The sequence below is a fragment of the Equus caballus genome, chromosome 3 (genome assembly GCF_041296265.1).
Source record: "Equus caballus isolate H_3958 breed thoroughbred chromosome 3, TB-T2T, whole genome shotgun sequence".
Taxonomy (NCBI): Eukaryota; Metazoa; Chordata; class Mammalia; order Perissodactyla; family Equidae; genus Equus; species Equus caballus.
In genome coordinates this window covers 115330297-115474475 of record NC_091686.1, presented here as the reverse complement: position 1 = coordinate 115474475, position 144179 = coordinate 115330297, and the positions used below count along the sequence as shown (strand labels likewise).

The 144179-nt window shown below is 43.1% G+C and overlaps 2 protein-coding genes and 1 long non-coding RNA gene across 7 annotated transcripts; 1 reads left to right on the top strand and 2 right to left on the bottom strand.

Moving 5' to 3' along the window:
• Positions 1 to 25021: 25021 nt before the first annotated feature.
• On the bottom strand, positions 25022 to 29294 carry NKX3-2 (NK3 homeobox 2). The gene is made up of 2 exons (XM_001498981.7): positions 28217 to 29294; positions 25022 to 26682 (listed from the first exon to the last, which is right to left on the bottom strand). Exons 1-2 carry the CDS (start codon positions 28680 to 28682, stop codon positions 26150 to 26152), a joined length of 999 nt encoding a protein of 332 aa, XP_001499031.6. The 5' UTR covers positions 28683 to 29294; the 3' UTR covers positions 25022 to 26149.
• Positions 29295 to 49734: 20440 nt separating this feature from the next.
• Positions 49735 to 103641, bottom strand: BOD1L1 (biorientation of chromosomes in cell division 1 like 1). Of its 4 annotated transcripts, XM_023638344.2 has the most exons (27): positions 103267 to 103641; positions 96424 to 96548; positions 92249 to 92439; positions 91129 to 91743; positions 90365 to 90514; positions 88114 to 88280; positions 86891 to 87002; positions 86085 to 86223; positions 84779 to 84851; positions 76772 to 82919; positions 74530 to 74594; positions 73302 to 73386; positions 69230 to 69273; positions 67697 to 67757; positions 66040 to 66110; positions 65354 to 65426; positions 64047 to 64126; positions 62350 to 62434; positions 61925 to 61998; positions 60540 to 60615; positions 60421 to 60455; positions 59329 to 59374; positions 57397 to 57446; positions 57214 to 57298; positions 56654 to 56807; positions 53812 to 53952; positions 49735 to 51132 (listed from the first exon to the last, which is right to left on the bottom strand). In XM_023638344.2, exons 1-27 carry the CDS (start codon positions 103501 to 103503, stop codon positions 51015 to 51017), a joined length of 9300 nt encoding a protein of 3099 aa, XP_023494112.2. In that variant the 5' UTR covers positions 103504 to 103641; the 3' UTR covers positions 49735 to 51014. The 4 variants fall into 4 exon arrangements, 2 of the variants coding, with proteins under 2 accessions (XP_023494112.2, XP_023494113.2); XR_011437207.1 differs by lacking the exon at positions 64047 to 64126; XM_023638345.2 differs by lacking the exon at positions 53812 to 53952.
• A 121-nt stretch (positions 103642 to 103762) lies between these two features.
• Positions 103763 to 133870, top strand: LOC111772957 (uncharacterized). Of its 2 annotated transcripts, XR_011437208.1 has the most exons (4): positions 103839 to 104020; positions 109149 to 109185; positions 120137 to 120712; positions 130629 to 130738. It is a non-coding gene; the product is annotated as an uncharacterized lncRNA (long non-coding RNA). The 2 variants fall into 2 exon arrangements; XR_002807153.2 differs by lacking the exon at positions 109149 to 109185 and having other exon boundaries at positions 103763 to 104020; positions 130629 to 133870.
• The last annotated feature ends 10309 nt before the right edge of the window (positions 133871 to 144179 follow it).

Genomic DNA, 144179 nt, shown 5'->3' with positions numbered 1-144179 from the left:
AAGTATCCTAAAAGTAAAATCTTTTGAAGAAAGATTCTATGCATGCACCAAATAATACTTAGAATTTATAAATGCTAAAGCCCTCTAATATTTATACCTGCACAGTGTTGAAACTCACTCTTCCTACTTCGATAATGTACAGAACATTGTAATACTCTCCAGAAATTTAGCAAAAGAAGGGATGTCTGTCTCCTCTCTTTCTGCCAGAATGGGAATGTTTAGGGGGGAAGGCTCCTTAGAGTGAAGAAAAGGGTCAGACCCAATTAAAACTGCAAAGGAAACCTCGAAAGGACGAATGCCATTAGCTCAAACTGGAATGTAGCCAAAACTCGGGGTAATACTTCAACTCTTAGAAAAAGTGCCAAGGGGATATTTAACAACTGCAGGTGGCCAAATGCTTTCTCCTAAGTCTTATCAGAGAAGTCATTTATAGCAACAATATTCACCAAGGTAAAGTAATATTACTTGGCAAACTACATATTCCATTACTATGTTTAAACTCTGACATTTGTCAGGTATCAGTTGAAATTGCTTCTCTACAGGACAATAAATAGAGAAAGGAAATGCTTCTGTTATTAAGCAAGGTTAGAACCCAGAAAACAATTGTTATTTAAATCTAGCTTTGGGCTTTCCTTAAATGAAAAACCAATTATCATTTTGTCCAATAAACTGAGCCTTGATATATGCGTGTTTTAAATTTTTATTCTGTGTTTTAGTATCTTAACCAAGCTTTTATTCCCCACAATATTTTCTTGCTATATGCTTATTTTATATGACTTCAGTTGGTTTTATATTTTCTATAATCTCCATGAGAATGAGCTTAATAGTTAAAAAACGGCATTAATTCATATTGTGAAATATTATATGGTACACTTTCTTATTTCTTTCTTAATTTATTTTTATTTTTATTTCCTTATTTCCTTTTAAATCTCTCCCTCTTGCTCTCTCTACCCGTTCCCTCCCTCCCTCCTTCCTTCCCTCCCTCTCTCTCTTTCTCTCTCCTAGGGTTGTAAGAGAAACATTTTCTGAACTGTGATATAAAGGCGATGGAAAATGCAGGCCTGTTAAGTGACATAACACATCCATTCTTGAATCCTGCAAAGGATATTATGTGAGCAAATGCACAGAGCGAAACCTAAAAAAGTTTCCAGTTTTAAAATGCTGAATGCTTGAGAGCTCTGCTTTTACCTGCTGTGATTTAAAAGGCTAGAGGCCTCATTTTGAGCCACTAAAATTCAAAGTGACAGAAACCTACAAATTTTTATTGCTGTGCATTTAATAAAATTTACATTTACAAGCTGTCAGTTTGAAACATTGAATAACTGGTACTTTCGCATTCAGACGAACAGATTTGGTTGTATTGGGGTTCATTACTACCTACTTACACATTATTTAAATACTCAGAATAATCCTTCAATCTATGACTTTTGATATCTCTTAATTCAACACTGCACAAAAACACCATTGAGTTTGCAGTAAGGTCAACAAAAGGAATTTATTGTGCTCCCATAAAGCAAGGCGTAATTAAGAGCCCCCTTTCTGCTTGTTTTAATGTGCTAATACGAGAACATTAGAACCAAGGAACAGCCAATTGCTAGGTGTCTGCAGCAGCTGCCTAGGTTTTGGTAATTTACTTACTCAATTATGTCGACTCTCTTAAATCCACAACACTAGTGGGTGGTAAGGTGGAGGGATAATAAAAAAACATAGAGTAGGAAACTCCTTTAATGCATGTTTTATGTGCATCTTGGGTAACATTTTTTTGTTTGTTTGCTTTTGAGAACAAGAATTAAAGATTGTAACTTTAGGAAACTCAGCACAGGAATAAACGTGCATGGTTTTAAGACACCTCTAAAAATTATGAGATGTCTAATAATCCTATGATTATGTGGTCTGTTCTGAAAAAAAGAATATTAAACCAAATGTTTGACTCAGTATTACAAAAACAGATTATCTAATGGCTTCCAAGAGGGAAATATGAGAAAGACCATTCATAAAGTTCCTTAATAGTAATAAATTATACGCACTTCCTTATACTCCACATAAATGGAAAGACAAAGAGAAACTCTGAGAAGATGTGTTCTCACACCTTTTGAAGGACCAAACTTTAATAAAATCTCTTCAAATTGTCAGCCATCAACATGACTCTGATTTTCTTTTCAAGTGAGAACCAGAAAAATGTTCGTTACACTTGTAAAATATGCAGTTTTTCTTAATATTTAAGGAGAATCAAAGTCTTAATTTTTAGTATGCATTTGTCTGGTATCCAAGTCAAAATACAAATTGGGGGAAAAGGGCCCAAAGGTGAAAATTCATCCTGATTTATCTTGCTATTATTCAAACATGAAAAATTAAATTATTAAACAAAATGCAAATTACTGACTTAACCCTGAAAATTCAAATTACCTCATTTTAAGTCTCATTTAAATTATCTCTATAATTGTGGCATTTACATAAAAGGGCATGTTGTAACATGTTGATATAAATTGAGACTTGGAGAAGAAAGAGGTTAAGTTTCTTCAAATGTCAAAATTTATGTAGTATTCATTCATTTTCTTTTCAATTTAAGTCTCACAAAATGTCTTTGATAAATCAAATCTTTATTTTACAGCTCAAAAATTGCAAAAGAATTTACAAATATTAACCTACTAGTTTTGATGGCAAATTAGATATTCTTAAACCTTCCTCCTTGGGACTTTTTATCCTCTCTTAAACAAGGTGACATAATTAAAAAGTAGGAGAGAACACAGAATACCCTGTTTTGTGGAATTACCTTTTAGTCATCGTATTTGAAATCATTTTTATCTTTTGCTCCCAAATTTTTTCCTTTTGGTCTCAAGGGAATTAAAGGTATAAAATATTATATTATACCTAATTAAGTCCTATGCAATATTATTTTTAGTAATACAAGCACCTTTCTAAGTTTTCAAAAGCAATTTATGCCTCATTTTTCTTTTTAGGTGCCAGAAGCAAATTAAATAGTTTGGAAGGGAGCCTATGAAATTTTGTTTTTAAAATGAAAAGTGAAACCTGATAATGGGCTGAGAGGCTACAAAATGACAGAACAATGTGTAGAAGTCATCTTTTCTTCTTTTTATTTTCCTAATAATGAAGTCACCAAGCTAGAGGGACCCCACTGAATTTTCACTGTGCAAAGATCGCTCAACTAGCCTCTATCTGAATTCTGTCTGTTGGTGACATTAACTAAAGCTGCTTGATTCCGTGTTGATAAGTCCATTCTAAAAGAGTACACCCTACTCAGAAAATGTGGACAAAAATAATATCTACAACAGAGTGAAATAATTTAACCTTTCAAAAAAAACTGACCATATAATAATTTTATGGGAAACGTAGGAGTGACATATCTAAGACAACATGTGCCAATGATTCATCCACTACAGTTTAGAGTTAAAAAACAAGATCTTTTGCCCTCATTCATCAGCTCAGAGCAAGCTCAGGCTGAAAACGAATACTTTTCATGCTCATCTTTTCTCAGACACTTAGTTTCAATATCTATTTAAATGCCAGGTTTATTGGTGTACGTATGCATTAAATATATCAGATCTATATTAATTGACTGGTTGCCTTCAAGATAACTGAAGACTAAGGAACTAAAATAACATCAATATTAATGTAATTGTATTTACTAACCTCTCACTACACCCTCCTGCCTGGCATAAGTGTTGGAATTATAAGTCAGACAGGGCTGAGCAGCAATCTTCAAGAAAATTGCTTTAAATTGGCCTTCATTAGCCCTCACAGCCCTGAAAAACAACTCAAGTGCAAGCCTTCTGGCAGGTAAGCCAGCAGCAATAGCTCCCTATTGAAAAGGCAGCACGCTAACCTGCTCAACCAGCATTCACCACATTCTGCAAATACTATTAGAGAATCTTCAACCACAAAAGAATTCTGCTATTTCTAAGTACTGGGACTATTAGGACCAAATTTAAAATTCCAACCTTCAATGGTGTGTATGTTAACTCCAGTTTACTTTTTATCAATTTTAGAGAATTGGAGATTGTAATTGAACTTTTAAATTTCCTTTACATAATCTTGTTCCTGGGTTATAAAAAATCAGTACCATACAGTAAAAAAGAATAAACTAAAACTTTCCTAGGAAAACTTCAACTTACTTAGATACCAACACCAAGAAGAAAATATATTTCAAAGTGAAAAAAAAAATTCTTCTGTTTCATAGCTTTGCTTTGAAGAGCATGCACTTTCTTGACATCTGCATAGTAAAAGGGAGTTTAATTTCCTTGGTCAACTATCCTTTCTGAAAATCCTGCATTGGCAGACTTGGAAATGGAAGGAATTTTTCCCGGGGATTAATTCGGAGCTCTTCTTAACACTCAAAACGCTGAATATCTTCAGTACACAAGCCAGGGAATTTGGCCCTTGGAATTACACTTTTTAGCAAACAAATGTTAAAGAAAAATGTTTTCAACAGAAAGAGGCCACATGAAATCTATCAGACATATGAAATTGTCTGATATGAAATTGATATACCTATTAACTCCCTCTGGTTTCCAGCTTTAAAGAGTTCCAGCATTTCATCCTTTATATTGGCATTTCCACTTCTGAACCTTACCATTGGTTTTGTTCCAAAACATAACATTTCAAAACAGAACAGTAAAGTAAAACATTTTAGGCCTAGCAAATAAGACCACCTTCTTGAAAGCCAGGTGATTTTTCTCTAAGTTCATAGCCAATTCTTCCATTTCAACCTGAACCATTTAATTTAGTAAACATTTTTTTTAAATACAAGGTTTTGTGAATTCATGTTTGTTCCGTGAAAAATGGCTATTCATGTGATCGGAGGGATGCGGCTTAGAGTGGTGGCTAAAATTTGGATCTTAAAGTCAATTGATCCCAGTTCCACTATTTACTATCTACACGACTGTAAGGAAGTTACATATAGTCTCTAAGCCTGGATTTTCTCATCTGTTAAGTGGGGATAATATCAAAGGTTTTCTTAAGGAGAAAATGAGATAATGTTTGTAAGGCATCCAGCATTCTGCCCAGCACACGAGAAGTCCTCAATATTGGTAGCTGCTATCTCCATGTTTGATTTCACCATTTTTTAAAACTAAATGGAATAGTTTTAGACTAAAATAGCCAGTCACATATTTTAAATCTTTATCAATATTCAGTACAGATTTCAATTGATGGATCATAGACTGCCTACACCCACCAGATAAAATCTGAAAACCTGGATCATTCATAAAACACTTTCCCACAAAAAAAAAGTGCCAGGAATTTTTCACTCCAAAATATCTAGTTATCTGTTCCTGTAAATGGGACATAAAGTGACAAGTGGCATTTTTCACTATTCTTCAAAGCCCTTTACCATCTTCAAAACAATTGTGGTATCTTCCTTCTTATGCCATTTGCATGTAAACCAAATTATATTTTAAATATTTATTTCAAGATTTATTTTGAAGCTGACTTGAAATTTTCTTTCCATAGTCCACTGTCAAGTAAAATTCTCAAGCCTTGCTCTTTATTCTAATTCTATATTCGACAAGCTACTTTTTTTGCTAGATTCTTAATTTTAAAAAAAGAAAGAAAAACTAAGAAAATATAAATAAGGAAGGTTGGGGTAGGTACAGGGGCTTTTTTTTTTTTTTTTCCTGTTCTCTCGAATACATATGCAATCTTTTTCAGTGTGGGTAATATAAATTAATTACCTTACGTTGCAACACCCATCAGGACCCAAGACTATTTATTGCTCTGCTAATCTACCTGTTCTTTACTGAGTAAGCCATTCCTAGGGATTTAATTATCCTATTAAAATTATTTTCAATTTTATGAAAATAAAGGAGTGTAGACTCAAAGTAAAAGCCACAGATGGCTCATTGTCTGTGTGGGGAAGGGGTAAGAATTATTTCAAACTCATTTGCACTAAGGAAGAGAACTGGGTACTCTGTAAAGGGAACAGGGTAGCTTCAATTTAGGTTTCACATTTGTGAGAGAAAGTTGGGAGAACAGACAGGCAAATCAATGACAGAAAAAATACCTCCAATGTAACGATGGACTTGCCATGTGGTCTCTGAAAAGACGACTGGTTGAAAAAAGGCACCCAGGCCTGGTTTCGTGAGAAGTCAAGAGCTTCCTTCTGTCCTGGGGCCAGGGCCACTGCAGGACACGGTTAATGTTAGGCACATGCAACAACATAGATTTAGCCAGTTTACACTTAAGTGTACCATTTTCTACTTGCCTCCCTCCATCCATGGAGGTGGGAACTGTAGAAGTCAATGGGAGTTCAGGGCACGTGAGCATATATAAAGCAAGCTCATACAGCCCAACCAGGCCTGTAAAAGTCAGGAAATGAACAAGTTCAAGTTCTCATAGTGTGTTAATGTGCCTACAAATGTACCTACTTTATACATTTAACAGCTCATGTATAATGTAATGAAAAATGCCATGTAGAACATATAGCTGCATGTGCAAGGTGGAGTAATTAATATGCCTATATGCGCTCCTTAATTGTTTCATTCCCTGTATTTTTGGTTAATGTAGCACTCTGCAAACTTTTATATATATATATAGTTTATATTTCATATGAATTCCACGTGAAAGAAACCAAGGGGGAATGAGGAATAAGGAAACATTCTAATGGTATTCTTATTGAACTTCATTAGCTCGATATTTCACCTTTTTTTCCCCTGTAAACTGCCAATATAGGGGACACAAAGCTTTCAATCCTAGCATAGTCACTCAGCAAGCTGATAGGCGGCTTTGCGAAAGAAAAAAAGAGTTACAAATCTGTTGCAATTAACATTTTACATTTTCAGTCATTTTTCAGTCAAGCCATCTTTGTAAAACAGCCAGATATCAAGTTTGAAGTTTTGAAGTCCAAATATATTTGAGTTGTCAGTTTGAAAACTGGGGAAGCCTGGGATAAAGAGCTGAATTTTAAAGTTTTCATTATTACTAGTGAGGTCTGGGTTTGGGTTGTTTTTCTAGGAGAACTCAAAGGCCACTAAAAATGTTTTTCCATCAATTTTTCATAAGCATTTAAGCTAAAGGGAAAAAAAGGTGGGAAGATGGGAGGACATGGTTTTCTTTGGGGGAAGGAAATGAGAAGTCACCGCAAATAATTCACCTGGATAGGTAAGGGCGAGCAAACACTGTTTGCTTGTGAATCCCTGACAGCTTCATTACCTTCTACCCAAGGGAGCGGCAGAGCCTCTCGCTCCATTTCAGACGGGCAAGGCAAGGGCTTTGAGAAGGGAACTGGGGAGGGGCGCGTTCCAGGTGTGGGTTCAGCTCGGCACTCGCCAGCGGCCTCCGCAGGTGGCTCTCCTTGGCAGCAAGACCAGGCGCAAACCCGCCTGCTGGAGAAGCCTGACTTGACCCCCGCCGAGGCTGGCCGGAAGCGACGCCCCTGTTCTCCGAGAGGAGACCGCGACCTCCGGGAAGTCGGCTGCAGTGGGGCCCACTTTGCTCCTGTGCTCCGGGGCAAACCGCAGCGAGACCCGAGTTAGGAAACTCGACCCCCCACGCTCTTCAACTGCATGACCCCCCCCCCCCCCCGCCCCCAACCCAAGTCGGCAGATGCCTCGTCACCGGACTGCATGTCTGCAAAAGCCCTCGCCAAAGTGCTCCAAGCCCCAAGCAAAGCTGCTGCGCCTGGCCGCTCCCTCCCCTGCGGTGACATGGGGGCATCAGTGCTGCCCCCGGCCCGGCACGGCGTGCCCAGAGACACTCGACCGCGCGAAAGCTACTCCAAGGCGGAAAGGGATCCCAGGAACTGGGGAGGAGGCGGCGCGCTGACGCTGCAGCCTTCGCGGCTGGGCGGCCACGCTGGAGGAAGCGGCTTAAAGGCAGAGTCCTAGTCCCAACCCTGACTCTACTGCTAGACTGTCACCTCCCTGAGGTCAGGTCTTTTGCTGTTCCTGTGTCCCCATTGCCCCTGGTACCGTGGCTCCCAGGACCGGCTGATCCAGCTGAGGCCAGACTCCACTCCCCACGCCTACCCGCCCCGCAGTCCTCGGCGTCTCCCTGTGAGGTCCCTGAACCACAAGCACCAGGACCACCACCGAAGGGGTAAAAATGCAGATCATGGGACCCACCCTCACCTACTGAAACCAAGAACACTCGCCATTGAATTTTTATGCGTGCTGAAGTTGGCGGCTTGCTGGGCCCTGACACCAACCGCAGCTTTTACTTTTTGGAAGCACCTTCGCAGCTTCGCAAAGAGGGAGGCATCAGCCTCGGCTTACAGAAGGACCTGCAGCACAAAGAGCCGGGGAGCACCCAAAGCCCCACGCCAGAAGCGGCCCTGCGCCGCGGGGGCTCTCCCTGCACCAGTGCAGCGTCAGGCAGGGTATGGCGCTGCCAGGATTTGGGAGATTCGCGGCTCCCGCTCCCGCGTTCTGCAACCGACTCCCCCTCCACCTGCCCCCCGCCCCCACCTTAATTGCTGGCCTTCCAGCGAACACTGCGGTTGTTGCTGGGACGATGAGGGAGCGCCCAGCGTAGAGGGCAGAGACTGGTTACAGCCAGCTTCGCCTTCGGTGGCTCCTGCCAAGAGAGAAGCGGGAGGGGAAGAGCGAACACTGGCCTGGCCAGTGCCTGCGCATCTGGGCCAGGTGACCTCTGCAAGGGTCGGAGCTGTACCTCTCATCTCCATCCCACTCGAACCATGCTGCGCATGTGGCCCCTATCCATTCCACCCCACCCTCGCAGGGCCTCTGCCCAGAGCTGGGTTCCACTCCACTCATTCCCGGCCTACGCCTCTCACCCAGCCACCCTACCCGCGGCAGCTGCTCTGGCCACCATCCCGGGACCAAATTCCCGGCCTAATCCTTTCTGCCCGGGATGCTGGAGGAGCGTCCATGGGATCGCTGATGCTGCCAGGCACTCCCCACACATACACAATACCCGCTCGCAAGCCTCGGCCTCCAGCACCCTGGACGGCCCGGTATTTGAAGGGGTGGGGAGGGGACGGTGAGCCAGTGGCGAACCTGACCGGGTGGCCTTCTGATTGGAGTGCTCCAGAAACAAAATTAAATCAGCGGCTTCTGCCCGCCCAGCCAGAGCCCTAATTCACAGATCTTCGTGCTCTTCTTGGGACTGTGGGACCTAGGTATTGAGGGCAGGGTGTATCAGCCTAGCGGCCCTGTGCCACGGCAATTACTATCCCAAGTCCACCTGCAATGCAGGGGAGAAGACACACACCAACGCGGCCTCGGTCCCCTTCCCAGCAGGGTTGGCCCAGCAGTTCTGTCCGCTGGCTCATCATCAGTAACACGAGGATCACAATGCCTTCCTCTTTCCACAAATATTCAGAGAAGCCTGCCAGATGTTAGGCACCATTCCTGGGCCCCAGGGACACAACAGAAAGCAGCATAGAGAATGGTTAGGGACGGGAGCTGTCAAGATTCAAATCCAGCTTTCATGGCTTGGTTAGCTGTAATACCACAGAGAAATTCGATTCTTTGTACCTCAGTCCTCTTACCTGTAAAATAGGGGTGATAACGATACGTCCCTCATAGAACGGGTGTGACAAATTATCTGATGGGTATAGATAGTTTGTCGTGGCAGCTGGGCTCTATGGAAAGCTTAACAGATCCTGAGCTGTCACTCTCATTATTCTGCCTCAGAATGCAGTATGATGTCCACCAGTCTCGCCAACAATCTTTCCACAAGGATCAGAGAGGATGCAGACGTTAAGAACGCAAGGAGGGGCCGGCACGCTGGGCGGATGCCAACACTTGGCCCCTGCCAACAGCACCAGAAAGCTGAACGCCCAGAGATCCCGCTAGCTCTCCCAGGCCTGGGGTTCCTGGCTACCGCTGAGGCGATCCAGTAGTGCTCTGGGCACGCAGCTTGGACGAGGTGCCCCTGAACTAACCACGGGTGCAGGTGCAGAGCGGCCGAGAGAAGCTGCAGGTGCCGCCTCTGCACGGTTCTTCCCCAGCCTTCTCGAGCACTGGCGTTGGGCATGTGAAGTCCGAAAGCAAGCGCCAAGAGAACCCTTGCCGCAATTCTTCCAAACAGAACCCCTAGGATAGCCTCATGTCTGAGGGAAATTCCAGTAGAAAAGGCTTAAGGATGTCGTTCAGTGAAATGGACAGGAGTTGCACCACCGGCCTTTCAAAGGCTTTTCTGGGAAGGCATAAAAATACATCGTGAGCCTTCTCATGAATATGTCCTAGGAGGTCCTGCTTATTTCAGGTCCTTTTATTTCAGGCATTTATGATCTGACAACAATATGGGCTCCCATTTTTCAGTATTCTGTGCTAGGCACACTGCCAAGGGACTGTGGGACCTAGGTATTGAGGGCAGGGTGTATCAGCCTAGTGGCCCTGTGCCACGGCAATTACTATCCCAAGTCCACCTGCAATGCAGGGGAGAAGACACACACCAACGCGGCCTCGGTCCCCTTCCCAGCAGGGTTGGCCCAGCAGTTCTGTCCGCTGGCTCATCATCAGTAACACGAGGATCACAATGCCTTCCTCTTTCCACAAATATTCAGAGAAGCCTGCCAGATGTTAGGCACCATTCCTGGGCCCCAGGGACACAACAGAAAGCAGCATAGAGAATGGTTAGGGACGGGAGCTGTCAAGATTCAAATCCAGCTTTCATGGCTTGGTTAGCTGTAATACCACAGAGAAATTCGATTCTTTGTACCTCAGTCCTCTTACCTGTAAAATAGGGGTGATAACGATACGTCCCTCATAGAACGGGTGTGACAAATTATCTGATGGGTATAGATAGTTTGTCGTGGCAGCTGGCCTCTACGCTCTAACTCTAAATCTACAAACTAGGTGCTGAAGCATGTGGACCTTTTAGTACCTTATGGACACACCATAAGTGTTTCATAAGATCTAGTAAATAATCAGGACTTCTGATCGGGATTGTCTTCCAAAAGAAGAGTTTGAGAATCCCAGATGAATGCTGCCTTTCCGCTGGCATTTTATAGAGGACTAAGTAGCAAGTGTCCTACTTAATCAGACTTTAATCCAGCCTCTCTGCCCCACCCACAGACTTGAGGATTTACAATGGGAATATTTGCATAGCATTTTGCTCTATAAGAATGCGCTGGGCATAAAGCATCCTGGCCTGCAGTCTCCCGGTGGATCACAAAAACACATCCAATCTAAGTCAAGAGCTGGCTGGTTCTGCCAGAATAGCTGTAAGACAAACTTCCAACTGCCCCTAGGCCCCAGAGCCCTTCTTATTAGGTAATTCTGGAGTCTCTGCTAAGTGGAAATTGTTATCCTCGTTGGAGAAGTGGCATCTGGCTCAAAGATTCAAGGCCACCAGCTGTGAGCGGTCTTGTCAGTCTTGAATTCAGATCATCCCTAAAGACCTTTTCCCTGAGCAATCACACCCAGTTGCCAGAGCATTAACCAATTATGTCATCTCCCTCCATACTGGTAGTGTCTATAAGGGCAGTTTATGTATCAAGAAGGAATGAGAGCTAACAACATTGAACTCTTACTGAATGTCAGGGGGTGAGACAAACGCTTTACATCTATCTTTGTAAAATCATTTTCCACAAGAAAGAACTGAGGCACAGATTAAGTATCTATTAGTTTAAGGTAATCTGGATAGTAAGTGGCAGAGCTGAAATGGACACCGAGGCCCCCAGCTGGAGAGGCCACCCTCCAGAGTGCCATTCTAGGCAACACTTCAAGGATCTCTTTGCAGGGCTCCTCAGGCTCCGTGGGTCTATGGTAGGCTCTATATTTGTTTGTTTAAATCCAGGCAAATTCCTGAGGTTCCTTCCCACGTGAACCAGGGTGTCTTTGAAAATAGCTAACATGTATTGATTGCTAGGCACCAGTAATTGAGCACGTATTATATACCAGGCACTATTCTAAGCCATTAACAAATTTTAACTCATTTAATGCTCAGCAAAACCCTATGAGGTAGGTTCTATTGCTACCCCCAATTTACAGATGAGCAAACTGAGGCCCAATGTCACATAACCAGTAAAAGGCAGAGTTAGGTTTGACTCCCAGGTACTCTGGCTGGGATGATTCTATACTGGATGTGAAAATGGGAGAGCCCTTTGCTCAGATTCTTATGCACCAATATCTACCACCTCTTTTCTTCCCCAATTAGAGGGATGTCTTCTCTGATGGATTTTCTCTGCTAAGCTAAAGCTTCAGGCAGCGTAAAGAAAAGAGGGCCACTACCTCCAGGCTTGGCCTCGGTCTCCAAACTGGTAAAATGAGCAATAAATGCAACTCTTGTAGGCTTGAGGCTTGAGGATTGTATCTGGAGCCTGAATGACAGGAAGGCCAGAGGGGTTCTGCACAGCCTCTGGACTCGTCCCCATAGATAAGGGGGGATCAACCACATCCAAGGGGTCTCTGCTGGTTACAAAGTGCTTTCACAAATACCCTTCCATGGGGGCACTGAGAAGGGAGTCTCGCAGGTGCGGGGCGTGCAAGAGTGTGTGTGTGTGTATTCCATTATTCTTTCACTTAATAAGGAAATGAAACCCAGAGTCACAGCAGACGTGACCCACTTTGGCTTCAAGCTGGCCAAGGGCCTGAACAAACAGGCTCCTAGTTTCTCCTCATAATTGTGTACAACCTCCTTCCATGGAAGCCTCCAACTTATTTGTGTCTAAAAACTGCATTCCCAAGACATTTCTTTTTAATCAATAAAGGCCAACTTTGGGGGTAGGGTAGGGTAGATGTTACCGAGAAGCCAGCTGCTTTAGCATTTACACTAGTTGGCTCACCTCGGTCAAATCCTCTCCCCCACGCTCTCCCCTCCCCTCTTCCGCTGCATCTCCAGCAGGGACCGAGTGTGGGCTCCAGAAGATTGGGTGCGGGAAAAGTCCCCCGGCGTGGCGACAGCAGCCAGCAGGGCAGACGCCAGGCAGGACGAGCAGTGTGGAGCAGGGTGCGCCGCGGCATGGGGCTGGGATCCGACAATGACAATGTGGAGGCGGGGACCCGCGCCGCGCTTTCAGAATTTGGCTGTAATTTCTCTTCTCCCAGTTCTCCGTTTCCGGGGTGGGTGCCGGGTCTGGTTGCCGTGATGGGTCAACGCTGCTTCTGCGCAAGGAGGAGAACGCTTAGACCTGAGCAGCGTCTGCCGACTCGGGCGGTCCCTCGCAGAGCGGACTTCGCAGCGAGTGCCCGAGACTCCCTCGCGACCTCCTTTCGGTGCTCGCTCCCTCCTCGGCTCAGGGCTCGGCACAGACGACAGATAACCGCCAGGGATTCACCCGCACCCTCTAGAAAAGCTCGCAGCTGCCTTCCCCGACCGGGTTGCCTTCCACAGCACTGGCAGCTTTCCCTCGCCAACCACGCGGGAGTGGCGCGGGGCCCCTCGGGACTGCGTGAGATGGAGCCCCAGTGAAGCTCGGCGCCTTCCCAGTGCCTGGACAGGAGGCCTCTGCCAATCTCTCAACCATTTTCGGAGGTGGGCATTTTCAGTCCCGTCTTACAGAGGATAGATCTGCGGCTGTGTGACACATTCCCAAGGCAGGGTTAGTAAATTCTGAGCAGACACACCTCCCGCCCCGTGGCCCTTCGTGCTTCCCTAGAATAAAGTGCGTCGGTCAATATTAGGGCCCTCAGGCCTGTGTAATGAGCGACTGTCGCTGTGAAGCCCTGATGGAGGGCTTATGTCTCTTCACTTCTCCACCCTCAGGGCCTCCCTCAGACCTGTGCCAGAGGTGGGAGTTCTGGGAGGTGCGCAAAGAAAGTGACTCCTGAAGCACACTGAAGAGTGTTGGCCAAGAGTGGGGTTCACTGGGTCCCCCGGGACCCTCTAAAGTGAGCAAGACCACGGACACGGACATGGGAGTCTTGGTTTCAACTTTCTGCCTGTTAGCCTCAATTTCCTCACACCTACAGTGGGGATAATAATCCACACTCGCTGGGGTGAGTGCTGAATATGAGTGGTCAAGGTGAATTGCCTCACCTTAGAAAGTGGTTAAGAGCACGGGTTCTGGGCTCAACTCCATCTCTACCAGCGCTCTGATCTTGGGCAAATTACTTAACCTCTCTGTGCCTCAACTTCTTCCGCTGCACTGGTGTCGATGTTCCCTAGAAAGCTTTGCCTCGCTGATGGTTTTGAGGCTTATAAATAAAAGAATAAGCCAGGTCTCCCTTTCCGGAGCTGAGGAACACAACAGTCTCACCTCAGAATTCCAGGAATGCTTTTGAGAAAAACTTACCCTCCAAGTAACAGCCGTGAGATCCTAAACAAGCTGCACTCCCTTCTCTACCCCTCTGTGTCCCCATCTGTAAAATGGGTCCCTGAAAATGCATCAGTCTCTGAGGCCCATTCCAAGTTCCGGTTTTTGTCTTTGGTGGTTGGAGGACTTCACGTGGGAGGGAGGGACCAGAGGGCTGAGGAGCCAGCAGAGTCGGGTCCACCCCAGGGTCCTTCCCCGCTCCACCCCTTAGGGCGCGGCTGAGGGGGTGGGGTGGAAGCGCCACGCCACCAGATCGCTTGGCCGGGGCGGGGAGGGAGGATCGTGGGACCCAGAGTTCCCGCTGACACATATGGTCTGTGGATTTAGGTGTCAAAAACCGGAGAATTAGAAATGGTAATTTTCCGTCATTATGGCTGAAACGCGATCTGTCACAACAACTGGAACATGTCTCCGAGCTAGCGAAAATAATGTTCGTGATTAGGAATCATTACGCATGTCAAGCCGAGTCCATTAAGTTGTAGGGAGAAATTAGCCTTGACGGGCGGAATCGAACTACAAATATACAGGCCTCGCCTTCAGGAGGCCGAGTGGCAGCCCGGGAGGAGGCGGGCCAGCGCCAAGTGTTTTAATAGGAAACTGCCCAGAGAATTAATATCCCCTTCCTCGCCGGGGTAGTACTCCTCCTCTTCATCCCACCATCAAGACTCCACCCTAGGAGCGAGAGGGGGCCCGGAGTCGCAGGCAGTAGCTGGAAGCTTTGAAGTCCTACAGGTCCCCCGGGACGAGTTCCCTGGTCACCACTTGCAAGCTGTGTGACCCCGCCCTTGTCACTTGACCCTCCTGAACTTTGCTCCCTCATCCTAAAAGAGGGATAATCCCACCCACTTCATGGGTTCTCCTGAGGATTAAATCAGAATCAAATATGGTCAGGCAGAGCACTAGAGGCCCTTGGAACCTATGAGACCCCTTTTCCATTCCTGGAGCTCAATTTCTGCACTGAGGACCCTGGTGATGGGGGCTGCAGTCCGTGTTTGGGGGAGGGGGGAAGGTGGAGATTGGGGTTGAGAGACCAAAGCTGAGAAGCTCTTGCCAATCGGATCCTGAGATAGGAAGCCAGAATCTCTGAAAACGGGGAGGGGCGAACTCAGAGCGACCCCTGTGCCCTGGCTGTATCTTGTAACCCCCTGCCTATCACCTAAGTAGGAAAAGGGCCACTGAGTCCTTCACCCTGCCTCCCGGAGCTTCTCCCAGCCAGCAGCCCACGATGACACCTGGAACCACACTGTCACCAAGGAGAGGTCGGATTAAGAAGCCTTCCTTTATGGGCTTCTGCCCACTGAAGGTGAAAAGGCAGTTTCCTATCCCCTAATGTCTCCTCAGTAGGGAGTTTGGGGAAAATTCTGCCCCGTGTGCAGATGAGAGAGGGGGAAAGACGAGGTGAATGGGTAGGAAGGCTGGTTTCTAATCAGCCCTGTACCCTTATCACCTGAGAGCTCGCTGGGCGCCAGGCAACAACTCCACGGGGCTTTGCCTACATTATCTCCTTTAATCTCCCAGCAAATCTGTGTCTCCATTGTTCCGATGGGGAAATTGAGGGCTAGAGGTTAAGGAACTCACCCAAGGGCCACGAAGCTGGGACGACACAGCAGTAGGAGCCAAACCTGGCCGTGCCTCCATCACGCTGCCATTTCGACCTGCGCAGCCACCGCCAACGAACCCTCTCTTATCTCGTTCTCTTTCCTCCTTCGCTACTGGCCCGTGAATTCCGCCTCTTAGAGAGCTTGAGGAAAGGAAATGAGCTGAGGAACTAAAACATTTCGCTCAGTGCCTGACAGAGCTTACTCTCTCCGGGCCTCATTTTTCTCCTTTGTAAATGGGATCCTGATCGCTGCGGCTCTGCGGTGGGGAACCGAAGGGAAATGTGGCCAGCGCTGAGTAGTTTGGAGCCAGACAGTCTAGTTCGAAGCCCAGCTCGGCCAGCAATAGCCGCGGCGTAGGGTCGATCCCTAAAGTGGGGTAATAGTAATCAAGCTGCCAGGAGGAATGAATGAAATAATTCACGTGAAGCACGTAGGGAAACAGATTAGGCGCTAAATAAATTGCTGGTTACCAGGACGGTGATTGGCCCGCGCAGGCTTGGAGAGCTGCCGCCGAGGGAGAACGAGTAGCTGTCGCCAGCCCCCTCTGGAAACTTCTCGGCGTTTCCAGCAGCTCCCAGCTCTAGTGATCGGGACCTCAGACGCCGCCTCCCGACGGTGACTGGGTCCTGGGGCTGCGCTTCCTAGACCCTCTAGCGGGCCTCCCAGAGATGGGGGAGTTGTTAAAGGAGAGGATGGGCAGGAGCGGCCCGCACTCAGAGCTCTGGGTCTGGTCTTCGCCCGCATGCACACGCAGAGCAGGGAAGGCTCCGAAAGGGACTGAAACGAAGGGACACAGAGGGACAGAGACTGCGCAGAATAGAGTCCCTCTGATGGAGTCAGAGAGGTAGCGACGCGGCCCTGGGGAAAGCGCTTACAGATATTTGACAGTCCAGTGACCTTCCTTGACTAACCCCTCAAGCCATGCCCCGCGCCCCTCCGCGCTAATCTACGGCCTGCTTTATTTTCCTTTTGGCTCTTTCATCCCTGCCCCTACTAGACGGTAAACTCCGCCAGCGCCAGCGCGGGGCCTTTCTCTTCATACCCGGCAAAGAGTTGGCACCTAACAAACATTGCTGAATATTTTAACAGATAAATGAATGAACCAGGAAAGAAAGAAGGAAAGAGAAAGTCAGACAGCAGTTCTACAACAAAGATTTTTCCCTTTAAACAAAACATTTCTATGTTGACAGTCCCCCTCTGAGCTCTCTTTTGAGGTCTTCCCTTGCCAAGCGCTTGTAAAGGGTATGATCCGAGTTCTCCTGCCTGTGTATCCCGTGGCTGTCTTCCCAAGTGTGTTCTGGGGTTGCATTCTCCTCAAGAGTGAACTCCAAGGCAGGACACCAGCCGCCCACAAGCAGGAGGACCAGCCTGGTGGGGAGCACCTCACCTCAGGCAGCATTGTGTGGAGAACAGTTAATATAAATCAAACCAATAATAGACATCTTAGGAAATAATTATTTTAAAGAAATTCTTCTGCAGGTTCTCATGCACAGAAGGAATCCACTGGAAAGCGAGGTCCCCCAATTAATGCATTTCTTTTCTAAACCTCAAAAGTCTCTATTGAATTTATTTTAAAACCATGACTGCAGTTGCAAAGGATGCACAGAACCTGTTGCTGCGAAGGTTTCCAGTATGGGTTGACTATTTTCACTGTTCTGGTTGTTTTTACAATCACTCAACATGCCCTGTCCACCCCTTACCATCTCCATAGATAAATTTTTTAAAACGATAAATGTTCTTGTTCAACTTTGCAAAACTTATTGTCAGTTAGGCTATGAGCATTTTGTGGTGCCTGCTGTTGAGAAAGCACAAGCTTCTTAGACTATCCCATCTTTGCTGGGGGAATTATATTTTCAGCAGAGCAGCTCCAGCTATGTCTTCAATGGCCTGGTTCCAAATCCCTGCTCTGTTCCCCTGGGGTTTTTTGGGAGGAAGCTCTCACTGCCTGCCCTCCTAGAGAATCAAAGAAACCTCAGGCCTGAATGCCTGGGTGCAGCTTTCTCAGCTGAGCGCTCCTGAAGGAACCACCAGCTTCTCTCGCTCCTGCGGCCTCTTATGGAACCAGAACCACCTGCCCTGAGATTCAACCAAGTGGCCCAAGAAACTCATTCTTGAACCGTAAAACGCTCTTAGTAGGAATCTTTCCTCTAACAACATTTGAGTGCTTACTATGTGCCAGGCCCTGAGCTAGGAATCCAGAGAGCTAGGGCAGTTGCTGGAAAGCAGCCATCCCAACTAGCTCTGGGTTCTAACCCCTCACCCCGGCAAAAGGCCAGGCATCTAGACAGAGCTGCTCTGCCGAGGGCCACTGACACCCAGCTCCCCTTAAGTGCAGTCCCACTACCTGACCAACAGCCACTACCTCTCCAAAAGTGTCCCCACCCACCCCACCTGGGTCTCTGACGGCCAGCTGGCCCTTTATACACTACAGTGTCTGTCCAATTTTAAAACTGGACCAATTTTCCCCTACCTAAACCCAAAATGGAACGTTTATTCAAGGCCGTGATTTTTTCAGCCCTTAGCTGGTCAGGTACTACGTGCATTTTAATACGATCAAGTATGAGATGGTGAACGCTTTGTGGTGTTTGCTCGTAGCTAAGTGGGCTGCGCGGGAATCCTGAGCCTGAGGCCTGAGAACTTGACCCCAGAACACACCCGAACTAGCCCTTCCCCCCAAGACCCGGGCCCAGCCGGGAGAACAAGAACGTGGCGAGGCTCGAGAGAGCTCCGCCGGCCCTCCTGCCCTCGCCTAGCTTCGCGCCCGCCTGTGGCCACGAGCTCAGAGCCCGAGGTGGGGGAGGGTGAAGAGGGGGCAGACAAGGCCAACGCCGAAGGATCCTGGTCCTTATTCTTGAGTCCTTCCAGTACGTGTTGGATGTCAAAGAGAGACAGGCTCCGCGCAAGACGCTAGAGCCACCGCGGGGACAGGCACACTGGGCCCTGTCTTCTCAGAGCTCGCTAGGCCAGACTGCGCCAGAGCACGACACAAGCCCAGTATCACTTATCACTGCGGCAAGTGTTAAGGATCCCGACGGACTCAGGAGGGACTTTTAACTAGAGCTTGGGAGCAGGATTGACCCAGGGAAGGCCTGAGACGTGTAAGTCGAGACCCGAAGAGGACTTAGGCAAGGCGAGGTCTTCCCTTTAGCCTGCCTTTCTCTCACCTGCCCTGTGTCCTCCGGATCTCCTCTACTCTCTCTCACCACCTTGTATGTCTGTGTGTCTAGCTTCCTTTCCCACAGTCCGGGGGACTGGGGGCGGGGGGAGGGGGCCATGGTCTTGTCGCTCGACTTCCCCCTGGAAAGAGAAGGAGCAGCAGTATCCTGGGCCTCGTTAGGAAGAAAAGATTCCCGGAAGTCAATCACCCTGGTGATACTCCTACACCGGGTCCCGGATGCCCGCGGACCAAGCCCGAGTACTTGGTCCAGGTCGGCAGGAACACGCGCGACACTTGTGCAGGAGAGGAGCGTTTACAACTTGGTTTTTGAATTTTCAGGGAGGAGTGTCAATTCCATTGACTCCCGTTACAAAAACATAAGCAAAGATGTGGTAGTGTGGGACAAACCCCCAGACCTGCGGGTCCTTCGAAGCTGTGGGGACAATTCGGAGCCACATCTAGGGCCACTCGAGCTCCTCGGCCACCTCTGACCCCATGCAGCCCTGTATCCTCCGATGCCTGCAGTCTCGCAGGCGCAGGTGGTGCGCAGCAAGGCGTGGACCAGCTGGGGATGCGAGGTCCTGAGTTGGCACTGCGGGCGCTGCCTGCCCGCCCCGGCCCGCCAGCCCGTCTGTGGGGAGAGCGCAGCGCCGGCGCGCGTGTGCTTGTCGGTGCGTAAAAATCCCCACCGCACAGCTTGGCCGCGCCACCAAGGGAGGCCTTGGCGCGCACAAGGGGAGCCATTCAAAAATGTTAATAAGCTTATTAAAATAAGCGGCTTTACTGGCTCTTGTTTTACAGCGTGCTGCCCACCCTTGCTTTCTGGTGGACCACGGATGAGAAAGCACTTATAGCATTTTTTTTTCCTTAACGCGTTTTCCATCCAAGGACAGGGGAGCTCTTGGAGCTCAGCGCGGCCACAGAGGCGGAATAGCCTCGGGTCTCCTCCCTCCCGCGCTGTGGGTGGGGAGAAGTCGTAGCCGAGGAAAAGCTCAACTTTCCAAAAGAGCTGACCACCCAGGCCCAGGAAGCGGATGGAAGGGGCCCAGAGATAATGATCTTGGGGAGGCCTGAGGGGTGGCAACTTGGGGGACCCAAGCCCTTTTAAAATAAAACAACCTCTAGCCCCCCAAAAAACCTGGAGGCATGTACGAAGGCCATGACTCATTCTTTAAAGTTGAAAGGCTGTCCTTTACCTGTACTCCAAGCCAGACGTGAGTGTGGACTCTAAACATTACCTTAAGTAGCCTTAAGGAGCATCTCACAACTTTTCCCTTCCTTTCTTTCTTTACCAGAGATCGAGAAGAGAAGTTAATTACCTAAGATTCATCAAGTCAGTGGCAGAGATGCTTCCCGACAGTGACTCCAGGCCGGAGAAAGACTCACTTTAGGGATTCATGGGGCCAGTGAGCCCCATTTGACCACTTCCCACCCTTGGTTGTGCCAGGCTGGGGAGAAAAGCTCTCGTCTCACACATCCCAGATTTCTAGGGCCCGGGAATCCGCTAAGCTCTGGGGCGCAGGCCCAAGTCGAAGGGAGCGGAGGCCTGAGTGTGACGACCAGAGGGAGCCGGGCTGAGGACAGGAAGGACTCACTGAGAAGCCCCCAGGCCTGCGCAGCCCTTGCGTTGGATCTTCAAGTCGGAAGCTAAAATAGCAGTTGCAGAAACAGTAGGAGTAATGCAGGTACTCGGTGAAGACGGTGCGACCTGGGCAGAGACAACGCGCCCTTGGCTTCTCCAGCGCGCTAACCTCAGGGCTGCAGGGCCGCACCCAGGACTGCGGGCGTGGGCGCGGAGGGAGTAAACCGTAACGCTTGAGGGACTGCGAGTGGAGGAGAGCGCGGGCCTTGGGCTTCGGGAGCGTGTCGCGCACATGCCCGCAAGCGTAGAGGAAAAGTTTGAGTCCAAGAGTGAGCTTACCTCGCTGGAGGCTCTAGGAAAGGTGACTACCCCGCTCCTGCAACTACCATGTGTTCCCTTGGAATTCGAATTCGGGGTCAGCTCCGGGTCCGCCAGAAGCCACGCTCCTTGCCTCTCCCTGCCTGCCTCAAAGCAAAAAGCTGCAGCAGCAACTTTGACGTTTCCTTCAGCGGAGGCACAGCCTGGTGCACAACCAACAGGTTTGAAAAGAGTTCATCGTTCAACTTAACCTGGATCCCACACCGGACCACCCCTTCTTGCAGGGCCCTGGGAATCAACCTTCCTTTATAAATGCTTTAATGATTTGAACAACTCACTTTATGTTGAATAACTTCTATGTGTAACTACAGAAAAAAAAACACCTTAATTTATTACATGATGCCATTTACAATATAACATTTTTTCTTTGCAACCCTGATTTGGCATTTCTTCATTTTAAAAGCATTTTATCCAGACTAGAAAACAACCTAGCTAGAGGTTCAGCGTCTCAACACTTGTGAGGGACCCTTCGCTGAGCACGTCACAGGGCACTTGGAAACCTCTGAAAGATCCAGGAGTCGGAGGAAGATTGTTTCAGATCAGCGGATTCAGCATTGCCCAGAAGTTCATAATAATAACCGTGGCAACAGTAACAGTAGTCCATACCAGCTGTACAGTGCTTAATGGTTTTCAAAGCACACCCGCGCTTTTGTCACCCAACCATCCCAGAATCAAACCTGGGGAATGGCAGTTCTAAAGGATGCCTCAAATCCTAAAATATGCTTCTGAGCTTTGAAAGACCCTGAAGTGGTCTCTTAATGGCCTGTGACTTCCGGCAAGTCAAGTGTCTCTTTGTACCTCAGTTTCCCCATCTGTAAAACGGAGGTCATGTTCACACGGCTAAGGCGGCCTCAGCAAACTGTTGTGGAACAGGAAGCGGAAGCACTTTTTGACGTGTAACACCCCAGACAAACGAATGGAGTTACGGTTATTATTATTGTTTTTGTTGTTCTTATGTCTTGTTTGGATGCCCCTCGGGGCTCCCGTCGGATTAGGAGCCTCTGCTCACGCTTCCTTCGCGGCCCTAGACTCGCGGGCTTCACCGGCAGCAGGGCCACTAACGTGTGTAACTACCCTCCCATACCCACCCTGAGCGCTTTCCGACTTACAAAGCGCTTTCAAGCGTTTGCTGCGTCCTGCAGTTCCCACGCAGCTCGGTGTGGGTCTCAGTTAAGATTGTTAGCAGGGTGCGATTGGGGGTCTGCAGACTGAAGCCTTGGCGGCCCCTCAGCAGCGGCCTGGGACCCAGAGCGGGCCTGCCTGGCTCGGCTCTTCGTCATTTCGCCCCAGGAGCTCGTCCGCCCGTTTTTGGGTTTGGGGGAAAGGTCTAACTCTCCAGGCTGCTCAGCTCCGTGGGCGGTCGCTTTCCCCCCCCGAGGCGAGAGCCTTTCTGTGAAGCAAGGCGGACTCTGTGGACCCTGGGAGGCCAGATTCTACCTTTCCTGGCGAACACGTGGGTGGAGTGTCTACCTGCTGGGGACCGAGCTCCTGCGGCGGCCCACTGGGGCGTTAGAGTCGCAGGACCCCCGCCCTGCCGGACGTCTGCAGGCCTGTAAATGAGGTCCTGTCTCTGTGGGGTGCTCAGTGTGGCGCTGGCTTGCCCTGCCAATTTCTCGCTTCCCCAGACGCCACCCCTCCATGAGCCCAGCCTCTTGGGGTTCGGGACAAGGCTCCCACTAAACTGCCTCTCACAGGCGCGGGGACGTCGAGGTATGGCCATCCTCTGGCCTCCTCGGATGAAGTCAGATCCGCCGTCACCCTCTCCCGTTTGCTAGCTGAGAGGAGGGGCGAGAAGAGGCAAATTTGCTGCGGCCCGGAAGCCATTTATTTTCCGAAATAGAACCTATGCTTAAATTCCCCTGCTTGGCCAGGCTTTTCTGAGATACCCTCTGGGCTCCATGAACCCCTCAAAACTAGTTGCTTGGAGTGAGATGCAGCTTGGGATAGCCAAGACCAACAGGCTAGGGGTTTGAGTTTTTCTCTCTGTCTCTTTCACACACACACACACACAGAAACACACACACACCAGCGACATTTGGCAGCCAGTGGATCCCAAATTTGCTGCCCAGAGCAAGATCCGTGGGCTGAGCCTGAATCCTTGGGCTGGGCTCAGTGCGGGTCACCGTGTGTTCCACCCCCTTTCCCAGACATTCCTCCCACGGTAGTTTGCCCATCTAAGTGTGTGGGTCAGATCCAGCGAACCCCAAGGCCAGCTCTGAGGTTCCCTAAGCACCAAAAGGGGCTGAGAAAGAGGAAGAGGTGAAAAGTCCCCTCGGCTCGGGCGGCAGCTGTTCGGCCGACCAGACCCGGAGGCCGAGAGGGTTCAGCGCAGCCCAGAGCAGAGAGAGCGGATGGACCAAGACGCCCTCCCGCAGGAAGGAGGGCGAGCAGACAGCAGGACTGACTCTTTCTCATCTTTAAAAAAACGGGCGGGGGTGGGAATGGAGAAGGAAAAGGAAATGAAGAAAGCAACACCGCAAATTTCCAACAGGAGCCGCGTCTGCGGCCTAGAGCCGAGGTAAAGACACCCATCGTGGGTCGCGAAATGCGGTGGGAGATCCTCCAAGGCCGGGCTGGACCCGCAGGCTGCCTCCGGCTCCTAGAATCAGATCTCAAGGCGTTCGCACCAATGTCAGCCTCCGGGCAGCTCAGAGTGAAACTGCAACAATCCGGGTCAAACTGAATTCGTTTGAGTCATTTTTCCCAGGCGGCTCGAGTCAGCCCAGCAGAACTGGCCCAGGCGGGGAGCTGGAGGGGGGTGAGGAAGGGAAGGGGCGCAGCCTGGCCTACTCGGAAGAAACCCGCAAGGATGGAGAACAAACTACCCTCTTAGGAAGCAATCACAAACAACTGACATTTTCAGCAGGGGGGAAAAATCGACCCCTCCCCGCCAAAAGAACCCCTCAGTGTTGGCGATCTCTGGAGAGAGGAAGAGAAGAGATTCTCACATTATTAAAAATGTTCTAACTTTCTGCAAGAAAAAAATCATTCATGATTAATAATGAAATAAAATGGAATGTTTAAACTTGTCAAAAAGGAACAAAACGATTTCAGACACCATTTGGAGGGTAGTTGGACATGGGGGAGGCGTGCCTGTCCTGGGGGCCTCTGCCTTTCCCTTCACGTTTCGCTGTTTTAGATGCGGGAACTGTTTTGTAAAGCTTATCGGTCTGTCCCCGCGGGGCCGAGGGGCTGCTACCCCTTTGAGGCCTGGGGCTCCGGAGGCTGGTCAAGGTCGCGGGCTGGAGAGGAGGGCGAGTTGGCCTATCCGCTCCCGGTGAAATTGAAAGTAGCGGGGACCGGGGTTTCTGCGTTTCCCGGCTCGGCAGCGGCCTGGAGGCCTCAGCGCGGGCGATGTGGCATTAACTCTTCCTTGCTCGCCCTGGACCGGCATGAGGGGAGGGTAGTGGTGGGCATTTTGCTCCGATGAATCCGTCGCCTCCGGGGGAGTCTTGAAAGGCCAGCGGGGCGTGTTCGTCTGTAAAATGGGGTAATAAATAACCCTCCCCCTGCCCTCCTCTGTTCCCAGAGTGGGCTTCTGTGCGGATCAAATGACTCCATGTCATCGAGGGAGTGGAAGCGCTTTGGAACAAGGGGGTCAAAGCGCAGGTGACCCTCCCAGTGAGACACTTCATTATCGCCTCCTTCGCCCCTAATCGCTTCAGAATTTCAGGGAGAGTTTTTGCTAGCCTATTCTCAAAACGAAATAAAGACACGATCACTTAGAGAAACGCTCAGAAAATCGAAAGCAGAGAGGATTGGAGCAGGTGGAGGGGTCAGCAGGTCAGGATGGAGGACAGAAATTGGCTGCGGGTTCAGCTACGGGCGCTTCCTAGACTCTGAAACCAACGCCTGCGAGAAAAAAGGGCATCGGAGAAATTTGCTCGCGATTCAGTGGGAATCGTCTGTGACTCCTGCAAAGTCCCTGAAATCGCGATTCCCTCAGCCGCCCAGGTTTAAACTCTGCTTGCGCGGTGGGCAACAGGGCCACTTGCAGGAGGGGTGAGGCGGCCTCGGTCCAGGACTGAAATATCTGAGCCCCAGATATTTCCCACGTTAATGATTTCCCCAAAGCCAGACGGACAGAGGCTCAGAGAAAACACTGCTTCCAGCAGGGCATGTTAAACTAAGAGTTTATAAATTAAAGGAAAAAAATACAGCGAATAGAGCTTCCAAACTTCACAAATCTTTTTTTTACAGTTAATACTCTAGTTGAGTGCACAGTGCCCTTAAGGAGGCGAAAAGCGGCGAGGTTGACACACCTGTCCTAGGGGCAGGGACAGGGATGGGAGAATCCCCGGTCAGGACGCAGGAGGCGCGGAGAGCGGACGCTAGAGACAGAGGGCCCGGCAGTACTGCGGAGGACGCCACGGAAAGGCTGGACAGGGGTATTCACATTGAATACAAAAATAACCGTCATTTGTATACAAACAACTGGAAAGTGCTACAAGTTTTAACGTCCTTTAAAAAATAAAAAGAAATAAAGGAAAGTTTCTGCGAAGGGCTGCCCGGGTTTGCTCTCTCCTGGTTGGGGGCTCCCTGGCCCACCGTTGCTCCTGGCCCTGGACCTCCGAGAGGGAAGATTCCGGTCCCCTGCCCTGCCCTGTGCTCGGAGGCTCCCTTCCTTACATTCAGCACCCAGTTGGGCGCCCCTACCCGAGCTCTCAAGCCGGGGAGGGGTGGGACGGAGGGCCGAAAACCAAACCCCTCACGGTTCAAATCAACCCATGGCCTGGTTCCTTGGGGTTGCCAGGGTTCTGCACCCCTTTGTTACAAACGCAATTCCCAAAACTAGCAGATATGTAGATACACATAGATTGGTAACATGGATACCATGAACTCGTGTGGCCTAGCGCACGAAGCTCCCGGCAGGCCTGAAATTCTGGGGATTCAGGCTATGTGGTTTCCAGGAGTTCTCTCCGCTCCGGGGGAACGCCATCCCCAGGCAGACACAATCCAAATCCAACATTGTGGTAATAAATAATGTCCAAGGGCTTCCAGGCAGGTGAGCGGGGAGCAGGGCCCCTAGGCCATAAGGGTGCCTCTGTTCAAACTAGAAAAAGGCGCCCCCTCTGGGCAGACTCAGTCCCGCTGCCAGGGCGCACGTCCCGGATAACAGAGCCAGGGCTGGATTTCAGCCTCCACTTGCCCCCTCGGCGGGGCGCCCCTGCACAGAGCACAACCTGCATAGCCGTCAGCGGCCGTCTGGAGCTGGAGCGCGGGGATCATTCGCTGCCTCGCCCCAGGCCGGCTCACTGGGTGCCCGCGGCGGCTGCGCACGTGGAGAGTGCCCAGCCAGGGAGGCAGTAGTAAGGATAATAAAAGGAGGGCTGCAGTGGCAGCAGCGAGGGTGGCCGCAGCACCTCTCCAGGCAGATACTGTCTCTGGTCGTCGCGCACCAGCACTTTCACCGCCACCTTCTTGGCGGCGGGTGCGGAGGCCAGCAGGTCGGCAGCCATCTGCCGACGCTTGGTCTTGTAGCGACGGTTCTGGAACCAGATCTTCACCTGCGTCTCTGTGAGCTTCAGCGACGCGGCCAGATCTGCGCGCTCGGGCCCAGACAGGTAGCGCTGGTGGTTGAAGCGGCGCTCCAGCTCGAAGACTTGCGCGTGGGAGAAGGCGGCCCGCGAGCGCTTCTTGCGCGGCTTGGGCGCCGCGGGCTCCTCCTCCTCCTCCGCGCCGCCCGCCGGCCCGCCGCCGCCGCCGCCGGCTCCAGGGCACAGTGCGGACACGCGTGCGCTTCCGGGGCCAACACCGTCGTCCTCGGCTCTCGGGCTGCGGTCGCCTGCGGAGCCCAGTGGGAACAGAAATAAGAGACTGTCAGCGCCGCAGAGGAATGAGGTCCTGCCTCAACTGCGGGGGTGGGGGAAAGAGTGGCAGGCGGAAATACGCTTTGATCCCACAAGAGCGGTTGGGAGGGCCTAGAGGCTGCGGGTTCTGGAGACAAGTCTCAGAACCCTGTCCCACTCGCTTCCGGCATCCAGGCCTGTCCCATACAGGCAACGGACTCAGCCGCTGTATCAAATGCTGTGCGGCAGAGATCTAGCTCCCTGCCCTCTCTGGGCCCAAGGTTCGCCTCAGTAACATGGGACACTGGGACTGAGCATCCTCGAAAGCCTTCCCGGCTCTCAGAGCTGAACCCTGGGGGGGTCTAGATTGCTTTTCGTTTTCCCTCCTTGGGTTCACCCCCTCCCCGCATTCATGCTCTCTCTCTCTCACACACACACACACACTCGCACACACGCATTGTCTCAGCACACACGCATCGGCCTCACGTAAAGCGAAGGTGGGGGGACAGATCCTGAAAAAGAAGTATGCGGAGTCTTCCACCCCCAGCCATCTGGAATTGCTGCGAAGGCTGTGGCAATAGGCGGTGCCAAGGCCTTGGGTGGGCTTCTCTCTCTCTCTTCGCAAGGAAATGAGAGGAGGGCTGGGGATTGGGGGTAAAGAGGGGAGCGGTGCCCCTGCTTGAAGTCCTGGGACACTAAACTGACGCCAGCTTCGGGGGCCTCTCCCCGTTCTCCTGCAACACCCTAGCAGAGAGGTCCCGCGTTTGGCTTGTGGCAGATACTGTTTCCTTGGGACCAGCGTGAGGCCTACAGAAGCGTCCACCCCACTGGGGCAGGCACAGGCGTCTTCTGATCAAATGACGAGCTGGCCTGTGGCTGAGGACGTCCCTCTCTCGGCTGCGTCTGGGCTGACCTAAATCAAGCCCTTCTGCCTTCAGCTGGCCGCTGGGTTTGCCTCCAGTTCTTAAGTGCTCACCCCAGGGCAGCCTTCCCGGCCCTGGGATCTGGGAAAGCTGAACAAGCCCTCCTCCCAAAGCCCGGGCTGGGCAGATCCTCGGCCTCCGGCCCACTAGGAGGTATAGTTCACTCCCTATCCTTGAGCTCAGGGGCCCGACCCTGGGACCTTCAGCCGGGAGCACCTCTCCTCTCTGGGCCAGGGCCCGGGCACTGGCTACCCGAGGTCTCTTGGCTGATTTGGGGGATTTGGAGACAGACACAACCGAAGGCACTGACAAGGGACTCAAAGCCAGGCTGCAGTGGTTCTCTCCAGTCCGGTCTAGAGTACACTGCCCCAGGACGTCTCAGGCCTCGCTCCAGGACGCAGGGCGCTGAGGACTTGCTTGGTCCTCTCTCGGGCTCAGTTCCCGGAGGATTAGAGCAGCCTGCGCTGGAGCGCAGCGCTTCGCGTCTCGGCCAGCCCCCGGGCCCCAGGGCGCAGGGTGCTCACAGCAGACCTACCCCACTCGGCGAGGTTGCCCTTTTTGCCCAGCCCCTCAGCCCGGCCCCCTTCCCAGCGAAGCCTCAGCAGACCTGAGACGCTGGCCGACATCTCGCTGTCGCTTCGGCCCGCGGCTTCTTCCTCCAGTTCCTTGGCGGCGGGCAGCTCGCAGACCGGCTGGCCAAGGCCCAGGTTCCCCCCCGCACGGCCTGTCCCGCTGGCCCCCGGCGCATCCGCGCAGCGCCGCCCGCCCTCGTTCTCCTCGCTCAGCGCAGAGTCCGAGTCCCAGCCTCCAGGGCTCTCCGCGGTCCGCCCCGCAGCCGTTCTAGTCCCGGCAGGCGACGCCAGTAGAGAGTCTTCGGCGCCCCCCAGCACACCCGCCTCTGTTTCCCCAAAAAGCCGCCAGCAGCAGACAGCGGGCGGCGCAGCCACTGCCACCGCTGTGCCCCCGAGTACCGGGCGCCCCTCCGGCGCAGGTAGCCCGCCGCGCTCCTCTTTCTTGTTGAGGATCGCCTGGATGGAGAAGGGCGTCAAGGTGTTGGCGCCGCGTACAGCCATCTGAGCCGCGGGCCGAAGCGGCCGGGCGGGCGGGCGGCTGGGGCGCGGGGCAGCTCCGAGCTGGACGGAGCGCGCGAGCCGCCGCAGCGCGAGTGAGTCCCGCGCGCGAGGCCCCTGCAGCCCTCTCCTGCGCGGCCCAGCAGCCCCCGCCCCCCTCTGGCCCAGGATCAGCGCCGACCCTCACCCCCACTTCCGAGGCCCACCCCGCCCGGAGACCCCCTCCCCCCAATCCAGCGCCAGACGCTCTCCTTTCGCAGCTCAGCTGGATTATCTCATCGCCTCGCGCCCCTAGGGGCGGGCGGGGGTCTGCCCCTGGGAGGACGTGGGGGGAGGATCAGCGGCGGCCCCTCCGCGGCTGCAGTCCCCTCCTGAGTGCCTCCGGGGCGCACGGCCGTAGTCACTTTTTCTTTGCGCCTCTGTCTCTTCCTCGCCTGCAGGATTTCGCTCCTGGCTTTTCTTCTCCCTTCCCTGCTGGGTCGGCTCTTCCGGAGCCCACCCCTGGTCGCAGCGGCGGCGGCGACAGCAGCCGCTGGATTCCGAGAGGCGCGGGGCACCTTTTTACCCCCTGCCCTGGTTTTATCTGTTTCTTCTCTCTTTCGTTCCTCGGCGTTCCACGGTACCCCCTCCCGCTCGGGTGTCATTCCTCACCGCTGAGTGACAGCCTCAAGCCACGCCCCCTCCCTGGGCCGTCCAGGGCGCTCCCAGCCTTCCATTGGCTGGCTCCAGCTAGGCGACGTTGACTCCAACAGACAAAACTGGGCACTTTGAGCAGAGAAAGTCAGGGTCTGACTTAACTCCTTCACTCCCAAGCCTGGTCCTCGAAGCATCCTCCGGCAACAGGGAGATTCACTTACCCAGACTCGCTGCCCGAGAAACCACGTTTCTTCCCTCTGCAGACATATCCACCTATTCCACCGCTTTTATGAAACACGCTATTTCGTTGCGTCAGAATCTGAGGGGAAAATCCAAGATGACGCTGTTCCATAAATCGCGCGCGTGGTCTTTTTCTCTAGGAAGGTTCATTGATAGGAAGAATAAAATGCGCTTTTTCCCCCCTTACAATTTCGCGGCTTCCTCACTGCTAATTCTTTTCGCTAAAATAATCAGTTACTTAAAATTATTCGAGGAATATTTTTGTTTTCTCATCGTATTTTATTTGATTCGATTTCTATAGAGGAATTAAAAAGAAAAAGACGGTACACTTAGAACCAAAGTCACACGAGAAATTGGAAGGCATCTTTGGGAGAGTTTCTGGAAATTGCATGATCTTTTCCCTGGGTGGTCAATACTGAATTTAATTGGAGTTTGTTAAATTTTACACCAGGAAGAAAGAAAAAGACTTTCTATTTGTTCTTTAAATATTCTGTTACTTGTGAGTGGAATAAGATTAGAAAAAGATATGTGTTTGTTTAAAAGATATCTGGGAATTACCATAGCAATGATCTCAAACTGACGACATTAAATGCTCTTAGAAAAATAAGAAATGCATTGTTTTATGTAATAGAAGGAGCCAAACTAAGAAACAGAAATATTATGGGTATATCAAAACATTTGTTACTCATTTACGTTATTTATTTTTAAATAAAAAATTTACTCAGGTAATATACTTTACTATCTTCCATAAATTTTACCAGGGGTTTAACCTAACACCAAAAACACAGCTTTAACCATTAAGTAAGTTTAAAGAACTGTGATTTTAACTTAGTAAATTGCTGGGGTTAGTGTTTTTGATGTCACTAAAATAAATAACATTTCCCATTGTTTCTTTCTTTTTGGTGGTTCTTGTTCTGCACCGCAAACTGAAATACACCCACTGTTTACCGTTTTCAGTCTCAGTGTGTGTGTGTGGGGGGGCCTTTGCAGCATCTGTACTTTCCAGTATTTCAGCCACATGATGGTTTTTTGCATCCCCAGTACACTACAGTGCAGATCTGGTAGTGTATTGGGGGGAAAAACTTACGATTGAGGAGGTCATTGCCCTTGAAAGCTATTTAAGGTTACATCAGTTGTGAGGGAAAGCTGTTTAAATTTGGTGTCAGTATCCAGCAATCGTAAGGAAGGAGACGCTCTTCAGGCCAGGAGGGCAACAGAACAGAATGCTTACGAGGTTTCAAAAGAAAGCGGGTTCTTTCCTTCCTCCCTGTGATCTTTACTTATTCTTCGAATTACCCCCTCCCCACCACCCTAGACAATTTGTCGTTATTCTCTGGGGGCAAGTGCAGGAGGAGATTGGCACAGATCGCCCAGAAAGTGAGAGATGGGCAGGTGTGAACCGTGTGTTGCAGACAGCTATCCATTTGTGGGGTTAGGACTTGGTGTGACAAATAATAGAGTGAGTTCCGGACACATGGACAGGGAGAGATGTTTGCAAGTTGAGTGACCGAGTATTAAAGTAAGTTTGGGGGCTATACAAAGACTTACTTGAAAATAATAACCACCATTTAGTTGCCCCTTCAAACGGTAGGATATGTCCTTTGCCACAGGCTTGGGCCGAGGATTTTAAAGGATGGACAGATGCGGTTCGGTGATTTTGAGTTGTCCGGGATTTTTTTTTTTTTTTTTTTTTTTGCGTGCCTGGAGTGTAAGAAAGTGGCTGCATTACGAGTCTTCGGGAGGCGCACAGCGAGAAAGGTTCGTGTCATCTCGGGCAACTGCTGCAGTTACTCGATCCTTAGGTCTGGTGAACAGCTGCAGGCAGGGCCAGGAGCTGGGTGTTGGCGGAGGATAAACACACCGGTCAAGAGCTACAACTAGAAGCTGCTCCTAATAGGGATTGGGTGGGGATGAAAAGGCTCTAGGAGACTGTGAGCGGAGGTGGACGGATGCAGAGATTTCCCTGGGTACGTGCAGAGTCAAGGCCGGTGAGTGGGTGTGTGTGGCCAGGGCTCAGCATGTCCTCGCGTAGCGCAAGGCCGGAGATCGGCTGGCACAGGGGCGCGGACGCTCCGGGGCCCACCTTCCAGCCCATTGACGGTAATTGCTCCAGGTGTGGCCAAGAGCTCCTGGAACCCCGCGACTGCCCGACACCGCCTGACGTTCAGTTGGCGCCGCGCTCTGGCCTGGGCCAGCCCCGGGAATCGGCGGAGCCGGGGAGCCCCGGCGCGGGGCTCGATCCACGCTTGTGCCTTCCTCCCGGGCCCCTCGCCCTGCTCTTTCCTAGTCTTCTTCTCCTCCTCTGTTTCTTTCTTCCCAAGTCTTCTTTCTTGTCCGCAGTTTGGTTCCCGCGCGCCCCCTACGCGCCGCGCCCTCCCAGCCCCGGAACAGCCCGGGTCCGAGGCGCTGCTGGGCGGTGAGGCTTCCACGGGCCGCGGGCAGAGCGTGGGGTGAGGGTGGGAGAGCCAAGGGGGTCCCGGAGAGCGGGGAACCCAGGCTCTCAGGCGAGAGCCTTAAGCTGCTGCGCCCGCTCCCGCGCTCCCGGGGACCCAAATCCGCCGAGATTTTCTGGTGGGGCCACCGCGCGCCGCGTCCCCGCCGCTCTCCACCTGCGCCCTCGGCAGTCCTCCGTCTTCCTGGGAGGAGAACGCCTTCTGTGCCCGGAGCGGCCCGAGGGTGCGTGCCAGAGGCTGCTCTGCAACTGGAGGCCACGCGGGACTCATTTCTCAGACAACTATGACTTTGACCGAAGTCACCTGCCTTCTCTGGGCCACTGTTTCCAGTCCTTTAAAACGAGGGTTTGCATTCGGTGCCCTCCGAGCCCGCAGCTTGAACTGCGCGAGCTGGCGGGCGGGGTGGGGGCGCCAGTGCAGGCTCGCTGGAGCCAGGTCCAGGCAGAGGCCGCGCCCGGGACTGACCGCCTGTCCCCATCCACAGGCTCCCCGGGGGCCTCCAATCTTCCGCAGCGTGGCGTCAAGCAACACGCCACTTGCCTGACAGCAGACACCGGCTCCTGGGTTCCTATGTCATCCGTTTCCCACTAGGATTTTTCACTCACATGCTCCAGGTATATCAGACTGCAGAGAGAAGCATTATTTTGGGCCAACGTAGTTTTATATTTAAACAAATGTTGCTCACCAACAATATGCCAGCAACCTATTGTTTTATTGAATCCACATAACCTTGAGGGTGAGGTGAGCAGAAAACATTATTATCCCCATTTTACAGATGAGGAAACTGAGACTCACGGAGTTTAAATGACTTGACCTCGTAAGCGGCTAAATCGGGGTTCCAATATGACTTTATCTAATGCCAATCCAGTTGGGTTTTCTTCTCTAACCAGTTTTTGTCATTAACCTTCATGTTTATTCTCTTTAAATGTTTTCCATTGTCTTCCCTACTCGTTTCTATGCTATGCGTTCTTCAAAAAAGGCGCTTGGAACTTAAGGAAATCAAAGAAAGAATTCAGGCAGGCAAATCTAACGTTTTTTTTCTGTTCCGTGCCTTTGAAAATAAAGGACTCTAAGGCCTGAGGACCTGAATCTAAAGCTTGTTGTGCAGAAAGAAAGAAACATGCCATTATTATATTATAATCAATAAACTAAACCGTGTGTAGAGAGACAGGTGATGAACGTTCATTGTGTTCAGAAATATGGGGAGCTGGGTTTGCTCGAGCCTCTGAGCTGCAGCGATGAGACCTCACGGAAGACACTTTCCCTTTGGAGCATAGTCTTCTCACCTGTAAAAACTGAGGGTTGGAGATGGCCTCCGGGGTTTGAGAACTGTACGGACGCCGGATCTCGCATAGGTACAGTGGAGGACGAGCGCCACCTCGCGGGCGCCTCTGCGGGCTGTGCGGCGCATCGACCCGGAGAAGCGCGGCGAGTCGCCGAGCCGAAAAGGTGGGTTTCACGAAACAGAATGTGTTTCCCCCAGCTTTATGTTTCCAGAGCTTCACGTTGTTAGTGATCTAATAGTGGAGGTGTACCATTTTAAAAACTCACCCAGACACAGTCTGGACCCCAACTGAAGACTCACCTCACTCAAGGGCAGGGGAAAAGATGGGAGCCAGCTGGGACAGTTGGGACCAGTTTTAGGATGCAGGTGGTTGCAGTGGGGGGATCCCAGAAACCTCCTGACCTAACACCTCCTTGACTCCTCTTTGCTGGCTCCGCACTACTCTTGTGAGTACTCGACCTAGGCTTTCGCTGGAGGGTGATTTGGGGGCCACAGGAAGCTTTTTAAGTTTCTTTAGAAACTCATTTCTTTGTGAGACTAATCGGGGTATTTCGCCCTAAACGTCAGGAAGTTCAGGCATTACAAACAAACATATCTCGTCCGTCAAGTTTTATTTTCTTGTTCGGGTTGTCTGTTAGACAGTAGGTGCAACAGATCGTGCAGGTTTTGGGAGGAGAGGAGTCAAGAGGAAGAGCAGCTTTGAGTGGATAAAAAGGAAGATGTTCTGTGCTCTTGCTCGTGCTGAGTTTGAGATGCTTGTAAAATACAAATAAAGTTTTCTGAATTTGTTATATTTCTGTTTCTAAGTAACTATCCTGGGGGATATGGTGTTATGCCAGGTTTTCCTTGCAAAATTTTGAAACTAATTTCCCTTTCTCTAGTTTCTTCCTTTCATTCATTTAATATTCAACAAATATTTCCTGAGTGTCTGCTATGGCTCAGGTACTGTTCTACGCTCTGGGATTCAGGGTCACATAAGGTGCTACTCCCAGTGGAGGAATACCGTCAAGAAACAAATGTCAAAAATAAGAGATGGAAAAAACATCAGATGGTGTAAGTGTTGTGGAGAAAATTAGGACAGAGTGATGTGACCGAGGGTGATTTGGAGCCACTATAGATCGAGTCAGATTCAGAGCAGAAAGAGATATAAAGGAATAGACTTTCAGACAGAGGGAAAAGCTAGTGCAGAACGTGTATGGTGGGAACAATCGGTGTGCTCACAGAGCCGACAGGATGCTTCTGTGGCCAGAGCATGGCAGGGAGGAGCAGGGTGGTAAGAGTTGAGGTCCAAGAATGAGATTGTGCAGAGCTTTCTGTGCCCCAGTAAGAGCAGGAATGTTATTGTAAGCATGATGGGAAGCCATAGGAAGATTTTAAGCAAAGGGGTAACTGAACATGATTTACATCTTAAAAAGATTACTCTGGCTGTTCTGTGACAAAGAGATTCTGGGGGCATCAAAAGGAGAATCAGGGAGGCCAGCTAGAAGCTAGTGAGTCCAGGCAGAGATGATGGTGGCTTGGGTTAGGTGGCACTAGAGATGGAGGGAACAGCCAGATTTGGCATCTATTTTGGTAGTATTCTTTTTAAAAAAATTATTTATACTTTTAAAAATTGCAGTAAAATATACATAAAATTTGCCATTTAACCATTTTTTAAAGGTATACTTTTTTTTTTTTTTTTTGGTGAGGAAGATTGGTCCTGAGCTAACATCTGTTGCCAATATTCCTCCCCAAAGCCCCAGTATGTAGCTGTACATCTTTCTGTAAGTCCTTCTGGTTCTTCTATGTGGCACAGTGCCATAGCATGGCTTGATGAGCGGTGTGTAGGTCTGTGCCCAGGATCCAAACCGGTGAACCCTGGGCCGCCGAAGTGGAGCATGCAAACTTAACCGCTACACCACCGGGCTGGCCCCTAACCATTTTTAAGTGTCTAATTCAGTGGCGTGAGTACATTCACATTGTTGTGCAACCATCACCACCATCCATCTCCAGAACTTTTTCATCTTGCAAAAGTGAAACTTACTAATCTGTACCCATAAAACAACAGCTCCCCATTTCCTGGAACCTCTATTCTGCTTTCTGTCTCTATGCACTTGGCTACTCTAAATACCTTGTATAACGTGGAACCCTTCAGTATTTGTCCTTTAGTGACTGACTTTTTTCACTTAGCATAATGTCCTCAAGTTTCGCCCATGCTGTTGCATGTGTCAGAATTTCCTTCTTTTCTAAGGCTGAATAATATTCCATTGTATGTGTATACCACATTTTGTTTATCCATTCATTCATCAGTGGACACTTGTGTTGCTTGTCCATCTTCACTACTGTGAATAATGCTGCTGTGAACATGGGTGTACAAACATCTCTTGGGGACCCTGCTTTCAAGTCTTTTGGGTATATTCCCAGAAATTAATTTGGTGGACATATGGTAATTCTATATTTAACTTTTTGAGGAATCTCAGTACTGTTTTCCATAATGGCTGCACTATTTTGCAGTCTCATCTACAGTTGCACAAGGGTTCCAATTTCTCCATATGCTCACCAACACTTATTTTCTTTCTTTCTTTCCTTCTCTCTCTCTCTTTCTTTCGTCTCTCCCTCCTGCTTTCTTTCCTTCCTCATTTCCCCCTTCCTTCCTTCCTTTCTTCCTTTCTTTCCTTCTGCCATCCTAAGGGATGTGACAGGATATCTTATTGTGGTTCTGATTTTCATTTCCCTAAGGAGAATCTTTTCATGTGCTTATTAGCCATTTGTATATCTTCTTTGGAGACATGTCTATTCACTTCCTTTGCCCATTTTTAAATCAATTGTTTGTTTTATTTGTTGCTGTTGTTACGTTTTAGTTTTCTATATACTTTGGATATTAATCTCTTATCAGATATATAATTTGGAAATACTTCTACCATTCTGTGGATTTTTTGGCAGTATTCTTGAAGAACTCAATGGATTGGATGGAGAAGTGAGGGAAAGGGAGTAATCCAAGGTACCTCCTGGATCTGGGCTTGGGTGACTAGTAGTGCTATTCACCTAGCAGGGGAAGACTTGGGAGAGAGGGTGGAGGAAGGTGTTCAGTTTGGATGTATTATGTCTGAGATGCTTAGTAGACACCCATATGGAGGCATGAAGTAAGCAAGGGAGTATAACATTTCAAGCAGAGATCAGAGCTAGAAATAGAAATTTGGGAATTAGCAGATAATAAGTGGTATTGATACAACTGGATGAGGTCACCTAGGAAATGATTGTGGACCAAGAAGAGAGAACTCCAGATGAAGCAGCCTGGTTCCTCCAACACTCACAGGTTCAGCAGTGGATGGAGAACCACCAAAAGAGACTGAGAAGGAGTTCAGTAGAAAGAACCAGGAGACTTTGGTACTTGAGGAGGCAAGAGAATAAAACATTGCTACAGTGAGGGAGTGATTGACTGGTGGTAGCATGTGAGGTCAAGTAATATGACACAGGGATGTGACCTTTGGGTTTGGGAATGTGGAAGTCATTGGTCACCTTGATAGGAACTGTCTTACAGGATGATGGAAATAAGTTACACGAGAGACCAGTTTGGAGTGAGTTGAGGAGAGCATGGTAGGGGAAGAAGTGGATATGGTGGATACAGATAACTTTGTAAAGAAGGTTAGCCTTGAAGGGGAGCAATGAGGTAGAAGATGGAGGGGATCCTGCATCCAAAGATTGATGTTTATTTTTAAATCTTTTATTGAAATATATTTGATATATAATACTGTATAACTTTAATTGTACAACATATTGATTTGATACATTTATATATTATGTTAATTTGATACATTTATATATTGTAACATGATTGCCCTTGTAATGATAATTAGCACCTCAATCATGTCACATTTTTGTTGCTTCTTAGTTTAGTGGTTGCAATAATTAAGATCTAGTCTCTCAGCAAGTTTGATGATTATAACACAACATTGTTGTCTATTCATTATACTGTGCCTTAGATCTCTAGGACTTACTTACTATTCATAAATTTGTACCCTTAACCAACATCTGTACTATCTCCCCAACCTCAATCTCCTGGTAGCCACCATTTCACTCACAGAGAGTTATTTTTAGATAGAAGATACTAGAATATGTTTATGTAGTGGTGTAAATAATCTAACAGAGAGGGGCAGTTGATAAAGCAGGAGAGAAGAGAAAACTGCAGAAGCAGAGTCCTTGAGAAAGTGAGAGGGGCTGATCTCTGGTAATGATATAGATGAGAGAATGATATAGATCTGAGAATGATGTACATGCTTATAGGCTGGTTATCCAGGTGACTGACAATGGAGTGATCATAATCATGGCTGGCATCTACTGAGATATACTGTGAGCCAGATACTGTGCAAGCGCTTTATGCTTATTACTTTATTTAATTCTCTCAACTAGTATGAGGCATGCTGAGCATGGAGAGTGGGGCAAGGAGGATTGGGGGGTAGTGAGAACGTGAGAAATATTTGGACAAAAAAGTCAGGGCAGGAAGATAGAACAGCTGAGCAGTAGTGAAGGCATATTTGAGATTCACATCATGAACTTAGAGTGTGACCGGTTAACAGAAGTGTGTGCTTTTCTCTGGCAACATTCCCCTGCTCAGAGTAAAAAAAAAAAAAAAAAAAAAAAAAGGCAAACAAAAAACCCAGCATAGAGTGGGGTAGACTGTTGGGCAACCCAAGGTTGGGGCCTTGCTGGGCTGTTCACGGAGCACCCAGGGAGCAGAGGATGTTTGCGAGTGAGAGTTTATACTCATGGAGATGTGGAATCTAAACTGGATCAGGGTGAAAATAATGATAGGAGGAGAGTTTGATAGATTTGGGATCAGTGGAGTAGGAGTCCTGGAGGAGTAAACGCTTGCTGGAGTCTGAGTATAAGTATTAGGGACATGAGTTGGAAAGAGGAGTGGGTGTAGATTTGGGTACTTAGGATTTCAGAGGTGCTCAGTTATCAGTGTCACCATGATCAAGTGTGACAGTGATGGGTGGGGGCGCTGATTACTGGAGGTGCTCTGCTACTTATTTCCCCCAGTTCCTAACAGCCAGTGACCGCCTGATGTCCCAAGAAAACCCTTCAAAACCTTTGCTCCTGTTTCTCCTACCGACGTGCCGTCTGCCCCACTCGTCACTGTGGAGGTGCCACTGACCCACCAGGACTGGCAAAGAACACAGAAACAGGAAAATGTACTATTTCTTAAAAAGATGCTGTTCTCCACCTGCCAGGTTCAGTTCACATATTACTTTAGTTCCAAGTCCTTCCGGGAGCCTCCCACCCTACCTGCTGTGACGTTTTCCTCCTGGAAACGAGGAAACCCAGTGTGTTAGAATGATTAGCCAGCGCACCCAATCTGAGCACTTAGTCTTTAATTAAACCAACGCCTCTGGGCAAAATGCTATCCAGTGATGATAAGCAAGGATACATAACTCGAAAGCCTGGTATTTGCAGAGTAGCGTTTCCTACATTATAGTCTTTCACATACCCCTTTGCACATTTTTGCCAGCTGTATCCACCATAATCACTATTTACTTAACACCTTTATTTAAATGATGACTTTTTAAACTTGAGAAAAACTTATTTTAAAAAAAAACCCCTTGTATAAATAACATACAAATAATATAAATAGATTTATATATGAATAAATGGAGCACTAGTAATTTTTTACCAAATAAAATCTTAAAAAAATCTATATATATATACACATATATAATGCTGATAAAACAATGTTAGTAGACTAGCTGGTTATAATAGGATGCTGAAGGCTCTGAGCCTGAGGTTGGTGCTCTGTTATAAGGACAGATCGACAAGAGCTGGAGAGATGTCAGAGCATGCTAGCACCAGCCTGAGACCTTCTGACCTAATTAGAAAGACTAAAAGGGAATTGACCGAAAGGAAATGGGTACCTAAGTTCACCAAAAGACGTATGCCAGAATGTTCATAGCCTCATTTTCCAGTTTCCCAAAACCTGGAAACTACTTAAATGCTCACTAAGAGTCAGATGGATAAATCAAGCGTGATACATTCACCGAACAGGATACCATATAGCAATGAGGATGGCCAGTCTACAGCTACATGCAGCCATATGGCTGAATCTCATCAACACAACGTTTTAAATGACTCACTGTTGTGTCCCCAGTTCCTAGAACGGGCCTGGCACATGGTAGGCTCTTAGCAAATATTTACTGCATGAATGGTCTCGTTTTATCCTCACCCAACCTTGTGAGGTCAGCGGGACGGGTATCAGAATTTCTATTTACAGGTGAGGAACCTGAGATGTAGAGAGGCCCAGTGATTTGTTCAAGGTCACGCGGAACCCGGCTGCTACATTAGGATGCCTGCTCAAACGGCCGCTCGGCGAGACGGGTTAGCTCACTGCCCCCAGGGTTATGTAGCTGTTCCCTTAGCCTCTTAGCACAAATAACATATTTCAGTTTCTTTTGTTGTTGTTAAATCATCTTCTGAGGCCTAACTTGGAGATGTTTATTTCCATTATGGGATGTTTTGGACTGGGATTTGAAGGAGAAAAGGCCTGAAGGCTGTCCTTTCAGAGAAAGGGGCTTAGGACAGGGGGAGAAAGCTGACTGGAGAGATTTATGGCAAGGAATTATAGCAAACTCTGTCATTCTGTCTGAGTAAGTGTGGCGAGAAACAGGAAGGGGAAAACAGGATACAGTGGTAGCACACAGACTTAATGGAATGTCAGATGAACAGATGGGACCGAGCTGTCCTGGGAACTGTCACAGGAAGAAGCTTGAGGAGGCTTTGGAGAAATCCCTACACAATGCAGGTGAACTGGGGCCTAGGACATGTGCTTCCTCTAGATTCCAAAGGAGTAAGTGATATATCAAAAGGAAAAGCAAGGTGTCCCAGCCGTCGCTCTAGAATAATCCATGCTCAGGTCAGAAGGAAGTAGGGGTGCAGGGGCTGAGGGTGGACAAACTTACCAAGACATGGATTTAATTTAAAGGTCAGATTCACTTTTTAATTTTAAGAATCCGAAATGACCAGCGACATCCTTTTAAATTCCTGGGGAAAGAATCTCTTTTTGAAGGACCAGAGGACCCTAAAATGACAGGCGTGAAATTAACCACAATGTTTGAAGGTAAACAGGGACAGACAAGCCAAAAATAGGACAAGGCAAGTTCTTGTTGAATACTTCTTTTCTGTGGAGAAAATGTTAGCTTGACCATTTCAAGTAAGACTTGCTGAAAACTGACAAATTGGTTTCTGCAAATAAAAAAAGCTCTGAGTTTTGATGATAAATTCATTTTGAGAAGATGACATTTTTAAAAAAGCTGGAACAGATCCTACTAGTGGACACATGACACATTTATCAAAAGCTAATGGAGATGCTGATCCTTCAGGAGATAGAAACCGAGCGAATGAGGACACAAACCATTTCAGCAGAGGATTTGAAAACTGTACTTGGAGTTTCCCCTTCAGAAAGCATGGCATAGCAGGTATTTTTCCAGGCCCTGCTGCAGCACACCCCCGGATGCTAGATCAATGACACACTCAAACTGAATACTTAAAGCGCATTGCTGAGCTCACGAGAGAATAAGGGAAATCCACAAGCCGGAAGTTGTTCTTGTGTGGAAATTTCAGTATATGCAGAAGCGTGGGGTGTATGTGAGTGATCAGAAGGGTGCCTTGTGCCGATTACTAAGTTACTGTCTCTTAACTCCAAACCCACTCTTCTATATTCTGCTTTGTGGTGCCAGGACAGGGACTCTGCAAACCTGATTCCTCCTTGGCCAGCTGGCTCTCCAAGTTCTGCCATTTAGGGGCACTGGAAAGAGACTAGGAGGCTGAAGCTGGAGAAGGGACTTGCTGCATTCCATTTGGTCACTCTTTTGTTAGCATCCCCGAGTGATGGCTCTTCACCTCGGCAGTGGCAGCTGATCACAGTCGCAGTTGGTCCCCCACTCTCCTAGGACAAGCCACCTTGTCCTGTCTCAGAGGTCCCAGCGCCCACGGGCAGCACTCCCTCTGCGTCTGACTCCAGCTCTGCAGGGCTTCTCCTTCAATCTCCTGCCAACCTCAGCCTTTTCTTTTTGTTCTCCAATCGAGCAGTGGTGATGGTTGCTTTCTGAAGTTTGCTTTTTAGTCCTCTAATAGCTGTTGAAGCCAGTTTCCAATATTAAATTATTTATTCAAATAACTGATGTGGTTTCTTACAGCTGACTGGACCATGACTGAATCAGGGTTTAAAAGGATTTCCTATAATGTAGTAGGAAGAGCACGGTTAGCATCAGGCCGTCAATCCAATACTGAGAGGTGCCCCTGGGAAAGAAGAAGGTGACCTGTAATTAAAAATTCTTGTAAACTTGCCGATGACTGGCCTCCAGGCAAACAGGTACTGATGTTTGCTAGTGGGAGAGTTGGTACTTATGGAATGCTTTTGGCAGGATGTACCTGGTCTCTCCAGGATTGCTATGGCAACAACACAGCAAACAAAAAACCCCATGGAATCTTTTCATTTATAGGGTATGGCTCCCTGGAAGATGTCACGCACAAGCCATGTAACCGTCTGAGTAGAGATATTCCACGACTGAAATGGTTCCTTCCATGGAAGTAACGGAGCTGCAGGTATTTCCTAGAGACCTCGTGTGTTAATCTAGACACGTGTGTGTCCTGATGAGCAAGGGCTGGGGAAGCAGCTGAGCTGTCCCAGACCTCTCTGCTGTACTTGTTCCTAGCAACTACTTATTTTCTTGAAATTATTAGTAAAACTTGATGCGGGGTAGGATATCTGATTCACATGAGTCTGAATGAACAATTGGTCTTTTATGTTATTGTAGAGGCCATTTCTCAGGATGCTCCTGGTGCTTCATCCAAACGTGGGAGTAAACCAGCAAGGGGAAGATGTGGGACACAAGATTTAGGGGATCCAAAAGACGAGAGAAATGAAGGGCACCCTCAGGGCAGTGGTGAGAAGAGACCCCAGGATTGATGGCAGTCAGTCCAGCCTGGACCAGTATGATTCAAGAAAAGGAGAGGTTGAGGGCCATTTTCAGCAAGAGGCCCTCTTGCCTTGGCCCATCTTTTAAAATTTAGTGGTGCCCGGGAGGGTTTAGCCTAGATTCCTTTGTGTCCCTGGCTTGCCCGGACCATGCACTAATATAGCTCTTGCTTTCCTCACCACACCCTAAACATGAGAGGCAAAACATCACAACTTTTAGGATTGTATCTATTTGATCTTGATTGTTAAGACAACAAGAGCTAATTGCAAAATGATATTTATATTCAATTACATTAAAATTAAAAACTGTTCACCAAAAAAGTCTGTAAAGAAAGTGAAAAGATAAACCAAACATTGTGTGTGTGTAGGAAGGGGTGGGTATTTGCACCTATCCCACACAAACACAAAGGTTTGTATATAAAAATATGTAAAATATATAGATATATAAAGAACTCCTACACATAAATAAGAAAAACACAAAGAACCAAATGGGAAAATGGACAAAAGACATGAACAGCCATTTCACAGAAGAAGAAATAGGATGGAAAATAAACACACGAAAAGATATCAACCTTGTTGTAACTGATGCAGATAAAGACCACAATGAGATATTTTACCCCCACTAGAGAGGCAAAAATCAAGAAGTCTTATGCTACTAAATCTCAAGGGAGAGAAATACACTGTTGGCAGGTGTACAACATGGTAAAAGAATTTGGGAAACAATTTGACATTATCTTGCAAAACTGAAAATATGCTTACCCTAGGAATTAGCAGTTGTATCCTGGAGCAGAAAGCTGGGTGCGTCTTGGTGCAGGGAGTGGGGATATATTAATCCCCTAGCCTTCAAAGTGGCTGGGTGGACTTGTCCTCTGGTTCACAGACTAATGGTCTCCTGAGGTGGCAAATAGCCTTGTCCTTCCACTTCCTCAATGTGCCTACAAGTATTATTTTCTATATGTACAATGATATTAATAAGTTTGGGAAGGTCTATCCACACGGTATCCATAAAAAATTTGTAGAAGCGTTGTTTAACCTGGGAACAACACAATGACCAGTAATCAGGCAAATAAATGGCTTAGTATATTGTGACATAGTCTTTTAATGGAATACTATACAACAATGAAAATGAACTAACTAGAGCTACATACCTTACCATAGATGAATTTCAAAATACAGTGTAGAAGGAAAAAGCAAGTCTCAAATTATCCTTAAAATATGGTTCTATTTATATAAAGTGAAAAAACATTCAAAACTTGGGGTCAGCCCCATGGCATAGTGGTTCAGTTCAGCATGCTCCCCTTTGGTAGCCTGGGTTCACAGGTTTGGATCCTGGACACAGACCTACACTACTCATCAGCCATGCTGTGGCAGTGACTCACATACAAAAAAATAGAGGAAGATTGGCACAGGTGTTAGCTCAGGGCCAATCTTCCTCAAGGAAGAAGAGGAAGACTGGCAATGGATGTTAGCTAAGGGCCAATCTTCCTCACCAAAAAAAAAAAAAAAAACACAAAAATAATCTATCTACACATTTTATTAATTCAAAGGCACACTCCCCCCTCCCCCCCCATTTCAACATCTCTGAAATTCAGAAGTATCTTAAAATTGTTACTGAGTAAGGGGAAGTTATGCTATCGTTGTCATTGTCATGTGTGAACTTGTTCATAACTATTCATATTATTGTCACAACCTAATTATGTGCATCTTTGGTTCTATGTGCTTTGATTTTAAACACTATGTAAAATGTCTTTTAAATATTGCATTATGATCTGGCATCAAGACAGAGTTACTGTGTACTCAGATAGTTACAGAAACCTGGCAACAAGAAATACATTTTATATCAGTGAGGCAGATATTTAGTGTTGGAGAAATACCCGTGATTTTATATTTTCTTGCAAAGCAACAACCCAATGCTTTTTTTTTTTTAAGATTGGCCCTGAGCTACCATCTGTTGCCAATCTTCCTCTTTTTTTTTTCTCCCCAAAGCCCCAGTACACAGTTGCATATGCTAGTTATAAGTCCTTCTAGTTCTTCTATGTGGGATGCTGCCACAGCATGGCTTGATGAGTGGTGTGTAGGTCTGTGCCCAGGATCCAAACCGGTGAACCTCGGGCCACTGAAGTACAGCATGTGAACTTAATCTCTTGGCCACGCTGGGCCCCCCCCCAATGCTTTCTGAGACCTAAGAAAGGCAAATATCCACAAGGAGGTAATGCTGTTGCATTCTGTTCCTGAGACATGTGCAAAGGATTATCTAATACGTGCCGGGTCCCACAGCTAAAGGTGGGCAGAATCATCAAATCCCTTGGAACTGAGGAAAGACATTTCAAAGCAACAGCAAGCTGAGATGATGGATTCATGCATCTGCTAAGACTATTGCTAATTTGTGTCATAATTTTATTTTTTTTCTTAGTATATAAAGTAATGATGTATTTTATAGTTGATAGTATCTTAGATTTGGTGAAATGTAATATATGAGTTTTGCATATATTTAAGTAGAAAAACTTTTGGGGGAATTATGCATCAAAGTGGTAATATATTTGACTTGTAGGATTACACGTGATGTTTCTTCCTCTTTGCTTACCTTCTGTTTTTCTAAAATCGAGATATTACTTGTAGAACAAAAATATTCTTACTTAGAAAAGTTGAGATTTTAATTAAAAAAATGAAGCATACAACTAAGAGAATATGGAGAGAGCCTGTTGTCCATTTCCATCCGCAGCGCACATGGATCCTGCCACTGCGGGCACTAGCAAGGCCACCCTTGTGAACTGTGGCATTGAAGTGGAGAAAAGCCTCCAACAGCCTCACGGGATCTTGGTTCCAGTCCTCGTAATGCGACATACGTGTGTTTTTAAGTCAGTTATGTCACCACTCTGAGCTTCAATTTTCCCAACAATCAAATGGGGAGTCTGAGTCTTCTCGGAGCTGTTAGGAAACTGAGTGAGTGATACGTTTTCGAAGTTTCCTGCACCATCAATTTCCATGGATGTTAGATTAAGTTTGTGTGTGTGTGCGCGTATGTGTGTGTGTTGTGGCGGGAGGAAGCAGGGATTCTGAGGTTTAATAACCTTGGAAAATTCTAGGTTAATCAAAGTCAACCAGATTTCTCCCAGGATTTCTTGGAAATTTAAGTGTGCTAATGTGCTCAGTGAATTTCCAAGAAGGGCTGCTGTGTGAGGAAGCATCTGATGGAGCTAGTGAGTGTTTCGTGTGGTGTCGAGCTGTAATAAGAAGTAGTTATTATTATCTGCAGGGTTTCCTCCAGGAAGTTTCTGAAAGGTTGGCGTGGTGGTGAGAACAGCATCCGTCCTGGCCTGCAGCGCTACTGGTCCCTGATCCTAAGCTTCCAAAATGCCCTCTTGTCTAGGTTCTAACCTTGCTTGAAACTCCATTTTATACTTTTTAAACATCAAGTCTTTCTCTTGTCTGCCAGCAGTTAGTCCTTTGTCCGGCTTCTCTCAGGAAGGTAATTCTCCCCCTCTGTTGTGTCCTGAGACCGGACACCAATCTCAGTGCAACACAGCTGTTTGCTTCATGTGTCGTCACCCCTTGAGACCTGGGTTCTTACTTGCATCCCTGGTGTTGGGCATGAAGTTGTATTTTCCCAGCACAGCCGTTTCAGTGGAACGTGCTGGCTGGAAAACTGTTTTCTTCCCCCGAGAACTGTGTCTCTGTCAGTGTATTATGAAAAACATCTTGTTCTTCATTTAGTCACACAAAGATAGCCAAGCAGCAATTTTAGGAAATGTAAGGTGCTCTTGCACATAGGACGAACATAAATAAAAAACAAATGAAAGTCAAAATGAAACAAAAAATAAGAAAGCAACTTTTTTTCAGCATCTCTTCGATCTTCGAATTATCTCCCCCTGATCTCAGATTGGTTAGGTTTTATCAGTTGCAGAGATGTTTGGAGAAAATCTCCACTATATTATGGTCCTGAGGTCAGTGAGCCTGCCATTGAGGTGGAGTGATCAATGCCTCCCTCCATGGGGTTCAGCAGAAAGAACCCTGCCCTGGGGGTTAGAAGACAATTCAGTCTTAACCTTGCCACCAACTCACTATGAGATCTTGTCGGGAGGAGGAGTGCCACCTGATGGCCATTCCTAATTGGGGTGGTTATGGCAAGTCACAGTTGGTAGGTTCCAGGCTTTAAGAAGTCTAGGTGGTAGGGGTCAAGTGGCAGAACCCTGAGGAAAAAGGTTTGCAGTAGGGAGGGAAGGACTGTTGTCGTGGATTACCAGCTTCAACTGAAGAGGAATTCTCCACATCACTTTCTTTCAGGGGCCACTCTACCCCTTCAGCAAGTCTTGCTGGGTTGTCCCAGCCTTGACTCAACTCCACAATGGGGAAAGCAGATGCGCCATGTTCAGGCTGTTCATGGAGGAGCAGTGAGGTGGTGGCAGTGGTAACTAAGCCAAGACCAGGGCAATGGTATATTTGGAGATGGTCTGCAATTGTTTCTTGGTGGGTTCAGAGAAGCTACTGGCATTTTGGGCTAGACCTTTCTGTGGAGTTGAGGACTGCCCTGTGCATTGTAGGATGTTTAATGTTCCCAAACTCCTTCCTTCTACTACATACTAGTACTACCAAACATCGTGAGGACCAAGGACTGCTCCCATGTATTTCCAGTGCCCCATAGGGTGGGTTCTCCTCCCTACCTGGTTTTCAGAACCACTGGAAGCCAAGGGGTCTAGCTGACTTCCCCCAGAAAATTCCTTATGCAGTTTCAATATTCAGTTCCAACTTTATTAAGAGGCAGCATTTCCTCACATCCCAACTACTTAGTCCCTATAAGGTTATGCCCAGAGCAGGCATTACTAACCTGAATAACACCAATTTGACATTGACAGTACATTTTCAGGTGTGCACTTCTGTGAGCCAGTCTAAAAGTGACAATGCGGATTGTTAGTCAAAGAATTTGGAGCCTTGGAACCTAGTCTGGCTTTTACCCTTGACTCATTTAAGACAGATCATTTTAGATTTTTAAGCCTTGGTTAAACTCATCTATAAATGAAAGTGAGGAACTCTCATATTTCTCATCTCCAAGGTCCCTTCTAGCTCTAATGTTCAACTCTACTGAGAGCCCAGCACTGACTCAAATTTGAATATGAAAATGGAACATATCAGGCATACCTCATATTATTGCACTTCGCTTTATTGTGCTTCCCACATATTGTGTTTTTTACAAATTGAAAGTTTGTGGCAACCCTGTGTCGAGCAAGTCTATAGGTGCCATGGTTCCAACAGCATTTGCTCACTTCATGTCTGTGTATCACATTTTGGTAATTCTCTCAATATTTCAAACTTTCTCATTATTGTTATATTTGTTATGGTGATCAGTGGTCTTTGATGTTCCTATTGTAATTGTTTTGGGGTGCCATGAACCATGCCCATATAAGACGGTGAACTTAATTGATAAATGTTGTGCTCTGACTGCTCCATCAACTGGCCATTCCTGTCTCTCTCCCAATCCTCAGGCCTCTATATGCCGAGACACAATATTGAAATTAGGCCAATTAATAACCCTACAATGGCCTCTAAGCATTCAAGTGAAAGGAAGTCACACGTCTCTCTTTTAAATCAAAAGCTAGAAATGATTAAGCTTAGTAAGGCATTTCAAAAGTGAAGATAGGTTAAAGCTAGGCATCTTGTGCCTAACAGCCAAACTGTGAATGCAAAGGAGAAATTCTTGAAAGAAATTAAAAGTGCTACTCCAGTGAACACTCAAATGTAAGAAAGCAAAACAATCTTATGGCTGATACAGAGAAAGTTTTAGTAGTCTGGATAGACCAGCCACAACATTCCCTTAAGCCAAAGCCTTAGCCAGAGCAAGGCCCTAACTCTTCTCAATTCTCTGAAGGCTGAGAGAGGTGAGGAAGCTGCAAAAGAAAGTCTGAAGCTAGCAGAGGTTGGTTCATGAGGTTTAAGGAAAGAAGTCATCTCCATAACATGAAAGTGTAAGGGGAAGCAGCAAGTGCTGATGCAGAAGCTGCAGCAAGTTACCCAGATCTAGCTAAGATAGTTAATGAAGGTGGCTGCAATAAACAAGTTTTCAGTGTAGGTGGGACAGTCTTATATTGGAAGATGACATCTAGGACTTTTACAGCTAGAGGTCACTGCCTGGCTTCAAAGCTTCAAAGGATAGGCTGATTCTCATTAGAGGCAAATGCAGCTGGGGACTGCAAAAATGCTCATTTACCATTCCAAAAATCCTAGGGTCCTTAAGAATTATGCTAAATCTACTCTGCCTACGCTTTATAAATGGAACAACAAAGCCTGGATGACAGCACATCTGTTTACAACATGCTTACTAAATATTTTAAGCCCACTGTTGAGACCTATTACTCAGAAAAAAAGATTCCTTTCAAAATATTACTGCTCACTGACAATGCTCTGGGTCACCCAATAGCTCTGATGGAGATGTACAAGATGAATGTTCTCATGCCTGCTAACACAACATCCATTCTGCAGCCCACGCATCAAGGAGTAATTTTGACTTTCAAGTCTTATTAAGAAATACATTTTGTAAGTCTATAGCTGCCAGAGATAGTGATTCCTCTAATGGATCTGGGCAAAGTGAATAGAAAATCTACTGGAAAGAATTCACCACTTTAGGTGCCATTAAAAACATTCATGATTCATGGGAAGAGGTCAAAATATCAACATTAACAAGAGTTTGGAAGAAGTTGATTCCAACCCTCACGGATGACTTTCAGGAGTTCAAGACTTCAGTGGAGGAAGTAACTGCAGATGTGGTGGAAATAGCAAGAGAACTAGAATTAGAAGGGGAGCCAGAAGATTTGATTGAATTTATCTCATGATAAAACTTTTAACGGATGACGAGCTGCTTCCTAATGATGAGCAAAGAAAGTGGTTTCTTGAGATAGAATCTACTCCTGGTGAAGATTGTTGAAATGACAACACAGGATTTAGAATATTACACCAACTTAGTTGATAAAACAGTGGCAGGGTTTCAGAGGATTGATTCCGATTTTGAAAGAAGTTCTACTGTGGGTAAAATGCTGTCAAAGAGCATCGCATGCTACGGAGAAATTGTTCATGAAAGGAAGAGTCAATCAATGCAGCAAACTTCACTGTTGTCTTATTTTAAGAAATTGACACAGCCACCCCAACCTTTAGCAACCACCACCCTGATCAGTCAGCAGCCATCAACATTGAGGCAAGATGACGGTTAGCAATTTTTAGCAATATTTTTAAATTAAGGTATCTACATTTGTTTTTAGACATAATGCTATTGCACACTTAATACACTATAGTGTAAACATAACTTTCATATGCACTGGAAAATCAAAAAATTCATGTGACTTGCTTTATTGTGACATTCGCTTTATTTTGGTGGTCTGGAACCAAACCCGCAATATCCCCGAGGTATGCCTGTATATTTAAGACCAATTATTTAAAGAGAAGAAATGGTTTTCACAGAGAGAAATTTTAAAGTTCAAAAAAAAAAAATTCTTACCACTCAAGTTTTGGGAAACATTTTATAATTTATATATAAAATCTCAGTAAGAAACCATGTAAAATGACAGAAATATCCACCTTACATTAAGTCCAAAAAAAAAAATTCACACACACTGAATGTAAATTTTAATTACAAAACAAGAATATGAACAAAACATTTTAAAATAATCTCAATTATTTGGCAACTCATCACATCATTGCTAGAGACAAATTTGATCTTAAGAAAAGTTTAATCTTATGAAAAACTTAAGTTGGACAGTTTGCTCATATGTGAGTTAAAACATGTTTAAAAAAGAATCTGGCAGTAAAGCCAGTTTCTATCCTGAAATAATTGTGTATAAAACAACATAAAATCCTGAAGCTTGATAGATAGAAGTGACCTAATGTCAATGCATTTGTCTTCACTGAAAAGACGACATGGAAAGAACAGGGGAGACGCCTCAGAGGAGTACAGAGGAGAGGTACAAACACGGGTGGAGGGGCTGCTGCCGCAGGTAAAGGGTCAGGATGTGACTTTCCCTGAACCGGGACCTCCTACGCCAGAGGGGATGGTAGAAAAGTCACTGATGCGGGTATAATCTAAAAACAAGTACATTCTTAAAAAACAGTCACACCTGTGAACAGAAAAGCAATGGAGATCCTTTCTTGAGCTAAACTACTTTACTTGGATACATGCGAAAAGATTTTGTATTTCCTGCCAGATCATATTCAGATAGTTACAGGGCAGGCAGAGTCCTAAAACATTTCTACTAATGACTGCATAGCATTTAAAACCCTTTTTTTATTAAAAAAAATAATAAAATAAAATAAACAGATATATAGTAAAGTTCACAGATAAGTTTTCTCTGTAAAATAAATAAAGTGTTCATTGATTAGCATCATACATAGAGTAAAATACAACCTATTTTTACATGTTTATATACTGTACACAGATCACCAGGACGCAGCCTGGTGTCTGATGGGCTGGGAGGGTTGCATTAGTGATGTGTCGCATAGGGAAATCCCAATTTCAAATGTTAAAATATACAACTACTTTGTTTTGAGTTTAGATACAAAGTAAACTTATTTTCCTTTATCTGAAATAAATGTACATAATATCTTCTATGAACAATAGTTTATAAAGCTGTTTAAAACATAACAAGAAAAAGCTTGCACCTAGGAACTTAGAGCACATGCACGTCCTTTCCCTGGTTAAAAAAAAAAGCCTGTGGCCCCTAAGGCTCGTCCCCCTTCTCTCCACTGTGTCCCCGACAAGCCAGGAGCAGCTGCGGTGAGGGTTCTCAGGATTATCGCTTTGCCTTCTTCACAGGGGCTTCCTCCACTCTCTGCTGGCCTCGCGTGCGCGCCCCAGGAGGGCTGACTTCTCTCTTGCGCTTGGTAGGAGGGGAGAGCTGTGCCTTGGATCTGTAGTAAGCAAAAGTCAAGGCAGTGGTGAGAGCTTCAAATAATTTGGGAGTTCTTTAAAAAATGGGAGGTTTTTGAACTTGAAAGGCAAGAACAAAAAAACCCTAGTAACGTTTATATAGGAGACTCCAGAAGAGCCTCTGCTAATTGGTTATTTGCTGACAGCCTCACACACAAACAGGGGGCTGGAGGGGGAGTTCGGAAGCCTGTGCTCAGGTTCTGGCTCTGTTGGACTCTAGGTGTTGACCTTGATCAAATCAACTTTCTTCTCTGGGCCCTAGCTCTTCTATCTGTAAAATAATCAACATCCAGGCCCCCACACATTGTCCAAGTTGAAACAACTGGCAAGAACACAGTAGGATTGCACCCTAAGTCTGAGAAAGTGCACAATCATGTTTCATAGCACAATAGTATGGAAGAGAGCTGGCCGTGCTAGAAAAGGCACAGGAACTTTAGAAGAGCATTCTAACTAATATCTATCTATCTATCTATATATACATATTTCTATCTCTATTGCTTGGCTCTCTGATGCTTTCAGGATAAAGTCATTTGAGCATAATATACAAGACCCTTTATAATTTGCCCTTGACTTCCGCCCCATCCTGGACTCCAGTCCTGCCATTCCCAAACACATGATGTTCTTTTACACTTTCATGCTTTGGCACATGATTTTTTTGAAATCATTCCACACTCCCCATCAGACAAACCTCATTTTTAAGCCCCGGTTCAAAAGCAACTCCTTCTGGGACGCCTTTCCTCCCCCGCCACACAGCAAACTGCTAGCTGGAAATCCCACAGCACTTACCATGGTAACTTATCTGCTGAGTTTTTTCAAACCGTAGGTTACCGTCATTATTTTAAAACAACATATTAATAAAACACAGTAGAAAATACCACTGGCATCACATCTATTAAGTCTGGGTCGTGAACCTTTTGTTTCGGTTACAGCAGCAGGAATGTGAGCACTGGTTACATGCAAACTACATTCTTATCATGGGCTGCTCTCAAAAAAATCTGAAACTCATACACTCCTATCTCCTCCATTAGACAGGATGCTGTTTCTCCAAGGCAGCTGGCGAGTTTTATTCTTTTTCCTGTCTCCAGTGCCTGGTACAAGCCTTGACACACGTAAGTAAGCAGTAAATGTTATATCGATGAAGGAAAAAACTTGGAAAACTTAAATTGCAGGAGATGGAGAAATGGGACTTTACTGATATGAAGACACATTGTGCTTATTGTTCCTTTGACAGCAAAAGTAAGTAAACTCAAACTGATCAAACATTGTTGTATATGATGTAGTTTCAGCATATTACCAAGTACGTGTTGAGAATGGCTAAAAAAGCAGAGTTTGTTAATAACTCATTTCAAACTGTGTCCAGGGAAAGCCATCAGCCAGTAAATGAACGCCTGTTCACTGAACAGTTGGTGTGTGCCAGCACTGTGCTAGATGCCACATAGCAGAGAACAGAAACTTTGAGTCAGAGTGCTTCTTACCAGCTTGTGAGCTTGGTAGGTCACCCAGGCCCTTTCTTTCCACCCAGAGCATGGTCTGTGACCAGAGGAATGGGCATCACCCAGGAAATGCAGACTCTCAGGCCCCATCCAAGACCTGCTGAATCGGAGCCTGCACCTTAACAAGAGCCTCCAGTCGTTGGTCTGCACACTCAATATTGACAAATATGGATCAGACCTTTCTGAGATTCTTCCTTTCACATATAAAATAAAAATAAATATTTCACTTAATGAGGATTAAGTGGGCGAATCTATGCACTTTAGTTTGTTCCCCTTCTATAATACTGGGACAATGATCCATACATACATGACAGTGTGCTATGAAGATCAAAAGTGATGCGACGTCAAAACAGCTCCTGTATACTGTGAAGAGTACTTTGTTTTTTGATGCTATGATGTACAGAAAGTAAGATGAGTCCCTGATTTCAAGGAAGAAGCTTATAGCTCAGAGGGAGGAAAAAAACTAATAGACCTAAAGCAATGGCATATGCCAATCTCAACTGCACAGCCTGACGGGAAGTGCAACAGGAAGGAAAGGTGAGAATGGGCTGAAGCAGGCGGGGAGGTGTCCTGAAGAAGGTGGGTGTCACAGACGGAAGGACCTGGCTTACCACAGGGCTGGTGCTGAGGGCACGCCTCCAGAAAGAACCAGCACAAGCAGAGGCAAAGGAGCAGTGCTCAGCACCACCTGTGGGAGCAGCAGGATGAACCAGGCTGTGTGACGGGCTGAGTGTTGCGGCGAGAGGCTGCGCCTGAAGGGCGTGTCTACTCCGTTACCTCATCGCCTCTCCACGCTCTGGCTAAAACAGACAATTCTGGGCGGTTACAAGCTTGACAGTGCTGTGCTGACTGAACCAAGCATTCAGACCTACGATACTCAAGAAGAAACATGCCTCGCCTTCTGTCCTGGTGGACAGGAGTCAGCATGTCAGGCTCACAGGTGTGCGGAGGGTCATGAGGTGAGGCCAGACAGGCAAGGCCACTGAGACTCCTTTTGCAGCCTTTCCTATTCCTTTTGGGGTAGGTTTCCATTTGGGAAACCAATGATCCCCAAAGACAGTTATTTGGCAGGACAAAAATCTGAAAGGAACTTGGGCAGAAAGCGTTACTGTACCAAAAATAGTCTCAGGGGGTTAAAAATGATTTGAAGCGTAAGTAGGGACTTACCTTCCTAATGGGGGAGATTTACTAACTTTCTCGCTGGTAGATAACTTCTCTTTTGCTAATTTTTGGCGATTTCTAGGAGAAACCGTTTCTGGGTTGCCAGGTTTGGATGTTGCACGTGCAGGTGGCTCGCTATGATGCTTTCTGAAACAGATTATAAAACACTGGGCAGTGGTAGCACTGAACACTCTAGTCCCTGGGACTCTTCAGAAAGCACGAGGCTGCTCATGGGCGAATCAGAGAATGGCAGCCAAAAGCAGGAAAAGCAGGTTGGTTCTCTGGCCCTCTGCTAAGAAGTCGATCTTGACGTCATCCACAACTAACTCTTTGCGTGACTCTAGCTTTGCTTTTAAGGTGCGGGAGATTTTATCATGCTTTGGGGAAAGATGAATCTGTGATGAACAGAAACCATATTGGCTGACGAGATAAAGACCTCAAGAGAGCTCACCAAAGGAGAACAAGCGGCCAAGACTCATGAAAGTATAATTCACAGAGCTAAATGTTAAAGCTTTATAACTGGGTCCAAGAGTCAAGTGCACAAGCATCAGGTGAGGGAAGCTCTGACTCACCAGCAAGAACACTAAGAAGAAGGCCTCGCTGAAGCACAGTGTCTAGGATATGAGGCAGGACAGTCCTCTTCTGGATTCATTACCCACATTAGGTATAGAAGATTTGCTTCTTAAAGAGGAGACAGATAAACTCAGGAGAAAAAACACGGATGATGAGGGCGCTCAACATAAGAAGAGAAGACCTGGAAGCTGCCCTCGAATGTTTAAGAGAAAGTTGTATAGAGGCCCCAGGAGTAGAACTAGAACCATGAGCAGAAACTACAGGGAAGCCAGCTTCTACCAAACACAAGGAAGAGAATGCCGGGAGGTGGCTTTCCCTGCCACTGGTGCAGGTGCAAAAGCAGAAAGATCATTTCAGAGGAGCCGCTGGTGCAGCGACTGAAACACTGATGGGTCAGCGGTACCAACCCACGGAGACCCCATCCAACCCTGAGAACCTGTGAAATTACGAAGATGCCAGAGCCCTGGAACCAATTAACGAATGCCAAGGAATCGAAACCAAAGAGAAAAGAATCTATTTGTCAATCCAAAATTCCTAAAGTACATTAAGGAAGAGTATTGATAATCCAGGTGATTATAGAACTATGAGCCAAATAAGATTTATTTTTGAAGAATGAATTTTAAAAGGCAAATCTGATACGGGGCTGGCCCCGTGGCCGAGTGGTTAAGTTCGTGCGCTCCGCTGCAGGAGGCCCAGTGTTTCATTGGTTCGAATCCTGGGCGCGGACATGGAACTGCTCGTCAAGCCACGCTGAGGCGGCGTCCCACATGCCACAACTAGAAGGACCCACAACAAATATACAACTATGTACTGGGGGACTTTGGGGAGAAAAAGGAAAAAAATAAAATCTTTGAAAAATAAAAATAAAAAAAGGCAAATCTGATAGCTACTTCCAGACACTCACTCGAAGATGGCCAGAAGGCCTATGGAGCTTTCTCTGAGGTGGGCCCTACTGTAGCGGATGATCTTTCCAATGACTGTCTAAGAGGGAGGCGGTGGTGCTGGGCGGGTGTTCTGTACCCGAATGCAGGGGTGCTGAGCTCCAGCACCCTCACTCTCTCCTCTCAGCAGGAATCTTGATTCTGTGACTTCTATTTATCTGAGCTGCCCCATGTAAAAAACAAACATGAGACCACCACCTTACCTTTAGCTATGTGACCTCCTAAGTCTTTTGGCTCTAAACTCTGTTTCTTTGAGAAATCAAACCATGGTGCAAATGGCTAGTAACGCACAAGTTTGAAGGAATCAGAAACAGGCTGATTTAAGTCTTTATATAAACACAAGACACTATTACTATTATACTACAGTACAAGGTGTTAGTAAGCGATACATTTGAAATAAATGTTCCTGAACTTTTTGATTAATCTTGGGTAATGAAATTATAGAAATGATATCAAGATTAACAGCTTGTGAATCACATTAAAAACGGAAAATATTCTTGCTTTAGAAAAAGTTATTAAACTGTACAGTAAGGCAACATTTCTTAAAATGTGTTGTGGGAAATACTGATGATATTAACAGGCATAAAGACATAGGTGAGAGGGTGGGGGAGTAAAATCAGCAAATAATGTTTGTTTAGACAAAGTTAAACGTATTTCTTTCCTTTAGGACAATGCTAAGTTCTTAATATTTTAACGTACACTGTGACTTACAAAGATGAGGAGAGAATTCACTGGTGTTCCCAGAACTCATTTGACCATGGTACTCTTTTTTTCCAGAGACTTCTTGCTATACTAGGGTTTAGGAGAACATACTTTGGGAAACATGAAATTATCAGTTATGTAAGTAAAAAATGGTCACATATGGGCAATTTCATGTGATCAATCTATGACACAGCACTGGTTAGATGCATCTGACAACAGTGATGGGTATGCCTGCTTTCTGTCTCTCACTGGAGCTGAGCATGCTGCATGTAGGGACTGTGTTACATGCATTTCTGTTTTCACCCATGGTGCTCAGCGCAGTATCTGAGACATCTACTGACGCTGACTACATATTTGTAAAAGAATTGAATGGGTTCCATCAAACAGGTATCTAAAACCTGGCAAAGATTCTGAAGTGATCCTCAAAAATGGTTTAAGAAGGGAAATGGGTTCTCCAAGAAGAACCAAAATGTGAGAGGGCTGAGAGCATGTGCTCTCTGAAGATAAAATGAAAGGGGACGGCTGACACTGCGGCGGGAGTGAGTCAAAGAAAAGAGAATCCTGAGAAACCGAAGCTGTTTCCTGATGGAGAAGCTGGGGAAGGGCTTCGGAAGCTCTCTGCCCCCCGTTACCTCTGAGCCTCGGATCTAGTGCTGGACCTTGTGGTGGCTCCCAAGGGCTCATCCTCTTCCTCCTCTTCCTCTTCCTCATCAGACTCCTGGTCTTTCTTGTCCTCAGTTGCTTCAGAAACTGACTTCTGGCGTTTTCTTTCTGGTTCTGAGGATTCTGTTCAAACAGCAGGGTAACACCTGGATTGTACAATTCCCAAAGACACTTCCAAAGGACAGTCATGGAGTTTAGAACATAGGATATTAGGGATTTGGAGGCAGAAGAAGTGGTTTTCCACTTCCTTTTTATTTCAGCACTTGCAACTCACAACTGTTTAACTTAATCTCAAACACATTTGGGATAGTTTACTTAGGCAGTTCACAGCCAGCATTCATGAAAAACTCACATGTACTCAGAAAAGCATCTGGGATGTACCACTTCTGACATGGGATTAGAGCCATTTCACACGTATTTATGTAATATTAATACTAGCTCCACCCCATTTTTCCTCATTCAAAGGAAAACTCTTAAAAAGGTGATTTTGCAATAAGACTCTGCAGTTAAGAATCTGCTAGGCACATACCAGCCTCATCTGATAAAGTGAGCGAACGCTTGGGCTTCCTTCCTCTCCGACGCACACTTGCTATTGTTTTTTCTTCACCATCATCCTAGAAACAATCAAATTAAAGTTGAAAGGGCAGTCAATCAAGCAACTTGATAAGTTTATTTCTAAAGGACATATCCTGTTAAGAAAATTAACACTTACATTGCTTATACTTCTTTCCTGTAGGTTAGGTGTTTCTTTATTGGACTCATCTTTAAGAAAAGGGAAATCTCTGCATTAATGCTTTATTAGTATAAAATTAAATTTCAACAGTCTGGCTTATTATCTATGACTGTACCAGTGGTAATTAATTGTTATACAATTTATCATTATTTTCTATCAGCTGAGCAAAGTTTGAGCTGGAATACCTAGCAGAGAGCACATCAGAGTGCAAGTCAGGACACTCAAGTTTGCATTTCGGATTCGTCGCTAATAAGCCAAGTGATCTGGGCAAATTACTTAAATTTCCTGAACCTCAGTTTCTTCATCTGTAAGGAGTTGGGTTAGACCACCTTTATGGTCCTTTTCAGCTCAAGTGCCCCGAACCCAGAAAGGGAAGAAAAAGGGGACACCTAGGGAGCCCCCCAAAATGCACCAGGATTACAGACTTTATTGAAATCTCAATGTAGCTCTATAAATATTACAACTTCATTTTATAGTTAGGAAAAACGAGGCTTGAGTAACTTAAGTAATTTGTTCAGAGTCACTAACTAACAAGTAGGGTGATAGCTGGAATTCTTTTAACCCCAAATACTTACATCATGACAATTAAAAAAGTACATATTATAAGCCTGTGTTAGGTTGTGTGTGACTATTCTTTATGTATCTGCTTTCTGCAAATGTTACAATTTTCTGAGAATGTATCTTGGTAAGAAAAATGAAGTTTGGTTCAATGCACTATTTGAAGCTAAAATTATGGGATGCTTGTTAGACACTCAACAACCCAAAGGTACCTCTTATTAGTGATGAAGAGTGTCTAGTTGCCTTTTTCTGCAAGTTTAATATACTCATGGAGATGGAAGGGTTAAACTTCCAAGAAAAAGGCCGACAAAGAGTCCTGTCTTAAACTGGTCATCATTACCCAGATTCAGAAAACTACTGCCAAACAATAACCCTCAAACAAAATCACATAGCTTAAATTAGAGTCTTTAAAGGGCATTCAAGTTTGGATTTAAAATACTATAAAATTATGAGTAAAAACTGGTTAAAAATCAAACATAAGCAGAATTTCCTCCCCTTTTAAAAAAAATAAACAAACCTTAATTTTTCAACAGACAAGGAAAAAACTCAAGTATGATCACAAGATTGTGTATAGTTAAATGTGGGAAAAAATTTAAATTACATATTTGCTTTACCTTGCTGATCAGAATACGGACTTTGCTGATCTGACCATACTATTTATTTGATCCAAAATAACTCTCACATTCATCTTTTTTGCCTGTGTCAACCCTTTAAAACCCGTGAATCGCTCTTCTTGCTCTTAGGTAAAAAATTTTAAATTTTATATGAAATGAACATATACACATTGTAAAAATTCTGGAAAATACAGGTAATAGTAATAAATAACATGGAATGTTCTCATCATCCCACCACCCAGAGCTAATCATTATCAACATTTTGGAATATTTCTTTCTCCTTGGCAAGAGGACAAAAATACTTGAAACAATTTTATCTCTTGCATCCTGGCTCTGTAAGCTGCTACACAGGCTGCCTTCAAAATTCTTCTTCTTCTGAGAACAATGGGCTCTTGAGTTGAATTCCTGTCTTGCTGATAAGAGTGCCCAGTCCCCAGGCTGATCTATTTCTTCCTTAAACGTAGCCAGGAAATTATGGTTTGGACAGCCAGGGCCTTCCCTATTTTGCTTTTGCTTGCCTACACCCTCTTCTCTGAAGCTTCTCAGACTTTAAAAGCAAGAATGGCTCAGATTACAGGAAAACCTAGTAGCATAGTCTCTTGTAGCTATAAGGACAACTGTTTTTAGCAAGGAGGCTACCCACTTACTGAGAAAAAATGAAACTCTAAAAGTTTCCCCGATAGTCAGTCTCCCCTGCCCCTTCCTTAGATCATGACAGAGCTATGGTCTAGGTACATACCTGTTTGCATTACTTTCAGTTTGCCGCCAGGTGGAGATTGGTCCACCTAAATTTAAACAAAGTCAAAAATTTATCATCACCACACAGAAAGTCGATCAATAATGTAAAGAAGGCTTAGGACCTCTATTATTTAGGCAGAGTATTAGGAACCTATTTTCTGCAGGTGATTAAGTATATCAGGTAAATATGGATGCCCATGTTTCCCAACACACAGTCTTTCCCTAAGGAGAATTGGGGTTTTAACCCTCCCCGGCCACCTGCTGCTACACTGGCTAACAAGCACCGGAGGGACATGGCATGGCCCCCTGGAAATATTCCCCAACCCCGGCAAACCATCTTCCACGTTGGTAATTGCATTCACATGTGGCTCTTCGGTTTTGTTGTGTTATAATAATTCTACGAAATAAGTACTGAAGGCATTGTCATACTACTTTATATCCAAGGAAACTGAGTCTCGAGAGGGTCACAGGATTGGCTGAGTGCCAGAGATCTGGGAGTAAGTGGCAGAGCTGAGGCATGAATCTCATTTGCTTTTGTTAGGTCAGTGGACATATGTTTGTCCTCCTAATAATGCTGTCATTGAAACTTATGCAATGAAATCTTGATACAAAGATTTCATTGGGCATATACTTGAGGGTCAAAGATAAAGTATCAAGGAGGATTTTCCTGCCTTGAAATCAGTGTACATTTTATTACAAAAGGAATTCCATAGAAATTAGTAAGATGGTGAGACGTGCTGGAGATTTCCATAAAGAAACCACGATCTAAAATTCATATAAAACAGTTAATTTCTACATTTTAATCAAGGATGACTACAGGAAGATAAGTCCCTAGATAATTTTTATATAACCAAGCTCACAAGTAAGGATGGGATCAGACTGAAGAGCAACTTATATAATTATGTTTATATGAAGATATTAATAATCAAGATATTATTTAAATGGTTATTCAATGTTTTCTTTAAGAAAGTCTTTTAAAGCTTTTCAAATGCCTTTAAAAAATAAAGTAGTTCAAAATACTAGATATTGCAGTATACCCTTTCCAGGTCAAGAGCAAATATCTGAAGAGTTCTCATCTTTTGCAATTACTTACAGTGACAATGCCAGTATCTGTTTTGCAGTCTTCTTCTAAAAAATGCAAAAATAAAGCTCACTTAGAAAATCAGCTTGAAAATTTCTTGAGCGTGAACTGAAAACATACCAAATACCTACTTGTTTTTAATGCTGTTTCTACAGGGTATTTACGAGGTCGTCCTCTTTTCCTTTTAATAATTACTGGCTGATCTTCCTAAGGGGAAAAGGGGGGGAAAAAAGCAGTAAAAAATAATTTTATCCTCTATAATATAAATAGTTCCTTTTCTAAAAATGAGATTTAGAGTTCCCTCCTAAGAGGTCTCAAATCCCAGCTTTGTCCCTTAGAAAAATACATGACTTTGGGCTTAGTGTTTCATTTCTCTCAGGGCAGTTCTCCTACCTGATAAATATTAATAATTGTAGTATGAATTCATGGAGTCGTGAGGATTATGAAATAATGAGGTAACAGAAATGAATGCTTAGTGTTAGCTTTTACTTCTGTAATAAATATGTGTGTCCATTTAAATTTGGGTTTAGTCCAAGTCACTTGTGATGAAACATTATCCCTTATAAAAAAAAAGGCAGGTCACTGAATTTCTCATATAGAAGTTTGAGAAAAGAAAAAGAACTATTAAAAAGTTGTATCAATGGGGCTGGCCCCATGGCCGAGTGGTTGGGTTCGCGCGCTCCGCTGCAGGCGGCCCAGTGTTTCGTTGGTTCGAGTCCTGGGCGCGGACATGGCACTGCTCATCGGACCACGCTGGGGCAGCGTCCCACATGCCACGGCTGGAGGAACCCACAACGAAGAATACACAACTATGTACCGGGGGGCTTTGGGGAGAAAAAGGAAAAAATAAAATCTTTAAAAAAAAAAAAAAAAAAGTTGTATCAAGACTGGCCAACTTGGCAACAGTTATCTAGAAGATCTGGCTGGTGTACTGGCTGTTTCCCTTGATTAATGGGCCTCTGTCTCAGGCCACTGCCATTCTGTGCCCCACTGGGCTCTCTGTAAATCCAAATGGGCCTGGAGCGGGCAGGGCTGGAGGTCTGCCTGCTTCTGCAGCCTCCCAGGAATCCCTGGCTTTGCCTCATCAAACCAGGTCCCACGTGGCGCTCGCTGCAGGTTCTGTACACCCTGCTGCTGCTGCTCCCATCCCGTCCTGTCCAGACTCCAGGGCTCAGCAGCCCCAGTCTCTGACCTAGACTGGTGCCTGGCTGGGGCAGGCTAAGCTGTCACATCTGGAACCTGACCTGGACATGGAGGGACAATTCTGGGCTGATCCTATATGGCCATGACAGAAGTAGGTTTCATACAAATGTTTGGATAAAACAATGATGATGAGAAGAAAATTAATCAAAATGACACTGATAAAATGCACTGTATGAAATGGTGCCCCACTGCATTTAAAAAAAATAACTACTTCAAAAATACTTAAGAAAACTGTAGGTAACAGTATTTAATGCATTTTATTTGTTCTTAGTACTTAAATAAATCTGAATACAATCTGAAAAACATTCCTTACCTCCTGAGATTTTATGTTGTCATCGTCATTCTGCTCCGTCTTTTCACCAGCAGCTTCACTGCTGCTATATTCATCTGCAGAAGTGGCAGAGCTCAGTTCACTGCCTCATCATCACGACATCTACCAAGGTGACCCACGCAGTCCCAGTCACACACGCACACACGCTCCATTCTCAGGCCCATGCCAACCAAGTCAGTAAGCTGGAGTCTGGTTAATTGATAAGAGGCATACTTTGGGTAGAATAGGATTCAAAGTAAAAGTGACTCCCAAGTTCTATTACTATTAAGCGAGAGTATACGGTGTTATAAAGGGAGGCAAACGAGCAGACTGCAGTTTCAGCGGGCAAGGCCTGGTGAGAGATGCTGACTGCTTTGAAGGACTAGTCTCCTCTCAAAACAATTCACCTAAGTAGAAGTATTACTTACCTTTTTCTTCCATGCACCTTGAAGCAGTGCTGTTTGTCTTAGAAGTTGGTTTAGATAATTCTTCCAAATCCCCAGAGTTCTCTTCCTAAAGAGAAGTTGAACAAGTCAAGAAACTTCTTTCTCAAACTTAACCCTGCCTCCATTTATCCTCCTCAACGTTTTCCCTTCTATTTCAAAAAAATTTCCTAGTGATCTTTAAGAAGTTTGTTGGAAACATTTTAAAAAGTAACTATTTTTGCTGCTAGTGAGACTATACAACAAGATTCTGCCTTTTCTGAAGGCAGAAAAGCATGAGATAAGGTTCAACTATAAAAGCAATGAAGCCATTATTTTCTTCACTGCCAAAGGGAAATCACCCTTCTCCTCCCTCATCCTGGACTTTATCTTTTTGAAAGAAACTCCAAAGAAAGAATGGATAGAAATTTACAACAGATTTTCTTTGTGGGGTGGAGGAGGGGAGGGATTAGGGGGAAGGGACAGAGCTGAAGGCATCAGGGAGAATTCTGGGTATCCAGCTGGGCTGATTTACAGCAATGATCTCTCAGTGGTTACAGGATTCATCCTTAGATGCAAGAAAGTTGTGATGAAGTACCAAAATGTTTATGCTATAATACTAACATAATATATAAACAGAAATATACAAATCAAACTTAAAACTACTGTTTTATAATATTGAAAGTCTGTATAAGTGATTTTTAAATGAAAATGGTTAAGTTAGAGTTTACTTAAATTTAACATTAAAGATACCCTTCAATCTGCTTCTCTCCAAATTTAGGAATACTGTCTCAGGATTCTTGTTCTGGATAGAGCAGGGGGAGGGAGGGGCTTAAAAGCCTATTTCTTTCCTTGGTCATGACCAACTGAAATTCATGACAATATGTGACTTTCTCTCTTTGCTTGTTAAAATTCTTTTACTACTTTTTATTTAGTTCATCACTCATTGGGGAAACAAAGAGACTTTGAACTGGTTTTAGTGAGCTGGAAGTCAGCTGCATATACTTTTATAAACTGATTTAAATATTTTTGGAACAAGGTCGAAAAAAATAAATTAGGGAAAGAGAGAGAATGAGGAGATGGAGCTGGTTTCGAACAACGAGAAGTACTGAGTCTCAGAAGTGGAAGAACACCCAAGAAGAGTTATCTACCAGGAAATGGAGAAATCTGGGCCTAGAACAAAAGAGAGGTAGGGGCTGAAATAAAATTTTTGAGCTGCTTCCCTGAGTCATAAGATGAAAACAAGACCATAGGAAAAAAAAACAATGAGTGATGTCCATCCTTGGACTACCTATATTTTAAGGGCAGGAGGTAAGGCAGAGATATAGCAGAATACTAAAATTTTAAAATAATATCTATCACTATATTGCACTGTTTTGGTGCAAGTATATCTGTAATAAAGCATATTACACTCTGGAAGAAAGCACCTAGAAACCTAAAGAAGTCAATAATATGAGTGAACAAAAACCAAAGCAATGATCATATCTAAACTGTGCTATTAATACAATCTTGTAGTTTAAGACTATAAAGTTCAACATTTATTTTTTTTGAGAAAGCCTAAAAAAAATACACCTTTTATAATAAAGTGATTATTATCAGAGATACCTAAAGTAAAAGGGATAATAGAACAAAAAAAAATAAGTATTCACAGTGATGTCATTAGGTTTCCCCTACAACTTAATATTAATATGTGGAAAAACTACCTTTGCATCTTGTAGTTCAGTTTCAGAACACTGCCTCTGTGCTGTTTCTATTTTGGAATCCAGGACATCTGGATTATCATCTGTAAATCAGTTTGGACAGAATCACAAAGGAATAAAAGCTCAACGAAAAATGAAATGCATAGTTCTATTTTAAGACAGTTTAAGCCTTCTCTCTTAGGCTTGTCATACAGCGAAGCCAAAGTTATTCTAAATATATTTATAATGTCATGTGATTTGAGCACTGAACATGGGCTTTGGCCCTGGCAAAGCCAAAAAATAGAAAATAAAATAAAGAATCCACAAATGCCACAATGCCACTAACAAAGCAGCAGGTTCCATGGAACAGGCTCAGTGCATACAGAGTTCCCAGAGACACTTTTAAGTTCCTGAACAGGTTACCACCTAAGAGGTATAGCTTAATGATGAAGACCAAGGGCTTGGGAATCAGATTTATGTGGTGGAGATAAACCCACAATCTCTTGGAATCCTAATTTCTTTATTCATAAAATGGCGATAATACCTAACACGCATAACTATTGTAAATATGTACAAAGTACCATGGATGGTACCTAGAGTATGAAGTCAATAATTACAAAATAATCACGTTCCTAAGCATAAAAGGAAAGCATTTAGCTATCCATTCTTTCTCAAATATTATTTAATAAATATTTATTAGATCTGTACTTTGTGCCAGGCAGTAAAGTATAAAAGTCTCTGCACTGTCCAATATAGTAGCCACCAGCCACATGTGGCTATTGAAATTTAAATTAATTAAAATGGAATACAGTTAAAAATTCAATCTTTTATTCACACTGACCACATTCAAGTGCTCAATAGTCAGGCATGGCTAGTTGCTACTGTACTAGACAAAACATTTTCATCACTGCAGCAAGTTCTATTGGATGGCAACTGTCCTAGACCATGAGAGAATCACACTATGAAGCACAGAAGGGCTAATACACGCACCTTTACTGCCGTGCTTCGCCAGCTCTGCAGGGCATCTGTTCATGATATAAAATAAGGAACTGGGAGGCACCTGGCTAGGTGCCAGGCCCAGGCTACAGAGGGAACCTGGCTTTGTGTGAGTTCCAGGGTTGGGTCTTCCACAGAGAGCAATCTAGTTTCTAGATCAAGTCCAGAAAAGACCCGGAAGGTGTTAAGTGAGTCCAGAAACAAACTAGACTCAAGAGTTGTACAGGAAACAAATACTACCCCCAAGAATTTTCTACGTTATTGGCCCATATTGGATATGAAAATAATACGATTTTCAAAGATGTCTAAAACAGGAACACATATATTCTAAATACCCAGTTCATCTTCTGAAGAGGGGTAATGCTTCTTTCTTTTTCTTTTAGGCATATGCCTTTCTTCCTCTTCAACCTGGAATTAAGAATGGCTATATTAAAAGCAATAGAATTTGGATCAAAATCTACTGAAATGGGGGCACATAGCTTCTAGTCTTTGGGATAAGTTTTTATCTAAATTAGAAAAAAATATAGAATAATACTTTTGGCATCTAGATTTTGATTAGACTCATTTTGTAAGCTTGGGTCCTTTTTTTTGGGATTTGAATATAAATCCTTACAAAATATCCAAATCTGTTTCTGGTTACATACTGTACTTCAACAATTTGAAAATATATTAAAAAAATATTTGTCATTTTACCATCTCTGAAGTCAAGCTAAGTCTTATAATCGATGGCATGTCATAAATTAATTGGAGTGTTTTTCTCCTTTCTTAGTGGCCCATTAAAGGGTTGATGAAAGGCAGTATATGAAACATTCTTGACTGTACAAGGATACGTACAAATAATCCTGGGACCTGCCAAACTTCCTAAACATTATAAGAACACAAATAGATAAAAGTAATATGGAGAACTCTTAATACATCCATTTAATTTTTAATACATACAAAGAAGTAAAGCCTTTGCACACAGGTGAAAACACTATGTATAAAACATGAAATACGTGAGGAGTTTCTCATGAAAACCCACCTCTTTAGGATTTGCTTCAACACTATGACCCCTTACGACTTCTGTGCTATCTTTTCTACCACTGGATATCTCTGAGAAATAAATACAAAAAAAAACCTTTAAGTATGCATTCATTCCAATACTTATTTTATGGGTATGTGTGGCAGGGAGAAGGAAGAGGGAAGAATACGTCACTACTGATTGTGACAGGATCCTCACAACTATGTCAGGTAAGTTCCATGATTTCCATTTCTAGATGTGAGTAAATGGGATTCGGGAGGGAAGAGGATCACCAGACGTTACACAGCAGACTTCAAAACAATTTCCCTCAGCTTGTCTAGCAGCACAGTGTGAAGAAGTGTCCAAGAAAAACAAGCAAATGTCGTTTCACGGTCACAAGGTTAGCAAACATTCAATATCACAAGTCCAACAATATCAAATAATAGGAGAAGGCATGGAGTGATGATTGGTAGGCCACTTGGGGACAATATGGCACATTTGGTAAAGCTGAAGAGGTAGCTATCTACCTAGCAATTCCACACCTACAGTTCCAGGTATACTACATATGCACTGGGAAATAGGTACCAGATCATGCATGGTAGCAATCTTCATAATTGGAAAAATTTGCAAAAACCCTCAATGTCCACCAACAAAAGAAGCAAGGAAAGTAACTGATATATAGTCATACAATGGAATATAAAAATATAAATAGCAATTGAAATAAAGTAACGACTTATATACATCAACATGACAAATTTCAGAACATAATGCTGAATGCACAAATAAGGTGGAGACAGTTCTATGTGATACCCTTTTCCTAAAGCATGCAACATAGTACTACATATTGTTTATGGACACATTCATATACATAGCAAATGCAGAAGAGTGGTTCCCTTTGGAGTGGGATAAAAGGGAAAGAGAATGGGAGTGAGGAGGAGTATAATGTGGATTTACCGATATCTGTAACATTTTTAAAAAAGCGTATGAAGCAAATACACTATATTTTAAGATATGACAAAACTAGGTGATGGGTACATGGGTGTTTATAATTACTGCTGCGTTACTTTGGTTTGAAACACGGAATGACACATTATAGAAATAACCGTATAGAGGATTAAGACCTCTTTCTCCATTCTTGGAATAGGGAATCAACGAAATCAATAGAAACTAACAAAATTCTATGTTCTGTTTGAGAAGAGAATCGTCCCTCTGGAGGTGGCAGCCTCCACAGGTTGCATGGAATAAGATCTGACCTCTAGAAGAAGACCCACATAAATGTGACATCTGTGATCTGCTACCAATTTGTGACTGCCTGTCAGAAGTTAACAGAGTTAAGTACTTAGCACAGCACTTCTCCTATGGCACAAGCCACAGGGGACTATAAATTTTGTATTCACATTGGATTGGTCTATTATTAGTTTATTGGTAAAGTTCTGGTAGCTATTTAAGGTGAAGCACTGCTTACAAGCTGCATGGCCTTGAACAAGCCACTGGACCTCTCTAAGCCTCAGTTCCTAAACTACAGATGTGATGCTGTTATTCACCTGACTGGATTATATGAATTAAATGAGCAAAAAATCTGCAAACTAATTAGCATAGGGCCTGGCACATAGAAGGTATACAACAAATGTAATTGTAATAAATATTAAAATTACTAGTATGAAATTCATTAACTTACCTTCTTTGTTATGAGGTTTGCTATGAATTTCTTCATTTGTTCTTGAGCCTGAATTTTCGACCTAAACACACAACAGAAGAGGTTATTTATGGATAGTCAAACAAAAGTCTTGAAGGCAGAAAAAAAAAAGAAGGTAATTTACATAACCTGGTTATTTGTGAGAATGCTAAAAGGAACTGCAATACATGTTCTTTTTAATTTCACCCGGAAGCTCAAGTGCATAGAGTATCTTCCTTTTGAAGAAGTTTCGGTTTAACAGATTATCATCCCACTGTGTTTGTTCTCCTTGTCTTTAACACGGTTATGGCAAAAGAGCAAGAAATGAGAGAAGAATTTTCTGTAAATTCTCTTTCCATTCAACAATCCCTCATGATTTTCTTGTTTCTTTACTTAAAAATGCTGAAGGATTCTGTCATTAGGTCATAAGATTTCCCTTTGGCAAATCTTGTCAGTTGTATGTTTTTTTTACTGAGGGAAGTCTCAGAATATTCTACAACGTTCTAAATTCCAGATCCAGAATTTCATGCATATTTGGAAAGGATGGTATGCTCAGATGGAGAAAAGGCAGTTGCTGGGGATTTGGGGAAACAAGGCAGGATGAAGCACATGCTGGGGACCTCACAATCACCTTGGCTGGCACCGGAGGTTTCAGTCACTTTTAGAATCCTTTTAACTTCTGGAGGGTGAAGCTGAACCAAACTAAGTGGGCTTTTCTCTTCCGTCTTACATCAGACTGAGTTTTTAGCTACAAAACGGATGTTTCAACAGGGTGAGGGAAGCCCTCTGATGCTAGTTGCTGGTAGTAAGCAAAGCTCTTTTGAATCCTGGAAAGAATGTGGCTGCCTGAAATTTGCAAGTATTTTACAAAACGCTCACTTCGGTATGATATTAGGTCCCCTATAAATGCACTCAGAAATACAAAAAAAAAATTCTTTCAAGTACAAAAGGGATTATGAGAGCCACATGTGGAAAAAATATGTATATATGGCAGTTATAGTTTAGTATCTTCAGAAAAGCTTTCCAAAAACATAAAGTGAACTTTTTTTCAAAATAAAATGTTTTGTTTAAAGCATCACAATAAGTTAAGACATCACAATCCAACTTGCAATCGCATTATAGTAATAAAAATAGAAAGTTCATAGTTCTTTGAAGAATTTCATTAGCATAACCAGGTTAAGGTTCCTAGTCTGAAGGACCTGGGAGTTCACCTATTTCCTTAGTTCTGTTTCATGACATTGGCCTAAAGAGCCACTAGAATACAGTGCTGACGAATTCAGAGTGATACTTTTTTTCTGAGGCAAACAACTAAATTTCAAGACATCAGTGGGTATAGTTGAACGTGGAAAAGAACAAGTAAAAGCTCTGGTCCATATGTTGAACTCGAGTGGACAACGTGCTACAAATTGTCTCCTGTCACCCAAAGAAATGAAGAGACAGCTCCCCCAAACTGTCCCCCGACCAAGTGCTCTCAAAACACCAAACCAAAACAACCCCAACAACAATAACAAAATCCAAACCATTACAGCGACTTACATTCAGTGATTCATTCACCAAAGAAGGCTCCCTCTGTAGTTTGGCTATTCAAAAACGAAAATGAGAAATAGGGACATTGAATATTGTTTCTGAACCACAGAGAAACAAATTTAGAAATTTTTAGGGTAGTTAAGTAGGACTATGTCGTTATGTGGCCTAGCAGCCTCTGTGAATTATAAAGTTCTGACCAATTATTTTCTACAATCCACGTTTTGTCATACTACCAGAAAAATAACAGAAACTAATGTTGCCCGCATTTTTAAAATAATGCCAGTGGTACAAGAAATCACTAAAGTAATTGAACTATGTCGGTGATCTGAAGCTTAGAAGAGAGGTGGAAGACCTTTATTTGTAACTGTCAAGCTGCAGTATAACACTGGTTCATTTAAAAATAATGCCATCAAATGAAAAGTTAGATCCTATCCCCTCAAACAGCGATGGTCTATTTATATTCTTTGGAAACTTGAAGTACAAGGTCTACTGTTTCTACTCAACAATGACAGAAGACACATTTTTCTTTTAAACAACTTCCTTTTACGTAAGTAGATCTCTTACTGAGCCACACCTAAACACAGTAAAGTAATCTGAAATATAACTCTGGGAACAAAGGACTTTAGAATCCAAAAATGTTACCTTCTTGGCAATTAACAAATGAGATGTTAATTATTTGTACTATAACACACACATACAGATTTTAACTAACACATGTGTCCAAGTTCTGGACAGATTAGTCATCGTTAGGGTTAGGGTTTTAACATGTCAGCATGAATGGCTTACCAGGTCTTGGTGTGGTCTTCCAGGACTGCCTGATATTTGTGCTTATAAGGTTCATGAGGTCACATACTTCGAAGGCTGCCCTTTCAGATGGTTTTGCCTGGGAAGGTCCCTGCCTTGAATGCCCCAGATAGTCCTGGGTGAGGATTTATACACACTACTCCTCATACACTGCCTTTTTCTTTGCCTTGTCCACCTAATTCACATCCTTCAATATTTGGCTACAAATTAGGAGTGATAAGTGCTTACCAAAATTCACAACTTACATATTCTTTGATCTCTCAATTCAGTTTTATGGAAATCCTTGGGGAAACATGTAGTTACACACATATGGGAGTTCACTGCTGCCTTATTTTTAACAGCAAAAAGTACAAAAACTGGAGACCACTGGAAGATCTAACAAATGGGAAAATGCATTATAGCTACTATTGAGCTATTAAAACAAAAACGGTCGATCTGTATACACTGACACTGAAGGAGCCTACATTATATGGCTGAGTACAAAAAAGAAATTATAGAACAAGATAAATATGATTTCACTTTTGTTTAAATACATAATTGTATTTAAGGTGGGCACTCATGAGGAGTGGGAAACTTTATCATGCACTTCTATGTATCTTACTTTCTCTAACTAAAGGAGATAGAGAAACGGGTTCAGCTTAGCCTTCCCCAAGGCCCTACCTAGCAAAGCTGACCCCAAAAGACATGAATGTATTTTTATTACAGGTAGCACTTTCCTCATTTGTACATCCATCTCGGCGAACTCCCTGAGGGAAGGAACTGCATGCTCCATCTTCATTTCCCTACTACTCACTAGTACCTGGCTTACTAACATCTGTCAGGGGAATAACTTAAAGCTAAGCTGACTAGAGCAGACGTTGGGGCTGGTCTCCTAGCACCTTCCCCAGAGCCCAGATTGTGGTCTGGGGCACAACGTGGTTCCAGAGACACCAATTCTATTCTTGCCCAATGAACAGAGCACTTGACTTAATTTAAGTCAACCAGCAAGTTATATTCATCTGGTCACACCAATCAGTCTAAGGTGAATACAGTTACCTAAACTGAATCAGAACAAATCTCAGGATTTAGGCTGGGAATGATAGGACAAAGATATTTTTCTAGAGGCCATGAATGAGAAAGCAATTACCCCTGTCAGAGGCTAAGGGAGAAAATAAGAAACTAGGCCCTTGTAGGATGTCTCTTTGGGGACATCATCCTGCTCTTGGCTCATGCTTTGCCTAAACTTTTCAGTTTTGTGAATGCTATGGACTGGATGTTTGCGTCCCCCAAAAAGTGACTATATCGTCCCCCATATACTGAAACCCTAATCCCCAATGAGATGGTATTTGGAGGTGGGGCCTTTGGGAAGTGATCAGGTTTAGATGAGGTCATGTGGGTAGAGTTCTGGTGATGGGATTAGCGTCCTTATAAAAAGAGAAGGAGACATGAGATCTCTCTCTCTTTGCACAAGCACCAAGGAAGGCCATGGGAGGACATAACCAGGAAGAGAGCCCTCACTAAGAATCCCACAAGGCGGGCACCCTGAACTTGGACTTCCAGCCTCTAGAACCATGAAAAATAAATACTTATTGTTTGAGCCTCTCAGTCTATGGTATTCTATTAGAGCAGCCTGAACTGATAAATCAGTGACCTAATAAATTCCCTTTAAGTAAATACTTGAAGGGTTTCTCTTACTTGCAACCAAAAATCACCCTGATTGTTCCACCTGACTTTCACAGCCATTTCAACATTGCCAGAAAAACAACTGGTTGAAACTTGGTCACATACTCTGGGGTTCTTATTGCCTTTTTCCTAGTTAATGTGAGAATCAGAAGAAAACTTACAATAGTGAATGGAGTACAAACCAGAAATAATTTTGCATTGTCACAATTCTCATTTCCATTTCTCTAACCCAGTGGTTCCCAAAGTGTGGCCCAGGGACCCCCTGGGAATTCCTGAGACCTTCCATTAAGAGGTCCACAAGGTCCAAACTATTGTCATAATAATACTAAGACGTTAGTCACCTTTTAAACTCATGAGTACATAATGGAGTTTTCCAGAGGTCATATGATGTACCCAAAATTAGCTGAAAAGGCTATTAAAATCTAGCCATATATGTGGGATGTTGGATTTTCTTCATATATTTCAACCAAGACAACAAACAGCAACAGACTGGACATAGAAACAGATATGAGAAACCAGCTGTTTTCTATTAAGCTAGACAAAGAGATTTACAAACATGTGAAACAATTTCACTTACTAAATTTTGTTTCGGAAAATCTAGCTATTTTTCATGAAAAAATCTTATTTATGTTAACTCATAGTGAGTTAACAATACTGAATTAATATATATTTTATAACTTCCCCAGTTTTAATTTCTTATTTGATAAATGTCAACAGGCATAACCCATATAACAAAAGCTCTTTAAAGGATCCTCAATAATATTTTTTTTTTGGTAAGGAAGACTCACTCTGCACTAACATCTGTTGCCAATCTTGCTCTTTTTTTGCTTGAGGAAGATTAGCCTTGAGCTAATATATATGCCAGTCTTCCTCTATTTTGTATGTGGGTCACTGCCACAGCATGGCTTGACAAGTGGTATATATCCACTCCTGGGATCTGAACCTGCAAACCCGGGCCACTGAAGTGGAGTGTGCCAGACTTAACCACTATGCCACGGGGCCGGCCTCTCCTCAATGATTTTTAAGAGCGTAAAGTGGTCCTGAGACCAAAGAGGTAGAGAGCTGCTGCCCTAATCCTTTCTGATATTGGGGCTCTCCCTTAAAAAATCTGCAGTAGATCATGAAGACTGCTGTACAGAGACACTGAGAAAAGGCCCTACAAGCTGGGAGCAGCTTCAGTGCAGTCACTGGGGCAACAGCCAGAGTCCAAGGGGTAAGAGCAGAAGAGGTTTAAAGAAGTGGGCAAATAGGCTGCAGACTAGCCTTTTGGAAATGAGCTTTGATACCACCTGGAAGGGCAGGAAGGCACACATAGACACATTTTTGGGACAGAGCAAGCAATTGCTCCAAAGTAACTTTCTTTTTGCTATAATTACTTGGAGATAACAGATTGAAATAATTACTTTACATAAAATAGATTGACACTTGATAAGAAAAAGTATACGTTAAAATGAAATAGTAACGAGTTCTCTCTAACCTATTGAAAAAGTGAGAGGCAAATTCATATAGCCTGTCAGTGTTTTATTACTAATTGGCTATTGATTTTAAGCTGCAATGAAAGGCAAAACCACATGCAAGGAAAAAATAATGTGAACAACCGTTAAAAGGAATTTACCTAGTCCACTTGACTTTTTCCCACGTGGACTTTCCGGTGGTGCTAGAATTTCAGGATTTTTCTCTTCCTCTGTTGGTACAAATGTCTAAAAAGTTCAAAGCACCAAAAAATATAAGTTAACTGAGGTTTTTATAAGAAGGCAAGGCTAAACTCAAATGAGTCAAACAAAAACACTCAGCATCTTGTAACAATATAAAAGCCTACTTTCAAGTCTGTGGAAAACTTAAAATTGAATACATGTCAACCTTTAAAAACAAAAAAACGAAATCAATCTAATCCCATATTTCATCCATCAGTAGCTCTCCTATTGCTTTAAAGTAAAACCCAAACTTGGTACAACACACAAGGCCCTTCCTGATCAGGTCCCACTCCCTTGCCATGCTGAAGTCTCACCACAGCTCCCCCTGAACCCCTGCAGGGCCTGGGACTCACCACTGGCCCTGCTCTCTCTGTGTCTAGAGTATGCTTCTTTGCCTGGAAGGCTCTTTCTTTTCCTTCTCTGGTAAACTTTAACTTGCAAAATTCCACTCATATGTCCTCCTTGCAAGCCCTCTGTGTGCTCACTTATGGCTCCTGCTGGTGAGTTGAGGCTCCTCTGCACTATTCATAGCCCCCTTGTTTACAGCTATTTTGTTATGCAGACTTGGAGGGTGCCATGAGATCAGGCTGGAAAGGGGGCGCGGAGACTAAATTATGTAAAGCACATGGGCCATGATGATAAAAAAAAAAGACTTTATTCTAAGTATGATGGTATGCCATTGGGAATTTTACACAGAGTAATGACATGACCTAATTTATGTTTTTAAAGATAACTCTCAGACTGGAAGAGGGAGGGGCTGGAGAGGAAGGAAGTCCAATGGGGACACTAACGAAATAGTGGCTTAGACTAGGATGGCAGCTGTAGAAACAAAAACAGATGGATTCATGTTAATTTTGGAAATTGAAACCATAAGAATTGGCGATGGATTAAATGTGGGTGACAAGGAGAAACTGAGGATGACTCAGGTTTCTGGTTTGAGTAAATGGAATCGAGGATGGCACTGCCCATTGAGATTATTGAGGTTCTTAGCTTCCCCCCAATAGGATGTGACACTAACAATACTTAAATGTCTTAAATACAAAGAGAACAGGAGCTATATACTGCTTAAGTGTATATATGTATATATGTGGTGAAATGGTACTTAATGGTACCACTTACAGTTCAGCATAACTGAATTATCAGCCATACCTCAGTTTTCAAGTTGGCTTTCAGTTCCAATCCTCCCAAAACATTTGTTGGAGACTCTTCATTGCCTAATGAAATTCAAACCATGAGACCAATTTAAGAATGCTTGCAAAATATATCCTGAATCACAAGGTAACAGAATGTTGCTATCTAGCACACCATGCCCCCTTCCTCTGCTGTTTCATTTTGCCATCAGTAGAAAATAATAAAGAGGAATATGTATGAAAAATCTGGGATGAAAGCCAGGAGTCATTTACTCATTTGGTTTTGAGTGAAGCTGTTTATTACTGTTAAGATGGCTGCCCAGAAAGAATAAAATATTATTTGTGGTGACATTTCCAAGTATTTTTCTATAGTGATCTGCATCGTTTGTCCCTATAAGAAAATATTCTGGGCCACTGAGGTATATTCTCAATAAAGAAGGCGATTTACGAATAGACTCACTTCCCTTGCTTCACGCTGACACAGCAAAGGTGAACGTAAAGTTAAAGAACTGTGAGGCAGACAAAAAGAAAATGGAATTTTCTCTGGTGGAGACTCAATTCCATCCCTTGTTTTGGACCTTTCTTTCTTTCTCTCTCTTGTCCTTCTGTGACTCGTGGCTTCCAGGTTCCCTCACCTGCCCACACATAAGCCTCCAAAGAAAATCCTTCCTTCCTCCAAGAGGCTGCAGGCTTATCCTTGCTAATAGCCTTTGTATTTTTGCTCCTTCAGAAGAAAGCAATGGGGAGGAAGGAGTAACAGACTGTAGCAATGTTTAAGTCATAAAAACTTTCAGAGCATTCAATTTACCCCAGGCTGCATCCAATGAAAAAATTTAAAGTGACTTATTTCAACAACATTTCTTAGACGTCTCCTATTTAAGTCCCCATAATGAACAGGACTAAAGCTAATAGTCTCAGCTTTCTGAGGCTGCAATAGGTGCTATCTAAGGTCTGTTCCAGTTTAAAGTCCAAGATGCTACATTTTATACAGCCGGAGTGGGAAAGAGGTCAACGTTCCTGACCCCCTTAAGCCTAGCCCATGTGCTCCCTTTGAATTCTCACAGCATCCTGTGCTTAACCCCACTCTAAGCACCTGTCACTGCCTACTTATAACGCATGGCTGGATTCCCAGCTATCTTCTCATCTTGACTTTATCTTTGTATCCCCAGAGTCTAGCACAGCAGTAGCTAGTACAAGTGTCCAAAATTGGAAGGTATAAGGAATGACTAAGCTCAAAGCTTATAGCTTTGAAAATTACCAACTATTTCTAACAAGACTAGCACTCTCTGAAATTGGGAGAGAACACATTTCTTTTCTCTTTAAAACATATTCTAAACCAGAAACTAACTCATTTTAACTGAACAATAAACTCAGTTAAAAAATATAATAATGTGGGGGCTGGCCCCAGGGCCTAGCTCTTAAGTTCGTCATGCTCCACTTCGGTGGCCCTGGTTTGGTTCGTGGGTGTGGACCTATACCACTCGTCAGCAGCCATGTTGTGGCCGTGACCCACATACGAAATAGAAGACTGGCAGAGATGTTAGCTTGGTGAATCTTCCTCAAGTGAAAAAGGGGAAGATTGGCAACAGATATTAGCTCAGGGCAAACATTCAGATGCTTGCTGAATCATCCTTAGCAAGCTAGCAAGCAAATACATACATACATATGTTCATAAATAATAATGTGCTGCCTTGATTAGAAGTAGCCAGCTGGACTGAACTGACACATACTGTAAATCTATACTAAGTCAGACAAGGGCTGGAATGATGTTTGTTTTTGTACTATTACCTCCATTTTATACAACAGAAAACTGAGCCTCAGAAGCAACTTTTTTCTAAAAAGCACCCAAGTACTATGTAAGTTATTTAAATTCTCTGAACCCATTTCCTCATTTGTAAAATGAAAATGATAAAAAAATACTCATTTCACAGGGTGGTTGTAAGGTATTCTTCAATTTGATTGACAAGAACCTGAAGGTCAAAGAGCTTTAGTAACATGCAACAGTCATGCAGGTGACACGTGGCTAGCTGACTTCCTGTCCCTTGGCCTCCTGCCTCTTTTCTTATTGCACAGGAGAAACGGGTCTAAGGTCTTAAGCATTTAAACACAACTTTCTTTTAGAGAAGGTCAACCTTCAAGTTTGATGAAAGTTATTGTGTGACATTCCAGCACCAAAACCATCTTTCCTAAGATTGTCTTAAGTGTATTCCACATACAATCATTTTTGGAAAATGCTAAAATTTACAATTAGAAATTCTCACCTTTGTTGCACAAATTTTCTTGAGAAGAAACAGTGACCTCCAGGTCTCCTTCCTCCTGGAGTAACTTTGTCATGCCGTTACCATCTCCAGTTTTTTCAGCAGACACTTGAACAGTCCATGTGCCACTGTGATCACTCTCTATGGTCAGGTTCTGCTCACATTTAGGAGCTGAAAGAGCTACATCGAAGGCAGCTGGAAGGACTGTTGTGTGGGAAGGAGCAACTTCTGATTCTTGGCCATTAATACATTCAGTGACGGTGGTTTTCAAGTTGCCCTCAGGCCTCTGTTGGTCAGGAGGAGGTGATGACGGCTCCGCTGCAGCGTCTTTGACTTGTGGCATGTCACCAGCTTCTATAGCACCAGTATGTTTTGCTGTCAAACAGCCAATACTGACGGCGGAGTCTTCAGCCATCTGCCCACATGTTTGCTCAGGTCCTCTCAGATGGACAGGTGAGTCAGCACTTCTCTCCTCGCCCCTCTCTGCTGAACAGCTCCCTGTGGTACTGTCCCCTGCTGTCCCTGCCTCAGGGCTTTTATCTTCCCTCTCAACAGAGCTCAACTGGACACTCTTCTCTTCTGCATTTACGAGGGGCAAGGTGCTTGCATTCTGTCCTCTTCCTGTAGGAGATACTTTGCCAAGACAGTCTTTGCCATGCCTCTCTTTCTCTTGTGTACACACAGCACCTGGCTGGCCTCCCTCTGCAGAGAGCACGCTGATTGATGTGCTGTCACGCCCTTCCTTGGAGCTCACTGCCATCACAGGGCCCACTTCTCTTCCTCCCGTGAACGGCCCAGGATGCTGACAGTTGTTCTCAGCAATTAGGCTGGGCATAGGGACCTCATACTTGCTTGCCTTTGCAGCCGACAGGTCATGTTTTCCTTCTGGGTTGTCTGCAGTCAGCCGATTCTCTTCGTGTCTGTCTAGGCCAGTGACAATCAGCACACATTCGGCTGTGCTCGTGGAGATGACGGCAGCATCACTCAAGTCCTCCATTCTTGCAACAGTGGGCTGATCTTCATCTGGTGGGACAGCACCCATCATGACTGCTTCACATCCTTCAGTGGTGCTTGTAGAAATCATGGTGGTGTCACTTATCTCTTCCACTGGTGTGACTGAGGGATGAACTTCTTCCTGAGGGACAGCACTGGACACTGGACCCTCACAGTCTTCTACTGAGCTTGTTGAGATGACAGCACTCCCATCTTTTTCTTCCATGACTGTAAGAGATTGCTCATTTTCATTTTCTACAGCTACACCAGAAATAGAGGCCTCACATTCTTCTGCTATGCTGGTGGAAATGAGAGCACATTCATCTTTCTCCTCCTTGCTGGTTGAGGCAAGAGGACTATCAACTTCTGTGGGTGCACTGGGCATGGGCCCCTCAAAGTCATCAGTGCTTGCCAACATTGGACCTTTAGCTCTTTCTTCAACTGTTGCAACTGTCTGCTGACTTTCAGCATCTTTGATGGTTGTTGCACTGGAAATACGCACTTCAAATTCTTCCCCTATGCTTGTGGAAATCATGGCACACTCATCTTTCTCTTCAGTTCTTGTAGCAGGGAGCTGGCTCTCATCTCCTGAAACTGCACTGGGCATTGGGGCCTCAAATTCTTCCACGTTTACTCTGGTTCCTTCCATATTTTCTTCAGTTCTCAGAGCACTTGAATGACCTTCCACGTCTGCAATCATGCTTAACTGAGTGATGCAATCATTTGTTGTACTGGTGGAAATCATCAAGCCTTTGCCTTGACTTTTGCCCCCACCTAAACAAGTTTGGTTGGTAATACTGTCACTGGCTGTAGTAGCCATGAGGCCATCACATTCTTCATTTTCCACAGAGGTGATGATACCTTCATCTTCTTTCTCACTTGGCAATGTGTGATGAACTTCATATTCTGGGACTGCACCAGATACAAGTACCTCATAACTGCCCCCGACAAGGCCAGTGGAAATAGGGGTATCTTCAACTTTTTCTTTTCTGGTGAGCTGACTGGCACTTTGATCTGAAGCCACACTAGTCATGGGACCCTCGCAACCTTCAGGCACTGGTGCCCCTTCACCCTTTCCTGAAACTGCACTGGTCACACTGCTTTCTACCATGCCTTTTGCACTGGAGCAGATCTCTGTATCTTTAATTTCCTTCTCTGCACCAGTCATGCTATCAACATTACTTTCATTTGCATTGGTGATGGCTGCTCCAGCCTCAGCTTCCACATGCCCTACTGCAGTACCAATCTGACTGTCTCCTTCTTCTGCACTTTCACAAATTGATATCCCTTCACTCTCTTCTTCTATCCCCGTGCAAGTTGACGCGTGCCCAACTTCATTTCCTCTTCCGGTACTAGTCACGACACCCTCGCCTTCATCATCTTCCTCTTTTGCACCTGTGCTGGTTACAATGCCTTCATCATCACATGGACCAGCAGCGACTAATGGTACATTAGTGACTTCTTTGGCTACTGTGCTGTCCATCGCACTCTCTCCATTTTCTTCTGACTCAGAACTTATAGCAAAGCCTTCGCTGCTCTCTTCTGAACCTGTGCAACTTGCTGGCCCCTCTCCATCTTCTTCCATTATCCCTGTGCTGGTGACTGCACTTTCACCTTCTGTACCATCATTCACGGAACCATCTCCTTCTTGGGTGGCACTTGTTCCTGGTGGTGTGTTGTTATCTACCAGGATCACAGCTGCACCTGTAACCATGCGCTCCTCCTGTGGCCCTGCACCAGTTACTGAGCACATAACAAAGTTATCACTTCTCCTTTCTGCTCCTGTACACGTCACAGTCCCTTCAGTTTCTTTTGTGCAGCCCATTCTCATTGTATTTCTCTGGAATCCGTCTACCTCTTCACTGCCTAAGGATCCCTCTCTTATTTCTGTCCCAGCACTTGTTACCGCTCCATCGCTTTCAACTTCACTAATAAAAGTAACAGTTCCTTCAACTATTTCTGAGTCTCTACTTGAAGAACCATCATCACATTTTTCTTCAGAGCCTGCACTGGTTACGGCATCATCTTTCTCTTCTGTCACAACGCTATTGACATTGTCTTCAATTTTAACAGTGTGAGCAGTCACTGGGTCTGCTGCAGCTTCTTCAGATTCAGCCATAGTACACTCTCTAATTTCTCCTTCCTTGGTGCTTGTAAGGAAAGTTTCACTTTCAGCAAATCCTTCTGTGACAATGCCGCCACCTTCTTCAGCTGCAGCAAAAACAGTGCATTCGCTGGCTTCTGCCCCAATGTGAAGAGGATTGTTTCTGCAGCAGGCACCTGTTATGAAGCCTTCATCTGCCTCAATGCTTGTGCAAGGCACAGCCACCTCACCCTCTCCTGTTTCTGAGGAAGTGGTTGTAGCATCCCCTGCTTTTACCGGAATTGAGTTAACATTGTCGTCCTTCCCTTCAGTGCTAGTGGCAACAGAAGTCTTTTCTGCTCTACCAGACCCAGTCGTCACATTCTCAGTTTTTCCATTCCTTTGTTCTAAAACAGACGATGTGGTGTTACTTCCAGCACTGGTGTCTACCTCACTGTTTTCATTCCGTCTTTCAACATCAATTGACATGTTTTCTACTTCACCTGGGCCTCGACTATGCCTCAGTTCAATAGTTTCAGTATCTTTTCCTGTACTCATGCCTACCACATGGTCAACAGCAATGCCATTCTTTGTACCATTTTCTACTGCAGCTCTAAATGTCTGCTTTGAACTGGGCTCTGTAATTAAGTCATCTTTCTGGGCCATGTCCATCAAGCCACGTACTTTGTGAACATTCTCATTTTCCATAATCACGTCTGTGAACTCACTGCCAAGAGGCATATTTACTTTCCCTTGTTTATTCTCCAGTACAGTGGCCTGGTAACCTTCTGGAATGTGTCTTTTGCTATCTATGCTTGCTTTTGCTGGTGTATCTACTGTGGAAACTGTACCTCCTTCTTTGCTGTCACTTGTCCCAGGGGCTTCTGATTCCCTAACAGCCAAACTTTGACTAGGAATATGAGGGTGGTCCACAGGTGAGGTGCTAGCTGTGCCACCTTCTAAAACAGTTCTTTTGTCCACTAAAGGAATTGCATCTGAATCATGAGATTGTTTCTGAGGCACAACAGTCACTGAACTTAAGGATGGTGAGGGGTCTAAATTTGTGGAATGTTCAACAGCAGCATCTCCTTGAGCATTATGTTCTTCAGTGGGTTTAGTTGTGTTTTTCAAATTCTTTTGTGCCTTGTCATTTTCTGAAAGGGCATGAGGTAATATTCTGTGACTAGTTTCAGAGTCTACATTCACTTCATGAGTTGCTTGAGTGGGTTCTTTCTCCCCGGGATTTGGTTTGGACACAGCACTTTCAATATGCACTTTCTTGGTCAGAGTAATTTTATGGTCAGTGTGCTTTTCAGAATTACTAACAACTCCTGTCGCACGTCCCAATTTACAGGCTGGAACTGCTGTTTTTGAATCTACTGTGGAAGTTCGTAATTCATCCTTTAGAACAGTGGCAGTAGTTTTTTGTTTCATACCATTTTCAGAGTCAACGTCTTGCTGAGAACTATTACTGCTGCTGTCTTGGTTTTTAGATACTTCAAACAAATTTTCAACAGCTGCCTCAGAATCAATTTCCATTGGCTCTTGTTCAGGGATCAATGTGGTATCACCACTTCTTTTTGGTCTCTGAAGGGAGGAACTACTGGGAGTGCCCAAGGTGTTCACTGCTAATTTTTCTTCTCCTTTGGTCATTTCTTGCGATAAGCTTCCTCTTCGATTTTCACACAACCTTCTACTTAATTTCTTTTCCAGAACTGAACTATTCCCTCTGGTCTTTTCATGATTACTATCAACTTCTTTACCCTCCTTGTCATCTGATTTATTTTCTTCCTTCTTTTTGACGTCTTTACTACTATGCTTTAAGCTTCTGCTTTTGTGCCCATCTGATAACTTTCTCTCAAGTCTGGAAGAGACTGAATCTTTATCTCCCTTACATTTCTCCTTTGCTAATAGTAACTTAGCTCTGTGACTAGAATCCTTCTGGGTACCATGTGCTGAAGCAGCATTCTCTAATACAGGTTCAAGACCAGTTTCCTCAGGTTTGTCCTCAACTTTAGACTTTCGCTGTCTATCTGAGTCACTTTCTTCTGTGTTCTTCTCCTTATCTGGTTTTGGAGTGGTGGCCTGTTTGGTGATGCTTTCTTGTAATTCTGTTTCAACTACTTTTAACTGTTTGCCTTGACTTTTTGATTTAGCCTTTAACATAAGTTTGTCTTCTAACAAGCTCTTTGTTCTTCGCTTCTCCTTGTGAAGGATCTCTTCTGGTTTTGAATTACTATCTAAATTAGTTGAGTCCGTATCACACTTATCCTCTGAATAACTTTCACTTCTTCTCTGTAATGTGATACCATGTTGCTTGGAACTCAGAGAATCTTTCTGAATTTTAGAATCACTTGATCTTCTTGATTTGTGCTCTGCCTTAGTTTTTTCAGTTGACACGTGTCTCTCTTTTTTGTTGTTTTCTTTACGAACATTCTCATCTGTTTTTATAATATATTCAGAAACTGGCTTTCCATCTTTGCCTAAAACTGATAATTTCCTTTCATTCCTATGTTTACTTTTTCGTTCAGCTTTATCATCTGAAGAAAGCTTTGTTTGTTGACTTTGCTTCTGAATACTTTCGTCTACCCTTAACCCTTTCTCTGAAGAGTGAAGCTCGGTCTCGTCACCTGTTTTATGCATACTGTCACCTTTATATTTATGTTTCATAGACAATTTGTCCTCTGACACAGTTTTCTCTTTTTCAAGCTTCTCCTTGGAGGATTTCGCCTCTTTCTTAGGTAGGTTTTTCACATGTGGTGTTTCAGAATCATCTTTCTTTAGATGCTTTTCATTTTTAACTGTGCTTTTCTGTTTCTGGGGCTCTTCTGTGCCACTTTCTGAGCGTTCCATTTGTCTTTTTCCATCTCGTGTGTCACTCTCTTCCTGTGTCCCTTCCACCACAACAGGGGTAGAGGTCCGTCTTTTATGTTCTCTTTCTATTTTGGGCTCATTTTTATTTTCATCAGCTGCATGCAAAGACTCTGAAAGTCTCCGTGCAGGTTTACTTGGTTCATTTTTTGCATGCACATGTTTCAAATCTTTTGAAGAAGATGCCTTTTCCTTTTCACAATGCTGTAAGAAGATAAAGGTTAAAATGTAAGAAATCAATTTTTATATTCAAATTTAACATCTGGGTGCATTTAATACATCGAGTGCTGTCATTTATCTTACATCATAGTTAATCTTTGCCAGCAGCCTTTGGTAGGTATTTTTGCACCAGGAAACTGAAGCTCAGCATGACTCAATAACTTGACACCCAGACAATGAGTTCGGATGATCTCACTTTGAGCCTAGTCCTCTTCCTACTACAGCACAGGCATCTTTATAGAGACTAGTTATTTCTCCCAAGATTTGTCCATGCATTTAGGTGGCCCTCTTTAACTCTAAATTTCTAAAACCCACCAATGTTCAGTACTCGTTAATGAATATAAACTCGATGAACAACAATCCAATGTTCTTTTCAGTCCAAAAGTGTAATACCTACTGATGAAGACAATTTAAAAATTTTATATTGAAATAAAGGTTTCCTATATTTTAATTTGGAAAACCAAATTATTTATAGGAACCTCACGAATTTAGGTTGCTTGTAGGACATTCTACTTAAGTAGTTTCAAAAGTACACAACAACTCACAGTAACAGTAACCATATCACATATAATGTATGTATATATATGTGCATCCAAAGGAAGATATTGACAGACCAAAGCATCTAAACTTTCCTCCCTATCCCACAGTATGGCACTGAGTAGGTTACTAACGTTAATGAGTGGACGCTGACTAAACACATTTTAGCGAAGACTCACTGACTACTAGCTATAATTACTACTCTTCAAATACTGGGCGAAGTTCTCAGAAAGAATCTTAAGTCTCTGGTCAGCTTACCAGTTCACCTCCTTACAATTTAACACACAGATTAACGTACTTCTACTAATATAGCAACCAGGATATAGCAAAATCTTAAAAACTACTTTAAAACTAAATTCCTCAAAGAAAGAAAAGAGATTTCGTCAACCTAATTTTACAGTAAGTTCTAACCAATTAGTGTGAATAAAAGTTTGTGAGATAATTTTTCAAAGAAATTTATCACAAAATAAAGTTAAATATTTAAAAATATGCCATTAAAATATCTGGGTATACTTATAAATATGCCTCTAATTTCTGAATAAAGAAATAGGAATATTTACTGGCTATGAACAAATAATAAATTATTAGTTTTCCCTTAGAAGTTTCAGCTATGGGATTACAAATGTGGCAGTATAAATAAGGATTTAAACCCAGTGAAAGCAAAAGTTTATCCCAAGAAAATAATTCAAAAAGGGGGAAAAATGTACTAATTGCACATATTTTTACTATTTAAATTGATCAAACGTGGGAAACAATCTAAGTGTTCAACTATAAGGGAATGCTTGAATTACAGTATATCCACGCAGTGTAACACTAGGCAATTGTCAAATATAATAATTAGAAAGCTTACAAAGTAACATGAAACAAGTAAGAGGTAATATTAAAAACATTTTGGAAGATTACATCCACTCTACAAAATTATGTACATATATGGATGAGAAAAGAAAGACAATGAAACAGACGATTTGTTACAGCAAAGCGATTTCAGGTTTTCTCTCTCTTTTCTTTTTCATTATTATTACTGGCAATTTTGTTATTGCCAATATAAGAAATGGGAGGCTAGGGGGTTGGGAAGAGAGGAAAAGTAGAACAGTAGGCATGTTCTAGAGAAAAAGATCACATGAATCAACTTGCCAAAATGAGGAATTCAGGCCATAATAGGATGGGAGTTCCAGAGTGTAAGATAAAGGATTTTTTATTTAACTTGGAAAAGATCGAACTGCATTCCGAGTTTTACTCCAAAGGACTGAATGGCTAAAATCTAACAAAAGAGCATTTAAAATGGGATTTTATTAATTAGGACATACCTCATTTGTTTTAAGGGTTTCTTTGGCATCTTCTTCAGATTGCTGTTTCTTTTTAGAATTCTCTTCAACATTCCTAAGTGGGAGAAAAAGTGAAATATGAACGTTGTTTGAATCTAATATAAGAACTTCTCAGGAAGGTTAAAAAACAAAGCTTAGCTTTCCTTTACTATAAACACTTGATCCATAAACGGAGACTTGTTACATTTCAATTTAAATCCTATTCTGAGTCAACAGAAGAGAACATAATTCCAAACGCGACATGGACTACTCTTGGTGCTAAAGGAAAGTATACTTGAAACAAAACTTCCGGATTTGTTGCTTAAAGATAAATATTTAATGGGCTATAATTACATTTGAAAGTCTTAACATCTTTTGAGTAAACAGGGTAGTCTTATTTATTCAGATCAATAGAAATGAAGTAAAATAAGAAAACTGAGTGCTGATTCCCACTAACTTCTGCAAATTATTGATTTAGCTATCCTGAAGTCTGTGCTAAATGTACATAATTGTATTTTGATGGAACAGCAAAACTGTAGCCCATGGCTCATATAACTTCATAGATACTCTCGGTCTCTTCAGTTTTCTAATTCTTATAGTTAACAATGAGGGGTTAAAAAAGAATTTGGTCCACACCCCTGGTTTAAGGGGAGAAGTGTGGGATACTGGTGAAGAGAATTGCCTGGAAAGACTGGAAAATGGATGCAATCACTGTAAATAAGTGGTTCTGAATGTCCAGAATGGGGATACTTCCTGACTACTTCTAGAGGGTCCATAAACTCTCTGAAACTCGAGGGACAACTATGTGCTTATGTGCGTGCATTTTTCTGGGGAGAAAGTCCAAAGCTTCCATCAGATTATCAAAAAGGTCTGGAAACCCGCCCCCCCACCAAAAGATTAAGATATACTACTTTGAAATAGTATAGATATTAACACAATGAATCACGATACTAAAAATGAAACTCTAAGGTCTTTCATAAACATGCAATAACATACATATTCAAGGTATGCCTCTTTACTGTCATTTTCTTTTCTTTTTCTTTTTTGTTGAGGAAGATTCACCCTGAGCTAACATCCACTGCCAATCTTCCTCTTTTTGTACGTGAGCTGCCATGACAACATGGCCATTGACAGACAAGTGGTGTAGGTCTGTGCCCAGGAACCAAACCCAGGCTGCCAAAGTGGAGTAAGCCAAACCTAACCACTTTGCCACTGGAGGCTGGCCCTTTACCATCATTTTCAATGCCTGTCTTTCAAAAGCATGACCAGAGAATGTTACGATGGGAATGTGGCCAGGTAAAATATGTACCTTGAATCTTTTTTTCTTTTTTTGCTTAAAGCTACTTTTTTCTCTAAAACCTTCCGTTCTTTAAGGACTTCTTTAATTCTGGGGGCTTTAGGTTCCGAACTCTTTGTTGATGATTCTTCTAAGTCCATATTATTTTTGCCTAGAAAGGAAACAACCAATAAACTATATTACAGAACAGAGTTTTATAAACAATGTAATATTTCTTTTTCATTAAGATTTTCTAATCACTATAAAAATGCAAAATAGCTTTAATATCCTTAAGTTGTGCTGGAATAAAAAAATATTCTAGATGAAGAGATCTCATCTTGCTTTATTTCAAATACTTATATATGTGTATGTGTTTGTATATTACATACACAGGATCAGAGGAAGTTCAATTTTGTTTAATGAAATATTCTAGATAAATGTTTGACATTTTAGTTAACATAAAGCATAGATTAATTCCATTAATATCACTGGCAAGGCTTGATTACTCACATGTTAGCAATCCAATTTCCAGTGATAATTCATTCCACAATTACTAGGAAATAAATTACTAACATGTGAGATGTGTAAGCTGGCACCCAATAGAATATTTAATTTAGATACAGCAATATAATAAAAAAAAGTGACTAAACACATCAGATTGAAAAGTAAGGAAATCTTCTACACCTGAAGATAAATAATTTTTTTTAATATAACAGCTTTGCCAAGATGTAACTTGGATCACTTTATTTTGTAATCACAACTCATAAGTAATATGAATATCTAGAAAATAATGGAGTATATAAGATCGTTTAAAAGATTAAAGTTAACATCTCCTATACCTTGAGTCTTAGCTTTTGACGATTTTGTCTTTTCTGCTTTCTGTTTTCGTTTTTCTTCAAGTTTCTCTCTATTAATTTGTCTTCTTAAAAGCCTCTCTTCTTTTTCTTTAGCCTAAAACCACACAATACTCACAATTATCCTGACAGATTATCAGGCAAAAGCACACACTCTCTGAAAAAAAAATATGTTTGCCATTCAAATGTTCTTACAAAGTAATAGGCTCTGCAAAAGCGCATATACACTACGTGATTTGTAAGCTACTAGAATAATAAGAGATAGATGTGAAAATTTTCCATTTCTCTTTCAGAATGCTATTAATTTAAAGAATGGGAAAGGTGTCATTTTGGGATAGAGTGGCATAATAAATTGGTTACTTCAATTAAAAGGATAGCTATGAAAATATTTGTGAGCATCAAGTGCACACAGGTAGGTGTCCATAAGTTTTTGATTATTCTTTTAGAAGGAAGCTGAAAAGCAGATTCAAGTGACAGGCTAGCCCTACAATAAATGTGACTTGCTGGTTACACTCTTAGGACCAACGTTTTGGACATGGGACTTTCTGCTCCCCTATTTTAAAGCCAGGGAGAATCTAGTCATTGTGTGCTACTCCCCCACCCCTTTCCAGCTCAGAACTCCAAGTCTCAAAGTGCCAAAAATCCTAAACATAGGCGTAACTCACGATCAAGTAAACTTTTCAAGAGAGAAGCCACTATTATCATTGGTGTACTTCCTTAAATCATTTTTCTACGTAATAATATTTCCTCATTCCAAGATGTGCAACTTTCCATATTTCAAATGTTTCTGAAATTGCAAGTCATCTGAAAACTGATGTACACATATAATGAGGTAGCAATTTTTTTCCTCTAAAAAGCTATTAAAATTTCAATGACACATCTTATAATTAGAAATATTTTCAAATCCAGGAAATACATGGACTACATTTCCATCTTAATATTATGTTAATGGCTGCATATCCTATCTTTCTATGGCTTGATCCATACTTGACTCAAAGATTTCCATACTGTGAAACACTTAAGTTGTTACCCATTTTTCACTGTTAACCATGATGACATGAACACCACCGTCACACGTTTATGTCTATGCTGCCTAGAGAAAGGACAAAGTTCCTGAAGGCAGAAGCTGTCCGTCACTGTTTCATACGCTCCCCGGTACCTTGCACACAGAATAGTCAGGTTCGTCAACCTTGTCAAATGTGACTTACAATAGACTGACGCCGTTGTTCCACAGTAAGTTCGTCATCAGAATCACTGTAATACTTTGAGTAGAGATATGGCTTGTGAACGTAAGAATGCCGTACGCTTTTTGCTTTTCCTTCACCGGGATCACTGGCCGGAGTTTTCGTTTTGTTCTGCTTGTTCTTCTCTTCATCTGGAAGAAAGTCAATAGAGGAGTACTTCTGTGAATTAGCAATAACATCAACACTATGCTTAATAAACGTCAAGCAGCAAAAGCAGTATCAATATGGTGAGGTATACCTACAGGTTCAACAGGGGAAATACTAGTATGTGACATCTGTAAAGGCTATAATCTGTATCTTGGTTTATTTCTTAATAATTAGCTTCTCACACATAAAGAAGGCAAAGAAAAATTAGACCGTAGAGTTCTATTTCTTGACAAATAGTTGATTCTCATTTGTATGTCAGTGGGCTTGGCACAAATGCTTTACCACTGTTGAATTGAACAAATTCACTTGAAGCTGTACTTTAAAGTAAACTTGAGATTTCTATGACCACCTGTGAGTCTCTCATTTACGGGAGAGGCAAGAATCACTAACTGGCCCTACACCAAGTATACACCAAAGCCTCTCTACCTTAGGAAGGCAGCTATGTTTCCCCATGACACAGCAAGAAGAAGAAAACTTTGTAAGCAAGGTTTTCATTTCCTACCACTTAGTACTCTCAAAATAGCCATTTCTTACTTTTTGGATCCCATACATATAAAATCTAGCCTTGTCCAGGAAAAAACTTGAAAAGACCCCCATAAGCATCTAGAATTAGAATTTCAGTTAGGGGAGAGAAAGTGGAGTGTTCGTGGATGAGCAGCATTCTTCCTGTAGAACAGAGAACTGACCTCACGAGGATAGATATAAAAAGTGGCAAGTGCTGCTGTTACTTTTTTGGGTTGGTAGTTTAGTTTTTTAATGCATACTAAGAAAAGGATGAAAAATATGCTTGTGGTATTAAAAGCTTCTACTTTTTCTCCTCTATGGTTTTCTTTCCAGGTATTCTATCCAAAAGCCACCGGCAAATTTACAAGATGCTACCTACAGGCAATGCAAACAATATTATTTTTAATTTTTTAAAAAAGTGATAAAGAGAATTTAATAATGTGGTAAAGAGCAGTATAAGGCATTGGTTAGAAACCGAGTCTCACATCTGAAATTGACACCGGCACTCTGACATGTGACTAAGGACAAGACAACTCTCCTTAGTGGCTTTGTTTCATCACCTGGACCTACTTCTCAGGGATGTTGTGAGGGTTACAGAAGTTATTACACAGGATAGTGTACGAATTGAGCACAGAGCCTGGAACACAGTAAGTGCTTAATAAGGGTTAGCTGGAAAACAAACTGTATAGTAAAGAGAGGGCTAGTCCTTGCTCTCGGCTTCTGGGAGGGAATCTCTACGCCTTTGGAAGGCTACGTCTGATAGGAGGGTTTTTGTTTGCCTAAGGGTCTTGGGTCAGCCAAGTTGCCTGTGATTTAGAGTCGGGGCTTAGGGTCATGGGGATATCAACTTCACCTTCAGAGGAGCTGGGGACTGAGACCAAATACATGGGCAATCAGCTATGTCTATACGATGGAACTCTAGTACAAATTGGACATCAAGGGTCCAGTGAGCTTTCCTGGTGGGCAATAACCCATATGTGTTGTCAGACATTGACGATGGGAACGTAATGCTGTCCATGACTCCACAAGGAAAGGACAACTGGAAGCTTCATGTTTGGAACTTTCCTGGAATCTAGCTTGTGTGCCTCTTCCCTTGGTTCATTTTCATCTGTGTCCCTTAGTTGTAATAAACTATAACCATGAGTTACCAGCTTTCAGTGAGTTCTCTGAGTCCTTCTAGCTAATTACCAAATCCAAGGGTAAGGCTGGGGACCCCGAACTCTCAATTGGTATCAGAAGTGAAGGCAGTCTTGTGGACTGTGCTCCCCCAAATGCTACCCACACACATCTACACCATCTTCATATACATTATTTCATCTAAATCTTATAATCCAAGGGGATGGAGTTAAGAGACAGAGAACCAAGCCTTGCTGAAGTTTAGTAACTTACCAAGCTTGCCCAGATAGACAACCTCGGAGCTGGGACTCAGATACAAATCTTCCAACTACAAAGTCCCATGCTCTTGCCACTATACCACACTGTCTTTCACGACATAGCCATCTGAATATAGAAATAATGCTCGACGAGAAGCTTCACAGAGGCATTATTAAGTAAAATGCTTTACCATCTGATGTAATCTCTCCTTCTTCCATGCTATCAGACATTACAACTTCTTCCTCGGTGTCTTCTTCAAAAGAAGAAAGGTCACTGGTATGGACAGAGCTAACTGTGATGTCTGTTAGTCCATCCACATCAGAATCTATCAACGAGCAATCTTCAAGAAGAAAATGAAAGAAAGAAGAAAAGAAGATAAATTATTATTTGTTACAAGAACAAACTCAGCACCCAATTCTAAATTACATTTAAAATTTTCTGCTTTAAATATATGTCAAAGAACTTCAATTTAGAAAGAAAAATCTCTCATTATTAGTAACCAATATCAAATAAGGTAGAGCTATTTGCCGAAAACATAAAGGCAAACTAGTATCCTGTAAAAAATAACTAAATGATTAATTTACAATGCAAATGATACAAACAAAAGCAGATTTTAAGCAAGTAACTGAAATATTTACTATCTAATACTTTATTTGAGATTAAGATATACAACTATGAATTAAGTTGTTGAATAATTTATGTAAATAAATTACAAAATTTAAATGTAAGGTTTAGAGTTTCTTTCCTTTTTGTGAATTAGTATATTAACATAGAAAACAAATATACAAATGTTTATTCCTCATTTTTCAGCCAAGGGCAAATGAGGTTTCAGGCTTTTGAAACACAGGTATCAAATTTACTAAAATTTGAAGGAAAATTTGATACCCTTCTCCCCTGCCAATAGATACTTTTTGTTCTTTAAATTGTTGGAGATTTTTGCAAGTTTTTACATACCTTCTTTAGTCCCTTCAATGATTTTAGCTTTATTGCTGTTCTTTTCTGAAGGGAGTTTCGAACACTCTACTTCTTTATCCTTTGGTTGTCTTTCATCTTTTACTTTTTGTGTATCTTCACTCCTTTTTGAGTGATCAAATTTCTTTTCAGTCTTTTCCTTCTTTTCTTTCTTCCTTTCTCCTTTTTCATTGCTGTCTGCTTTCTTCTCACCTTTGTCAGTTGATTTATTTTTTTGGTCACCACTTTCCTGTTGAATATCCTTATTTAGTAGAATTGAACTATTACTCTCTTTTGTGTGATTTTTAATTTCTTCAACTGCACAAGGGAGATCATTAAATTCTTCAGATTTAGGGGATATTTCCATTCCTTCCCCTGCAGAATCAGGTGTAGATTTTTCTTTATCAATCATGTCCTCTGAAGCTCTCTCTTTCTCAGTACTAGTGTCAGTGCTTGGCTGAGATGGGAGTTTTTTGGATACTCTCTCACTGGCCTTGGCACTGGACACTTCTGTCGAAGCCCTGGCAGCACTAGCTTCTTGGTTAAGAGAAGTTATGGTTTCTAAGATTGACATAGCATCATTGGCTACATTAGCACTGGGCCCAGGAGCAGGGACACCTTCAAGGGAAAGACAGATTTTAGAATAAATTCATGCAGAAGGTAAACCCCTCAGATGAATCAATGTTACATGCCACGGCCATCTTTATATGACACATATGCTGTGCAGACCATTTATACGCCTTCAGACTTTCAGGTACCAGTGCTCGTACCTAGCAAATTCTAAATTCTCTACCTCTCTAACATAGTATCTTAGGAAAGGCACCATACAAACATGAGAATACTCTAGTTCCCAGGAAAAGAAAATATTCTCTAATTATTTTAATTGTTTCCTCTCTTAACACACAGCCACATACCTAAAACATTACTCAAATGTCTATTATTTTGCATTATTGTAAAAAAAAGGAATGTTATGCCAGGTGAGGAATTAGGTGGTATTTAAAATAAATATAATTTCAGCAGAGTAGCCAAATAGAGAAATATTTTAAAGAATCAAATACCCCTAACTTGGTACTCAGTTCAAGAAGAAAAGCAATGGAACTGACCAAGAGTAAAAGCAAAGCACCTTGTGTAATGATGGAAGAATCTGGTTTCTCATCATCCGGAGCTGTGCTGCCACTTGCTTCCTCTTTGTGATTTAGTGTGGCCAAAAACTCATGCACAGCTTTCTCCACCTGAGGTCTGAATGTGTGGTTGATCTTAGGATCCACAACCTGAGAAATAATTCGGTCAATACCAGACTCCAACATTCCTGACCTGAAACACAGGATAATTTACAGAAAGGTAAAACAATAATTTCACATTATTTGCATTAATTACTTTTAAGTACAACTGTATCTGTTACATATCTGTTCAACCTTAAATTGCCCAATCCATTCATCTGGATATATAGAAAGAATAGGTAATGGAAAATAAGTTTCACACTATTGTGGCTTTTAGATACACCGCACTGTAAAAAAGTCTATAAACTTTCCCCCACTGTGCCCCTACTGGAAATACTAAAGCAGGAAAACCAAAACCAAAATGAAACACCCTCAGAACTAGACAGAGTCCACTAGCTAGAGCCCAGGATTATAGGAGAAATATATCTTAGCCCACGCTTGCTCATGGCTGAGAGGAATAAGTGATCACTAGAGCTGAGTTCTGGGTATCAAATAAATCTAAGGACTCTGCAAGTTTTTTTTTTAACAGAAAAATGTAAGCCTTTTATAAGTATTTGAGTCTCCAGCAAAACTGAAGAACATACACAAAGTGTAATTTCATCAAACTTACACACAAAAAGAAAGAAAACTTTAGGAAAATAAAAATAAAACAAGACTTCTGGTTTTCTTTTTATTATCTTCCTGCTATAAAAAGTAGATAATTTATTCATTCAACAATTACATTACAAGTGTCTTCTACATAACGGGCACCATGCTGGCCACTGGGCAGCTACAATCAGACCTGGTCCCTGTGTGGGGAGACAGACACAAACAATAGAAACACAGATGACGGGCACCAGTACACACTGGATACTGTAGGAAGAGTAGCATAGGAATTATTAGACGTGTCCAAGGTAACCTGGAAACGCTTCACAAAGAAGACACTTGAGCTAAGTCTTGACTTCCATAGAAGAGAAGGGGAAGAAAGAGAGCTTACAGAAATATACGTGAGACAGAGAAGCAAAGAGGGCAGTAAAGTCAGAAATGTGCAGAAAATCACAAAAGCGTCTGAGAAAAACAAGAGGATGTGCATTTATTTTAAGAAATGCACTTAAACCTTGTTTCTTCCTAAGAATGAACTTGAGGGCTTAAAGTTCCCTAAACAGTGTTGGAAGAGCAGGTGCTGGTCCTTTCCAGCTTCTAGCTTCAGGATCTTTCTGCAGAATGGGAGAAGGGTTTCTCCTTACACTTGGCAAGGCTATTTTTGAGTGAAGCTCTGCCCGGAGTGGAGGACAAACTCAATTTTCATTTCCTGAGGCACCTTGCAGCCTTGTGATACTACAACTCTACTTATGTGGGCCATAGAGAAAAATGAGTCAACAGTGCATAAAGTAGGTAACCTGCTTTTAAAAGTTCTAAGATAAAAAAAAAATACAAATTCTGAAAACATTGTTACATCTTAGAGGTGTCTTTAAAATATAGCAGGTGGAAAAGAAACAAGGACAAACAAACTGAAAATGTTTTGATTTAAAGCACAAGCACAAAGGCATAAAATAAAAAATAAAGGCCATCTACCCCAAATTATGGCTTCAGTCTCTCTGTTTGCCTATATTTTGGCCCCTTGTCTATTTCAGTCCACTTTCACACAGAGGTCAGCTGTGATCTTAAATAAAAATGGAGGCCAGTGCTAATGACCACACTGTCCTCAGAGGGTGCAATCTAGGGAGGTACGGTCACAGGTCCCTCACCAGAGAGAGAAGCCATTGCTCTAGGTTGAAGGGCAAAGCCAAAATGCCAGCAGCTGGCACTGTCCTGGTTAAAGCTACTTCCTTGTCTTCTTTTTAAATCCTGTTCAGTTAAGATCATTATTTCTGAGCTATCTAGCATTTTTAGATTCTGTTGCACAAATGAACATAAATAGAACAAGACTTTTTCCCCCTATTGAGATGGCAAATTAGCTATTAAGTTGAACCATCCAAAACTGCTGACAATAGACTGTTTTTGTACTACAAAAATGGCAATTATAGGTGGTTCAACCTAACAGAGTCAGTTCAGTATTTCTCAAAGTATATGTATGAAAAACTTTGAAATTCCATTTATAAAGGCTAGTCCATCCCTGTACCATCAGACATAACTAAATAGTGTCTTTCTTTAAGGAAGCTTTAAAATGTTATCAGTAACATATAACTTTACTAATGGACTTTAAGTAAGAAAATAGTTTACTTCAAAATAAATAACAGAACTAGAAGAAAATTTACAAATGTCCCAGGAAGAGCAACGACTAAATTATCCACGAGACAGCTGTTTCCCCTGTTCTACGTCGTCTCCAGAGAGTCCTCATCACCCCCAGACAGACTGCTCCGGCATTAATCGCCGACAGTCACAAGAACCCCTCACTGATGTGTACAGCAACCCCTCACCAAACACGATTCTGTGAAAACAATGCCTTATGTAGGTACAACAAGAATTTGAAGTACCTGATTTAACATGCGCAAGATTGAGTTTAGCTCCTTTCAAAGAAGAGAATAAGTGACTGCTTCTTTACTTTGTACATTTTATATATTAAGGAATACATGCAATTCCAGGAAATTTGCCTTCCATTTTTTCTCTCAATATAATGAAGAAAAAGAATGCAAGACCACCCTCCCATACATGCTTTTAAAGCACTGTAATCATTTGTGAAAAGGGAAGCAGCTATGCAAATTGTTGAATGAAAAGCACTCTTTAAGGAGCAGAGCTCTGTGTAAGTGTGCTGGTAGGCCCACTCGGTGATCCTGTCAGTAAGCTTGCCTCCCACACCCCATCCCCTCAACCCCCTACTATTTTGCTTATTGTTCTCCGGAAGGCCTGGAAATGAGAAAACGTCCAGGCCTGTCACCCAACAGACCTCTTCAGTCTCTTCTTCAGGAAAGGCTTTGACTTTCTCCTACAGGTATTATTATGCAGTCCATTAACGGCATCTTTTGATCTCACCTGGACTCTTTACAAGTTCCTCAAACATCCTTTAAAATGTAGACAACAAAGCTATTGTTAAATTTCCCTCTTCTTATTCACAGGGAGACACAGCCTGACCCCCAGGCTCCTGGTTTCCACTATTACCTGTGGTTGAATGGGTCTTTTAGTCAGGGAGTGAAGTTTTACTTGTGGGGCTTCCTGTGGGTCAGACTATCAATGGAGTAGCACACTAAGAAGGCTAGCTCAAGGTTCCCATGAGACAAGAGGGAACTCAGAGCGAGCAGGTATAAAATAGATTTGTTTAACTGTTTAAAAGCCACATTTCATTCTAAAAGATGTGCTTGAATGTAAATATTTGTCAAGGCAGGAAGACTAGGCGCTCTTTAAATAACTCAGTCACTTTTTTGGGGGGGTAACCAGGGAGAGAAAGTCTGAGTCTTCTTGTCTTGGCAAATATTTATGTTCAGGAACAAGATAATATTGTAAATCTCCTTTTCTTGCAATAAATATGATTTTTTTAGGTCCCTCTAAACGTTCTAGCTCTTCTGATTCTCTTTATTTTATGTTCACCCAAAAATGGCTCTGACAGGTCCAAACAGACTTCTTTTCTTCTTCTTTTTGGCTATATCATCACTGAAGCAGAGTTCAAATCACAGTGAAATGCAAAAAAAAAAAAAAAAAGACAAGGGCGGGGGGCTGTATTAGAGGACAGAAGACAAACTCAAATCAGGGTAAAATATTTTAATTTCAGTAATCTTTAATGTCTTTATTTGTAAAATAGGAATAATAAAGCCTTCTTTTTTAGGGCTAAGAAAACAGTTACGAATGTAACTGTATGGGTTATTCTGGTATTTACCATCTATTAATATTTTATCTAGGGTTTTCTTTTTAAAGTCACATTGTCATTTCCTTCCTTCAATATTTCCAAAAGTCTACAGGAGAAATCAAATTGATAAAATTTACGAGGGAAATGTGACGTGATTAGAAGCTACTCTAAAATTACACTGCATCCTAACGTGAAGTAGCCATACCAAACTTGACAAAATTATCACCAGGTGAATGAATGTCTGCATAACATCTCTGCTTTCAGGAAAAGCTGTGACATCTTCAAGCCCACCTCGGAACCCTGTAACCTGAGACTTACTTGAGCACTTGCTGTCTAATGTTGTTTCTCAGCTGGTTCTTATTGAGGTGTGGACTCCACGTATGGGTTGCTAAGTGGTTTGCAACAAAGTTGTCAACACGTTGTCTCAAATTCTGATAGGCAGGCTAGAAAGAAAAAGAAAGATATAAATGCGAAAAATCTTCAATGTTACATAGTATCGATATTGATAGTCTCTGGAATTTGAGTATTTTTAATAGTGTTAATACTTCTTACATTACAGTATCAATGTGGCAACAATGTTTCACAGTTTATGACAATCCTGCTTCTCAATAATTTAGAGTCATTCAAACATTGCTTATTTTGTCTAAGACAGGATGTTTGGAGAATATGAGGAATACAAAGAGGAGAGATACACCTCTCCTTTGTAGACAAGTGACTAAAACAGTAAGACACCAATAAATGTTAGTATTAGATGATTTGGAGCAAGGAGAGGGAAAGGAGCAGAGGAAGTAACCATCACTGAGGATGTGGCATTTGAGTTGGACCTTCAAGATTTCATAATGCAGCTGGGAATCGGAAAGGCAGGCCTTGTAGGTATAGCCAACAATATAAGCAAAGAGCAAGTGGATGAGAAAACGTGGGGTGAGGAGTATTTTGGAGGCCCCAAATTGTTAAGTTCAATTTGGTTGGAGAAGAGAATACAAAAAAGCAGAGAAATGAGGTTAGAGATACAGCTTGGAGCCAGGGTCTGGAAAGGTCTGGGTACCTGTATAAGAAGTCTGGAATTACGGGGTAGAGAATGGGAACCCACCGCACATATGAGCAGAGTGATATGTGATAGCTGAGCTTTCTGATGACTAATCTTCCTATAGTGAAAAAGTAAAGAGACACAAAACATATTTAGGAAAGTATGCAGAAACTAGCGTGATGAAGCTCTGTCTCGGGTGGCAGAAATGGGCTGAAAGGCATGGATTTAAGAGAAATTATGAAGGGACAACCACTGGAATACAGCATTAAGTTTGATGTAAGGCAGTGGTTCTCAACTGGGAACATTTTGCCCAACCCAGGGGACATTTGGCACAGTTGGAGACATTTTGGGTTGTCACAACTGAAAGGAGTTGCTACTGGCATCTAGTGGGTGGAGGGCAGGGATGCTGCTGAAAATCCTACAATGCACAGGGCAGCCCCCAACAACAAAGAACTATCCAACCCCAAATGTCAACTGTGCTAAAGCTGAGAACCCCTGAGGTAAGGGAAGAGCAGAGACGACACGTACGTTCATCTCTACTTAAAAGGACACTGCCTAGAAGGAATGTTTGACCACTCAATCAGGACTGCACACTCCTTTCCTAGAGGTTGCCCCCCACCATTCACGTTCTTTGTATCTTTCTTTTACGTGGTTTTTAACACAGATGAGTTGAGTGTCCCTGGATGATTTTAAGCAAAACTGTACAGCCTCATCTTCTGCCATTTGCTCCCTTTACCCTTCAAAGTTTATACTCCAGCGATAAGTTCTCATGCCTTCATCTTCTGCGCCTACCATTCCCTCTACTTGTCCATTTGGCAAACTTCTCATTTCAGAGCTCATTCTCATCTGTGACGTCATCCTGACACCACAGGTAGGCTTATGTGGCCCTTCTCACACGTGCCTCCCATCTTCTACACATACTATCATTCGAGCAATTCTTAGATTGTCTTGCATTTTGGGGAGGAAGGAATATTTATCTTCCCACTGAAGCGTAAACCTGCTCCTCTCACTCCCTTAATCTTTCTTTTCACAAAGCTTATCACACTGCTTGGCATATAAGCAATTAAAAAGCAGTTGTTAGACGAGATGACTGGATAATTATCTTCAGCACAGCCTCTTCATCTCTTCTAATGTCCAGCCTTTGCTGATTCCTATTTTCTACTCTGTAAGAACCAGTCTCATGATTTCTCATGTTCCTCTCCATTTATCCAAAATCAATGTGAACAAAAACTAAGTCTTTCTCCCCAAAGATTCTAAAACATAACCCTTCTTTCCAGTATTCCCAAATCTCAGAAACATCAGGCTCCAACATTACAATGCATTTATCACTCTAGTCTCCCCATAACAAACTCCAATTTGAACCACAACACGTGATTTTCCTTGTTTCCAAGTTCTCCTTTCAGTAAAAAACCTAAAGACTAGAGAAATATTTTGGATTCCATTATTCTTCTGGGAATAGCTATCTATATATCTTTTTCCTTTTCCAGTGATCTGGTCAAAAACCTTGGACTCATCCTTGACTCTCCCTTTCTCTTCCACCCCATATCCAAACCATTAGCAAATTCTGTCAGCACTAGCATCAAAATACATGCAGAATCCGACCACTTCCCAGCACCTTTACTGCTACTGCTCAGGTCCAAGGCATTCTCCTCTCTCGTTTAGATTCAGTAAAGGATCTCCATGATCCTACCCTTGCCCACTTGAAGTCTACTTTCCATAGAACAGCTAGTGTAACTCTTTTAAAATTAGGGTAATCATATAATTTTATTGTCTATATCAGATCATGACTGACTATGAAGGGGACACTATTAATAATTACACATGGTCAACCCATCTAACATGGAAGCCAGATCATGTCCTTCTTATGCTCAACACCTGCCAATGGCTTCTCAGCTCAAGTATAAGACAAACTCTTACAATGGTTTCCAAAGCCTGCAAGATTTGTGAAGGTAGAGAAGGAGGGGCACTCCTACCTCAGCGTCTATCACCTTCTCCCTTAGCTGGCTCTGCCTTAGGCCTTCTGCACTTGCTGTAGTCTCTACTTGGAATGCTCAGCCCCAGAGAGCTGCCCGGCTCCTGCAGTTCCTTCAGTGATGACTCAAATATCACCTTATAGAAATCTTTCCTGAACAACTTACTCAAAACAAGTCAGCAATCCTTTCCACCCTCATCCTGCTTTATTTCTTCCATAGGTTGTAGCACACATGATTTATTGTCTCTTTTTCTCTGCTGGGATGGAAGCTCCATAACAGCAGGGACTTTCTGTTCACTGCTGTATCCCTGGCACCTAAAACAGTGCCTGGTACATAATATATTATTTGTTGGGTGAATACATTTATATACTTCTGTCTTTGATAGTCCTTTTGAATCTAAAATGAAAAAAAGGGACAATAATCACAGTGACCAGGAGCCATTTTTAACTGAGAAAGTATTCAAAAGTTGGCCTTTATTACCTGGGGATAGAGGTGCCATATTTACTTGGAAGGTGAGTTCCCTGCCTGGGACAGAATGGTGGGCCTCTCTTGATCTTCTCTCCTCACACTCTCCAGTTGCTAATCATTGCCAAGGGGTCAGAATGGCTTTGTAACCTCTTGGTTTGCTCCAGGAATCTGGGAACTGGTAGCGTATATTAGAGGAGCCTCGGCATTAGGGGGATCTTGGGGCTGCCCAAGGTTCCAACTCTCCGGGTAGGAAGGCTGATTTGGTCTGCTATCATCGGATCTCTCTTGGTTGGTTAAGGACCATCAATGACCCCAGAACAGTTTGGGGGGGGGGGGGGGGGGATGGTTCTACGCTCTTCTGGAATGGCAGCAGACTTTGGTGCTTCTCATCTTGCTTTAAACACATTAGGTTGGATGACAGTTTTGTTCTTGGAAACCACCTGATAGGTATTAAATGTCTTTTTTTTCTAAAGACAAGCCCTGAGCTAACATCTGGGCCCATCTTCCTCTATTTTTATGTTGGACATCTACCACAGCATGGCTTGATAAGCGGTGCGTAGGTCTGCACCCAGGATCCGAACTGGCGAACCCCGGGCTGCTGAAATGGAATGTGTGAACTTAACCGCCGTGCCACCAGGCCGAGCCCAAAATGTCTTGATTCTTAAATATGCACGTGACTGACATACAACCCTGTATACTATATCCTACAGGTCAGAGTTTGACATAAAGGAGATCAGTCTTCAGGGTTCAACTATCAAAAGCACCATACCATGAGGTCTAAATTGTAAGGTGTTCTTATGAGTTGAGACCCAAGGATTGCATTAAAGTGACACTCCTTTGCATGAATAAGGAATCTTATTTCTACTCTGGCCCACTCAGTGCATTGACAGGAACGTTAAGCTCACATGAAAGAAAACTTTAGCTTTTGTACGTTTCTTGAGACTCTCAAACTTACTCTTTTTTTAGATAAGAAAAAGAAGTATATAACACTACTCAATAAGAACAAATATTTTAAATTAAATTAAAATCTACATAGGGCCAGCCCCGTGGCCGAGTGGTTAAGTTCGCGCTCCACTTCAGTGGCCCAGGGTTTCACTGGTTCAGATCCTGGGCGTGGACATGGCACTGCTCATCAGGCCATGCTGAGGCGGTGTCCCACGTAGCACAACCAGAAGGACACACAACTGGAATATACAACTATGTGCTGGGGGCTTTGGGGAGAAGAAGAAGGGAAAAGAAGAAGATCGGCAACAGATGTTAGCTCAGGTGTCAATCTTTAAAAGAAAAAAAGAAAGCTTTAAAATAAAAGAAAATGAAATCTACATAACTGCTAGCTAAGAAGAGGAAGAAAAGCAGAAGGAGAAAGGAGACAGTCATGAGTGAAAGAAGCAATAAAATCAGAAACGACAGGTGCAGAGGTACAAAGACACTCATGTGAGCCTGTGAGCGAGAGACGACACTAGTGAGGAAAGCATACCAAGACACCCCCTTCTGCTGGGGTATCCTTTCAGTTCTACTCTTCTCTAGCCTAGACATTTAAACAAGGAACCTTTATTCTGTGGTCCCTAACTCCCAGAAACTATAAGGTTGAGTCACATGAAATTGCCTATAGTTGACCATTTTTTAATTATAAAAACAGCATTTTAATATGTATATGTGCAATTTTTTTGGGAGAAGGTCCTAGCATTCATTAGACTCTCAAAGCCATTGTGGTTCCCTCCTTCCCTGCAAGAAAGATTTAAAGGTTCCACTTTGAGAGTATCTGGCAGGGATATTATTGACACAGAGTAACATTTAGTGAGGATGAAGATGAAGAAAAAGTTAAGCCTTTGGGGCTGGCCCCATGGCCGAGTGGTTAAGTTCACGTGCTCCGCTGCAGGCGGCCCAATATTTCGTTGGTTCAAATCCTGGGCGCGGACATGGCACTGCTCATCAAACCACGCTGAGGCAGCGTCCCACATGCCACAACTAGAAAGACCCACAACGAAGAATATACAACTATGTACCGGGGGGGCGGGGGCTTTGGGGAGAAAAAGGAAAAAAATAAAATCTTTTAAAAAAAAGTTATGCCTTAGAAATTGCAGCTTCCCCATCAGTACATGTAAATTTTCAATTTACATATACAGTGATAACACAGATTTGTAGGTTTCTGAGAACAGCAAAGTAAAATCTCTACTTGCTGGATACAAATAACCAGCTTAATTTGAATAATATTTACCTGGTCATGTCTACTCTAATCTTCTCCCATAAAAAGAAAGGGGGGGGGGCAAGGAGGGAGGGAGAGAATAAGAATTATTTTCCTAAAACAAAGTGAGATGAATTCTCCATGGTGCAAAAACTCCAATGCTCTGAAAAAACACATTGTACTTCTGGTCTACATGGTGGGCCAGAGTCCTTAAAAGAGAAGATGTCTCCAGATTGTCAGGAGGGCTTCCCCAGAGGAAACAGCAGAGTTACGTGTAGTTCACCTCAAAGCCTGGTGGACACTCAGTCACAGAGAAGAATCGGTGTATGCTGCAAACACCCCTTTCCCAAAGAAACAAGGCTCCTCAGAACAGCTGAACCTGCTATGAGGAAATCCTCAACCCACCAAAACTCCACCCAATGGATCCAACCAGATCCAAACCAAAAACTCCCCAACTTTCCAATTGTTTCCACCTGAAGCTTCCTGCTTCACTTGCTTCCGGAATTCCAGACCCTACTGGTTTTCCATCCATCTCACTGATTGCTCCCTCCGGATGTCCTCTGCTCATTCTTTGCCAAACCAGCTAAGTTTACTTGTTCCTGCTAACACCCCTCTCACTCTGACATTTGTTTCAAAGTCCCTTCCCCTTCCTAGCCCCTAACTCCTTTTGTACAGGGAACCACTTCACTGACCTTTCCCCACTCTCCCTTAATCTCTCCAACTCATTCTTCTTCCATTTCACTTCCTGTCCTTCTTCCACTTCAATATCTGCTGTCACCTCTCCTCCATCCTTTCCCCCATTGAATGGCTCAGTTCTCTCGACTCCTCACCCCCCGACCCACCTTTCCCTCCCTTCTCCCTTTCAAGGAGTGACTTAGCCTAAATTACCTAAATCAGGCAGTTATTGGTAGAAACAAAAGTCCCAAACTCCCCAACCCACCTTTCCACTGTCCAGCTCTGCCTCCTTACCTTTGCACCCCCCACAATGTCCAGCAATGCACACTGCAAATTCGATTCAATTATCACTTAAAAATTCCTCCAAAGAACAAAGACATGACCCTTACCGCCCAGAAATCTTCAAGAGAGGAGGCAAAAACAACTTGGATACAAAGTAAACCCGGGAAAAAAAATGAATCAGAGATTAAAGCACCGTTAGCGTTACTGTTTCCAAACGAGTCTCCGTGGGAACAACGACTTAGTCTTGCTCACCGGTTTAGCCCCAGCGCCTAGGCAGCGTAGTAGGTGCTCTACACCAGCCGGTTAAACGAACGAGCGTAAGGGCGAATGAATGAACGCACCGTGCCGGGCACCGTGCCTGGCACACAGCAGCAGCTCAAGCAGGAAGCGGCTGCACAGAGAACTCGGGGAGAGGCGCGGCCAGGAGGGGCCCCGGCTGGGGAAGTCGAGGCGCGGCCGGCCCACCGACCGACACGGGAGACTGCCCGAGAAGGCGGCTCTCGGGGTCCTCCCCTGCCCCCGCACACCCGCAGCCCCCGCGCGCCCCGAACCTTGGTGTCCACGTCCGCCAGGCAGTCCCTGCGGAACTGGTCGAAGAGGCCCTGGCTCTTGAGGTGGTTCACGATCATAGCCACGAGCTGCGGGTCCCCGGCGCCGGCCCCCGCGCCGCCTGCCCCGCCCGCGCCGGGACCAGCCCCGGGGCCCGGAGGTGGCGGCGGCGGCTGCGGCTGTGGCGGGGGAGGCGGCGGCGCCGGAGGCGGCGGCTGCGGCTGCGGGTTGGTGGCCATGGCGGCCTGGGCCGGGGAGGGCGCGGGCCCGGGCGGGCGGGCGCTCCCGGGAGGCGGCGGCTGCACAGGTCCCGCCGCCTGAGGGAAGCCAACGGGATGTTGTTACGGAACCAGCAGACCCAGAGCCACCCCGGAAGTGAAAGGGAACCGGGGGAAGGGAGGAAAAGGAGGTGACAATGGCAACGGAGGTCTGGCGACGGGAGCCGCGAGGGGTCATTTCCGGCCGCCGCCGGGCGCGGGCTCCCTCGCGTGGCCAGGCTGCTCGGAAGCGGCGGCGAGCAGGCGGAGCGGGCCGCGGGCACCGGGTTTGGGCCAGGGGCCAGGGTCTGGAGTCCAGGGTGGTTGGGCGTCCGACGAGCGCGACTCCCCTGACCCGAGGGCCGACTGGGCGCCTGGTCGGACCAGGCCCGGGTGGGGGAGCGAGGCTCTGGCCGGGTTCCATCCACGGTGGCATTTAGGCTTGACGCTCTCTCCTTTCACGGAGCAGTCGAGATCCCTAGACTGTACAATGCGAACGGTGCGTGGAACTGCTGATTCTAAACTCTCCCAACCCTCTTCGTTCTCAGCCTGCAATCCTGCCCAGATTTCCCCCAAGCCGGTAGCTCCAGGAGTCTCCTGCATCTCTTCTCCCAACCCCATTCTATTTTTCTTTGAGCATTCCTTTTTACTCTCCGAGCGTGGCTGCGGACTAGAACCCGATCCCTCCAGCACCTTCTTCCTGCCAGCGAAGACAAACCCACAGGCTTTTAGTTTTAAGTGTTTTTCTGATGATAATAACAGTGCACACATTTAGCACACAGTATGTGCCAGGCGTGGCGTTAAGAGCTTTTACATGCATTAACTCAATCAATCTTTGGAACCACACTATGCTAGGTCCTACTACCATCCGCAATTTGCAAAGCAGGAAACAGACCCAGAGAGATTAAGGAGATTGCTGAAGGTTACATAGCAAATCGCCTGATTCTGGACTCTTATCTTTAAAATATTATTAGTGCACTGTCAAAGCAAAATAAATAATTGCAAATTTTCATAATTATTCAACAGAATGTAAAACATTGGAAAAACGCATCTTTCGGTGAAATGGATATTATTGCTTTTTAAAATTAATATGTCTGTGGATGAATATGTCTTATTACTAGAAGAAGAAGGGTTAAGCATCAATTCTATTCCTATTTCTAGTTTTTGCAACTGTATGCCCTGAGAAACCATGTTCATATGAAGTGCTGTACTTGGGAACAGAGTTTTATTGTAGTAATGTCCCTGAATTTTTGATCTCAAAAAATTAGATTTGATGATCTCTAAGCTGACTATTCAATTAAGCCCTCCTCCAGTTTCGTGGAAAGCAAAGAATTGAAAACCACCTGACTTGTCAAAGGGTTTGTCTACCTGGTTCTTATATTTTCATTTTCTGGGAAATATACCAAACAGGCATTATGGAGACATCAAGTGACTATGAATAAAACCTGTTTTTTTTTTTTTAAATGAGATCTATCTTGTTTAACCTGTCATACTCAAATTTGGTAAAAATCTAAACATTGTTCATTTTGATAAATGGTTGGATAAAATGCATTTTTGTTGTTAGTAGGTAGTTCAGTTTTGTTTTTGTCAAAACTTTGCAGCTAATGGTACAGCTCATTTAGGTTAAAATTGTTTGACAAGTATGGAAAATGTTTGTCATATAACCTAATTAACAGAGTCCGTTTTCATCATCAAACTAGCCAAATGGGATTTACTTTCCATATGAAACAGTTTGACTTCATTGTTTCAATTCAAATAAAGAGTCATGCATTTTGAGGAGTATAATGAAGACTGCAGAGAGAGAGAGACATGGAATGAATCTTAAAAGATTTATTACTAAGTGCAATCAAGATTAAAATGGTGTAAGATATAATTGTTTTATCCATTTTCAAAATAAGCTATGAAAACAAGATGAGATTATGACATGTTTCTGTTTACCTGATTACTGACAATGCAATACAATATGTTGCTAAATGTATAAGTTATTTATTAAGTGTGTAGCATGATGAAAGGCATAGTATTTCTTTGGTGTATACAGATGTATCAAATTTATTTTGCTTTTGGGGAATAAATAAATAGGAATCATCCATAAAAATTCAACAAAACTCCACGGATTTAATTAAGCATAATGCTCAAACTTAAAAAAAAATAGTGAAACAATAAAGTATTTGTTGCTAAAAATGAATTGGTTCAGTGACTAGAAAATAATTTTGTTTTGTGGACAGCATATAGAAAATCCTGAATATTTTCTAAAATAAAGTGAGAATTGCTTATAACTTAAATAGAGCATTCACAATTGATTTTATAAAATGTATGTTAACTGCCTTATTGAATAACACAGACTGAATCTAAAAGAAATAACATGATATTTGTATCCATGGGTTCAAATTACTCTGGATACACTGGATACAGTGTAACTTGAACAATTTTGTAGCCTGGAAAACATTCTAGTTACATTGCAAAGAATCAGAGTCACTGATCTGTACTGCTTTGGCTTTTCAAAGGTGCTTTTCTTTCCACTTGAAGACCAGTCCTAGGGATTAGTATTGTGAATACCTGGGGGGGTAAATGGCATACATTTAAATCTTTTTTTAAAAAAAATAGCTGTTTTGCACAATCATCATTTCCTGCCAGTGACCTCTTTGTTTTGTTCTCTGCTTTGTTTCTTTAGAGAGAGTAATATAATATTTGATAATAGTGAGGGTTGGGAAGAGGTGAGCTCTTCAAAAAAAATTGCCATTGCTTCCCTACCACTGTGTGTATGTTTGAATTCAGAATCTCCCAACAAGGATCAAATTCTTTCTCCCTGAACGTGATTCAACTCTCATTGTTCCCAAGTCTGGTGCTAAGGTGACAGTTAAATAAACTTTACAAACCTTTTAGGAATGAGTGGAACAAGGGTGGGTTATTATGGCAGTCATTACTGGCAACCATTTGTATCCTCGGGCACCAGACTCCTGCCGGTGATTTCCTCTCTTTCTGCAGTCCAGCCTGCCCCCTACCCAATGCAGATCCTGTTCCTGGGGGCTAATCCAGTGAAAGTCAAACATCGGTTTAGATATGTTGATCTCCTAACCCCAGGGAGCCCAAGTGCTTTTTAAGCAGAGTTGTTTGTTTCTTTTCTCTCCCATCCCCAGGGCATCTCCATTCCAAACCAGGCCCTAGGCCTTGCCTTTCATAATCAAAAGGCTAATGAATATCATTTCCTAAATGGCTTTCTTTCAACCCAAAGCCCAGTAGAAACCTTGAAATTTCACCTTTTCAGTGATAACAGAATATATGCTTAGGGGAGGTTCAAAGCACCCCATTAACAATTTCTGTAAGAGGAGGGGGAGAAGAGATGTATTATTTGCCTTTTCAAAGCAAACTCCATGGTCACAGCTATCCTATTTCTATTGCAGTATAAAATAGCTGATGAAGGTGGAGATGGTGGTTGGGCAGAGCATTACAAAATGTTAACGTGAGAAGGGGGATTGCTTTTTCTGTTGAAGGTACTTGGAAGCACTGTCACTTGCTCTGGGGTCAGGACGTGGAGGTGAAGGCGGCACAGGGGCATGACAAGGTGGAGAGGAAGAGGCGTGGTTCCAGGACAACATTTGGCAGAGAATGGCAACCTCATTCCCTTCCAATCTGGGAGTGCCCAAGAGTAGAGGTGCTTTGGAAATTGTGGCTGTGTGAGCATGTGTTACCTGGAGGAGCTAAAGAATTTAAGAGGGTGCCTGAGTCCCAGCAGGTGGGAAAATGGAAGATGAGTCTGGGACAGCAAGATAGCAGTAATGGCAACAGAGAAGTAGGATTGTGTTGCATAAGCCACTGGGATATTCCTGGTAGGAACTCCAGAGGAGGAGAAAAGTCATGATGGGCAACTTTCTGGTGAAGTGGAACATATCAATCACTTTAGCTATTCATGATATGATAGGAGAGTTATGTGTGGGCAATCAGGAAGATTCGCAGTGGTTCTCAAATCTTAGCATGTTTCAGAATCTCCTGGAGGGCTTGTTAAAACACAGTGCTGGCCCCATCCTCAGAATCCCTGATTCCGTTAAATCTAGGGCAGGGCCTGAGACTTTGAATTTTTACAAATGCTGGATGGATTACCATTTCAGGAACATTGGATCAGCCCCACAGTCCTAATCCTGTTTTCCTGTTTTGTATAAATAAAGTTTTATTGGAAAATAGCCACACCTATTGGATTTGCTTTGTTTCCATCGTCTACAGCTGATTTTGCTGCAAGGCCAGAGTTATGGGAAAGACTGTATGGCTTGGAAAGCTGTGAATATTTACCATCGGGCCCTTTATAAGAAAAGTTTGCCAACTCCTGGACTAAAAGGAGGCAGCAAAGTGTGGTTGTGTGACTTTGAAGTTAGGAAGCCTGTATTAGAGAACTTCTGCCTTTCACGAGATAACAGTTGCTTCTCCAGTGGAGATAACGTCTGATTCACAAGGTTGTGGGAATGACTAAGCCAGGTCATATAAATGGCAATGGTTTATAATATGCTGCCCAGATGAAATGAATTTTTAAGAATGGGTGGAGTTTGGACAAAGAGAGATTGGGGAAGCTCTGCATGTTGAGGAAAGAGCAGATTAAAGGAAAAGTGTCAGTTTACCTTTGTCATCTTCTCTCGTCGTGCCGTGAACAAGAATAGAATCAAAGTGGAAAACCAGGTTTCTAGTATGGTACTGGGTGCACACGGTACGTTCAATAAATGCTCATTTAGTGTCATTCATTTATTTCATTTCTGTTAGAAATATTCTGTGATGTGGCCCATCAATTAATATTAACCTGTCTGTTAACACAGGCAGATTCGCTACTTTGTGAAGAAATTACTTTTGGCTTTGGGAGAGGTTGTGGGTATGCTGAGACAGAATTCTAAAATATGAATTTTCTCATCAATGTTTAGGGAACTCTGATTGTTCCCTTAAGTGATTGATTGCCTTTTTGTCATATATATATATATATATTTATATATATATGTAAAAAAATATATATTTATATATTTTTTTTTTGGTGTGGAAGATTGTCCCTGAGCTCAGATCTGTGCCAGTCTTCCTCTATTTTGCATGTGGGATGCTGCCACAGCATGGCTTGATGACTGGTGTGTATGTCCACACCTGGGATCCGAACCTGTGAACCCCGTACTGCTGAAGTGGAGCGCATGAACTTAACCACTACACTGCCCCGCCAGCCCCTGTTTGTCATTTTCTTATTCCATGCTTTCTAGTTTGAACAATTTTTTTTTCCAGAAGAGGATATTCTTTTTATGCAGCTTACACTACTTTTCCATATTTCTTTGCTTTTAAGATTTAAACTTCTGTGAAATAAGTCAGACAGAGAAAGACAAATACTGTATGATATCACTCATATGTGGAATATAAAAAAAACAAAACTCATAAAAGAAGAGATCATACCTGTGGTTACCAGAGGCAGAGGGGGAGTTGGAGGAAGGTTCTCAAAAGGTACAAACTTCCAGTTATAGGATAAATAAGTTCTAGGGTTGTAATGTACCATATGATGGCTATAGTTAACACTGCTGTATGATTTATAGGAAAGTTGCTAAGAGTAAATCCTAAGTTTTTATCACAAGGGGAAATTTTTTCATTTTTTCCTTCTTTTCTTTTTATTGTAGCTATATGAGAAGATGGATGGTACCTGAACCTCTTGTGGTAATCATTTCATAATACATGTAAATCAAACCATAATGTTGTATGCCTTAAACTTATACAATGATGTATGGCAATTATTTCTCAATAAAACTGGAAAAAAGTTGGGAAAGAATTATTATGTTATACACTTTAATACAATGTTATGTCAAGAATATCTCAATGAAACTGGGGGAAAGTTTTAAAAATTTAAAAGGAGATTTAAACTGGTAGTGATAGCAATCAGATGTACAAAAGCAAGATTTATTATGAGTTTAAGTAGCCAGTGGCTATTAATGTTACTGAGTTGCTGGCTATTTGGACAATTGGGATGGTACCATAGCAGATGGCTTGAAATAAAAGATATTCCTTTACATGCTTATAAAGATGGAAAGAAGCTTTGCATTTAGAACAGCTAGTCTTCAAGAACATTATTTTTATTTAAAAAATAACCTTAATGTGTGTGTGTTTCCTGAATGTTCTAGATGATACATGGTACCCTGAAAACTAGAAGTCACACCTCCCAGAATGAAATTAGGAAAAGTAGAAATAAAGAAGATCTGTTGGAAATGATGTGATATTATCTGAATACCCCAAATGCAATCCAGGTCTTCTGGGTAGAAATTCTGAGAGGGAGGAGAAAATAGTGATTATAACCAAGAAGTTGTATACCTGAGTAGTGAGAATATTCTGCCTCTGAATAAGGAATCTTTTCAGAGGGGAAATGGCTAGCATAGCATCTATGAAGGGAGGGATCCAAAGTGTCTCAAATTGGTATTGTCTCTACGGACAGCATTCATTTGCTATTAGGTGCCAGCCATTAAGATCTTGTAATTCACTCCTCTTCTGATCCTGTGATCATTAGCAACCTTTGGGTCACATTTGGCTTCACATTTGGATTTGCCTATAGGAAGCAAAGCTGTTGCTTAGCAAATAGAGGAAGCTGTCCACTTGTTGGTTATATCTTTCCCTATGAAAGCTATTTTTGCAGAAGGTTCTAAGAACTCGGTTAATTGTGAAATCAGATCCATTCTTTGTGTCTTGATGTTCACCTTCTTACCTTGCAAGACTGAAGGCTGGGCCCCACACTGTGGTGAACAAATTGAAATATTGGTGTAGGGACTAGTCTGGGTGGCCAGCCAGCTCATCTCAGGTAACAGTGAATTTTGTTGGCCATGGTTGAAGTTCAAATGGCGGTGATTACACTGGTAACTCAAGTTCCTTGTAGATAATGAGGAAAATACAGAAGTTTATTGGCAACAGCAAGTAGTCTAGAGATAAGCCACTGATCCAAGTTGCACCAATCAAAACCAGCCTTGGGGTTTTTTAAGGTGATTGGTGTTCCTCTCTGGCATCTGCACTGTATACAGTTGTCTGGAGGGAGTAGTCAACCATCAGAGCCTCTGCCATGTGGGTAGAGACTGTCTGCGAGAGAAAAAAAGTCTACCACCCCATGGAGTGAAGCACAGTTGAGAGAGACAGCAAAGCCCTGTGCATTCCACATACTCATGAGACCTGCTTGTACTTGTCTCTACTAATCATTTGATTATGTGAAACAAATTCCCAAAAACATCCTAACTGTTAAAAATTGTATTGTTTAATATGGAATGTGCCTTGTTCTGGTGAGAGGAGGGTACTAAAATGGGAAGAGATTGTGAAAAATGGTGGAGTGTGCACAGGAGCCCAATGAATACCAACATTTGTCAATGTTTACCCCTTTGTAAACAAACTGACCCTTGGCTTGACACTTCCACTAATTAATGCTGGCAGGGATCAAAACGTCAATACAAACCTGATATTCTTCAAGCCACGCTTTCTCTTCTCATATTAGTGTCTTGGTTGCTCCAGGGAGGTCATGGATTGCTTGGGGACAACTCTTTAAAAGCAGGAACTTACTGGCTAGAAAGATTGGTCTCAAGAATGATTTTCGTGGCATCGAACCATATGCCTCAAGAGATATCAGAGTTAGTTGGAAAAAGAGAAGATATCCTCATTTCTTGAAAGAAAATTGAATAAAAATACTTACAGTAATTATTTTAGACAATGATTACTAAACTAATAATTCTAGATTTAAGTAAGGAGCTTGTGTTTAAATGTTTTCCACCACTCTTTTTCTTTGACAAGAATAAGAAACCACAACTAAAAGATGAGATTCAGGTAACCATTAAAAAAAGATAATAAGAGGCTTAGTAACAGCCAAGATTCTTTTTGGTTGAACATAAGTTTGAATGTCTATTTTACTTTTTTTTTTTTTTTTTTTTTTTTGCTGAGGAAGATTTGCCCTGAGATAATATCTGTTGCCAATTTTCCTTTTTTATTTGCTTGAGAAGATTAGCTGTGAGCTAACATCCATACCAATCTTCCTCCACTTTTATCTGAGTCACTGTCTCAGCATGGCTGATGAGTGGTGCGTGTCCATGCCCGGGATCTGAACCTGTGAACCCAGGCTGCCAAAGCAGAGTGTGCTAAACATAACCACTATGTCACAGGACTGGCACTCCTTTTATGGTTTCACCCTGAGATAACATCTGTTGCCAATTTTCCTCTTTTATTTGCTTGAGGAAGATTAGGCCTGAGCTAACATCTGTGCCAATCTTCTACTATTTTTTTTTAAAAGATTTTATTTTTTTCCTTTTTCTCCCCAAAGCCCCCTGGTATGTAGTTGTATATTCTTTATTGTGGGTCCTTCTAGTTGTGGCATGTGGGATGCTGCCTCAGCGTGGCTTGATGAGCAGTGCTATGTCCGTGCCCAGGTTTTGAACCAATGAAACACTGGGCCGCCTGCAGCAGAGCGTGCGAACTTAGCCACTCGGCCACGGGGCCAGCCCCTCTTCTACTCTTTTGTATGTGGGATGTCACCACAGCATGGCTTGACAAGCAGTGTGTAGGTCTGTGCCCAGGATCTGAACATGCAAACCCCAGGCTACTGAAGCAGAGCGTGCAAACTTAACCTCTGTGCCACTGGGCCGGCCCCTCTGGTATTTTATGCGATTAGAAATACATACTTTGATGTGGTAAATATGTTGAACAACTTACAATGGTGGTTAAATAGTGAGTTTTGCAATAAAGAAAATATTTGTGATGTTCCCCAAGTTCAGAAATTTCAATAAGGAAGAGAGAAGAAAATGTACTTTTACTTATGTATTCACATTTTCTGTTATTAGGCAACTGTTATAAGCGTTGGTTCTATGTACCAGATGTTGTTGGTCCTAAATAGATTTGCCTACAATAGGAAGCCCAATGGGCATGGGCTCTAGTCACAGGGACCCAACATAATAATTGTAAAGACAAAACATGCTTGTTATGCATAGACAATACATATATGAAATAAAGTAAGAGTAGTTATATACTGTAGCAATGTGGGGAAAGTAGAAGAAAATGAATGTATACACATGTGGAAGGGTGGCTTGGATGGGCTGAGTTAACCAATAAAGCACACTGCAGGAAGGTGGCCTTGAACCTGGTTTGGAAAGAGTTGATGGACACTGGATGGGCAGAGGGTATGGAAGGTATTTGCAGGTTGTAAGTAGCTTAATTTTCAAGGTCAGTCACATAGGAAGATAAGTTCCAGAAAAGATATATTTATACTGTAGGGGAGGAAAAATAATTTTCCCTCTACCCTTTTGCTTCTTGGCTGAGACAGCCACTGTAATAAAAGACAGATTAATAGGAGAAAAACAAACAAAAGTTTAATAACATTGACAAGACAATTTCACATATTGCGGTATATGGGGTAGCTATTCTGGTTCAAAACTCATTTGGCTTGAACTAAAGAAGCCGGACTTATGGCCTATCAGACATGCATTGTACATCTGCTTTAACCATTAAAGAATGCATTAGACATTATTTCAAAGTAAAAGAATGCACTCCTTTACAATAAGAATGCATGCTTTCCCTCCTACACCCATCAGTATTGGTAACACCTGCCAGTATTAGTACTCCTGAAAATAAGTTCCCTTTCCTGGACTTCAGAGTCATGTTGACCTGCTAATTTGCAACTGAATCTCTCTCTCTCTCTTTTTTTATGAGGAAGATTGTCCCTGAGCTAACATCTGTGCCAGTCTTCCTCTATTTTCCGTGTGGGACACTGCCACAGCATGGCTTGACAAAGCTGAGGTGGGCATTTTTCCTAGTTTTGATTTACATGAAGCTGTAGATAGCCCTTTGATGAATGAATGGCAGAGGAACTAATTAATATAAATTAAGTCTAAAGCAAAGGCAGGTTTATTCTCATTTCCTAGACTAAATGTGGAGTGTATAAAAGAGGAAGGGTGGGTGAAGAAGCTTATTTTTACAAGTGATACTGAACCTCTTGACTTCAAGTTCTTGTGCCCCAGGCGCAGTAAGCTAATCACTGAGACATCGGTGCTTGGAAATGGAGAAAGTTTTATTCAAATTGCCCAAAATGAGAAGGTGGGAGGATAGGTTCTCTCAAATTTGCCTAAATAAGAGAAGAAAGCAGGGGTTTTTATAGAGCTTTGACAACAAGGATCAGAAATACATTTTGGCCGAAGTGCAACAAAAAGCCCCTAGAGAATTTTAAACCGGTGAATGACAGGATTTCATAATGGATGTAAAGTGTTCACCACTGTCCTGGCACAGCATGAACAATCAGTGTATGTTAGCAGCTGTTACTGTTTCATTTAATCCTCACACCAGCCCTATGCGATGGTTACTATGAAAGGAAATCACCCAAACCTGATCCAGGGCAGAATTTGTCGGCTGATGTGATTTTCAGCCCGTTGGGGAAAAATCTAGCATTCCTAATAAAGCACTGGAGTATTTTTCTGCTGTCCTTTAGTGCCGTCTAGAGTCCTTCTGGGAAGTCAGATTGACTCCCCTCTGCTGACTGTTGTCCTTTAGATGTGCTCAGTAACTTTTAACCAGATGGTCAAAGGTACAGCGCTCTTTAAGCCTCATGCTATCCTAACAATCTTTAAACCAGACATTCCTCTTTTAAAACTCTAGTCAAGTAGTGTTCAAGTCATGTTTGTTTTCCTCCTCAAAGAAAATCTTTGAATTAGTTCTTTTTTGAAGTCTTTTCCTGTGCCAACAAGCTTGAAATAAAATGTGGATAAGTGTTTATACTTGATTCTTCTGAGAAACTGCCTTGGCAGTATCATTAATATCACCATTTTACCGTCCAGGAAACTGAGGCTTAGAAATTTTGAGTAACAGCATCAATGCAACAGATTTCCACCCAAAGCCTGTGCATTTATTTATTTATTTTTAATGTTGGCACCTGAGCTAACATCTGTTTCCAGTCTTCTTTATTTTTCAAATGTTTGTCTTCTTCTTCTCCCTAAAGCTTGCCAGATACATAGTTGTATATTCTAGTTGTAGGTCCTTCTGCTTGTGCTATGTGGGACGCCGCCTCAGCGTGGCTTGACGAGCAGTGCCGTGTCCATGCCCAGGATCTGAACCAGCAAAACCCCGAGCTGCTGAAGTGGAGCATGCGAACTTAACCACTGAGCCACAGGGCCGGCCCCCAAAGCCTGTGTATTTAAGCACTCCACTGTACTTCCCACAGGGAAGACCAAACGCCCCAGTAAGAAGCAGCAAAGGAAATCAGAACCCAACGGAAGGCATAATTCCCAGTGATCAAATTCCTCTTTCTTTTATTGCAATCCAATTATTATCTGCTTTATTTTTATTTATTTTTTTTTTTTTAAAGATTTTATTTTTTCCTTTTTCTCCCCAAAGCCCCCCGGTTGCTCATAGTTGTGTACATAGTTGTGTATTCTTCGTTGTGGGTTCTTCTAGTTGTGGCATGTGGGACGCTGCCTCAGCGTGGTCTGATGAGCAGTGCCATGTCCGCGCCCAGGATTCGAACTAACGAAACACTGGGCCGCCTGCAGCGGAGCGCGCGAACTTAACCACTCAGCCACGGGGCCAGCCCTCTGCTTTATTTTATGTCGATTTTTAAAGACTGGTATTCTGTGATTCATAGTGACCTCCCTTGTCTTCCCCAGAGATATTTACGTGTAGCTCATCCCTACTACCACTCTGCTTTTTGATTTTTAAAAGTTCTAATTTGGTTTTTCACTAATTGAACCCAGCCCTAACTAGGATGGACCTTTTCTCCAGATTGTCAAGATCCATGAAATCTATTTTTCTGGTCTAGGATGTCACTTACTTGAATCTCCAGTCCATCAAGCCTTGGAGCTTTAATTCATTAGTGTGTACGACTCACACCAATCACACAACCGGATTATGTGGGTCTGCCAAGCTGAAGTAAATTACCCGTTAGCCATTGTGCGAAAAACCTGAATGAAGGCATTGAGGGGTGCTAAAATATTCTGGAATGTTTTGTACTGGAGGATGGGGGAAGTCCCTACTTTTCACTACCAAGCATTCTTTTTTTCTTTTTAAAGATTTTATTTTTCCTTTTTCTCCCAAAGCTCTCCAGTACATAGTTGTGTATTCTTAGTTGTGGGTCCTCCCAGTTGTGGCATGCGGGATGCCACCTCGCGTGGCTTGATGAGTCGTGCCATGTCCGTGCCCAGGTTTTCAACCTGCAAAACCCTGGGCTGCTGAAGCAGAGCATGCAAACTTAACCACTCGGCCACGGGCTGGCCCCGCATTATTTTCTTAGAATGGAACAGATTCCATAGGGGTCCTGGAGCCAGTTCGCACATGCTCAATGTTAAATTTTCAGGAAAGTTGTTAAGTAGTTGATGCTGAGTTGGCAGCTTGAAATTGGCCACAGTGGGAGTATTCATACCACAGAAATTGGCAGATGCCACAAACTGGGGCTTTTTTCCCCCATCGAGCTAGTTTGTAGACACTGAGTAGTACATTATTGCAGAGCCCCTCAGGTTCACCCTTTTTTCTACCTAGTTACGGAACAAGAGGGCATGCAAAGACAGTGGCATGGTTACCAGGATGGGTTTTGGGCAGACATTCAGTTTCCTGCCTGTATTTTTCCCCCATCACATCCTCTGGCAAGAGTTCTGTGCTCAAACGGACCCCACATTGCTAATAGCAAATGAGGTTCACTATCACTTTTCGCCATAGGGTGGAATCCCAGCTCCATTGCTACTTGCTCTGTGACTAGGGCTGATCGATTATCCATGTCTGTAGGCCTGTGTGCTCATCACTATAGTGAGAATATTGCCAGCCTCATAGTTTGTGTGTATTTGTGTGTGTGTGTGGTGGGGGGAAGGTACCCATGAAATGCTTTGCTTAAGACCTGATGCATTGTAAACTTTCAATAAATCATAGCCCTAATTGGAATCATATTATTATTTACTAGATATTTACAGACACTCATGCTAGTTCCCGGACTTCACATCTCTGGTGATGGCCGAAGCCCTGGAACCAGCCTGGCTTGCACCATTTCTTCCACAAGGTGGCGCTCTCTCTCTGTGTGTGTGCTCCACATGGCTGGGAGCCCCAGCACAGGTGTGATTCCCTTGGCTCCCAGGTAGCATCAGCCACACACTTTCTCCCCTTAGTTCAGTGCCTGCCCCTCAGTGATACCGAGTGCATTGAGCCTGACAACCTTTTCAGCTAGAAAGAAGTGGGGGGAAAGAAATCTTTCTTGAAATATATTGATTTGGCCTGATGGCTTTTCATTGACATGTGAAAGGAATATTTCCCGTCTCTGTGCAAAATCTCCCTTTTATTCACTGCAAGGATGCTTTTAACAGGTAGGAAGCTGAAGTCTTTGGGGGTTTTCTGTTCTCTTTTGTCTGTCTTGGTTCCTTTTTCCTCATTCTCTAGAGTCCTCAAGGCAACAAGATAGAGTAAAATTAATACGGGGTCAGCAATCACACAGACCTAAATTTAACATGTGATTCTGCTACTTGTCAGCTGAATGACGTTGGGCTGCTCATTTGAATTTCTAACCTTCAGCTTCCTAATCCATGAAATGAGCCATCTATCTGTCTGTCCGTCTGTCTGTCTATCTATCTATCTTGGGTTGGTCCTGTACTTTGAAACCTGGTTACACGTCAGTTTCACCTTGGGAGGTTTTCAAAAAACAGTTGATTCTTGGCTCCACTCCAAAAGACTGATCCGCTTGGACTGGGTTGTAGCCCAAGCATCAGTCTGTTTTAGAAGCTCCCTGGGTAATTCTATGTACAGTGAGGTTTAAGAACTGCTGAGTCCCTCTTATTAAGCCTCTTTAAGACTCAGTTGGCTGACACGCTCATAACCTGGAAGTCTCTTTACTCAACAGCTCATATAAATATAAAATGAATCTCCTTTGCTAACAGCCACATTGTTAGTGCAATCCTCCACTCACTCAGATTAGCAGACAGTACAGTCCCATCACATCCACCCTTTGTCTCCAGGGGTCTTTCAGGATGCCCAAGAACCGCTATTGGTGCTCTGCAGGTGAGAACAACACCTGGGATCCTTGTCCCCCTGCTGATGCTGGGCAGTCCCTGTGGTCACAAGAAATGCCAGGCCTTGCAGTTGTTCCTCAGAACAGTGCACAATGGTCCTTCCTTTGGTCACCCTTGGTTGAGGATACTCTTCTCTCTAATTGGCCTGGATTGCTAGGGCCATGGCCCATCAGAGGCCAGCTCTTCCACTTCGCGTAAGTGCAACTATATTTCCTAAGCCACATCCCAGCACCCGGTGAGCAGTATCAGGAATTACAGCCTCATCTGCTCACTTTGCAGAACCAGCACTCTTCTCCAGCAGCCTATGCCTGGGTTGCCCAGTCCACATTTATTCCTCTTGGTAAATTTCCTCTTGGAGATTCTTTTTTGTCTTCCCAGCGTTTGGCCTTAGGTAGGTCCACCCTTGCCCATCAGATGTGTTCTAATAAATGTAATAAGTAGATAAATACTAACCCTTGTTCTCCCAGAAGCCTTCTTGGCCCACTGTATAGATCCATATATGTAAAAAGGTGCATGAGAGAGGATCCATCACCAATTTACTTAGCCTTTTCTAAAGCCAGTCTCTTTTCAAGTCTTATCTCCACTAAAAAAGCCCCTTTCCCATACCTATGTGCCCCTTTGTTCTTTCACTTCCCTTTTCTCCTCTGGTAACCACCAATCTGTTCTTAGCTATGTGTTTGCTTATTTGGTTATCTTCCACATGTGAGTAAAATCATACAATATTTATCTTTCTCTGTCAGACTTATTTCGTTTAGCGTAATACCCTCAAGTCCCATCCATGTTGTTGCAAATGGCACAATTTTGTCTTTTTTCTTTTATGGTTCAGTAGTATCCCATTGTGTGTATGTATATACACCACATCTTCTTTATCCATTCATCCACTGATGGGCCCTTGAGTTGTTCCACATCTTGGCTACTGTGAATAATGCTGTGATGAACACAGGGGTACATATATCTTTTTGAATTATTGATTTCATATTCTTTGGATGGAAACCCAGTAGTGGAATAGCTGGATCATGTGATATTTCTATTTTTAATTTTCTGATAAATATAAAAAGTAGACTATTGGTGATGAACACAATGCAGACTATACAAAAACTTGAAATATAATAATGTACAGCTGAAGTTTATACAGTGTTATAAACCAATGTGACCTTAATAAAATAATTTAAAAAAAAACCCCTCCCCCAAATTCTATGTTAAGAAAAAATTCCCTTTCCCAAAATCAATGGGTATGAATGTACTCACTTTGCATACGTGTAACTCAAAGGGATTACTGGGATGGTTATTTCCAGGGCACAGGGACAATTTGCCCTAAAGTTAAGTTCAAGTTTTTTACCATGAGCACAGAAACCATAAAAAACATCCAAGATGATAATTTATTAGCTTCCACAAATTTTAGGATTCAGTCTCCTCTGGGCAACTCATTTCATATAAATGAGCTTGATATGAATGGCAACCTCACAAGGTGGTTGAGCATAATAAGTGAGAAAAGATGTGGAAGGAGTAACTTGTAATGTCTTATTATTATCACTGTTACTAATTAGTTATTCTGATCAACATCTAATCAGAGTTGCCCCTTTGGACAGTGAAGACCCCATGGCCAAATATCTCCCTTCCTCTTCCTGTCCATACAGTAGTCAATGGAGTGGCCCTGATCCCTGACCAATACAACCCGGGGATCCCAGGTTCTCACTGTATCACCAATAAATCACATTAATTAGAGATGGGGCCTCTTCACTGAATTGCAGTGCTATGGGCCAGTGTCACTTGCTGTCTCTCTCTCCTGCTCTGGTTATAGAGCAGTTTAAGAGGACAACTCTTGGTCAAGTGGCCTTTGGGTTGGTTCTTAAGCTTTGGTTTTCCTCTGGATAGACCCAAAGGTCTTCAGGGGGTTAGGAGAACATTGGGGAAGGTCTGGCTTGAACCATGTTCTCCAATATAGTCAACTGAAAGCCCTAAATATTGGAGCTATTGAGTGCTTGCCTGGCCCTTTAGGAAAGGGCAGTACTGTGTCTCAATTCTCATGTGGTTTCTTGGGTCTGCTCTCACTTAGTTAGGAATCTGGAAGGGAGGAGGCTTGTAATTAGCACCCCTAAACCTACAACAGTTCTCCTGTTTGAAAGGCTAAGACACTGACGTTTTAAGAAGTGTGTGCATATCCCTCAAAGGGAAGGTCAGTTTTGGGGTCCTCTCTCAGTTGCCAACTATGGATGATGTAAGTTTGATTGCCTAAGGAGATTGACTTGTCTCTCTTATGGATGGCCATGAGATGTATTCAGGACGTGGTACTGACTGGGCTCAGAGGTTGACTGGATGAAGTAAGAACGGAGAGGGAGCCATTCAGGTTGACAGTTTCCTCTGGAGCAAGCATTGGCCAATAACAGCCAGCAGGTGAAATCTAGCCTGCTGCTAGTTTTTTGTTTTTAACTTTTTATGTTGAAATAATTTGAGACTCAGTTCCAACCCATTTTGTAAACAAAGTTTTGTTGGAACATTATCATGCTTATCTGTTTGCATATTATCCATGGCTGCTTTCTTGATATAATGACAGAATTGGGTAATTACAACAGACAACACATGACATGCAAAGCCTAAAATCTGTACTATCTGACTTTTTACAGAAAAAGTTTGCTGACTTTGTGCCAGAGTCAAAGATGCTTGTCAGTCAACGATGCTTCCCGAAACTGCCTTAAAATTCACATTCCTCCTTGCTGGGATCCAAAGGCCAAAAGAGCTCTGATGAATAGAGAAGTTCAGGATTGGAAGGAGGCGTTAGTGGGCATCCAGAGCAATTACTCATTTGAGGCCAGCATCTCCCAAGGGTACCTCCTCAAGAGATCCTCTGGTGGTGGAGGCACATCATTTCCTGAAGCAGCCAACTCACCTTCTTTGGGAAGTTCTGGCTGTTGGAAAATGACTTCTTACCCTGAGCTAAAATCTGGTGGGCAGAAAAAATTGTTCAAATTTTATTATTCATGGTCCCATTTCCAGCCTTTGGAGGAAGAAGACTCCATCACCAGCCAGGTGGGCCATGCTGCCTGCCTTGTGTGGAGCAGCGTGATGAGCGGGGAGGAGATCTGCACAAGTTGGAGCACTCTGCGTGGGAAAAGGTGCTGGATGCCCTAGAGAGAAAGATCCTGAGAAGGAATGCTGGAGGGGCATGGCTGGACAGGGATGCGGCGGGAGAGGAGCTGCAGGTGAGGAAGGAGACGGAGGTATGGAAGTTGTCTCACATTATTCTTCAATGTTTCCGGAGTAGGATTTAGATTTGTGGGTGTGTTTCTACATGCTTCAACCAGTTGAAGTGTCCTTCAAGGAAGAACGAAGGGCTCCAAATCGTCAGGTGCCTTTGAGTTGTGTCTGCTCCCCTGAGGTTCCCACGTGTTAGTCTTATAGTTTCAGTCCAAGGAGCTTTCAGACCAGTAGCACTCTAGCCATAGTGGTCAAAATCCCATCTTGCTGCCTTCCTTCCTGACCACAGGTTACCTCTTCTCTCACCTCAAAGCTTGCTCCAAACCAGGAGTGGAGAGAGAGAGAGGTGAAGGGAGACCATATGCCATCTCTTTGGCTGTGGTTGAAAGTTTCCCAGGTTGAAAGTTTGCACAGCACAGTGCAAAGATCTCCAGATGTATTCCAGAGTCCCTGGTTTCAAGATCTATTTCTGCAATAACTTCATGTACAACCTTTTGTCATCAATTCTCTTGTTTGTACCTTGGTATCCTCCCCTGTACAATAAGTGACTAGAGTCAGAACAGTGTTCAGATGCTGCTTGTGGAGCTTTGGATGTTCTCCAAGGGGCCTCTGGGAGCTTGGTGCAGGATGGTGGCAATACAGACGCTAAGCGGCTGGGTTTTCTGGCAGCCCTGCTCAACTTTCATCAGAGCAGCTCTGCACTGTCTACTAGATAGATTGGGGTTCCTTCAAATCCCCTGTTATCACTAAATTTCTACTGCTAAAGAAAAAAAGGCTCGAATCAAAAAATCTTTATCAGTGTTTCTGAATGTGCGGTGCATGTCCCACTGGAAGGATACAAACTGGTTTTATGTGATACGTGGAGGAACATTTTTTTAATTGAGATGTACTTGATATATAATATTGTACTAGTTTAAGGTGTAAAACATAGTGATTCAATATATGTATGTATTGTTAAATGGTTACTACAGTAAGTCTGGTTAACATCCATCATCACAGTTGTTTACATTTTTTTTCATGTGTGAGGACTTTTAAGATCTATTCTCTTAGCAACTTTCAAATATACAATACAGTACTATTAACTGTAGTCACCATGCTGTACATTACATCTCAAGGACTTATTTATTTTGTAACTAAAAGGTCGTACCTTTTGACCACCTTCACCCATTTTGCCTGCCCCTCCCCCTGCCCCACCTCTGGCAACCACCAATCTGCTCTTTGAGAGTTCAGGGTTTTTTGTTTTGTTTTGTTTTGGATTCCACGTATAAGTGAGGCCATATAGTATTTATTCTTCTCTGTCTGACTTATTTCACTCAGCATAATGCCCTCGAGGTCCATCCATGTTTTACAAATGGCAGGATTGCATTATTTTTTTTTATTAAGATTATGATAGATTACAACCTTGTGAGATTTCAGTTGTACATTATTGTTAGTCATGTTGTGGGTACACCACTTCATCCTTTGTGCCCTCCCCCCACCCCCTCTTTTCCCTGGTAACCACCGATCAGTTCTCCTTGTCTATATGTTAACTTCCACCTATAAGTGGAGTCATATAGAGTTCGTCTTTCTCTGTCTGGCTTATTTCGCTTAACATAATACCCTCAAGGTCCATCCATGTTGATGCGAATGGAACAATTTTGTCCTTTTTTATGGCTGAGTAGTATTCCATTGTGTATATATACCATATCTTCTTTATCCAATCACCAGTTTCTGGGCATTTAGGTTGGTTCCACGTCTTGGCTATTGTAAATAATGCTGCAATGAACATAGGGGTGCTTGGGACTCTTGGGATTGCTGATTTCAGGTTCTTAGGATAGATACCCAGTAGTGGGATGGCTGGGTCATAGGGTATTTCTATTTTTAACTTTTTGAGAAATCTCCGTACTGTTTTCCACAGTGGCTGCACTAGTTTGCATTCAGGATTTCATTATTTTTTATGATTGAATAATATTCCACTGTGTATATATATACCACATTTTCTTTATCCATTCATCCATCAATGGACACTTAGGTTGTTTCCCGTTCTTGGCCATTGTGAATAATGCTGCAATGACCATAGGGGTGCAGATATCTTTTTGAGTTAGTTTTTTCATTTCCTTTGGATAAATATCCAGAAGTAGAATGCTAGATCATATGGTAGTTCTATTTTCAATTTTTAAAAAAACCTTCTGTACTGTTTTCCATAGTGGCTGCACTAATTTGCATTCCCACTGAGAATGCACAAGGATTCCCTTTTCTCCACATTCTTGCCAACACTTGCTATTTCTTGCCTTTTTGATAATAGCCATTCTAACAGATGTAAGATGATATCTCATTGTGGTTTTGGATGAACATTTTCGATTTCCATAGTTACCATATTTATTTTAACATCTAATAGGGAAAAGTGTAACAGCACATCTAGTGTGTGGTTTCGTTGATATATTGCTTAAGGTGAGGCTCAACGTAGTCAAATAAGTGGGGTTATTTAAAGGAGGAGAATAATTAAATAATGGTACAAATGCTATAGGAATATGGCAAACATGATTGACATTTGGGAAAATGGGCAAAAAGGCCTCTGCAGGCCCTCCTGGCTCTGACATTCTAGCATTCTTTCCCCTCCTTGTCTTTTCTCCTGTTTCCTCTGCCTCCCCAGGAAAGGGGACATCACAATGTGTGTTTTCAGATTCAAAGCAGCAGCCCTGACATGCACTCGCTGGGTCCTCTCAGTCCTCCCAGCAGAGAGCTTGGTTTTGTTAGGGGGCAGCTCTGTTTTCCCACCTCTGGTCTCTGATGAGGTATATGAAGTCAGCAGGAAAGCAGACCAAAATGAAAGCAGGCAAAACAGGGCTCGGATATATACTTCATTTGGGATTAGCCAAGACACTCTCTGCTCCATTAGCAGAATACCTAATGTGTTCGTGTTTGAAAAAGCAAATCTGCAGAATTAGCAGCCAATAAATTGTTAGTCTTGCAGACTGTTGATTCTGTCTTGCTCCTTTTTAACCATCAGAACTCACTTATTTTTATTTACTTCTTGGCATGAAATTATTTCCTATATTTGCTTTTTTTTTTTTTTTTATAAAGACAGCTGTTTAAAGATTTTATTTTTTTCCTTTTTCTCCCCAAAGCCCCCTGGTACATAGTGGTATATTCTTTGTCGTGGGTCCTTCTAGTTGTGGCATGTGGGACGCCACCTCAGCGTGGTTTAGATGCACAGTGCCATGTCCGTGCCCAGGATTCGAAATGACGAAACACTGGGCCGCTTGCAGCAGAGCACGTGAACTTAACCACTCGGCCACGGGGCCAGCCCCTCCTATATTTGCTTTTTAACTCACTCCTAGTGGGATAATGCATGTCTAGTTTCCTTGCTCCAGATTCTGGGTGATTCACCCATAGTTGCTTATTTCCTAATGTTAGACATGCACTGGGTGTCCATAGCTGATGAAGCATGGCATGGCATGGGGGACAGGCCTTGGGCATTGGGGCAGATAGACCTGGATTTGAATCTGGTTTAGCCATCTATGAACTGTGGACTGATGTTCCTTACTTAAATAAGCTTGAGTCTCACTTTCTTTGATTGCTCAGCAAGAATTATGCTACTCTCACAGGATTTTTGTGAAGATTTAAGAGGTTACCATATAAAAAATAAAACCCTAGCCTGAGCATGTTGAGTTTTAGATGCTACATGAATATCAGTTCTTTTTTCATTTTCACAAGCTCAACAAGTCTTTGTACTAGATGCTATAGAGAAGGCGACGATGAATATGGCATAGGTCAGGGGGGCACTTAGGTTTTATTTCACACGCCAGCTCTCATGGAGTGTGCAGCTTCAGGGAGAACTGTGTGGAGCTGGATGTTAAGCGTCAGCAGGGAAGTTGATGAGCCATGTCCTCAGGCTTAGGAGGGGGCAGTGGGGCACACGAACATCCTACATTTGCCATCACTGACACAAGTCCAGCTTTGGGGAAGTCAAAGCTAATGGAGTGCGAAATTCCTGGAGAAGAAACGAATAGCTGTTGAGCATAAAACTGATGGGAGTGCTTTTACATATGTTATGTCTTGAATCTTCTTAACCAGTGGCACAGGAATGAACTCTTATTCTCATTTTGTAAATGATGAAATGGAAGCTCAGACAGGCTAAGAAATTTTCTCAAGGGCTTTTAAAGTAGGAAGTGGTGAAAATGAGATTTGAACCCAGATCTGCCTAGTCGCAGAGGCCTTTTGTTTGCAATTACTAACTCTTTTAATTGGGGTGTTTAAGTAGAGTCATTTTTTTTTTTAAAAAAGATTTTATTTTTTCCTTTTTCTCCCCAAAGCCCCCCGGTACATAGTTGTGTATTCTTCGTTGTGGGTCCTTCTAGTTGTGGCATGTGGGACGCTGCCTCAGCGTGGTTTGATGAGAAGTGTCATGTCCGCGCCCAGGATTCGAACCAACGAAACACTGGGCCGCCTGCAGCGGAGCGCGCGAACTTAACCACTCGGCCGCGGGGCCAGCCCCAATAGAGTCATTTTTTAAAAATTGAGGTAAAATGTTGCTACCTTAAGGTTTGCTAAAGTGCACTAATCTTAAATGTTCAGCTTGATGAACTTTTAATTATACAAGTAATTTAAATGCACTTGTATAACCATCAGTCAGACCAGGACACAGGACTTTATCACCTTTCTAGAAGGTTCCTTGTGTGTTTTCCCAGTCAATAACCTCTCTACCAAGACATTACTAGTATTCTGATACTTATCATCATTGATTAATTTTGACTCTTCCTCACTTAATATAAATGGAATTATACAGTAATTCCACTTTTGTGTCTTGTTTTTTGCTCAACTAAATAGCTGTGAGACTCATCCATGTTGTCGAATTAGTATTTTTTCTTTTTTTTTATTGCTGTGTAGTACTCTATTGTAGGAATACACCACAATTTATTTATTCATTCTTCTCTTGGGGGACATTTAGGTTGTTTGCAGTTTTTGGTTATTATGAATAAAGCTGTTACCAACGTTCTTGTAATGCCTTTGGGTGGATATATCCTTATTCTCTTGAGTATATTCCTGGTGGTGGAGTTACTGGGTCACAGGTTAGGTGAATATTTAACTTCAGTATGTATGAGCCTTTGGTTTTTTCCACTGAGGGCTCCACAGAGTCAGGGGCTCAAATCTTCTCGATCTCTGCAGTATACCCAGAATACACAACAGTTCTTGGCTGAAGTCAGTGCTAATGAGTCATTTTTGAGTAGATGAAAATATTTGCATATTGTGCATCTTGGTTCTTGGCTTTGTATTGAGGCGGTCATGTTTCAGTGAGCAGAGAAGTCAGAACCTCTCTCCCTGTTCCCAGAGCCCCCCATTTAAAACAAATATTTTAGGATGCCTCCTTAAGTATCTTGAAATGAAGTTCGTGGATAATACAACCCGTCTACAGATGTATTTTCTTTTTAATCAATACAGTGTTCTAACTATTCTACAAACAAAAAATAAAAAGGAAGTAATTTATAGCAAGGCAATGAGTGTTTCAATGTACGAATGCCTGGGGACTGCTACATTAGAAGAGATAATGAAAAACAGAGATACTTGCAACCATATACATGATCAGTATAGATGCAGAGTGAAGTGAGAGAAGTGTGACAATCTGCCGTCTCCTTCCATGAGTGGCATTGTTGTTGGTGATACGGTTTTCCAAATGGTGACCAACGCTGGGTAAAATTTCTAATAAAAGAAAGTACAATCTTCCCTTAATTGTTCTGGGAAATTCATTGTATATTAAAACTGCATAAGAATGCTTTCTTTTTCTATGTAAAATGAAGTGAGGGCTAGGTTCAGATAAGTTTTTCAACTACAGGAGTGTTCTGCGGGATATATGGGGCATGAAGCATATCCTTCTTTGGACAGGACTGTCCGAAGCATCACATAGAGTATTTACTCTTAGTCCTCAACCATGAAATGCCAGTCAATGCCCTCTTATTACAGTGCCAATCATCCCCACAAATTTCCAAAACATCCTTGGGGTGGTACCACTCCGATGAGAACCACAGTTCTAACTCAACTCCCTCATTTTATGACAGGAAGAACTTCCCCCTGAATCCTACAGGGATTTAGAGGTTAAGCATGGGCCACAGTCTCCTGGCTCTGGTCTAAATAAGGATTCTGTCCACCATGGCAGTGGGAGCTGGGGTTTCAAGTCAAGTAGACTTGGGTTCAAATCCTGGCTCTGAACTTAGGCAAATTGCTTCATCTTTCTGAGCCATCATTTGCAAAATTGAGATTAAGAATAGCATTTACCTTAAAGACTTGTTGTGAGGATTAAGGGAGATTATGACTATAAATTCCTGGCATGTAGTGAGATCTCAATAAATAATAGCTATTATTACACCCCTTTAAAGCTGCTTTATTTAAGTGCCAACAGAAATTGGTGTATCATTTTGCTGGGGGAATTTTCCATTTGAACTCTCTTTTGCAGAGAAGCACTAGTTTATCTTTATCCTTTGTTTCCAAAGCTTCAAACAGTTCCTTTCCAGGGGAAAGTGTCCTCTAACCCCTTCCCTACCAAAGCTGTTCTAGGCCACATTCAAGGACATGTCTTGGGATGAGTAGCTCAGAGCGCTCTGACACTAAGATGAAACCTTAGGGCTGCAATTTGGTTTGAAAAGAGGAAAGAGCGTTGATGACATTTTTCGAGCACTTCTTTTGCACTAGGTGCGTTGTGAATGGTCTATTTTTTAATTCTCTCAATGCCCTGTGTGATGGGTATTGTTTATTATTACCTCTATTTCAAAGACAAGAATGTGGAGACTCTGAGCTGTTAAGCCTTTCCTCGAGGTCACACAAAGCCGAGACTGAAAACAGGTCTGATAGACATTCTCTTGATTCGGGTTCTTCCAAAAGCAGACCCTGAGACAAGGATATGGGTACAAGTAGTTTATTTGGGAGGAGTATTTATTGTTATCAATGTATTGCCTCTCAGCTCTGAAGCACCCTTCAACATAAGTTCTGTGATAGAGGAACTCCTTTAAGTATTTCTCTTTTAATGTGAACGCAATATTTAGCTTTCTCAGTAGAGGGCGCTGGAGGGATATTTCAGGAGACAGAAAGCCTCCTGCCATTTTTGTGCCAGATGGGACTCAGTTATTGGTGTGAAGGCATTTAGCCTCGCCAACGGGCCAAAACATGGTCCTTGTGCAATTCTGCAGCCTCAGCAGTATGATAACTTTTGTCCAGCCCCCTCAACACGAAAACCAGAGCCTGCAGCAAAGCCCATTCTCTCCGAAGGACTCTTATTCTTGTCGGCTCCCAGACCTCACACCCAAGATCAGTTGCTGGTTGTTTGCTTTCTCACATGCACTCTGGAAGGTGGCCTCTTGGGTTTGCAGCACCTTCGGACCAGCTCCAGCCTGGCCAAAGCAGCAGACTTCTCTGCTATTCGGTGGGAGGGACCATATCTTCTTCAAAGATGTCTGAATCCCCCCCAAGTTTGTCCTTCTGTGGGCGCTCACCCTAAGACATAGGGTGCCCTATAGAGTTTCCTTACATCTTACAGTTACTCTTTATCCTAATGATTCTTTGCATTAAACTTCCTCTGTTAGGTTATTGTGTGGTTCCTGTTTTTGGATTGGACCCAGACTATCATAGCAGATGATTCTAGGTAGAAGGCAAGAGAGCAGAGAAGGGGAAAAAGCCACTAAGGAATATGTTAATGAGTGAGTCACTCTTGTGAGCACCTGGGTGTCAGTTGCCTGGTGTCCCTCTGAGAGTCTGGGCACCACACACTTCAGCATTGCCCCAGCAAGAGGCCGGAGCTGGACATTTCTCTATCAATTCCCATCCCATTGGTTGAGGGTCACTCTTGGGGATCTTAACTTCCTGGCACTTCTGTCCTGCCCTGCATACCTGGACTGTCCAGGGCATACGTCTGTAGCCAGAAAAAGCCCTCAAATAGAGAGAAGTAGGTCCTTGATGATACGATGTGCATGGGAACTCCCACTGAAGCTGCAGGTGACCTCTAGGTTGGACCAGGGGATGTGGGTGGGCAGTGAGGTATTTACTACAGACGTGTTGCAGGATGCTGGGCAACAGAAGGAAGTTGGTCAGCTGGATGCCAATGGATGTCTCAGAATGATTCGAGAGCGACTTTTCTGGAAAAGCCAGTTGCAGAAGATCAAATGTTTTCCTGACTGGTATAATTTAATTGTATGGTCAGTGTTTGCTATGGATAATTTGGTTTTTCTTTGACCTCGACTGTCTCACTGGCTTTCTATCTGCACTGGAAAATGTTATTTTCTAACTCTTTCAAATATAATAAGCCAAACCTGGCTTCCATCAAGAGCTGGCAGCCTTGCCATTTTCAGGAGGTGCTGACGGCTGTGGTATCCAACCAGCAAAAAGGCAGTGGTGTTTGTATTTTCCATTTTGCCCTTTAAAAGAACATTTCAGCTAAAGCAAAAAGCTTTTTCTTTCACCCTGAGTTTTTAAATAGAAATCTTGATGGCATTAAGTCATTTTAATTCTGAGCACCAGCTTCTAAAGTTCAGTGACTACAAAGCTCTGTTCTGGTGTGGAACACAGTGGACACCAAGGCGAGAGATTCTAATCAGCAGGAGCACCAGAATAAAAATATAGGCAAAAGACAAGTTTATTACAAAGGGTCATGGACAGTGTTTGTCTGTGGGCAATGTGGGCTGAGGAAGGTTATTTCTGCACTGAAAATTTTAAATCATTCACATTTTGCAATAATTTAACCAACTTATATGGTTTCCCAACTGGTGATGTGTTCTTTCACATTTAAAATGCTCAGTAAAGAAAGAACAAGGAAATTTACCCTGTCCTGAAATGGAAAGATCTCCGAGATATAGTGTTAAGTGACAAAAGCAATATGTACAATAATGTTAATGCTAACTATTGTATGAGAAAAAAGATAAAAAGATTATATGGTCACATTTATTTGTATTTACATGAAAATCTAATAAAATTTCTCTAGGTATGAGTAAGGAGGGAAGAAACAAATGGTCAGATTTTTCAGTTTACAACTTTTATATATTTCTATTTTTTTAAAAGATTGGCAGCTGAGCTAACAACTGTTGCCAATCTTCTTCTTCTTTTTTGTTCCTGCTATTTCTCCCCAAATACCCCCAGTACATAGTTGTATAATTTAGTTGTGGGTCCTTTTAGTTGTGGCATGTGGGATGCCGCCTCAGCATGGCCTGATGAAGGGTGCCATGTCTGCGCCCAGGATACAAACTGGGGAAACCCTGGGCCGCTGAAGTGGAGCGTGCGGACTTAACCACTCGGCCATGGGGCTGGCCCTTTTATATTGTTTTGATTTTAAAATCATGTTAATGCATTTCCTGCTCAAATAAAGAAATAAATAACAAATTGCCCAGTGAAGAACATAATCATTGAAGAACAAGCCTCTGTTCTATGATCATTTTTACAACCTTTGAAGGTGGCTTCAGATGGAAAATGTCTTCCACAAAATTCAAATATCTACACATAGTGAATCCTTTGCAAACATTTAGGGCTCGAGTATTGTTTATTTGATCATGAAAATTTTTTACATCTATGCTGCTATTTACCATCCAGGCAGCAGGTGGAAGTGTTTCTCTGTTTTTCTTTGTGTCTTCCCCCACCTCCCCAACTTCATATGCAAAACCAACCAAGAATTCTCTAATTCAAAAATGCATCACATCTTCTAGATTCATGTTACTCTCTCATCCCAAAAATCTTTTGGGGACTTAAAGCTTCCAGCAGGCTGCTTAATGATTATTCAAAAGGGGCTGATTATTGGGTTTGCTGGTGTAAAGTCTTTCTTCCCTCTTCTCTCTGCTCTCTTCTTATCATTCCACTCAGCTTGCATACATCACTCTCTATAATCAAGTCATAGAAAAAAACCCCTTAAATTATGAAAATTCTCAGCCCTTTCTTTCTTTCTCTCTCTCTCCCTTTTTTACTTTGCAGATGAAACTCAGGCTTTGGAAAGCAAAACAAACAATCAAACAAATAAAGAGAGAGCGGATTATGGACCTCCATCAATGGTGCCAAAGGAAAAAAAAAGCTAACAGGGGTGAGTGAGTGTTGGGTGAGTGTTTGTCTGTGTGCCTGACTGGCACAGTACCTGCCGTAGCTCCTTACATCTTTACAACACCACGGAGAAGTGTGTGTCATTAGAGCCATTTTGCAAAGGAGGAGATGAAAACTCAGAGGAGAGGAGCAACTTGCAACTTGCAACTTGTTTATGTTGCTGCAAAATGATGAAATTGGAATTGGAAGCCAGACTGCATTCAAAGCTGAAACATTTCAATATTTTTTCCTTATACCATACTAAACAAGCGGAAGGCAGTGCCTCCCCTGCGGCTCTCTTTCTTTCCTCCTCACCTCCTGGTCTTTGTACCTGCTCTCTCACAAGTGTGCACCACCCTCTGCCCACTCCACACAGCGTCTATATAGAGAAGGAAGGAAGGAAGGGAAGCTGCCCCAAGAAGTCCCCAATGTTCAGTGGACGCTGGTCTTTGTTGTACATGGGCAGCGATTCCTTTAGAAAAGGCAGCAACATTGAACTGGGCAAGGTTGGAGATTCCGCGAGCAGTGGACTTGGGGAGGTGCCAGGAAAAGCGCAGAGCTGTTTCCAAATTGTTTTGGAGGATTTTGTGCTTGTGTGTTTTTCTGAGTGTTCCTGTTTCTCATCCTGGCTTTCTGGCAATGCCTGCAGGTGAAGGTGCTGGTAAAGATGCAGAAAAGGACACTTTGGAGCATTGGATGGACAAAGGACAGTAGGGAAGATGTTTTACCCACAGTGAAGTACACGGGAATGACCTCGGGTCGCATGCAGCCTCTGTATTAAATAACATCAACACATATTGGGAGAGAGTTGTGGCCCTTTTCAATGCTGAGTAGAGCAAGGAGAAAATCTCCTGTGGTGCAAGCATGATTTTAACACCTTTTAACACTTGCTCTGCTGCCATTTCAACAGAGAGGGGCAAGCAGCAGGCAGGGGTCCTTGGGGCGTCAATAGCACCCAGCTAGAATTTTCTTAGGTTGTTTTGTTTTCTTTTAGTTATATTTCTATCTTTGGCACGTGATTTTGGTTTTCTGCTTAAGGTAGTGATAAGGGGTCCCTTTTAAATACATGCGTTTAAGTAAAGAAAGTCAACTTAAAGAAGAATAGTTGAGTAAATAATAAGATTGGTGGTATGTAGATGTGGCAAAAATGATGAAATGGCACTAAAATGATTGAAATTTGGGGATGTTGTAGTGGATTATTTCTAAATGTGTCTCCCATCTCAGACAATTTATGACTTTAATGCCATCATTTGAGAATCATGGGAAAATTAGAATTGTGCAATTTTAGAACAGAAAGGGATTATCTAGTCCAACCTCCTCATTTCACAGTTGATGAAGTGGAGGTTTAAAGGGACGTGACTGGCCCAAGGTCACAAAGGGTTCTGTGGTTAATAATCTGTGTGTGTCTGCCTGCGTGTGTGTGTGTGTGTGTGTGTGTATGGACTGGTGGGGGGAAGTTGGAATGGTGTTAGAGGAGGGCCAGATAATAGCCTAGATATGGAGCTGCTTTAAATAATTTGGGTTGTCTTGATACCATGGAAGGAAAGAGGGAAGAGGAGGGGGAGACAATCTTTGAACAAAATGAAAACCCCTAAACCAGAAGTGTTGAAAAATCCTTAAAATCTAAGTTTCTACTGCTCGCTGCAGCAGCGAGGACAAGAGCTGGCTTGTTTCCCCCAATAATCGCAGCAGTAGCTTTTTGCTGCGGAATGTGGCGTTAAATACAATAGGTCAGCACTGAGCTTGAACAAAATGTGATGACTGATTAGGAAATGAATGGTAAGTCATGGACGGCAAGTCCTGATTGTGGTGATGCTTATCAACACCTCCCCTCCCCACCGGAACAAACAAAGCTGCAAAGCTGCAGTAGCAGCTGACAAAACTGAATCCAGATGTCCTTGTCCTGAGGACAATTTAATTCTGGCTATGACAGTCATCTGTGAGGAAATCAGGTGTCTCAGGGAGAAAAGACTCAAGTGGGCTTCAGGTAATTCAGGACCTGCTCTGGGGGAGGCCATGGCCCCCTGCCTCCTTCTCATTGTGAGGTCAGCTCTGAGTCTTGCTTTCCTATGGATATACTGAGATGATAAAAGTGAGATGTAGTCCAGGATTAAAGGCAGCTCCCCCTTGTGGATGGGGCTGGGAGATCAGTCCGTGGTCCTGAGCAGCAATTTATACATTGATGGAATGAATGACCACAAGGCTGGGTATATCAATCAATGGACCTTGCATGGTGCTTGGCATACAGCGACTCACTGCTCACTCATACTCCTGTGTGGACAAGCCACTCAGTTTTTTCAGTGTCACTATTTCTTCATGCCTAATATTCAGATAAGAAATTGTGTCCTACAAATATGTTATCGAGATATGATGTGAGAGATGAGGCTAGTGAGTGTGGTGGTTGCCTTTTCATTCATTCACTCATTAAATCATTCATTCATTCAACCAGCTGATATTTATTAATCACATAGTGGAGAGATAACCTAGGCCCCCTCCTCCCAGAGGTTAAGATCTAGTGAGGAAGTCAGATAACAACTATGTAAATAAATAGATAACCAAGATAATGCTTTCCAAATATCATTTGTGCTAGAATTAGGTAGTGATTATAACAACAGTAACAATAATAATATTGATAAAAGCTAACATTTATAAAATACTTACTATGTGCCACACCTGTTGTAAACATTCACCCACATGATGCATTTAACTCTTCCCACCACTCTAAAAGAGGTATAATTATTCTCTTTCACTTTATTAAGAGAAATTGAGGTACAGAACTAGAAAATAATGGGGAGAGGTGGGATATTTTAGACAGCATGGTCAAGAAAGACTTCACGGGAAGTGATAGTTAAGCAGGGGCCAAAAATGTACATTTCCTGTATATCTCTAAAATCCAGGGGCTGGCCCCGTGGCCGAGTGGTTAAGTTCGCGTGCTCCGCTGCAGGCGGCCCAGTGTTTCATTGGTTCGAATCCTGAGTGCGGACATGGCATTGCTCATCAAACCATGCTGAGACAGCGTCCCACATGCCACGACTAGAAGGACCCACAACAAAGAATATACAACTATGTACCAGGGGGCTTTGGGGAATAAAAGGAAAAAAATAAAATCTTAAAAATAAATAAATAAATAAATAAAATCCACAATTGTCTTTCTATTTACCTCCTACCTCCCATTGTTTGGTGAAGGCTACCATGCCACTCACTGTCACTGCAACTACTTCTAACTAGATTGGCCCTCCTTACAGCCACAGTGGAGTGACAGTGAGTGGAGGGGATAGACAGATTAGCTAAATGCATTTACTTACTTACCTCTCTGTTGACTTTTCTAGGGTGTGGTTTATGGTGCCCTCTGAATTTGAATGATATAAGGTTGAGAGCTCTGGGATAATACAGCATGGAGTAACAGCTTGCCACCCTGCCCTTATCCATAGGGAGGCTGGATATATTTCTCCTCTTCCCTTAGACATTAAGTCATGGCCATTTACTGAGACTGGAGGCAGAAAACCCAGTGGTGGGGGCAATAGTCAGAGCAATCTCATCCACACACACAGTACAATAAATTTCTCAGACCTTCACCTCCAAGATCCCACCCGGGTTTCCCAACGACCTTGTAGGACATAGATTGTTATGCATGTTTGGAAGATCAGAGACATGAAGGCTGACATGCTTCAGAAGTTTAGCCAAGGTCATACAGCTGCTGGTGGGGGACAAAACTTGAACTTAGTGATAAATGAAAAATCTGTTAATCCATATGACCATAGGCTATAGGAATAATGTCTTTCTTAACAAGAACAACAACAACAACAATCATTTATTGTTACAAATGCTTACCCTGTGATGAATTCTAAATCAAGAGCTTTAGATACATTAACTTATTTCATCCTGTTGTGTATACCGTAGGGAAAGCATTTGGCAGAGTTTCTAGCACGTGGTAAGAACTGTAATTGATGTTATATGATCCTATTTTTGGGTAAGGGAAACTGAGGCCAGGAAAAATTAAGTAACATGTTCCAAGTCACCCTGTTAACAAACAATGGGGCTAAGATTTAACTGCAAGCTGTGCGGTTATGGGGTCTGTCTCTTATCGATGATGTACATTTCCTACTTGCCTCACTGTTGGGCCCCCAGTGTCTCAGTGGATATTGTGGGCAGAGCACACTGAATTTTAGACTTTTGCAACTTGTCTCTGGCAACACTTAGAGTTTCTTAAGTTTTTCATTTGAATTACTGTTCAAAGCTGTATCAGCCTTGGGCCTTCAGCCCTGCGGAGATGATTGGGGCTGTGGCCCCCTGGTTTCCCTCTGGAACCCATTCATTTTCCCTTCACTCAAGAGAGGCTGAGAATCTGAGGTACTGGATTTTCCTCATTGTGCCTGAAAGATACATGTTTCTTGGAGAGGTTGGTAGAATTCCATCCCTGTGAAGGCATTTTGATTTGGACTTCAAGTTGTAAGGGTTTCCTGTTTTGTGTTTTGCCAAATTTTCAAACATAAAGCTATTTCTGAAGCAGACAATGTCTTGGCACTCCCCCATCTCTACTCCAGGCTGCAGTTTTATATTCACTTTGCTTCATTCCAAAAAGAATTTGTCTGTGGGGTCCTGTGCTCAGCAACACAGAGAAGACAAATTGAGGGGGATCCAGACTCTCTTTCCAGGTCTTAAGATGTGGCAGAGAAAAGGTGGATGATCCCCAGTGGAAGCTTTCATTAGGAAGGCAGAATTTCAGCCAAGCTTTGAAAGACATTTGGATTTTGGTAGAGGAGGAATGTAAGAACAACAAACCATACATCTGATAAGGGGTTAATGTACAAAATATATAAGGAACTCAAAAACTCAATAGCAAAAAACCAAATAGCCTGATTTAAAAATGGATATAAAGTCTGAATAGACATTTCTCCAAAGAAGACATACAAATGGCCAACATGTATATGAAAAGGTGGTTTTTTTTTTTTTAAGGATTTTATTTTTTTCCTTTTTCTCCCAGAAGCCCCCTGGTACATAGTTGTATATTCTTCATTGTGGGTCCTTCTAGTTGTGGCATGTGGGACGCTGCCTCAGCGTGGTTTGATGAGCAGTGCCATGTCCGCGCCCAGGATTCGAACCAACGAAACACTGGGCCGCCTGCAGCGGAGCTCGTGAACTTAACCACTCGGCCGCGGGGCCAGCCCCTGAAAACGTGGTTTTGACCTAACTAGTCATCAGGGAAATGCAAATCAAAACTGCAGTGGGATATCACCTCACACCTATTACGATGGCCATTATCAAAAATTGAAAAGATCATAAATTCTGGTGAGGGTGTGGAGAAATTGGGACTCTTGTACACTGTTGGTGGAAATGTAAACTGGTATAACCACTATGGAAAACAATATGCAGTTTTCTCAAAAAATTAAAGATAGAGTTACCATATAATCCAACAACCTCACTTCTAGGTATAGATCATGAAATCAGTATATCGAGGAGATCTCTGCACCTCTATGTTCATTGAAGCATTATTTACAACAGCTAAGATATGGAAACAATCTAAGTGTCTGTTGATGCACGAATGAAGAAAGAAAATGTGGTACATATATGCAATAGAATATTATTCAGCTTAAAAAAGAGGAAAATATCGCCATTAGTGACAATAGAGATGAATCTGGAGGACATTATGCTAAGTGAAATAAGCCAGATGCAGAAAGATGAATTCTACATGATCTCGCTGATACGTGGAACCTAAAATGTCAAACTTACAGAAGCAGAAGAGTTTAAGGGTGGTTGCCAGGGCCTGGGGGGCGGGGAAATTGGGGAGATGTTGGCCAAAGGGTGTAAAGTTTCAGTTATGCAGGATGAATAAGTTCTGGAGACCTAATGAACAGTGTAGTGACTACAGTTAATAATACTGTACGGTATATATGAAATTTGCTAAGAGAGTAGATCTTAAGTATTCTCACCACACACACAAAAATGATAACTAGGTGAGGTGATGGATATGTTAATTAGCTTGATTGTGGTAGTCATTTCACAATGTATACATATATCAAAACATCTCACTGCACACTTTAAATCTATACAATTTTTATTTGTCAATTTTACCTCAATAAAACTGTAAAAAAACCAACAAATACCATAGACTGAGTGGCTTAAACAACAGAAATTTATTTTTTCACAGTCCTGGAGGCTGGACATCCAAGATCAAGGTGTAGGCAGGTTTGGCCGTGGTTTGCAGATGCTTGCCTTCTTAGAAGGTCCTCACATGGTATTTTCTCTGTGTGCATGCATCTTTGGTGTCTCTCTGTATCTCCAAATTTCTTCTTACAAGGATGCCAGTCAGGTTGGATTAGGGCCCGCCCTAACAGTCTCATTTTAACTTAATCTCCTTCTTGAAGGTCCCATATCCAAATACAGTTGCATACTGAGGTACTAGGAGTGAGTGCTTCATTATATGAATTTTGGAGGGACACAATTCAGCCCATAATAAACATCAAGCTAAGCATTTTACGTAGTCATTTTTAATGTTCATAATAATTCCATGACTTGTACTGTTAGTGACTTCATTTTTCAGAAGTAAAATCTGAGGCAAAAAGAGGTTAGCTATCTTGTTTATGGTCACACGAACAAGTAAATGGCAGAGGATTTTCTATAACCAGGTCTGTCTGATAAGAACCTTCACTCTTACCACCCAAAGTGGGCAAATGGCATGTGGCTGTTTTCATGATGGGTATATGTGGGGTGTGGCCAAGGGCCTGCTGCACCTTACTATCAGCTTCTCCTAATCAGCCATGGAAGCACAACACCATCAGGGAAAGGGCTCCAGAAAGGTGGAGAACTGAGAACACAGGTGGGATTTCATTGTTACTTCAGACAAATATTTTGATCTTGGAACGAAGAGGCAGATTTGGGAGGGGCAAGGGTAGCTGTGTAGATGAGGTTGAATAATGCGATTGGTATCCTGAGCTAAGGAGAAAATGATGGTGGTTTCTTGGGCTGGCTCTATCCCTGAAGATGAAGAAGAGGGTATTTGTTATGAAGTCCAGTAAACTAAAATGCAGGGATCTAAAGTGAATATGAGTGTCATTGTGGGTTGAATTGTGTCCCCTCAAAAAGTGTGTTGAAGTCTTAACCCCAGTACCTGAGAATGTGACTTTATTTGGAAATAGGATCTTTGCAGATGTATTAGTTAAGAAGAAGCCATACTGAGTTAGGGTAGCCTTAAATCCAATGACTGGTGTCCTCAGAAGGCCATGTGAAATTAAAGGGAGACGCAGAGGGAAAAGATGGCTATATGAAGATGAAAGCAGACATTGGAGTGATGCCTATATGAGCCAGGGAACATCAAATATTGCCAGCAACCAGAAGGTAGGAGGGAGGCATGGAACAGATTGTCCCTCAGAGTCTGCAGAAAGAGCCAATCTTGTGGAGACCTTGATTTTGAACATCTAGCCTCCAGAACTGTGAAACAATACATTTCTGTCATTTTAAGCCACCAGGATTGTGGAACTTTGTTAAGGCAGCCCTAGGAAACTAATACAGATGGGAAGGGAGAAACGTCCATGAAAATAACTGCTTTGGGTGATAGTATGACTTAGAGAGAAGAGTGGAGGTGCAGAATATATCTGGGAAATTATAAGGAAGAACAGTTTTTTCTCCCTAATGCCCCAGTACATAGTTGTATATCCTAGTTGTCAGTCATTCTGGTCCCTCCATGCGGGATGCTGCCACAGCATGACTTGATGAGCGATGTGTAGGTCGGCACCCATGATCTGAATTGGAGAACCCCAGGCCGCCAGAGCAGAGCATGTGAACTTAACCACTTAGCCATGGGGCCAGCCCCAGGAAGAACAATTTTAAAGGAGGATGGGCATTTTGGCCTCAGAATCTCCAGACAAATGGACAGATTATGAGAAATTAAAGAAACTAATGCCAAAAGGTAGTAGATGTGATATTTTAGAGTTGCCAATACTTGGGCTGGGATTCAATCTTGAACATGTTAAAATGAAGGGATTATATGTATTGTGTGAGGAGGTACTTGTATTAAAAAAAAATGGCAGACACACTCATGGAAATCAGAGGACCTGAGAGGAGAAACAGCCCAGCAGAGCATATGATGAGGATATAAATAAAGATGCTAGGAATTGCTGTCCTTAAAGGTATAATAACAGCGATGTGAATCTCCCGATGAAGTGGCCCGATGTCTTTCTTGCCCAGGTCCAAACTGGCTCAGAGGTAGGATGTTGTAGTAATCACTTCTGGCTCAGAGGTAGGATGTTGGGCTCACATCACCTCTCCAGAGATCTGTTATAAACTTTATCTGGCTGAAAATGGGAAAGCTTGATACGCTTTTGTCTTGCTTTACTGACAATTTCGCCTAACAGGGGGCAGTGACTAAGGAATTTTCACTCCGGACTAATTATGAATTGCTAATTGGTTGGTGAAGTGGAAGTGACAGAATCTTAAGATAAAACCAGATGGGATTTCTCTTTTTGGGATGACAATGGCCTCACAGAATTTATGAGTTCCAGTGGCAAACATAGTCAGGCTTGTACCCTAGACTTTGGGAGGCAAGATTTAAAAAAAATTAGAGAATATTGTTTTCCTTAGCTCTTATTGGTGGGTGGTGCAAAATTCCATAGGTTTTCCTTATCTCCCTCCCTCCTTCCCTTCCACCCTCGCTTTTTCCCTACTCTCCCTCCCTCTTTTCCTTTCCACAACTGAATGACAGGTACGTTAACCTTTTAAGTGTGTCTTCAAGGGATATTAAATTTTAGCATTTAGAGATTGAAATTAGCCAGTACTGGAGTTTGTGGAAGGCCGGAACTGGTGATCAACAAGAAGTCAGGCAGCCTCACAAGGCTCCTGTGGATGGCTGCATTCAGGTCGCCAGTACTCCCGCTATATTCTGGAAGCATGATTTGCTATTATGTATCATCAGGAAATCTCTTGGTTTTGCTTTTCACAGTGCTACTATTCTTACTTGTTAAATTTAAGTGGTAGCTTGCTTTGTTTCATTGTTATTAATTTAGATTGCTGCATAGTAGATGAACCTCTAGGCGTTTTGTTGGCCCTTTTGTGGGAAATGAAAATATTTGCAACACTTGTATTTTGAAACTGTAGGTCTCTAATAACCACACCTTAAGATGTACATTACTCTAGATTCTAACCTGTTATGGTTAAAGCAGAGGTATGCGTTATCTTCATCACCCCGAAACATTGTGCAGTATACATTTTAGTGCTAACACTAGAGTCCAACTGACCAGCTTGAGTCATGGTCCCACCTAAGCTGTTTAAGCCCCACTTTCTTTGTAAAATGGGAATAATAGGACCTACTTTAGTGAAGGTTAAATGACACCATGCATGTACGCTGTTTAGACAATGCTCAATAAAATGGGAACTAATAATTACCAATACTTAAAGAGTGCTTACAATTTGCTAAGCATCATTTTAAGTGCTATATATTGACTAACTAATCCTCAGAAAACTCCATGAATTAGGTATTACTATTATCCATGCTTTACAGATAAGGAAAAACTTGAGGCAGAGGGCATTTAGATAACACTGAAGATCATGGTTAGTAAGTGGCAAAGTGGGGATTTGAATCCAGGAAGCATGGCTCTAGACTTATTGCTGATAACTACCATACTACCTCTGGTAATAACACTAATCACCCATTTCTTTTCCAAATGGGTCCTACAATCAGATCAGGGTCAAGTGAATGGATTCTATTCATTTGAAAACCTTTCTCTCCTCATTTGTTGTGGACATCTGGAGGGGCTGAGTCTTACTTACCCCCAAATCTCCAGAACTTAGCTCAGCCCTTGTTCTACGAATGGCAGAGTTAAGACCTTCCCCTCATTGGCCTTTTTAATCATCATAGCCTTTGCTGATGATGCTAACAAAGTATTTTCTTGTGTGGGAACACCACCTGGATAGAAATCTTCCTAGATTCTACTTTGAATCCAATGCTCCTTGGGAGGAACATTGTTGAAATTTCATGAGGTTAGGCCGCCTCCAGGATGGCAACCACCCAGTTGAGCACCTGGAAAAGGCCATTTTTCACTAGTACTTATTAAAAATTCATGGAGCTCATTGATGATTGCTTTTTAGCTTTGAATTGAACCTTAGTGGTAGTCTGCAAGAGAGGAAATAGGGATCTGAAGGTGTGATGGTGTGATGCTGCTTTCTGGAGTTTACTCAGATAGTCAGGGTAGATTCCAGACTGGAAACCAGGACTCCTGACACCATCCAGTGTACTTTTCAACTTGCATATAGCAGGAGAATTGGGAATATTATGGATTTTACCATATAGGCTTTCCTTATATAGCACATAACACTTGGATTAAAGCTGAAAATCCAAACAAATATTCATATAGTGCTTTTTTAACTAATGGAAACTGTAGCTTTAAAAGACTATTTTAACAATGAACATTTTGGGGACTTATATAAGGACATTTGTGGAATGCTCATGGAGGATAAAACTATGACAGTATTACTTAAGGCACTTGATGATATCTCAGTGAAAGTTCTGTACAATTAGTGTTTTGTTTTGCACACCATAAATCAGGTAAGTGTTCTACGAAAGATTAAAGACATCTCAAACATTCAGAAGTGTATAATTCATGGAAAGTTCTAAGCATCTGTGAAGAAAACTAGATAGTGCTTTGGGCAAACTCAAATGATTCCACGAATGGAAACCTTACAAAAAAGAGTTTGAGTCAAGGTTTGAATCAAGATCCATTAAAATGTTACTTTAACAGATGCACCATTTGTGAAATTGGATTTTCAAATAAGTGACGTATTTTGAAATGAGTGGCTTATAGTTTTGGTTGGAAAGGAAGAAATTTGTGAATTTAGGGGAAATGTATTTTCCTAAAGACTGTATTAATAGTGGCTAAACATAACAATGATTATCAATTAATCAATGCCAGACAATTACTAGGTGTATGACCTAGGTACAATCTGTCCTTCCTTTCTCAGACCTGCCTCTGTCCTTTGCACATCCTTCTAATATGGCAATAATCTCACCCTTAAAGGCTCTGTAGCCTGTGAGTTACTATAGGCAAAGACCCTTTCTCTTTAATTTTTTTTTGACAAGTGAGTTGAGTTATTCAATGTCACGTATGGAATGAGTGGCAGATCCAGGATTAGGACTCAGATCCTTTGACTTCAAGTTCTGTGGAAATGTAGAGAAACCAACCAAATGAGAAAAGCAAAGGCTATTTATTCTAAACTTGCTATGACAAGGGAGTCAGCCGCCAAATCTTGTTTGTAAATGATATACAAATATTATTTGTACACTCAGTCTGTCAGTTCAATTGTGTTCCTTCTAAGTCAAGGGTAGCAAACTTTCTGTAAAGGGCCAGATAGAAAGTATTTTCAGCTTTGCAGGCCACGCAGTCTCTGCTGCAATTACTCAACTCTGACATTTTAGCACAAAAGCAGCCACAGACAATATGGAACAAGTGGATTTGGCTGTGTTCCAACAAAACTTTACTTACAAAAACAGGCAGCAGGCTTGATTTGGCCCTGGGCTGTAGTTTGCCAACCCCGGTTCCACAGTGAAGAGCTTGCACAAAATCAACAAATGTGCAAATAACAGCTGTCTCCTGTGTTGTGACTCATTTCCTTTAAGCACATTTTCGTGCTACTGAAACTATAATCATTGTGGTCTAGTTTCTGAGTGGTGTCATATTCAAGAAGCATAGTTCAACAACCAAAAAATTTTTAAAAATTTCATCATTTTTTCCATCTTCTCAAAGGACATTATATGGCACCCATTTAATAACTAAAGTGTTCCTTCTGATAATATTGTTTTCCTTCCGTCCGCCCACCCCCCATGGCCCCTAGTCCATTTTCAGAATCTCTTATTTGTGAAAACCCCCAGAGAAACCCTCTGTCATGCTCAGTGAGTCATCTTCCTCTCAAGTTGTTACATGTCAGACAAAAGTAGGTGGGAAAAACATTGTTAAATTGGCAAGGACGGTCTATCCTTAGCCTGGTTCCCTCATATTTGCAATGTGGCTGCCGCAGTTCCAGCCATCACATAGATAGAAAAATATCCAGAGAAAGGCCATTTCTTCTTTGTATCACCTTAAACATGGAAGAATCTTCTTCCAGAAGCTTCCTAGCAGACTCATCCTCATGTCTCATTGGCCCAATTGCATCACATGCTTATGCCTCAGTGCATATTGGTAAGGGGAATGGGACCACCATGACTGGCTTAGATCAAGCAATAGTTACCTGTGAGGTTGGGGGTACATCCTGCTTCCTCTGATGCAAACGGCCTTACAGGGAAGGGTGGATGTGAATGAGCGAAGTTGAGGTTTTGTAGGAAGGATGAGGAAGAGGGGGTAAATATGGAGAAGCCAACTAGCTGTATCTTCAGCAAGAGGCAAAGGGACAGGGAGAGAAATGGCCGTAGAGCAAAGGAGGCAGGAGAAAATAGAGGATCTATGGGGAATCTGTCTCTAGGTTTTTAACATTCCTCAAAGAGGAAACAGTCAAAGCTTCCTTTTTGTGGCAGACAGAAGGCTTGGCTTTGTTGATAAGAATTGTTTCCCATCTTCCCCTGGACACATCCCATATAAGGAAAGAGCAGGTAACAATAACATTGTCAAATTGGCAAAGATAGTCTGTCTTTCTTCTCTCTAGCCCAATTTTGCTGTCTGTGTTCACAAATCTCACCTTTCTCTGCATTGAGTATCTTGCACACTTCACCATGAATGCTTTGAGCATAAGGATCTCTGGATATGGGTATGAATCCTGGCTCTACCACTTGCTAGACTGTAACCTTGGGCAGATTCCTTAATAGCAATAAATATTAGTTACCCTATCTGTAATGAGGGAAGAGGTCTGCCCTCCTTGCTCATACAATTGTTGTGAGGATTAAATGAAATAACTTTTCAGTGCCTATGGTGCATAAGTACTAAATAAATATTTTGTTTTTTCTTTGGATTAACGAAACCTGTCTATTCATTGTTCCCTGAAGTTGCATATTTATTTTATGATTTCTGCCTCCACAGGTAGCTCATGCCATTTCTTCTTACTCTTTCACCCCCTCCATTGCAATGCCTTTCTCTCTCTTTTCCATCTTGGATCTTGCCTGCTGTCTGAGGTCTGACTTGTGAAGCTCTCTTCTCCATTTCAGACCCCAGGCACCATTCTCTGAAGGAGCCATCAGGGGCCTGTGGGATTGAGGACATCACTGGGGAAGCCCTCATGGCATGAGATGGAGCCCCAGAAGGTCAGCATTGTCCGGGAGATAAGTGGTCCTCAGGATCATCCAAGCAGTGGAACCAGGAGGCTGTGAGGTCTGAGATCAAGGGCTGTGTGAAACAATGGAGTAGAAGCCCATTTAGAAGGAGAAACAGAGAGAGAAATTATACTGGGAGCCTTTGGCTGGAGTCCTGGTCCTTCCATGTGTCAGTTTTCTTTTTTCCCACTGATGAGCTATGTATGCTATTTGAGCAGCAGTTT

Bases quoted from the DNA above. Each gene is read 5' to 3' on its own strand.
- BOD1L1 (XM_023638344.2), bottom strand. From the start codon at position 103,503: ATGGCCACCAACCCGCAGCCGCAGCCGCCGCCTCCGGCGCCGCCGCCT. The intron at 60,616-61,924 runs GTAAGGAATGTT...TTTTCCCCTTAG, and splicing joins ACAACATAAAATCTCAGGAG to GAAGATCAGCCAGTAATTAT. The intron at 60,456-60,539 runs GTAGGTATTTGG...TGCATTTTTTAG, and splicing joins AGAAACAGCATTAAAAACAA to AAGAAGACTGCAAAACAGAT.
- NKX3-2 (XM_001498981.7), bottom strand. From the start codon at position 28,682: ATGGCTGTACGCGGCGCCAACACCTTGACGCCCTTCTCCATCCAGGCG. The intron at 26,683-28,216 runs GTCTGCTGAGGC...TGGGCTCCGCAG, and splicing joins GATGTCGGCCAGCGTCTCAG to GCGACCGCAGCCCGAGAGCC.